Below are 144179 nucleotides of genomic sequence, written 5' to 3'. Positions count from 1 at the left end.
TTATACTTCTTTTTATTTATGAGTTGTCTTCCTAACAAGACTGTGAGCTACTCAAAGGTAGAAACTTTAATAGTTCTCCGATTCCTCTCTTATGCTTAGCAGCAGCAGCACCTTCTCATTATAGTATCTCCTCTTATCTCTTCAGCTAAGGCAATCCCCCCAAAGGGCTGACAGCACACTCAGCAGCTGGGGTAACAAACCTTCATTTCTGATGGGGGCCTGGGTGGTACATCAGAACATCCACTATAATATTCAGGACAGTTTAGTATAATAAACATAGAAGGTAGGGCCAGACCTTCCTGCACTTGGGCAGAGATTTTCTATCTGTCCTCTGTGAGCGTGTTGGGTGCAGATTCTCCTAGGGAGATGGATTGGGTGACCTCTGAAGGTTGACCTTATTTATTATCAGCCTACGTATGAATCAATAGCAGTTGAGAGGCTTCCTTGGGCAAATAATTATTGCCCTAATGAATCAAAATGTCTATGCTAACAAAACATAAGTATCTGTTTGAGCACCCCTGTTCAATTACAGGTCCAAGGAATCCACCAATGATTCCCTTCCCCAAACCACACTCAAGAGAAGCTGAAGAAGAGCTCAGAGCTGGCTCTAAACCTCTAAAAAACAAAACAAAACAAAATAAAAACTATAAGAAACTCTTGAGAAATAGAAGGTGGTTAGGTCTAGGGTGGGGTAGATGATGAGGCATGCTCTAAAGTCCCAAATGGGGATAGGCTGGCAGGGAATTTTCTAGTTGTGTCTTTTCTCTTCCCAACATTCCCTGAGCAGAGATCATTGCCTTCTCTGCCATAACCCCAGAGCCCTTAAGATAATATCTTAGAAGCTCTGGAAGCTGCAGAGATAAAGAATATCAGGTCTCAGGGCAGATGAGCTGGCAAGCACCTGAGCAACCTGCTCTTCCTCAAAGCACCCTCAACAGCTTTAGCAATGGCATCCCTGGGTAAAAGAAGTTCCTGGGAAGAGGGACTGAACTCCCAGGGTAGAAAGGATGATGCAAGGGTGACTTAATCCTGGATTTCAGCACGAGGGTCTCTTCACCACGGGTCATTTCCCCAAAATCATTTGGGATAGAACTCACCATCTTCTAACTTGAGGAAATGCTAGCCAGGGTCTAATAAGCTTTTGCCCTTCTCTCCAGGTAGACACCACTAGCTGAATACATAAGCCAGGGTTCCAGCGGAAAATGGTGGCATATTCAACCTGATAATTTGAGAAAACTTTAATATTAAACTATTTATAGTTATGTAGGCAGTGTATAGTGCTAGCACCAGACCTGAAAGGAGTTAAGAGGTATTAGAATCACAAGGAGAAAGTTGGGATTCTGATCTTCAGTCAAGGACACAGCCAACACCATAGGGAGCAAAGTAAGAGAATAAATACACTTGACCTCACATTCTCCCCTCCCACCATTCTCCTGATGGTTCTTCCCAGTGGCTGAACCCAATAGGAAGCCAGAGGGCAAGGGAACCTGTTGATGTTGTCTGTGTAGGTCAGCCTTAAGGGATACTGAGCAGGGTGGGAAAAGATGGTGAGTGGATCTGGAGGGATGAATGGAAGACCTCCAGAACACAAAGTTAGCTGATGATCCCAAGGAACAAATAATGAGATATCTTACAAGGACAAACACTATACAATGAAAACAAATACTGAAAAACTTGCACCAAAAAAGCAGAATTAATGTAACAAAGATTTTAAATGAATAAAATTCAGAGATATGGGTTTCCCTGGTGGCGCAGTGGTTGAGAGTCCGCCTGCCGATGCAGGGGGACGTGGGTTTGTGCCCCGGTCTGGGAAGATCCCACATGCCGCGGAGTGGCTGGGCCTGTGAGCCATGGCCGCTGAGCCTGCGCGTCCGGAGAGCAACGGGAGAGGCCACAACAGTGAGAGGCCCACGTACCGCAAAAAAAAAAAAAAAAATTCAGAGATATAAGGAGGAATATTAGAAACATGAAGCAGAGGAAAGCAGTTATGAAAAATAGGTAATTGAACATATTGTGATGGAGAATAATACAATAAATGGGTTTAACAGCAGAATGATTATAGTCAAAGAACAAATTAGTGAGATGGAAGACCTTCCCACAATTTTGGGTGTCCAACCCTTCCTTGGGTCCCTTGAGTCAAAGTAAGTTGCCTCTCTGCCTAAGCTAATTCTGTCACTGGCTACCACACTAACATACTTTAACACTGCAAAGCTTATTGTGACTAACAAATGAACGTAGATTATGAAAAAGAAAATAGTACTAAGAGCTAACATTTATGGAGGGCTTACTCTGTAAGTACAGCACCATTTTAAGTGCTGTAAGTGTCTTAACACAGCCCTCAATAATCTTAGGAGGTAGGCTTATTCCCTTATTCCCATTTTACGTATGAAAAAACTGAGACACAGAAAGGCTAAGAAACTTATCCAAGGTCACACAGCTAGTAATTAGCAACGTCAATATTCTTAACCATTGTGACATGTTGCCTTATATAGAGTAAAACACTATAGGTATGTAGAGCATTATTATCATTTGGAAGAAATTAACATAAGAATTAGTGTCCATGTTACTGTTATTAAATAACTATTCTGAGATATGGGTTTTTTTTTTTAAATCAGTATCTCATATAGAACCTTTCAAAAACTATTCATGACATGTGGTACTTCTAACCTATGATTTCAGTTCTCTGACTTTAAATACTTCTATTACCTGAATCCAAATTAACTTTTACAGTGGCCCCAGTTTTTAGGGATGATTGCTATCAGTATTTTGGCTTATACAGCCACAGAGCCACATACAGTGTCTGTCTCTCTGTTATGCTCCCGAAGTAAGAAATGTTCATATTCTGATGTTTTATGATCAGGAAAGTCAGTAAATGACCTACACAGAGTTCATACGATATTGATAGAATATGATCGCATCATCTGAAATACATTCAGAGTCTCACTATTGAAGCTGTAAATCAAAGGGACAACATTTGTGCTGCCTGGTTCTCCTTGCAAGAGTATCTCTAAATTCATGTTAAACATATAAACAACTTTCTCAAGATTAGCAAATCAGATTCTGGTGAATCCCAATGCTTATCGAATTTATTCCCAGCAGAGGTTGGAAAGTTGCAAATTAAGTTTTCCACCCCTTCCTCTTAGCCCTCCCTGCAGAAGAATGAAGGGCCAGTCAACTTTTTGTTAAAGGAAGTACTCAAGGGAGAGAGGCTTTTTCCTTCAGGCTATTCACTCCCTGGTGTCTGGTTTCCTACAGAGTGCTAAATATTGGTGGAAATCTGTTAGATGGAGTTTGTGCATTGGGCATCCTTGTACAAGGAACAGGAAATGAAATTACCACGTCATTTCACATAAATATCAAGTTGTCACCAAGAAGGCAACAACCTGTGCCAACATTAGATGTGAACTAGTGACCCCTAAGGAGCATGATGGCTTTCGATTTAAGAAGGGTTATGAGATGGGTGAGGAAACCAAGATGGCCAGAAAATACTTGTTTCTCTTGCAGTATAATATCTGAAATTTCATGGTTGGAGTTTCACTCCTTAGTTTCACATTTTGATAGGTTATTGAATTGCAATTAATCTAAGGAGAGGAGACATTTAAAACATTTTCAATTCTTTATTATCTTATTGGGAATGAGTTGCAGATTCTATGCTGTATGTTTTAGAAATGGAAATAAAGAATAAGAATGTACCTCTGGAAGGAGCAATGAGGGACAGGAGCTTAGAACACACCCAGTGTTGTCCAACTCCTGTCTTGCACTGCCATGTCTGACTGGTCAGTGTCTCACTGGGTCACTCAGTCACTGAACCAAAGGGGAATCGGAGGGGCCTGGCCACCCCACAGGAGTAATTGGGAAGAATTCTTCCATAAAGAGGAAATCACGGTAGGCCTCAAGTCAAGTGAAGAGGGAAAGGGAGCCCCTGATGACATTGTGTTTTACTTGGTAACAACCAGTTAGATCATAAGCCAACACGTTTGAGCAGCCATAATGAAGTAACTGCTCTGGGCAAAGTTCTACTTGAAGGTGGTGAAGGAAGAAGAATGGAATTAAATAGAAATAGAAGAACTGGTTGCCCTCGTCCTTTGAAAATCCAGTAAGAAAAATCATATAGACACACAAAACAAGGAACAGCAATTCAAAGCAACATGTCTGTTACTTCAAATTGGTAGAACAAAGGCAAAGAGTATGTAAGTGAAAGTTGGATCTGAGCAAGATTGATCAGAGAGCACTTCCTGCAGAAAAGCTCCGAGCCTCACCAAAAGGTAACGTCAGACATAAGGCATCAGGGAAGAGGTCATTCCCAGGTGTTTTTATTTCTTAATAACTGCCCAATATGTACAAATGAGAGTAGACATTGGTTACATGGGCCTCTGGGTTTCAATTACACTGTTCGAATAGAGGCAGTTCTTCAATGAAACAAGCCCCCCACTGTCACTAAAACTACTAATGTAACTATGGATTGCAGCTATGCAAGGTTTTCCTAAGTCTACCTACCTCTGTAATCTCATAATACCTCATAGGTATCCCTTCCATTGTACTTGCAATATTATAATAATCTGTTTATGGCTGTTTCTCTTAAGAGTTTGAAAGTTCCTCAAGTGCTAGGATCATGTCTTCTCCATCCTAGTAACCCCAATACCTGACATATAGAGTATGGTACATAGTTGGCACTCGATAATACTTATTTATTCAATCAGTATTAACCGAGCACTTGCCTTATGTCAGGTGGCATAGAGAGGTGAACAAGATCAATGGCATTCTTGCTCTGATGGCACATATATGCAAAGCCTGACAGTGAGAGGGTAAATGGATGAAGGAGTAAAGGTTTCCATATTCAGGTGCTGTAGATGTTGCTCTGTAAGGCCTTTCTTACTTCTTGAAAGAGATAGAACTCTTTGGTTGAAAACTTGTCTCTGTCTTACCAATAAGTGTGTCCACAGAGGTCCAAGGCTTCCCCCTAGAGCAGAAAGCTTTGTTGTTGGAAGGTCAGAAGAAGGCTGTCATGGGTGGATGGCCTGGCAGGGTGAGAGGGTGCAGGATAACAAGGCCCCCAGGTCCTGAGCACCAAGAGGGCTGCTTTATCAGTCTTTTTTTTTAAATAACTTTTTTTTAATTAATTAATTTATTTTTGGCTGCGTTGGGTCTTTGTTGCTGTGTGTGGGCTTTCTCTAATTGCGGACAGCGGGGGCTACTCTTCGTTGCAGTGCACGGGCTTCTCATTGCAGTGGCTTCTCTTGTTGCGGAGCACGGGCTCTAGGCACTTGGGCTTCAACAGTTGTGGTGCCTGGGCCCAGTAGTTGTGGCTCGCGCGCTCTAGAGCACAGGCTCAGTAGTTGTGGCGTACGGGCTTAGTTGCTCTGCGGCATGTGGGATCTTCCCGGACCAGGGCTCAAGCCCGTGTTCCCTGCATTGGCAGGCGGATTCTTAACCACTGCGCCACCAGGGAAGTCCCTGCTTTATCAGTCTTAAGTGGGATTTGTCTATACAATATTTTGCCTACGCTGTCTCTACTTTTCCTAGTTCAGTCAGCTCATCAATCCTAGTTACAAAATGTCTACTACTCATTTATGTGCTGTTTCTCTCAAGAATCTCATGCTGTGAATTTCTAGCTAAGTCTAACGTTTCTGTTTTTACTCTCTGAAGACTGTCCTAATAAAATTTTTTCCCCGCAGCTTGGAAAATAAAGTTTGCCATCAAAATAATTGTTGCTTGCTATTATCATCTAATCCTGAGCAGCCCTGAAATTTTTCTAAAAAGAATTTTAATAGGAAAGTAAAGCATGTCTTAAATTTATAAAATAAAATAATGACGGTTAACAATTGACTTATCATAAAATAATGGATTTTGCATTTGTCATAACTGAGTGGTGACAGACATTCCAATCTCTAAAGATGCAGAGTTTTAAAACAGAAATCACTAAATTCTGTATAGCATTTTATAAATTATCTCTTGCTTCTAAAAACCAACCCACAAAGTATTTACTACGTGACAAATGATGAAACTTTAAGGAACTTTTTTTTCTCCTTTTCCCAACTTTATTTCACGAAAAATTTCAAGTAAAGTTGAAAAAGAGTAGAGTATATACTCAGATGCCCCCCACTTAGACTGAACCATTGTTTTGCTAACTTTGCTTTATTTATACATATATAAAAATATTTCTCTCTTGTTGAACCATATGAAAATAAGTTTCAAACATCATAAATTTTATCCTTAAATATTTCAGAATTTGTCAATTTAAAATAATGATATTCTTCTTTTATAGCCATATCATTTTCACCCTAAGAAAATTAGAAATTCTTCCCTAATATTGTCTAATATTTAGACCATGTCTAAATTTCCTCAGTTGTCCCATAAAAAGTATTTTTTGTTTTTTTTATTAAGATATAATTCACATACCATAAAATTAACCGTTTCAAAGTGTACTTTTTAGTGGTATTATTATATACCATTACCACTATCTAATTCTAGAATATTTTCATCCCCTCAGGGAAATCCCTTACCCATTAGCAGTCACTCTTCTTTCTCTCCTCCCTCCAGCCATGCCAACTATTCATCTTTCTGTTTCTATGGATTTGCCTATTCTGGACATTTCATACGAGTAGAACCATACAATATGTGGCCTATATGTCTGGCTTCTTTCACTTAGCACAATGATTTTAAGGTTCATCCATGTTGTAGAATGTATCAGCACTCCATTTCTCTTCATAGCTTAATAATTCATAGCTGAAAAATAAAACTCCATTGTGAGGATGTACATCTTGTTTATCCATTCATCAGTTGACTGGACATTTGGTTCTACTTTTCGGCTTTTATGCATAGTGTTGCTATGAACATTAATGTACAAATTTTTTGTGTGGACATATGCTTTCAGTTCCTTTGAGTCTATATCTAGGAATGTAATTGTTGGGACATATGGTAACTCTAAGTTTAATATTTTCAGAAACTTCCAAACAGTTTCCAAAGCAGCTGAACCATTTCACGTACCCACTTGTAATACATGAGGGTTCCAGTCTCTCCACATCTTCATCAACACTTATGACTGTCCATCTTTTTTATCATAGCCATCCTAACATGTGTGAAATGGTATCTCATTGTGGTTTTGATGTACATTTACCTAATAACAATGATGCTGAGAACCTCTTCACGTAATTATTGACCACTTAAATAGATTCTAGGAACACTATCTATTCAAATTCTTTGCTCATTTTAAAATTAGGTTGTCTTTTGTTGTTGAGTTATAAATGTTTATTCTGGATATCAAACTTTTATCAGATATATGATCGGCAAATATTTTCTCCCATTCTGTGGTTGAACTTTCACTTTCTTGATGCTATCCTTTCAAGCACAAAAGTTCTCATCCTTGATGATGTTCAATCTATTTTGTCTTTTGTTACTTGTTTTTTGGTGCCATTTCTAAGAAACAATTGCCTAATCCAAGGTCACAAAGATTTACCTCTAAGTTTTCTTCTAAGAGTTTCATAGTTTTTGCTCTTACATTTAGGTCTATGATTAATTTTGAATTAAAATTTGTATATGGTGTAAAGTAGGGATATGACTTCATTTTTTTGTACATGGATATCCAGTTGTCCTAGCATTACTTGTTGAAAAGACTATTCTTCCCCATTGAATTCTCTTTCACCCTTGTCAAAAATTAGGTGACCATAAATGTATGGGTTGTTTTTGGACTCTCAATTCTGTTCCATTGCTCTATATGTCTAAACATATGCTAATTTTATGCTAGTCTTGACTATTGTAGCTTTGTAGTAAGTTTTGAAATTGTTGCGTGTGTCCTCCAACTTTGCTCTTCTTTCTCAAGATTGTTTTGGCTATTCTGGGTTCCCTGCATTTCCATATGAATTTTAATATCAGCTTGTCAATTTCTGCAAAAAAGACAGCTATGGTTTTGATACAGATTGTGTTTAGTATTTTTAAAACTTACAAAGAAAGTGATATCCAATATGCTTTTCTAAGCAAAGAGGCTTTTTAAGGACAATCACTTTTGACTATTTTAATTGTTTCAAAGGACTAAATGCAGGGTATTTATTCTCATTTTTAAATAACTTCATTCATTTTGAAAAAAAATTACATTAAATACATGCAAAACTGAATTTCAAAGGGTGTTCATGAATAAAGATGTGTGCTGCCGAGTAATCTACAGCACTCTTACCAAGAACTAGTGCTCTTTAATCAGCAACTCTTTTTAAAAAAAAGATAATTTTGCAAGGGATTTTTTTTCTTTTGAAGAAATCTGATTGCTAATTATTAAAGAGAGTACTACATAACTCCAAACAACTAAGTGAGGAACAGATTGAAAGATGAATTTTCAGAGAATGAAAATTCAAAAAGCAACCACCACATTTCAATCTGTTGGTATAAGCTCTTAAAATGCTACTTCATAGAAGACTGATTGCCTAGGAGTTCAGTTAGCAATACTGTCAAAGAAAAAGATTTAAAAATGCTTCCCCTTAAGAGTTTGGTGCCAAACTCGTGCAATTCATTTTTTCACTGCTCTTTATCTTCCTCAATGCCTCCTCATCACTTACCCCACCTTCTCTTCACTGAGTGCTTCCTTTTGGGGGGAATTTCAGGTATTGATTTTTTTTTTTTTTTTTTTTTTGCAGTACGCGGGCCTCTCACTGCTGTGGCCTCTCCCGTTGTGGAGCACAGGCTCCAGATGCGCAGGCTCAGCGGCCATGGCTCACGGGCCCAGCCGCTCCGCGGCATGTGGGATCTTCCCAGACCGAGGCACAAACCCGTGTCCCCTGCATCGGCAGGCGGACTCTCAACCACTGCGCCACCAGGGAAGCCCAGGTATTGATTTTTTAAACTATGTTAAAATAAAATTAAAATACATTATTGCTTAAATAATTTATTTTCTTACATCCAGGTCACTGATGACCCATTCTACACCAAGCTCTTGAGTTACATCCTGGAAAAGTAGCAAGGACCTGGCTGGGGAGTGTATGGATCAATTCAGGTGGGTGTGCACATGAATATCAAGGTAGGATGCTATTCACCCTCCACTGACTATACAACAAGACAGACTTAGGTGTAAAATTTCCTAATAATAAAAATGTTTTGGTACTTCTAAGACAAATTCATCTTCAATAGGACTTAAGCTTGATTAGACAAATTAATTTTTTTTCTATGTCAAATACTATGTAATAGAAGAAATAATACTCAAATATATATGTCATAACTGTGAATTTTGCCAGCTGCAAAATTTCATATAAGATAGCTTCTTCATGGATTATATGAGGCAAATTTTAATGTCAAAGTGGCAATTTTCAATCACTCAGTTTGCTTCTGAGTTACCTACCTTCTGTCAGAAAGTCTGTTCAGCGAAGGAAATTCATCTTAATACAACTAAACAGGAAATGTACATAGTGAGGTAAATCTAATAAGAAAACTCAAGTAGCATATTCCAAAGCAAATACAAGTGATATTTTTCTTACCTAGTATTTTTCTTTTTCTGCGGTACGCGGGCCTCTCACTGTTGCGGCCTCTGCCGTTGCGGAGCACAGGCTCCGGACGCGCAGGCTCAGCGACCATGGCTCACGGGCCCAGCCGCTCCGCGGCATGTGGGATCGTCCCGGACCAGAGCACGAACCCGTGTCCCCTGCATCGGCAGGCGGACTCTCAACCACTGTGCCACCAGGGAAGCCCCTTACCTAGTATTTTTAATTCTCTGATCCACTAGCCTCCATGTATTATCCTAAATCACCAAAAGTTGAACATATGTAGATTTAATGTGTTTGGGCTTCAAAAGGTGATGTGTTAAGTCAAATACCCACTCACACAAAGATACATTCACCCTCACTAGTTTTACTGAAAGGTTTAACCTGCCAGTTGGGTGCAGTTTCTGAGAATGTCTTTGCTTGGTCTGGTTTGAAACAACTCAAGCCTGGGCTCTCCTTGCTTCAAAATCCTTGTAGAAAATTACTGCAATAAAGTATAATTTTCCAAAGAATTGGGATTATAATGCTTCCATATTTTTAACTTGTAATTTGGTATTATTAAAGAATGTACTCTATGAAAGTAGCTTTGAAATTATTTTTTTACTCTGACACATATAAAAAAATACATTTTACATTGCAAATCAGTACACACAGGAGTATGTGTATGTGTGTACATGTGTGTGCGTGCAACAACAGAAGTTTTATGAAACAATACTTGCCCTTACTACACGCAATGCATTCTGATATTTTCTGTTCTATTTCTTTAATTTTGTAAAATTGCTGAGTAATCCACCCAACTGATTTCACAATTCAGTAACGGACCCCAACCTTCAGTTTGATAAACACTGTTTAGAGAAAGACAGTCTTATCACATCACAGTAATCCAAGAATCGAACCTCAGTTTGTTACCTGATAATCCCAGCTTTGACTCAGCTGCTACCCCACTCTGAGTAACAGAGATGGCTTCTACTCTTCCCTGTTTTCTTTCTTCTGTAATAGTCTCAGATGCCACATACTGCAGGCAAATACAAACATGCCAAGAGATAAGACTAAGCAATCATGTAGCATCAGTCGCAGACTTTAAAAAGAATCTCTCATCTTGAACAGAAAAATCTATAAAATTGGTGATTATGTAATCAGCAATCAAGAGAAGGGCAAATATTGAAGGAGAAATAGTCCCACGAAAGCAAAACACATATAACATTCTACAATCTGCCTCCCTCTAATTTTTTATCCTCTGTCCTTCCTACTGTCAAATTTTTTGCTCAGTAGGTAGAATACGGTTGCCTCCTTTGCCCTAATGTCTGCTTTCTTTTCCAGAAAGTTGCTTTTTTCTCCGACTCATGGCAGCCTTCCATGCAGTCTCTCTCCATCCTTCTCTAGCATTCTCTGAATAATGGAAGCTCTTTTATTCAATCCAGGGCACTAGCTCTCACTTGACTCCTCACCCACTAATCAATCACTCATTGCCCAAGGATTCCCAGTAAACTCTGGCTCCCCTTCCTCCCTGCCGGAACATCTTTTCAGCTTTCATCAAACAAAGGCACATGACTACATAGCCAACCTAGATAAGAACAACACAAAACAAGAGGGGTTTAAAACTTTTTTACTTCATTACAGACAACGTCGTTGTCTATTGGGTAGATATTAGCCACTGTATCTACCCAGCATCAGATAAAGATTTGATTTGATTTACCCAGGGACTAGGTGGAATTAATTTAGCCATAGGGAATTCCCTGCCCCAGCCCTGGCTAGCGAAAAATTCCCTTTAGTGATCTTGGCCTTTCTGTTTAACTGCACATATCTCCTTGCTAGTGGGGCTGTGTCACTGTTAATCTTCCATCTCATCACTTGTGGTTATTGTTAATTATTTGTACTTTTCCTTCAGTGACTCTCTTATTACTCATATGACCAAACTAAATACAAATTAAACTTGTAACCTGGAGTGGAGTAGAACTAGACCACCAACTTTCTGTCCAAAAATGTTGTTTCAGCATCTGCCATCTCATCTTTTTGGCAGTCGTATTTTATATCATCCCATCTAAAAAAGATGGACTAGATAACATTTAATATCAGGTGACAAAGCTCAGCAGAGAAATGACCTGCTTGACTCTTTTTACATTATTGTTTTTCCCTGATTTTAACTAACAGATACCTACATATATATTTTTTCCCCAATATTATATAAAGGTATAAAGATAAAAGTGAGAATCAACCATCATTCCACCACCTAGAATAACCACCGACAACACTTTGGTACATATCCATGGAGATGTTATTCTCATAAATATGTCACATACACATTAATGCAATATTTAATATTTTAGAAAATCTCAAAAGCAGTTCCTTTTGGGTGGTTGGACGAGGCATAATTTTTTTCTACTTCTTTACCTCTTTCTATGCTTTGCACATTTTAAAATAATGTCCATGCATTGGTTGCAAATCACAATAAAAGAAAGTAAAAAACTGAAAAGACCAAGCGAGGGGCTACAGTGAGGAGAGATGTCATGTGGCCAGATGGAGGTTGAGGCAGGCAGGGCACAGGCATGGGAAAGGCGTGCAGGTGGGACTGGGGACGGGTGTGCAGAGGAAGGAAGCCCCAGCTGATCACACCTAATTCTCAGTTCCTGCTGTTGTTCTCTCAGAACTTTCACACTTGGGCACCTTCACAGTCACTTGCACATATGTTTATATTTCCCAGGACTTCACTAAGAGCTGATAAAAAGAAAATTACCTAGATCTTTTGCCAATGTCAAGAAGTGAGGAATAATTTATATGTTTTCCCTTAACTTCTGCTGTTTGGATCATTATGAAAAACTTTGCTCATAGATAGGATGTAGCTGACAGGAAAGATGTGATGATTATCTGTGCTCTCTCCATCAGGCTTGGAGTGGAGGAAGTGCACACATCTCTGCAGGCCCGGACTGACTCCCCGTAGGCCACTATTGCAATGCAACTCTATTAAATTACACTCTTTCGCCAATCCCAGGAAAACTCCCCTCTTTCCCTAATGAAGCATCTATCACCCTTTCCACACTGAATCTATAGCCCGTTCCCTCTCCTGCACCTTTATATCTCAGCCCCATCCATCTCTTCCCTTTCTTTTACTCTAGGAGGGAGGCATGTTATATATTGCTTGTGTAATGCTTTAATCATGGATTATGGGTTGCTTTACAGCTCCCCGAATGCCTTGGCAAAGTCTCTATATAAATAAAAGTATTATTATTAAAGTCAATTAATCAGAGGCACAATTCACTTTTCAGTGTCTGAAACCTTACTGATGCAGGAAAGGCTTCTTGTTCACCTCCAGTGAAACAACATTTTTGGGAATCAGTAATATAGAACATGGGACTACAGAGGTCCTTAATTAGATTGTGCTTTGCACATACATATGGATGCATTTCTTTTTGTTGACCTGTTAAAGATCAGTGATTGATCAGCAGTGAAATAAGACACGCTACTGAGTAATTATGTTTAGGAAGTGCTAGTGAGGCTTGTCACATAATTTGAAAGCTATTTTAATTCATACTCAGCAGAAGAAAGGAGAAGCAGCTCCATGTATAATTAGAAATCTCTCACCCACCTCAATTTCTTTTGATAGATTCTCTGTCTGGAGTAGCTAATTCTTTTTTCTTTTTTAATTTTAGTAAACTTTTTATCGAAGCATACATATACATACAGAAAAGTGCACAAATCATAAGTGAACAGCTTATTAAATTTCACAATGGAAACACAAAAAAAGTACTATTCAGCTTGCCATGGGAAGTGGCCTCAGTTCCGCCGGGGGCAGCAGTTCCACCATCAAGTACACCCCCGACTCCTCCTCCAGCAGGAAGAGCTATAAGCACTGAAGCCCTGCCTTTGCCTTGGTTCCACAATGTCTCAGGCCCCCTCTCAGCTGCATTGCCCTCTCCTCCAGTTCCTTCTTCTCTCCTGCTTCCTACTTCTTTTACTCCTTGAGTTAGAACTGAAGTTGCTGAGAGCCCTCATCTCCTCTCTGCCAACACCTATTCCACCTGAGCTTCCATTGCTCACTATCAGAAGGTCACTGCCTGGGTCCTACGCCACAACGGGGCAACTCCCCCTTGCTTTCCACTGGCCTAGGAATTCCCCATCATATAGGCGCTGAGTCCTCCCTTGCAGTGATCATGAAAGCACAAATGGCTAGTTCTGTGATGTACAGGGTCTGTATCCCTGTGTTGTTTCCTCTGCTCTTTGCCGCTATGATTGCTAAATAAAGCAGATTTATAATATTAAAAAAAAGTACTACCCAGCTCAAGTGATAGAATATCATCACTCCTAAAAGGCCCCCTCACACCACCTCCCATTACTACCCGTACTCAACTCCTGTCCCCAGATTAGTTTTGCCTGTTTTGGATGTTTCTATACATGCAGTCACACAGGATATAGTCTGTGTCTGCCCAATGATTTGGTTTTATGGTACTTAGGTTTTTTATTTATTAAGTCCCTGCCATGAGGCAGGAATCATATTAAGGGCAGGGACTATAAAGACCTATTTGTGGTGGTGGGATGAATTGGGAGATTGGGATTGACATATATATGCACTAGTAAGTATAAAATAGATAATAAGAACCTGCTGTATAAAAAAATTAAATTAAATTAAAAAAAATTAAAAAGACCTATTAGAGACAGTCCTTGCCCTTGACAGCCTTTCCGTTTTGGGGAATGGGGGAAGACAGGCCTGCACACAGATGGAGGCGGGTAACTGCCAGTGGGTCTGTGAAGGAAGACAGCGGGGCTCCAGGCAGGTGGGCTTCAGTCCCACCGGGGCTCAGTAGGTAGATTAGAAAGACTTCTCAGACATCTATCTTGATACCGATTTTAAATTTTAAAATTATCTAGGGACTGGAAGACAGAGTAGGACGGCACAGTAGTGGTATTTGGGCAAGTTATTCTGAGGGCCTCCCTGGTGGTTTCTGGGTAGGGTCCTGCCTTTTTAGTTCATTCCGTCCCTCCTCCCTTTCCTAGTTTTTCCACTCCCTGGCCTCCTTAACTTTCACCTCCTCTCAACTCTCCTCCTTCCCTCTTTCTTGGTCTCCCTCCCATCAGAATCTGGAGGATCTTCACCCACATCTGCCCTGGATCTTTCTCTCCTGACTTTACCCTTGCTTCCAGGCTGAGCGGAGACAAAAGACTGGAGCCTCAGCACGCTTGAGGCCCACAGGTTCTGCCCCCTCACCTTCCCACATAGGCTTCCTTAGGGTTAGTGTGTTCACAGCACTGCTGGCAGCTGAGGACTGAGCAGGTGGAAGGAACAGATAAAGGGAAGGATGGATGTAGGTGGAGGGTGAACAGAGGGATGAGCAGAACCATTTCAATCAATTCTTTTTGGTTTCCCGCTTTGACTCCCGTGGTCAATCAAATTCAGTTTGGCTGATTTAATATTTATTGTGCTCCTTGTACCATCACCAAGCACTATTCAATTTCAGGTGCTGAGGTGGCACAGTTAGAGTCTTGTTTCATTTTGGCTCCAGCAAATCCATCCTTCTCTCCGAAAACCCAAAAGGTGGTTTGTGGGGATTGCTCGTCCACTGAGGGGTTGCTGCTCTTGTGTCTCCTGCCAGAGGGATGTTGCCTGTTCTGTGTCAGTAGGAGACCGTTTAAAACACCAGCAAGGGACCTGGACCTCCTGCTTCATCATTATGCCAAGAATCCCCAGCCTGTATTTCTTTTTCAACTGATTCTGACAGGTTGGTTTTTGTATTTTGCCCACTGGCAGCCTAAATTGGAAACTTGGCTAAAAATGAACTGGCTGAAGTTCAATCCAGACAAGATGAATGCCCAGGGTTGGTAAACTATAGAAATTGGAAGAGATACCCTGGTCTCTCTTAACACAGGGTTTTCCACAAGGGGATGGTGGAGGAAGGAATGTCAGAGGAAGGAATGTGACTATCATTTGGCAAGTGTTATATTGTGTTGAGGCAGAGTAGTGGGATGGTGGACATTAAAAGGGCTTTGGATCAAACCATCTGAGTTAAATCCTGGCTGCATCAACTAGCTGGGTGACGTTAGGCAAGTTGCTTAAACTCAAAGCCTGTTCTCCAGTCTGTCGTTTGGGATGGTAACGCAGGCCTCAAAGGTGAAAGGCTGCAGTCAGCTGGATTATGCATGTGGAGGGCCTGGTGTAAGGTCTGGCACAGCTCCTCCAGAGAGTTGTGTCTTTAGCTCTTCTGGATGGGATTCTGTTTTTAAAACCAGAGGATGCTGATGTCAGGGCCCTAGGCTAAAAGGCAGAGTTTTTGAAGGGGCTAGATTTCAGGTCCGATTGAAGTTAGATTTCAAAAGGGGCATGGTTGAAACTCCAAAAATGTAGCTCTTCGGTTTGCATTTCCGTTGAACAAATCTTACAAAATGCCAAATGTCTACCATTCCATTACCTCTACAGCAGAGAGTATGTGTGTGAGGATCTTCTGGTCTTGGTGAGCTGTCACCAGAGTCCAGATCCTGAATCACAAGAGGTACTCCTGAAGAATTATCTTCTTGTGCTTCTTCAAGCTGGGAATTGCAATAAAACTTGGAAATAGTCATTTAACCCATAGAGCAGCTTAAACCGCTTAAACTGCCATTGGGAGGTAAAATCCACCAAATAAGAATCAATGGCATATAGACATTGATATACATATTTAATAGATGATATGGTATGATAGCTTGCTGGGATTATTTGTTATTGTCTCAAGGAAAGTATGGGAGAATTACACACATGTATCTTCTGTGTAAATGAAAGTATAATATTTTTATACCATAAAACACTTATTAAGAGCCTGTATTATACCTGGAATCATGTCTCATGATAGACTCAGAGATGGGAAAAGATACAGGTCCATCCCGAAGGAGGCCACAATCCAGTGTTTGAATTCATGGCTCTTCAGTGTAGTTTTTACACACAATAAAGAGAAAAGTTTCTCTGAGGAAGCACATTTCTGAAGTTATAATGGTAGAAAAAAAGATATGAGACCAAGACAACTGATTCCTTTTTTCTCTTATATGCTACATCCCCATAGCTCAGGAAATCTTGTTAGCTCCACCGTAAAAGTATATAACTAGACTCTACCGACTTCTCACCACCTCTCTTGCTACCACCCTAGACCAAGTCATTATCATCTTTCACTGGGAACAGCCTCCTAACTGATCTCCCATCACACTCTATTCTAAACACAGTGGACTGAATGGCCCTTTTAAAGCCCGCCACCCCTACACTTCTGGCCCTATGCTCTGTAGTTTCCTATTTCACTCAGAGTAAAAGCCAAAGTTGCCCCAGAGATCCAGGTTGCCATTCCCTCTCCAGCTTCGTCTCCAATCACCTCCCCTGGAGCACCCTGCTCTAGTACACTGGCCTCCTTGCTGCTCCCTCACCCATCCTCCCAGCTACCCTAGCCCAGGGTCTTTGCACTAGCACTTCCCTCAGCCTGGACCATTCTTCCCCCATAAAGCGACATGACTAACCCCTCATCATCTTCAAACTTTTACTCAAACGTCACCTTCTCAGTGAGGCTTACCCTTACCACAGTATTCTAAATGGTCACACATACACACACACCCCCAACCCTGGCACTCCTAACTTGCATTTCTATCACTGATTTACTGTTTTACATTTGTGTAATTTGCTTGCTTATTATATTTATAGTTTATCCTTCTCCTTCCACCAGAATGTAAACTCTATTTTTGTTATTTTATTCACTATTCTAAGCACCTGGAACATTTAACAATACATGTTTGTTAAATGAACGATTAATCACATAACCAGGGTAGGCACATACCTTAGAAATAATCTGACCTCTCCCATCTGACACCTCAAACTTTTCAGGAATTGTGCATCGAATACAAAAACTGAGAACAATCTGTATTTCTATGCTCTAAATGAAGTTCTGCTAAGAGTGCACTTCTTGGCAATGGATTAATTTACACAGTTCAATTTGATTTCAACCACTGGATCTACAATTATCTGCAGTGAGGGACCCTTTTAATTTTTTTAATTAAAAAAATTTTATTTAAATATAGTTGATTTATCATGTTGTGTTAGTTTCAGGTATACAGCAAGGTGATTCAGTTTTATATATGTTCTTTATTAGATTCTTTTCCATTACAGATTATTACAGGATATTGAGTAGAGTTCCCTGTGCTATACAGTAGGTCCTTGTTGGTTACCTATTTTATATATAGTAGTGTGCGTATTTTAATCCCAAACTCCTAATTTATCCCTCCCCTGCCTTTCCCCTTTGGTAACCATAAGTTTGTTTTCTGTGTCTGTGAGTCTACTTCTGGGGACCATTATTTTTAAGAGAAAAAAATACAATCTGCAGTAGACCAATACTTTTAAACATTACAGTAAAAAGTATTACAAGAAAAGTAAAAATAGAAATTTAAGAATTAAGTTAATAATAAAATATAATGTACTACTATTATGTTCAATGGAAATATAATTATCAAAATCCTGAGCATCTATTCTTTTTTTAAAAATTTTTTTTATTTTTGGCTGTGTTGGGTCTCCTTTGGGCCTTCATTGTTGCATGAGGGCTTTCTCTAGTTGTGGTGAGAGGGGGCTACTCTTCGCTGCGGTGGGCAGGCTTCTTGCAATGGCTTCTCTTGTTGCAGAGCATGGGTTCTAGGTGCACGGGCTTCAGTAGTTGTGGCACGTGGGCTTCAACAGTTGTGGCATGTGGGCTTCAGTAGTTGTGGCACATGGGCTCTAGAGCGCAGGCTCAGTAGTTGTGGCTCATGGGCTTAGTTGCTCCGCGGCATGTGGGATCTTCCTGGATCAGGGCTCGAACCCGTGTCCCCTGCATTGGCAGGTGGATTCTTAACCACTGCACCACCAGGGAAGTCCCCTGACCACCTATTCTTAATTTCTATTCTTACACCATGGTTGGCAAGTAAGGACAGTTGGAGAAACATGCTTTGAGAAGCACCGGACTAGACTCTGCTTCAGAGTTCACTCTGCTCTCCTGCCCTCCTGAGGCTCTCAGCATGCCTTTCCCCTTGCGCCCTCAGGTTAACAAGGTTGGCCTATGTGTTTTGCTAACTTTGTCCACAATCTCCCTCCAAGGAAGGCCTCCAGAAGCCTCCTATAGAATCCTTGCACATTCTAGTTTAACAGAAGCCTAGTGAGCTGATCTTTGGAACATACTGATAAAGCCTTATCTTTCCGAAGTCTTTTATTCTTCTGTTGGGGAACAGCAAGGCCACCATTTTCAGTTGATTTTATAGTTGATTATGCTCACTTTTACTAAAAACATATTTCTTAAAATGCAATATGTTTAATACAGTTTGTATATATGGTACTTGAGAACATCTAAAAATAAATCAAAAATTTTATCCATATCTATGAATGTAGCGGGGCAATATAATCCTTATTTTACAGCAGTTAATAGTCTATTGCCTGGATACAGTAACACTAAGAATTGTATCTATTAAAGAGAGGTGACCATTTTAAAACTGCTGAAAAAGTGTTTTGGGGGATGAAGTTGAAATATAATTCGGAAAATAAAAAAGGTAGTAAACTCATATTTTTCTAGACATTTAAAAAATCTGATACATGCAACAGAGTTCACATTTCAGTGTGCAGCAATTTCTTCCCTTAACAATACCCTGATTGAGCTTCTGTAAACTTACCAGGCATTTGTTTTCAGTTTATGTACCAGATTTCTCCATGGAGATACATCCATAACATGAAGGCATTCAACACAGAACATGACATGCAATGCCTTTATTCTGCTAGTTTAATTAATGCCGTGGCAACTGCCTGGCAGAGACGGCAGTGCAGAGGAGGCCTCTGTAGGGAACTGCAGGTTATAAGCAGTAAGAAAACCGTCAAACTGTTCCTGAGATCCAGCATATCAAAACTCGAAGCTTTTTTTGCAGCATCACTGGAGATAAATTCCAAGGAGAACAAGCAACTTGAAAAATTGGGTTGTTTAGTCTAACAAAGAAGAAAGTTAGTAATGATACAAGTCGTCATTTTTTACACATTTCAGATTTCTAGAAAATGGTTTCCCCACCTTAAAACAAAATTCTGAAACTAATATAATATTGCAAATCAACTACACTTCAATTACAAAAAATCCTAATATCCATTCAAGCTATGTAAGTTCTCAATGCCCTGAATACTTTGCTTGAGGAATTCGAGTTTCTTTCCTCCCTTCAAGGGGGATATTGAGCATCAACACGGTGCTGGGTATAGTGGTGAACACGACAAAGTCCCTGCTGCCATGAGTGAGCCGGGGGCAGACAGTGAATGAACCATCAGATACAGGATGGGTGGATGATGAATGAAGTGGAGGTGCCATTGCACACAACAGGGTCAGGGAAGGCCTCTCTGATGTTTGAGCTGAGACTTAAGTAAGGGAGGGACTGAGACCACTAAGGAAAAAGTTCCAGGCCATTGGGGCAGCAAGTGCAAAGGACTGAGGCAGGAGCCTGTTTGCTGGGCTTGAGAAAGAGCAAGAGGCCGGTGTGGTGGGAGCAGAGGGTGCCAAGTCCAAAGTGGCTGAAGGTTAGGTGAGAGTGTTAGCCAGAGGCCCATCACGTGTAGAGCCCCATGAGGGTTTGTAAGTCTACGAAACAAAGGCCTCTTTCATATAACAAATGTCTTCAAATGGCCCTTTTACTCTCTTGTAATAAAAACCTGTAGATAATATAGCCTTCACTAATAATTTTTAAAAATTAATATAATGCCCAAACTCCAGGAAGAAGTAGAAGGCCTACAATAAAATAATTCTTTCCCAGCCATACCAGAAACTATAATGAGTTAATTGGATCCTTGCACCTGTATATCAAATCACAGTGCATCTGACAATGGACTGATACCAGTGTGTTGGCGACTCAAGAGCATCATGTTGCCGTATAGAGATTTTCTGAAATGGCAAGTACTCTTGAAGAGTTCTGAACAAAGCAAAGTACAAGCATTCCCTGAGGTTGCATTCTTGGATAATTAGATGTGTAGCAAAAGCCTGTAAAAATTAGTTTGTGTTTATGTGTAAAAGGGACTTAGGATCTAGGCTTGAGTCATAATTAATAGATTTCAGGACTTTCAAAGGTCTTCCTGGATGCAGGACACTTTTGCATTGTGGGAAACTATTCTGAGCATCGTACAATGTCTGGCATTCCTGCCCCACTCACTAAATGCCAGTAGCACCTCCACATACTTCCCATAAGCCCCCCAGTAGACAGTATCATCTCCTTGGAAACCACTGTGATAGTCCATGACAGAGGCTTTGGGTTTTACGAGAAGGTGTTGGGGGTTTTGAGCATGGATACAGACCAGTGCTGTCCCACAGAACTTTATATAATGATGAAAATGCCCTATATGTGCCCTGTCCAATAACATGGTTGCTACCCACAGGTGGCTACTGAGAGTTTTAAATGTGGCTGTGCAACTGAATTTTTATTTTTATCAATTACTTAAATTTAAATAGGCACATGTGGTTAGTGGTTGCCACGTTGGACAGAACAGTTACAGATGATATAGATTCCTGAAAACCAGTTATTTCTTTTGTAGTCATCCCTCCCCACCTTACTTTCATGATCATTTCTTTTTTATTCTGTGGATATAACCACATTTGAAAACCTAACTCCTTGAAAGAGTTGGACTTGGACCACTGCACTGTCACTTACTTAAGGGCTAATTAAGTAAAAAATAATGGGGCCTGATACCCAACACCTCTTACCAAACATGGGCTAGCAGTGAGCTGAGCCCTTCCCCCAAATGAAGAATGTCTGACCTGTAAGCGAAATCACCTGAGGGACTAAAGTGTTCTACGAACCTGAGGTTTAGAAGACAAATCTATAGCACAGTGAGGACTGAGAATGGGAGAATAACAGGGGAAATGAAGACAGAGTTAAAGGGGCCAAGACAGGAAGCAGAATGATGCAAGAGAACAGCTTAACCTGAGGAAGGGGGTGGGCAGCCTTTAATGTAATGATACAGTATGCTCAAATCAGGGGGCAGTTATCTCCCTACAGTTGCTGTGAACTGGGTGGTGCAACTCCACTTAGGTGAACTTCCTTGCCGACTGGACCCTCCTTCACTCTTCCTGAAGAAGAAAGCATTCCTTGTTTCCAGACTTTGCTCAGCTGTTTCCTCGCCTTAAAATCTTACCAGGTCTGCAGTGTCCGGGCTACATGCCACCGCCTCCCCCTGTATGCTGTCACCACACAATGGACTGTCTTTAGTTCATCCAGTTGGATGAATCACGTTCCAACTCCTTCACTCTGTGTGCCTCTATCACAGCATTTACCCCAACCAGGTGAAAAAAGGCCTCCCCTCACTCCCCAAGTGGATGTGGCCCTCCCCTCTCCTGAACCCTTTGACCCTTTCCTTGGTCATAACGTGGTGTGGGCATCCTGGTCCCGTCCCCCTCTGCAGAGTGCCTAGCCAAAGTGGGTGCCTGATGAACAGCTGTGAATGGGAATTTAGCTACTTTTCCCCTTAGCAAAGAGTCCTCAGGTGCTAGGCATATTAACAGCCCCCCCCAAAGGTGTCCACACCCTATTCACCAACACCTGTTAATATGCTGCCTTACATGGCAAAAGGGACTTTGCAGATATGACTGATTTAAGGATCTGGAGATGGGGAGATTATCCTGGATTATCTGGGTGGGCCCACTGTATTCAGAAGGGTTCACAGGGAAAGGAAAGGGGGAGGCAGGAGAGGCAGAGAAGGAAATGTGATGACAGAAGAGGAGGTCAGATTCAAAGAGGGATTTGAAGAAGCTATGCTGTTGGCTTTGAAGATGAAGGACGGTACCAAAGCAAGGAATGCAGAGAGCTTCTAAAGCCTGGAAAAGTCAAAGAAGCAGATTCTCCCCTAGAGCCTCCAGACGAACTCAGGTCTGCCAACAGGTGAATTTCAGCCCAGTGAAACCCATGGACTTCTTACCTCCAAAACTGTAAGACAATAGATCTGTGCTGTTTTAAGCAACTAAAGTTGTAGTTGTTAACAGCAGCGATAGGAAACTAATACATCCCATCTGCTCTTCAGCTATCAGAGGGCTCTCCCTCCAGGGCATGTGAGCTCCAGGGCAACTTCAAGGACTACTACTTTGAACTACACCATTGTCCTCTCAGCAACGAGGCATGCCCACTGCTCGCCCAACCTCCCAGGTCCTTCTGAGTGTCTCCAAAGGGGCAGAGACACCTCCCACCCTACCACCACCGAGACCAAGGCTTGCTCACAGAGGAAGGCCCTATTTAAGGAAAGCCTACACTTGAGAATGAATAGTTTTCACTTAATACATTGATAAACCCAGAAATGTTTCCAAACTGTGTGCCCTGAGTCTGGGCAGAGGTGGGACCTTCCTAGCATAGCCTTTGGGGTATCAGGGAGCAGGCAGCTTCCTGCAGAGGAGCTGGTATCCCGACAGTGCTGTGTGCAGGTTAAGGAGGCTCTCATTGACTTGACGTGCTCCCAGAATTCCCTGACCCCCATCACAATCTACTGGCATTGCCTGTCCAGTCGCCCTCCTTCCTGCTGGAGCAAACGCCTGTGCGTGCAGGGTCCGAGTCTGTCTTATTTGCTGCTGCATCTCCAGGCTAAGCATGTTACCTGGCTCGTAGTGGACACTGTACACCTATGTTGAGTGGATGAAGCCACTACCAGGTGTATTGCCTAGTATCAAAGAACTATCTGGGGGCTTCCCTGGTGGCGCAGTGGTTTAGAGTCCGCCTGCCAATGCAGGGGACACGGGTTCGTGCCCCGGTCCGGGAGGATCCCACGTGCCACGGAGTGGCTGGGCCTGTGAGCCATGGCCGCTGAGCCTGCGCGTCCGGAGCCTGTGCTCCACAACGGGAGAGGCCACAGCAGTGAGAGGCCCGCATACCGCAAAAAAAGAACTATCTAGAACCAGCACTCATGGGCAACTCAGAAAGGCACACTAGTGGGGTCTCTTCTCTGGGATGCACCCTTCAAGCCATTGTAATCTGCCTTTTACCCCTTTCTAGTTTTTGTGATTTGACAGCTTATATTCTTTCCAGTGGACATTCTCTTCATTGGCATCCATGACCCAAATTTCTCTGGTGTTTACTTGGGCCTTCCTTTTCTTTTCACTATTCCTTTCCGCAGGGTTTGATCCATGGTCAGAACTTCAGCTGCCACCCAGAAACTGATGACTCCCAAATCTACCTCTAGCTTGGAATTTCTCCAGAGATGCTCAGCAACTTACAAGTGCCTGACAGCGGTAGAATAGTCTTGAACAGTACAAAGTAATAGATGACAAGGCCCTAAATCATTTAATAAAGTCAAATGGTTTTCTGGCCTTGTCACCTAACAAGGCTGGATATATTACCCTGATTTTTCAAACAAGTTCCTCACTCGAAACTGGTTACCTTAATTCTATATCTCATTTAGGCTTCTGCGGACATAAACAACAACTGTTAAGTAAGCATCCTCATTTAAAAAATCCTTCATCAAACAATAAGCCAGAAAGGTAGTCACCGATTCTCCTAATGTGGGAACAGGTAGAGGAAAATTCTGAAGGAACAGAATCAGCAGGAATAATTACATGTCCTCCATACAGAGCCCCACACCCCGGCCCCAAGCATAACCTACTTGGACAGCTACTGTTCCTCTATGTGATGATAAAGTCAATTACCTGCTCTCCATTACCCAGCATATATTTTGGCATTACAGTTTCCCGGGTCTTCTTGCATTCAACACATACATATTCAGTAGACCTGGCTATAAAGATACTGTCTATAAGCGACATCTCTGAATTCATCAAGGATGTGGCTGGATGATCCTTTAAGTGACTCTGCCAGTTGGAGAAACACTCTGTGATGGATGTTCCCATCTTTGTTTTGTTTTTTTTTATTAATGTGAATTTGGTTGCTATTTGTTTGTATATTTTCCACCTGTAATATTTCTCTTCTGTCCATTTATAATTTAATTTTACTGCTGACACTGATTTGTAACCAGAATAATTATCAAATGTCATGAATGCACCATTAACCCCAAGAGAACATTTACAAACCTAGTTCACACACGAGTCCTAACCTAAGCCCCAGCCTCCACTGAGCACTCCTCAACCTTCAGTACGCTGCTACTGAATTGCCCTTCTATGGGATTAATATTTTAATCAATATACTTTTGATGTATTAATTTATAATAACTAGTTTGGGAAAGGCTTTATTTCAGATGGGTTTTTTTAAAAATAGACAACAATTTTTCTTATTAAGTTTGTGAATCTACAGCTACAAGGCTAGGATGTTTAAGAAATAATTTTCAAACCCTTGCTGTGTTCTTAATAAATCCATTACATCGTCTCAACATTACAAGTCATAGATTTTTTTTTTTTTTTTTGGCTGTGTTGGGTCTTCATTGCTGTGCAGGGCCTTTCTCTAGTTGTGGCGAGCAGAGGCTACTCTTCATTGTGGTGGCTTCTCTTGTTGTGAAACACGGGCTCTAGGCGCGCGGGCTTCAGTAGTTATGGCACACGGGCTCTAGAGCGCAGGCTCAGTAGGTGTGGCGCACAGGCTTAGTTGCTCCACAGCATGTGGGATCTTCCCGGACCAGGGCTCGAACCCATGTCCCCTGCATTGGCCCACGGATTCTTAACCACTGCGCCATCAGGGAAGTCCTAAGTCATAGATTTTTAAAGTAGTAAATTATGCTCAACACATTTTCTTCCTTTCACTCTCAGCATTTCAAACAGATTCCCATGACAACTGAACCCCACAGGGTGCCCACTGGCTGCTCATGACTTATTGAAAACCTAGCTGAGATTGACTGTGGGGTCACAAGCTTCAGCAGAGGCCCCTCACCATGACCTAAGTATTTCCAACGGGAAAGAAGACATGCCTGGCTTAAACCTGTCAGCATGCTCACCCCCTCCCCGTACATGAACTTTCTGGATTGTACTCCCCCTCTGGGAGAGTAATCAAGAGCAAAGCTTCAAATGAGAAACAGACTAGCTCCTCACCACAAACATTTTGAGGCCCCTTAGAATACAATGTAATGCAAATATGCTGACTCTGCATTTGGCAAAGATAAACTAAGAGACCCTGAAATTGATGGCTATGGTGTCTGCAGTCCCATTAACTAGGATTTCAAGGTTTATCTCAAGGATACAACCTGTGACATATGCACTTGCTAGAGAACACAGTATTGAAGATATACTGACCAACCTGGCCTCACTAAAATTGTAGCCATGGTATAATGGTACACTATGGCTTGGGTTTGAAACGTGGCTCTGCATCTTGATTAGCTGTGCCTTGGAAATACCTCTTAATCCCTCCAAAGCTTTGGTTTCCTCACGTACCTCCCTGCGGATTTACTGAAAATATAGCAGGGTTTTTCGAAGTGGCAAATTTAAACCTAGTGTTTTCTTTTCCCTCTTTTTAATTTTTGCTTTTATATTAAATTTTTTCACTTCTACTTTATTTTATTCTGTTCTATTATTTTATTTTTACCACTGAGCCAGTGATACTCTTTGATTCAGAGATTATTTATGGTCTAGAACAAAGAATCATTGCTAGATTTGAGGGTTTTTTTTTCTTTTTGAGGTAAAAATAAAAACATAACAGTGAAGTGCATAAACTGCATAACTGTAGTGTACAGCTCAATTGAATTTTTCTATACACCAGTGTAACCACCACCACCTGGATCAAGATACAGAATATTGGGACTTCCCTGGTGGCACAGTGGTTGAGAGTCCGCCTGCCGATGCAGGGGACACGGGTTTGTGCCCTGGTCTGGGAGGATCCCACATGCCGCGGGGCTTCTGGGCCCGTGAGCCATGGCCGCTGAGCCTGCGGAGCCTGTGCTCCGCAACGGGAGAGGCCACAACAGTGAGAGGCCCGCAAACCGCAAAAAAAAAAAAAAAAAAAAGATACAGAATATTTCCATCACTCCAGAAAGTTCTATCATATCCTCTTTCAGTTAACAACACAATAATCACCACATTTGGAGGTAACCACTATTCAGATGACCATGAATTAGTTTTTTCTGTTTCTGGTTTATTTCACTCAACATAATGTCTATGAGATTTATCCATGCTGTTCTGGGTTCTAAGAACATAAAATTTTTAAATTCTTTCTCCTATTGATAAATATTTGGTCATTTTCAGTTTTGACTATTATGAATAAAGCCACTATGAACATTCTTATACACATCTTTTGGTGGGCAAATACACTCAGAAGTTTTGAGCATATCGCCTAGGACTGGAATTGTAGTGTCTTAGTCTGGTTTTGGTATCAGGGTAATGGTGACCTCATAGTATGAATTTAGGAGTGTCCAATCCTTTTCAATTTTTTAGCATAGTTTGAGGAGGAAAGGTATTAGTTCTCTGTTATGTTTGGTAGAAATCTCCTGTGAAGGTGGCTGATCTTGGACTTTTGTTTGCTGTGAGTTTTTGTTTTTAAATTACAAATTTGGTCTGTTCAAATTGTCTGTTTTTAATTGATTCAGTCCTGGTAGGTTGTTATGTTTCTAGAAATTTGTCCATTTCTTCTAGCTTGTCCAACTTGTTGGCATACAACTACTTGTAGTATGCTCTTATGATTCTTTTTCATCTCTGTAGTATTGGTTGTTATTGCTCCACTTTAATTTCTTATTTGGGTCCTCTCTCTTTTCTTATTGGTGAGCCTGGCTGAACGTTTATCAATTTTACCTTTTAGAAAAGCCAGACTTTGGTTTCACTGATCTTTTCCATTTTCTTTTTTTTTTTCGTCTCTATTGTATTTCTTTCCTCTCTGATCTTTATTACTTCCTTCCTTCTGCTGACTTTGGGCTTTATCTGTCCTTGTTCTAATTCCTTTAGGTTGTGGGTTAGGTTGTTCATTTCAGACTTTTCTTATTTCTTGAGGAAGGCTTGTATCACTATAAATTTCCCTCTTAGAACTGCTTTTGCTACATGCAATGGGTTTTGGAGAGTTTTAGTTCCATTTTCATTTGTCTCAAGGTATATTCTGACTTCTTCTTTGATATCTGCATTGACCCATTTATTTCGAAGTAGCATGTTGTTTAGTCTCCATGTTTTTGTTCTTTTCCCTTTTTTCTTTCTGTAATTGATTTCTAGTTTCATACCACTGTAGTCGGAAAAAATGCTTGATATAATTTTTATTCTCTTAAATTTGTTGAGACTTGTTTTGTGGCTTAGCATGTGATCTATCCTGGAGAACATACATGTGCATTTAAAAAGATGTCTATTCTGATGTTTTTAGATGGAATGCCCTGTAGATATCTATTAAGTCTAACTGGGCTATTGTGTCATTTAAGAGGACTGTTGCCTTATTAATTTTCTGCCTATGTATGTGATCCGTCCACTGATATCAGTGGGGTGTTAAAGTCCCCCACTGTTACTGTATTATTATCAGTATCTCACTTTATGTCTGTTAGTATTTGCTTTATATATTTAGGTGCTCCTGTATTAGGAACATATATGTCAATGAGTATAATATCCTTCTCTTGTATTAATCCCTTTATCATTATATAATGCCCTTCTTTTTCTTTCATTATAACGTTTGTTTTAAAGTATACTTTAATCTGATATGACTTTGCTACCACTTTCTTGTCATTTCTGTTTACATGAAGTATCTTTTTCCATCCCCTTTCACTCTGTGTCTTTAGCTCTGACACCAGGCTCTTGTAGGCGACATATATTATAGATGGGTCTTATTTATTTTTTTAATCCAATCAGCCATCCTATGTCTTTTGGTTGGAGCATTTAGTTCATTGACATTTAAAGTAATTATCGATAGGTGTGTACTTACTGCCATTTTATTACTTGTTTTCTGGTTGCTTTTGTAGTTCTTCTCTTTTCATTTCTTCTTTTTGTTCCTTTCCTTGTGGTTTGATGATTTTCTTTAGTAGTATGCTTGTGTTCCCTTCTTTTTAGTTTTCCATTGTGGTTACCATGGGATTCATATGTTATTCTGTATTTACTTGTTTTAAACTGGTAATCAAATATTTAAGTTCAAACACATTCTAAAAGATCTACATTTTTTACTCCCCTCCCCTACACCTTGTGGTTTTGATGTCATATTATACATCTTTATTTTTAGTCCTTAACTGTTTAATTGTAGTTGCTTTTGTAATTTTTTGTCTTTTAATCTCCATACTGCCTTATTGAGGTGGTTGATCCGCAGTCCTTATCATATATTTGCCTAAGTGGGATTTTCCCTTTCCTGTAGATTCTTACTTCTTTTCCACTTAGAGAAGACCCTTTAACATTTCTTTTAGCGTAGGTTTTGTATTGATGAACTATTTTAGTTTTTGCTGATCTAAGAAGTTCCTTATCTCTCTTTTAATTCTAAATGATAATCTTGCTGGGTAGAGCATCTTAGGTTTTTCCCTTTCAGGACTTTGAATATATCATGTCACTCCCTTCTGACCTTCAAGGTTTCTGCAGAGAAATCAGCTGATAGCTTTATGGAGACTCTTTACTTTTCTCTTGCTGCCTTTAGAATTCTCCCTTTATTTTTAACTTTCATCGTTTTAATTATATGTCTTGGTTTGAGTCTGGGTTCATTTTGTTTGGGACCCTCTGTGTTCCCGGTACCTAGATATGTTCCCTTCTTTAGGTTTGCGAAGCCTTCAGCCATAAATTCATCAAATATATATTCAACCCCTTCCTCTCTCTTTCCCTTCTGGGACCCCAATGATGCAAATGTTAGTACGCTTGATGTTGCCCAGAGATCCCTTCAACTGTTCTCATTTTTCCTGTTTTTCATTTTTTCTGTTCTGAATTCCATTATTCTATTTTCCAGATAACTCACACATTCTTCTGTACCATCTAATGTGCCATTAATTCCTTCTAATGTGTTTTTCATGTTAGTTCTTGTATTCTTCAGCTGTTTCTTTTTTATATTTTCTAGTTCCTTGTTAAAATTCTCACTGTGTTCATCTATTCTCCCTAATTTCTTTAGCATTATTACTAATGCTTTGAACTCTTTATCTGGTAAATTGTTCATTTGTTTCACTAGTTGTTTTTTCAGGGGTTTTCTCTTGCTCTGTCAATTGAAACAAATTCCTCTGTCTTCTCATTTTGTTTAACTTTCTCTGTCTCCATGAAATTAGGTGAAAGTTACCTATTGCAGTCTTGAAGGAGTGTCCTTGTGTGGGAGTGACCCTATGCAGTCTGCGTGTGCCCAGTTACTCTGTGGGAGAAGCTGGATCTGATGTGAACACAAGTCGCATCTTTCCCCAGGATGTGCAGGCAGCTATCACCTTGGTAGGAGGCGGTACTGGAGATAGAGGGGCTAAGGCCAGAGGCAGGTGTGAGCCACGACTTCTCCTCTGCTCAGTGGCCATCACTGCCCTATCAATGAGAGTTCTCTTTAATTCCTCATTTGCATAGAGGTCTTTTTTTAAATCATAAGTGGATCTTGTCAAATGATTTTCTGCATTAAATTAATCGTGTGGTTTTCTTCTTTAGTCTATTGACATGGTGAATTATATTGGTTGATTTCTGAGTGCTAAATCACAATCCTGAGAAAACTCCACTTGGTCATAATGTATTATTATTGATACTTTTATACAGTTGCTGGCTTTGATTCAGTAATAATTTGCTGAGGATCTTTGTGTCTATCTTAATGAAGGATATTGGTCTGCAAGTTTTCTTGTCCTATCTTTGTCTGGTTTTGGTATCAGGGTAACTCTGGCCTTGTAAAATAAGTCAAAAAGTATTCCTCTTCTATTTTCTGAGTTTGTGTAGAATAAGTATTATTTATCCTTTAAATAACTATTAGAATTCTTTAATGAAGAATATGGCTATTCAGGTTATCTATTTCTTCTTGAATAAGTTTTGGTTGGCTGTGTTTTACAAGGAATTTGTCCAGTTCGTTTAAATAATCAAATTCATGGGCATTCAGAATATTATCTTTCAGTGATTACATTCTATCATACGGTAACTTGTGTGTTCTCTTTTTCTTGATTAGCTTGAACAGAGGTATCAATTTTGCTGATCTTTCCCGAGCAGTAGACAGATTTTCTTCTGTTCCTTTAGCCACTTCTTCCAAGGACTACCAGGGTCTCATCTGCCACTTCACAGCTTTCTCATCGTCTACTCCTCAAATTTCTCCCCTAAGAGGCATTCTAGTGTCAGCCGTTGAGTGAATACATTTTTTCATACACACTATATAAGTATTAGAGATAACGTATATGAGTTGTCTATTACAGTGTCAAGCACATAAATGTTCACCTGGTAATTATCACCATTACAATCACATAGTTTTAACAGTGAAAAGTGAAAGAGGAAAAGAAAAACAAACGTCCACCTCAAATGGCAATATGTGTCCAGTAATCCCTTGAGCTTTTATCCTCATCTTCCTTACTCAGGTAGTTCTTATTTATTGTAATGTAACGATGGACCCATATTTATAGTTTTAATCATTAGGTAGGCCTGTCAGTTTTACTCTGTTCTGCCTCCTACAACTTTCTTACTAATGAATTGTTTATGATGGGGATTAAAAGAGAGTCAGTGCAAACCAATCCAGCATCTGGAGCCACAACTCCAAACATGTCCTCTACTGAGCATGATTCAGTGGTGGACTTATCATGATTAGGGTAAAAAAAACACAACACAAGATAGATGGATATTTCCAAGAAAATAAAAAAAAAAGCTACCAAATATCACACACTTAAGATATACTTAGAAGGAACCTTTATTTTAATGATGAAATTCAGCATATTATTATTATTTTTTTTCTTTCTGCGGTACGCAGGCCTCTCACTGTTGTGGCCTCTCCCGTTGTGGAGCACAGGCTCCGGATGCGCAGGCTCAGCGGCCACGGCTCACGGGCCCAGCCACTGCGCAGCATGTGGGATCTTCCCAGACCAGGGCACGAACCCGCATCCCCTGCATTGGCAGGCGGACTCTTAACCACTGTGCCACCAGGGAAGCCCAGCATATTATCTTTTAATTAATTTTTACTTCTGAAATGGAAAGAATGCAAATTCCTAGTAGTAAGAACAGCTCTAAAAGAATGGATTTTGGAAATTAATTAACATAATCTGTGAACTAGTATTTACAGGTCATTTTGTCTTGGCTGGGCATCACATAAATTGCTATATCTAAATCTATGACCCACTCACTCCATTCCTGTCATTTTTCTTTTTAATGTTGCAAAGATTTTTTGAAATTTTAGTATTAAAGTTAGTAATTTAGTATTTGCAATTTCAGTATATAAAAAAAGAAAATTTCACTTTTATCATGAATCCCTTCTTCCTATGGAAACAAGTAACTGAAGGTTCCTTACAGTTTAGAAGCAACTCCCCAGGGAGGGGGGTTTACCTTCTAGAGGGGCTCTGAACGCTCCTAGGCAGGAGCTCAGTGGGAAGGTAGTTTTCTGACTCAGAAGAGCTGGCCATAATTCCTTCATGTACACATTTCCCTTACACATTCCCATTTAGATACTGACAACCCCTGAATTTTTATCTCCAACCTGGGCTTCCACCCTGAACTCCAGATTTACCTAACTGCCTCCTTGACATTTCCAATTTGATACCTAACAGAAATCTCCAACTTACCATGTCCACACATGAACTCCTGATCTTATCTCCCCTACACATTTCCACATGTTCACGTTAAAAACCCTGGAATCATTCTTGACTCTTTCAAAACTGACACCCAATTAATCAGCAAATCATGCAGACATTTCTTTTAAATTATATCCTAAATCTGGCAACATGTCACCACCTCCACTGTTAACACCCTGATCTGAGCCACCATTATCTCTCACTTAGATTTTTTAATAGCCTTCTACTTTTCTTGCTTCCACTCTATTCTCAATATAGGTTCCAGTAATCCTTTTCAAAAAAATCTAAACCAGATCATGTGACTCCTCTGCTCAAAACTCTCCCCATCTCACAAAGAATAAGAACCAAGGTCCTATATCCACTCTATTTTAGATTCTTTTTCCCATATAGGTCATTATAGAGTACTGATAGGAGCTGTGTATTACAGTAGATAATACTGTGCTATACAGTAGGTCCTTATTTGTTATCTATTTTATATATAGTAGTCTGTATCTGTCAATCCCAGCCTCTCAATTTATCCCTCCTCCCACCCCCGCTTTCCCCCCTGGTAACCATAAGTCTGTTTTCTACATCTGTGACTCTATTTCTATTTTGTAAATAAGTACATTTGTACCATTTTTTTAGATTTCACATATAAGTACTCAAATATATGCCCAGGAGCAGGATTGCAGGATCATATGGTAGGCCTATTTTTAGTTTTTTAAGGAACCTCCATACTATTCTCCATAGTGGCTGTATCAATTTACATTTCCACCAACAGTATACGAGGGTTCCCTTTTCTCCACACCCTCTCCAGCATGTATTGTTTGTAGACTTTTTGATGATGGACACTCTGACTGGTGTGAGGTGATACCTCATTGTAATTTTGATTTGGATTTCTCTAATAATTAGTAATGTTGAGCAACTTTTCATGTGATTTTTGGCCATCTGTATGTCTTTGGAGAAATGTCTATTTAGATCCTCTGCCCATTTTTTTTTTTTTTTTTGCGGTACGCGGGCCTCTCACTGTTGTGGCCTCTCCCATTGCGGAGTACAGGCGCCATACGCGCAGGCTCAGCGGCCACGGCTCATTGGCCTAGCCGCTCCGCAGCATGTGGGATTCTCCCGGACCAGGGCACGAACCCATGTCCCCTGCATCAGCAGGCGGACTCTTAACCACTGCGCCACCAGGGAAGCCCCTCTGCCCATTTTTTGACTGGGTTGTTTTTTTTCATATTGAGCTGAATGAGTTGTTTGTATATTTTGGAGATTAATCCTTTGTCAGTCGCTTGTATGTATAACTGATACACATTGTTGTACAGCAGAAACACAACATTGTAGATCAACTATACTCCAATAAAATTTTTTTAGAAAGAAAGTTAAAATATGCAAATGCAATAAAACATTTACAACCTATTAAAAAAGAACCAAAGTCCTTCAATGCCCTGCAAGGCTACACATGACCTGGCACCCATTACCTCTCTGATCCCATATCCTACCAAGGTTGTCTTTGCCTCCTGTATTCCAACCATATTGGCCCCCTTGCAGCCAGAACTCCTGTGCTTTGGAGGAATGGAGAAGAGATGTTTGATGAGGGTATGTGTACAAGAAACAGTCTGTCACACTAACTCAAATTTTTAAAGGACATAAAATATATTCCATCTGCATTCCATATTTTTATTTTCAGCCTATTATGCTCTGTATGGTGATTTAAAGCATGCTTGCAAATTCTGTGACACTCCTTTTATCAAGAGGTGGGTATAATAATTCCCTTCCCTTTAAATAAAAGGAGGACTTAATCACTGCCTTAATCACAATACTGCAAAAGTGATGCTATGAAACTTCTGAGGCTTGATTAGAAAAGGCCATGCAGCATCTGCTGGTTTCTCTTGGCTTGCTGACTTTCGGAACCTCGTCACCATTCCATGAAGCGGAGAGAACACATGAGAGACCATGTGTAGGTATTCCAGGTAGGAGCCATTAGCCAGTGTCAGCCTCCAGACAAGGGTGAGGAAACCAGCTTTCATGTGACTCAACTCCAGTCTCAAGTTGCCCCAAGGGATACCACTTTGAGCCAAGCTCTGCTCAAACTGCAGATTCATGATCAAAATAAATGATTGCTGTTTTTGCTTTGTCATCCAGATATAGATAACGGAATGTCCTGTTTCCACACCATTTCTGATTTGTATTTCCACAAATTAGCATCTACTTCACTGCCCTCCTCCTTCCATACTTCAACTTTTGTCTCTCTCCCCTCACTTTGGTGCTTCTTTTGTTCTTTCTCCCATTTTATTATGATGACAAGCTAAATAAGCAATTCTACTGAAAGAGACATATTGGCCACACATATTTGAGAATTGGTTTTTGATGTTATAGCTTTGAAATATGCTGCTTTTCATTATGTTGATGTGGTTTCACATCTTTATATACTTGGATGTAAGTGATTTACAAAAAAAAACAAAACCGTTGTCACTCTAAACATTTTTGATGAAATACCAAACTTAAGTCCTACCAGTCATGTTGCACAAGGCTGCTATGAGAATCATTAATCTTCACCTGATCTGTCCTTTTTTTCTCAATATAAAAGACACAATTACCCCTTTTCTTTAAACTACCAGAACAATATAGTAACTAAAGTAAATATACCAAAACTTTTACTTACAGAGGCTATCTCTGAATGTTGTTAACTGGTGATTTTTACTTCTTCATGATTGCCCCAAATTTCCACAGTAAACATGTGTTCCTTTTATAATAATTAAAAACAGACTTTTAAATTATGTATAACAGCATTATAAAAAAAAATTCTAAATTGTTTTCTCTTTAAACAGGGGTGGGGGTCTTCTCACATTCTGGGTTTTTTTTTACAGTTTAACCCAGAACTTTTATCATAAAGAAATCAGGCAACCTGCCCAGGCTGCAGGGAGCTGTGGGCAGTGTCCTCTTCTGTTCAACATTTCCAAAGTTTTATTCTTACCTAAGCTGGGGAGTTAGCTCTCCTAGTCTAGTAATGTAAGAAAATTTCTTTTTATTGGTAAATGTTTTATTTCTCCCACATAACTTTCAGTTACAATATCACAATTTTAAAAAATCGATTTTTTAGATCTACTTATTTTTCTCTGTAGATCACTTCAGCTTAATTATTATGGTTTTACACTCACAGGCATTTGTAGCAGCTGCCTGTTTTATCCTTCCTCAAGCCATGTGGCTCTTTCCCATGTCTTCCCATCCTCTCGACTAGGCTTTAGTTATCAATATTTTTCAATTAAAAAAAGAAAGATTGATGTAGAAAACAGCAGGGGTTTCTATTTCAGCATCCTTTCTCATGGATGCTTACAGGGTTAGTGCATCTCTGTTCCTCTAAGGATCTCTTCATTTCCAGCTGGATGAATCCCATGAACTAGGATGGCTGAATGTTCCTTCCCAGAGAAAGTGAACCTAAAGTGGTTTCAGAAATTCTAGGGTACACATAAGCCAGTGCAATGCCTCTATTATTATGAAAGTTGGTCCAAAGTGATAAAATCATGTGTTTGGATCTAACATTCTCCACAGAACTAAGACGCTAAGTGGGTCTGGTTTTTCCTTTTGGGACCAAATACTAAATGGGACTTGGCCCAGGTCTCTTATTGCCACTTCTTATACTGAAAGGGATGGGGTTTATATGAATAGTGGAGAACTCTTATTTGAAAAAATAAAATTAACCTGCAGTTCTGTGGCGAGTTGATTAGCAATAGTTATGACCACCTTCTCAATTCATTTCAAGATGGTTTCTCCCTATGTCAAGAACAGTTTTCACCTCTATCCTGGTGACCCCTACATTAATGCTTGGCAGTAACTCTGATCTCTAACTAGATCCAGCTACACACTTGACACTCCACTTGGATAAGCACCTCAATGGCACACGTTCAAAACTGAACTCACGATCCTCTTCATCCCACAGACCTAGTCGTTCCCTCAGGATTTCCTATTTCGAGGAACGGCTCTCCCAATGCTGATAGCACCTGTTGTCCAGGACAGAAGTCTGTCTCCTTTGTCCACTGCTGTATCTCCTACTCCTACACCCAACACAATGCCTGACACATAGATGGCACTTAGTATTTTTTTTTGATGAATACCGAATAATTTTACGGCAACTCCCATTAAATGGGACTCTCAACTTCCTCAAAGACCAATGAAACTGATTATGGTTTATCCAAAACCCCAAGCGAATCTCTACTGCCTCTAAAATCCAGACTCTTTTCTCATGCCAAAGCTACCACTATTTACTCAAACAGCTGAATGCCTCCTAAAATCCCATCATTATTGTGCATCAACATGCAGTTAAATGAATGAATTGATTATAATTTTCTCTGCTCTACCAAATTTCTACTTCTCAAACTGTGCTTCATGAATGTGTCACTGCTGGAAAATGAACACTAACTGTGCATTGAGGGCATTTAACAGCAAATTTGAGTGAAACGTTGATATCTTGATAGGAAAGATTTCTTTGAGTTCTACCAAGCATTTCTGAAAGCAAATTGTGTCAGCAGACTGAAATTACATACAAAATTATCTAAACTATTTTACATATGATACAGTCACACTTTGCAGGAGATGAAGCTTTCAAAATGTACGGGATGAAGCTGAATAATATCAACCTCTGGTTAATTACCTCCAATCTAAGTCTCTGCTCATGGAAAAAGGCATAAGATGCAACTATGGTACTCAATAGTGTGAGACTTCAGGCAAAAGCAGAGGATGCTACTACAGCCCTGGTCACATACATGGGCAGCTGTAGCATTTCATCTACTATTTCAGAGACTCTCTGAGTACAATGCGATAAGGGATGCATTATTCCTGGACTTGGTCCATTACTTTTCTTTTCTTTGCATAGTACAAGCAGAGTAGGGCATACCTTGGAGTAACAAAGGAGGCTTCTTCTTATGCTGAGCTTTCCTTGCTCCAGACCACCTTAATTACATTAAACAGTTGTTGGTTAACTAAATCCGTCGGAGGTATACCACTAATTGTACAGCCATCACACCTTGAGGGCAAACACTGTAACTCCTCAGTCACCTGCTCTCTGATTGATCATTCTCAGTTCATGCTTTTGACTATTCAACAAGATCCTGAAAAATAAGTAATGAAACCTACATGTGAATTAGAACCCAGGAGAAAATCCTTCAATTCTAAAAGTAAGAATCCAAGGTATTGCGTCCATTTGAATAATTCAAAAAACTTTAACAAGAAGTAAGTTTCCTAGATAGGAATAGATAAGAGTACCTCTTCTCTATTTAGTTGGAATGTTGTCACATTCTGTCACTTAACTCCTTTCGAGGTCACAAATATTTCATGATAATAATAATAGCTAACATTTATTGAGCACTTACAAAGTGTCAAGTACCTTACTTAGATCGGAGTTTCTCAACCGTGGCACTACTGATACTTTGAACCAGATAATTCTGTTGTGGGACATGCATTTAGGATGGTTAGGAGCATCCTAGGTCTCTACCCTCCCGTACCTCACAACCAGTTGTGATAACCAAAAATGTCTCCAGAAATTGCTAAATATTCTCTGGTGGGCAAAACTGCCTCCAGTTGAGATCTACCACCTTAAATATATCAACTTATTTATTAATTCTCTAAACAGCTGCATGAGGGAAGTTCTACTTTCCATTGTATAGGTGAGAAAATAAGAGGCACAGAGAGATTCAATAATTTATCTAACATCACACAGCTCCTAGAGATACAGCTGGTATTTGACAAAGGTAGTCTGACTCAAGAGCCCCAGCTCTTAACTGCTGCCCTAGAGACTTGACCCCTTTTTGACTTTTTAGGGCTTAATGAAAAGAGACTTGTTGGATCAGAATCCCTTCCAGAGTTACTGAAAAGGAACTGTTTCGGCAATGAAGACTGATTCAGGGATTGAAACTGACTTGAAAATAAGAGGGGGAATAGGGTCTCCTCCTTACTATGTATATCTGAGTCATGGTAATGGAAAGAAGACATTTTTAAAATGGAGGATCAACCATGTATAAAAAAATCTAAAATCCCACAGCCTGGTAACTTTGTTCTTCTACCACCTAAATCATTTTTAGATCTAGGTAGAATAGATGCTTAATATAATTTAGACACCTCCTCTTTTAACAGAAATATCTGGCCCACCAGCCAGCATCATTCTCATCATTAGATTCCCTCCTCTAATTGGTGATTTATATCTTCCAATTAGAAATTTCATTTGCAGATGACCCTTGTTAAAATGCTAATATCCACATTAAGCTCTGTTAGTCTTCGTTTAAATAAATTAATCAAGTTAGTTAGTGAGTCATTTAGCAAGCCATTAGTAAGTAAATTACAAAACATAAAGTTCTCATGGCCCAGTCAGAGGCAGGAAAAATCTGGTTACAAGGTGTTTTGCAGGGAAGCCATACGTAGGGCTGGTGGCACAGTGTGGGGCAGTACAAGATAAGCAAGGTGCTGGGCCGGGGACAGGTGGCCAGCAGTGAGAAGGCAGGGAGAGTCACATACAGGAAACGTTGCCTCCTTTCTGTCTTCCCCAGTCCCCTATTTGACAATCTCTGTCCCCCCTCATATTCCAGAGCTCTTCCCTCAAAAGGCAGATTGGTCCCAGGCTATCCAAGAAAGCTGCACAGCAGACCTGCCACTTATAGCAAACTATGAGGGGCTGAAAATCCCCGAAGTGCATTGCTCTTCCTTGAATCAGCTACTCAAACTGCCTTCTACTTGAATGATACACAGATTTCTACGTGCAGTAAGCCTAAGCCTGAATTTGCAATGCACATGGCTTTCCCCTGGTCCTGGCTTCTACAAACATCTGTGGAACACAAAATTTCACCATCTTCCATGGGACAAGAGACACAGGGTGAGGGTGCTCCACGCTATCTTGTGTAGGCAGACAAAAAGGAATTTCATTCCTTCTCCCCCTACTCAGTACCTCTAAATAAATGCAAGTAGACAACCACTCGTTTTCTTTGATCCAGAAAGTGTCAGTCACTACATTAAAAGGCTTCCTATTTGGGGGTGCCTATTGTGAGAATTTTTCTTCAAAAAGAGAATGAAAGAATAAAATGCAACTGAAATTTAAACTAGGCTCCATAATTAAGCACTTTAAAGCTGCTCAAAATAATTTTCAAGCATTTACATGCTAACAGAAAATGTCTTAAAAAATATGAATAGACAAGAAAATCAGACCCAAGGTTCATAACTGATATAACAGGAAAAAATTTTATTGTGGAACTATTAAAGGCCAATGATTAAAAGAAGGAAAGAAAACCATCATGCATATTAAAAAGCTATGTTGGGTAGTTAATTGCAAAAGTGACCAGATAAACCTCACCTAAGCATACTGCAGTTCTCAAGTAGGCTTAGAGGTGGAAAGCTGCCCTATATCTGATCAAACTACCTTGCCTTTTGAGAAAATCAGGGTGAAAGATAAGCATATGCAAACTTGGATCTTAAAAAAAAACAAAAAACTTCTACTTATTCTATTTTGCAACTATGATTTTTTAAAGTGGTGGCCTTAGGAAAATCTGCTTTGGCAAGCAACTGCAGAGGCTCCTGTGGAGAGGAAGTGAAAAGACTGGGCTTATATACAAGGGCTGCTGGCACATTCAAAGTGCAGGGGATAGTTCACAGAGTAAAATGTAGTCCTAAGTAAATGGGTTTCGGGCAATTTCAGTGTTAAGATAACATCATTAAGAGTAGAACAGATTGTGCTCAAACCCTGCTGTTTATAATTAACACGTTCCTTCCAAATACTCCAGGGTCCCTGGTAAATAGTCTTCTGCTCACATTCACCCAGACCAATCAGAGTATTTTCATCAGATTCCATGCTGGGCCAGCACCTGTCTGGACAAATCCAATAGAGCCAAAGAACTCCTCTCCCTGGCCAACTGAGTAGTTGGATGAACACAGCTTGGCTTAGTCATTGTCACAGTGTCCATATGGCTTTGAAGCTTGTTTTCACAAGAAATCATACAAGTATTTTATTATGTCAAAGTTCACCGTCCTATAAACAAAAACAGACAGTATGTTAGCATCCTCACCGCCCAGACTGCTCAGCTTCGTATGTATGATTCAGAGAATCACATGCAAAACAGTTCACAACTATTGCTAAACAATCCTAAGATACTGTCAAAAGCATCATGATAGACTTGACATTATTTTTTTAAATGTCACTAGGAACAGAGTTTCTTTAAAAAGTTTTTTTTCCCCAACGCATAAAGTTTGCTTTTCTAAAAAAAGGAAACGAAGTTAGAATTATCCAACATTCTGTATTTCAGTTATACTACAGAAAGTTTGGATTTCATCTGAAAGCTATTTGCTTTTTGTCTAATAACCAGAATAAAGTAATTAGAGATGCAGAAGTATTTAAATCTTCTTTGCTTTTGAACATTGTTTATCTTCCAAAACACCTGTTTTATCATTACATAATGCATAGCTCATCTGTCCTCATTTGTAGTTTTCATTCTTTTCAGTCTTTTAACACTGGCTGACCTGTGTATGTATTGTAACTAAATCTGTATGATACAAGAATACGATACAACAAACAGACGATGTGAATGTATATTTTTGTACTCTGATGGCAGGCAGAATGAAATAGCAGGAGACAGAGACATATAATTATTTTCCTTTCTCTAAACTCATTCTTCACTATAAATATTCAGACTTGGAGGTTTATTATTTGAATAAATGGTCAAAATAATTAGATATAATGATCTAGCAATAAGTATAAAATTAAAGCCTTAAAGTATTCAGTTCTACAAAAATAATCATCCATGTGAGAACAGCCTTTAAAGATGCACTAATTGCATGCTCTTATTTATTAAACCATCATCAATTAGTGTTTTTGTCTATCATTTTGTAATACACTTTCTAAAAAAGTTTCTAAGCAAATGACTGACATATCAAATATTTTTAAAAATCTGGAATGGGGAACTATAGATACTGCTTATGAAAACACATTTTAAAATAGCTCAAATGAGATGCTATGGCTATTGTGGTACCTAATGATGGAATGAAGAGTACTTTAATTGTTTCATTACAATAGTGTCTCTTTAAAGAACACTAAAACTTTCCAAATTGCATAAAAACACTGTCAAAACAATTCTGTTATCATTAGCAGTAATAAAACAACTAAATATAGTTACTAAAATAAAAACTTATCCTCAGGCATAAAGACACAAAAGGTATGGTTATTATATCATAAAGCTGTTTATTTTTATGTCCTTTTCTTTAATTTAACTCTACAGCCCCACCAAATTTACTAGTAACAAGGTACCACTAACAAATCATTTTTTAAAAAATTATGAAAAGATTTTTCATGATTGGTTGAAAAGATCTTTTTTAGAGGATTTTAGAAGGAAACAGACATAGTAGGCTATTTTTAATCATAGGTAAAAAGGAAGGTTGTATTTGTATATCTCTCCAGGCACATTTCCCCACAATGATTTTGGGTCTTAAGGTTATAAACCTAAAGTGACAAGGCAAAGTGAACTTAGTGTTAAGTAAGTTTTATTGTCTTTTGGATTTTTTTCTTTCTTTTTTTTTTTTTTTTAATTGAGTGGAAAAGAAAAAGTTTAGAAGCTAAGATGAAAACAATTAAAATTCCAACACTATGGGACCAGAAGGCATTATGTGATAGACTATTCAAAGCCATATAAAATGATCAATATGAAGCCATAACTACAATATTAAGAGAGGTAAGGAGAAAAGAGAATTGCAACTATGTTGTGATTGCTACAGAGAAATGTTTGTATAATGGACTAGTACTAGAACATAAACAAATGAAAATACTGTGATTTGTTAGTGGTAGGACTCCTCCATCTTATCTAATAATCTATTTAACACTGCAGCATAATTTATGCAATAAATTTTTCTTTTTAGAATGAATGGACTGACTTAAAAATACTAAGCAATTTACACTAAAAACACTTAAACACTTAAAAACACTAAGCATTTAAAGGTTCACTACATTCCATTTCTCTGCTTTGCCACTGGGAAGTACTCAAGTAAACTGAATCATAGTTAAGATTTTTGGACTTCTAAAAAAACTAAATCAATTGTGAAAAGAATATGTAAGATCATTCCTCTAAGAAACATTTACTGCCCAAGATGTATGACTACCTTTCTCTATCATCCTTCCATCCCCCAGTATAAACAGGTGACTTACCCAACTGATCCCCACATATATTATTTTAAGACACAGCAGAATTTGATAGAATAACCACAGGGCAACATCAAAACTTAAATCACACATTCCAAAGACAGTTTTTAAATACTACAGGAGATTCTCTCTCTCATAGAACACAAATAATTATTTTCTAAAGTAAGCATCTAGAAAGAAATAGGATAAACAAAAATAATGTTGGTGGCACTCTGCCTAGGAGTAATTCTTAAACCAGAATTTAGAATACTTTAATACAAGTTAATTACATGGCATATATCTAAGGATTTAATTTTGCCTTTATCCTTTTATTTCACTTTGTTGATGCTTTTACTACATTGAAATACTTTTTTCTCATGGGATACTATTTTATTTCCTTTTACTTTTGTAGGCAGTTTGAGTTTTTCATTTTTAGCTTGGTCCTTCAGACAATTTGCAATCATACAACTTTAAGTTGCAATCTTAAGTTATTTTGTAGTGTCTACCCACTGACTGTGGAGGGAAAAAATTAGAAACTTTAACTACCGTCAACATTAAGAACAACCCAGGGACAATATTTAATACACTTCTTGTCATCTGTCCTCTCCCATACTCTACCTCCATATTCTGTGCTCCTTTCTGGAACCAGCCTCCTAATGCTTCTCTGTCCAAATCTTTCCACTGTTCCTTGGTCAAGAACATTCTCTATGTCCTCTACCTCTTCCATGAATGAATGCTTTTTTTCCTCTTCCAGGCTTAACTGAAAGTTGGCTCCCCCTGAAGGACCAAGCCTCTTCTTCAGATCTTTCCAGTGAGGTTAGACTCTACTGCAGCCCAGGCAGTCCTGGCAGGTGGGCTCGGTGTCCCTGTGCAAAAAGCTCTGCTCCTCTGAGTCTCAGACCATTCCACTAACCACCCTTTATCCCCCTGTCACCACCTCTTAGTCAGCTAATAATGCAGCACCCCGTTCAGTCTTCCTCTCTATTCCAAGATCTACCTCAGCTTTAGTGACTTCACTGCACACTATCCCTCTTTCTTACCTCCAGTGGAGACAACTAGTTTACAAACCTCTCTTCACTTTCTCCTGATCTACAAATAATTACTGAGTATTATGTGCCAGGCACTGAACTATTAGCCCTCTACTAGCTTTACTTCCTTCCTTCCCTTCCTAGCTTAGACTCCATGGTTTGTCACTTCAAGCATTCATCTGCTAGCATCCAATGAATTCACCTGGCAAAACCCCAATCCTATGTGATTTCAATTACAGCCCTTTGCTGTCCCAGTACCTGGCATATGGAATGCTGATGGAGAAGATCACAAGTTTCACAGATTGCTGCCACTGTAAATTCAAGGTCAGGGACCTCAACTGGGCCCTCAACACTAGCATCAAGTTGCTTTCCTTGTCAGCACTTTCTCCCATTCCCCACAGCAGCTATTTCAAATATCCATATTCCTCTCAAACTGCTAGTACTTCTGTCCTTAGTCTCAATATTGCCTCCTCCTTTACAGGCAAAATAGAAAACATCAGATCAGACCTTCTTCAACTTCTTGCCACCAAATCTCCCAATTCAGCTCCATCTGAATCCACCTTTTCCTCTTGTTATAATGCAAAGGGATTCCCCTCTCTCATCTAAGCCTATTTCTTTAACTAATATTTCTAAATCCCATGTTCTACACCTTTTCAAGGACTTTGTGCTTTAAATTAATAGCTCTCTTTTGTATCATTAACTCTCCTTCTCTACGAGTTCTTTCCTATCAGCATTTAAATATGCTCAAATCTTTAAAAAATAATTACCTGCTCACAACCCCACAATCTGGTTAGTAGGTAACAATCCTCTCTTCCTCTTTATAGCAAAAATATTCTAGAATGTAGGCACATGAGGATAGGATACAAATCTGTTATACTTCTTGCTATATCCCCAAAGCCTAGCATAGGGATTATAATGGACAACACAATAAATCTTAAGTGAATAAAAAGCATCCTATTTACTGCATCAACTTTCTTATAAATACTACTTCAATGCCCTATAACCTGACTTCTACCTCACTGTATCCCTGAAAGTGTTCTTGATAAAGTTACATATGACTGCTTTACCATTAAATCAGATACACTTGGCCTGATTTCTTGGCAGCAACTGACAATTTTGACCATTACTCCCTTGCCTTAGGTTTTTCTACCTTTCCTGTATAATATACAACTTTTTATATAACTATTTTATCCACTTAAGCTTGTATCATGAGTGTTTTCCTGTGTTTTTATCCTTCAAAATTATGATTTTAAATAACTGCACAGTGGTTTTTTTGTAAGAATATATAATAAATTACTGATCCATTCCCTTACTTTGGATATTTAGGTTGTATCCTGTGATCTGTTCATTCTCTGCCACGGGTGTCTGGAACTAGGGCTACCTACTTCATCTTTGCTAACTATCCTCGGGATCTCTGATCTCCACCAAACCTCAATTTGGAATGAAACTCTGTCTCCTTAGTAGCACCCTTCTTCTTGCCGCCCCCAGAGTCAAGTCCACAATTGTTCCCTTTCATCTGAAGTTTTACTACTAATCATGATTTTTAAAAAACATGCAATACTTTGGACATTTGGCATATATTAAGTTTAAAGTCTTGCGCTGGGTTTGAGTAAGGCAATGACTGACAGTCTCTGCTCTGAGTTTCATGGACTTATACTGTAGGGAGGAAGTTCTAATTACTGAATTAATTACTTACGTAAAATAATGATAAGTCTCAGAAGATAAGGGGACCTGTATAACTGTTTATAGTGTGTGTGTGCAGGCGTGAGCGATGGGAGGTCATTGTATGTTTGAGATGGCTTCTTCAAGGAAGAGACATTTAAACTGAAATCTGAAGGTTACGCAGCAGTTAGCTAGATAAAGGAGAGGAGGAGTTGGGAAGTGCTGCATATGCAATGAATGGTGTTATATGAAGAACTGAAAACAGCCAGAGCGGTTAAAGTGCAAATACCTAGGGGAGAAGAGGTGCGTGGCAGGTATGGCTGGGCATAAAGGCTGGGGCCAGGTCACTGGGGCCTCGCCGGCTATTTTAAACATTCTGTCTTTTATCCTAAGAGTTATGGGAAACTATTGATATTAAAGACTTTTAAGTAGGAAGGTGATATTAAATTTTTATAAGATCATTCTGGCAATAGTGTGGACAACAAATTATAAGGGAATAAGAGTAGACAGAAGACCAATTAGGAAGCTACCAGAGAAGAGATGATGGTGGTCTGGTCTAGAGGGCTAACAGAACAAATGACAAAAGTGAATGAATTTGAGATACAATAGGAGGGACCCAACAGGCTCAAAAGGACTAATGCTTGGATATTGCGAGTGTGGGAGTGAGAAATGTCAAAAATAACTCCCAGGTTTCAGGCCTGTGCAACATGGCAGACTGAAGTGCTAGTCACTGAACCAGGGAACACTGGAGGAAAGCTGCATCACTCCTTTTTTGTTGGCAGGCAGAAGCAGAGGTAGGAATTGCTGAGTTTAGTTTTGTAAATACATTGATATAGGTGGGAAACATCCAATAAAGGTCAAGAATATTAGAAAAAAGGTCTGGCCTTTAAAAACTGGGGAGTAAGATTAGTGCATAGATAGTTGTTGAAGCAGGGGTAAAGCTAAAATTACCTAGGAAAAAATATAATATGAAAAGAAAAAAGAGCCAAGCCTCAAGGACCAGCTACATTTAAAGGTCAGGTGGATAGGATACGCTGGCAAATGAGCTTTAGAAGAAACAGCCAAAGAATAAATATGAAAACCAGAAGACTGGAATCATGGGCTCTAGGGGAAGAGAGTTCTGAGAGACAGAGAGAGAGAGAGGTCAACCGTGTTGGGTGCCTGAAAGAACCGAACAGATAGTCTGAGGACTGCAAAAGGTTCTGGTGAAAGGGAGGAGATGGAATTCAGAGCAGAAGTGGAAGAATCCACCTTAGACAGTAAGAGGATCCCAACCTACTGATAAAGGAAAGACAGAAGATGGGCACCAATGTAGGTAGCTGAAGAAGTTCTCAACTGATAGTCTCGATTTAGCTCTGTGAAACAGTGAATACTGAACAGAGTGAATACAGACATTAGGACTTGTGGTTTGAATAGAGTCAAGAACCTAGGTTGAAAAGAAACCTATGAACCACATGCTCTACTGTTCAGTACATGAGGTGGAACGGCTGGGAGGCTGGTAGAAGATAATCAGTCATAAGGAGAAGAGGAAAATAGAGCCAGATTACAAGAGTCTCAAAGAAACCCACATTTTCACAAGAAATTGGGGGAAAGTAACAATCTAGAAATGGCAACAAGAAAAAAGGATAGCACTTAAAGAGCATCCAACCCTGAGGGACTGGGGTTTGAGAAAGTAAGAAGCTACCAGTAGAGAATACTCTAGGGAAAGTATCTCCAGGTAAGAATCAGGTTTTCATTAAGGCAGTGACAAAGAATATTAGGGAAAGATAGAAGGATGGGGGAGGGAGGGAAAAAATGGCAGGTTAAATCATCAGAAAAGAAGTGCAGAAACATCACTGGGATGAGAAGGTGGATGAGGGCAGATGTGGAAAGAGGGAGGTGACTATTCTTTGGACACTGCCCATGGAAAGTAAGAAAGAGTAAACACATGTAACAAAGCAAGTTAGAGTTCCCAAGTTCTACGGCAAAATTCCAGGTCTACAATTCCTGCTCCCTTCTGAGGTTGTAAATGGAAGTGCACTTCTCTGGAAGTGTTTAATATCAATGATGCTGTGGATTAAGCAACACACAGTTCAGTTCAGTTCACTGCATATTCATCATATGGGGCACTCACAAACCTGTCCTGTACGTGATTATGATGGGGCAGAACTCAACACATACACAGTCATGACAAAATCCCTGAAGTAAACATTCAGCATTCAAAAGTTATGCCTTTGACAGAGGCTCTTAAGATACAGAGTTTTAAATACCATTATTTAGAAACAGAAAGTTCCTGCTTTATGGTCATGTGGAATGCATTCCAAAAAAGTTTCTGCTCAATTTCCTCAGTGTAAAAGTTTGCCCAGTTTTATCATAACAACACATTTCAAAACCCTCATTTCCAGTTTCAGAGTCTACATGTCATCAAAATGTCTCAATACCTGCTTCACAGTATCACAGAACTTTTAATTCAGAAGAGACTTCGGGGCAGAGGCTGCCAAGCTGTGGACTTCAGAAACTTTAAGAAACTGTAAAATTCATTAGAGGAGATCTGCAAATCCATACCTATGTCAAGCACTGGTTTTAGGCTGAATAATGTTCCATGCCTATATATTATTAATTTTGAAATATACAAAAATACTTCCATGATTAATTTTAAAAGGATTTTAAAATGGAATCATCATATTCAAAAAGGTTGGGAAGACACTGCATTATGGCTTGTCTTGTTCCACCTACCAGGCTACCCACACACTACCTCTTCTACTACGAGTCTTGACAAACTGTTATCCAGTTGCAACCATAATGGCTGGAACATTTTGCCTAACAGCAAGTACACCTCTTCATGAGGAAACTCATTACATTTTTAGATAGCTTTCATTTTGACATACTTTCCTCCCTTGAATTTCTAATGCTCTAGAATTATCGAGAATTAGTTTCATCCATTTTGCACATGACAGCCTCTGAAATACTTGAGGTGGTTACCATATCCTTCCTAAGCCTTTTCTCTCACACCTTGCCCCTCACTCACAGATGTGACATGGTTCCTCATTCTACTACTCTCCTCCTGCCCCCTCAGCATGTACCCATTCATTAATGCCCCCTTTTAAAACTCCAAGCACAGCACAGCATACCACATTTGATCTGCCTATGGCAACACATAGTAGACCTATTATATCCCTTGAACAAGACACCAAGACTTTTAAAACCCTGCAGTCATCTAAAATACTTAGAACTTAAGCCAGGTCTCTTCCATCTTGTTTTAGTACCTATGAGGTTTTTTGGTTTTGTTTTTTTAATTGAGGTAACAATGGTTTTTAACATTATATAAGTTTCACGTGTAATTGTATTTTGACTTCTGTATACACTACAGTACATACTAGGTTTTTGTAGTCAACTGCCCATTAAATCCTACCTACTATGTGACCATTATTCCAGTCTGTTAAGGTCTCTCAGAATCTTGATTTTTTGCCATATAACATGTAAGCTAATTCTCCCAATTTTATGTCATTTGTAAATTTAATGAGAGGGTTCATTCTACAGTGAAACTTATGCATTCTTGGCACTAAAATGACCTTTTCTTACTTAAATGACTAATGACATTACATTAGAAAGAAGATTAAGTTTTATATTTAGTATATCATTTACATAATTCAAGACATTTAAGTTAACAATTATTCTACACTTACCTAGCAATAGCTCTGATGAAGTCCAGCGATACTGTGCATTTGTATTTTGGCCCATCAAGCTGATCGTCATGGCCAACCAGGGTTAATAGCTGAAGAGTCACTAAAGAGGTAATCTAAAAATAAAAAAGTATTTTTATGAGAAAATGGTTTAATCAGATTACATGATGCCCTTGTTTCTGAAACATTTTATACTTTGATAAAGATATATAACTGAATTCACAAGGACAGCTGCAAAGAATATGACTACTTTGAAATCTGTATATACAAATTTGTACATATGCTTAAAGTCTTAGTTAAACCAATGATCAACCTTTAAGGACTCCACTAGAGACAAATTTATTTCATTTAATGACACACACATGACTGCTAACCTTTAAAAACTATAAACAAAGGACATTCCTTCTCTCCATAAAAAATTTATGAAGTTTCTATCTAAATAGCTCAGAATAGCAAATCTGTACTCCCTTGAGAATTGAGCAGTTAAAATGTGAAAGTGGGCCTTTTTCAGAGTTGGGTATCTGGTTAGGTAAGAAATACATCCTTCAGACCTGGACTTAGTCTTCTTTTAAAACTGATCACCAACTACGTAGTCAGGAAAACACCAGGTGGATTAATACTGGCAAAAGCAAAAGTGTATCTTGACAGGTCAAAATTAAAATAACTTCACATGCATAAGGCCAACAAGTGTTAAATGCTCTGAAATCCAAGAAGGAAAGCTGACCCAAGAGCTGAAATTCTTTGAGTAGCCCATTCTCTTCTCCCAATTTTTTATTCTCATCTCCTGCAGGCCAACCAAAAAGAGAAGCCAGCAATGGCAAGAAGATCTGGAGACTTGGTGACCTGTAACTGCCTGTGGCAATATAAGGGATAAGAGTTACAGTATCCGTAATACCTAATCATGTGTCTTAGGAATAAAAAAATGCTCACTTAACTTGAGATCAATACCTTGAGATGCAGTAAACATTCTGAGTAATAAAAACAGTAATAGTAGTAGTGATTTGCTTCGTACCAAGTACCTATACACAGCATCTCATTTATTCCTCTTGACCCTACAAGGTGGACACTATCATACTCATTTTATAAACGAGCCTTAGAGACGTTAAGTAACTTTCCTCAGATCCCAGAACTGGAGGTGGCTTAACAAGAATTCAAACCTAGAGTCCTTGCTCACCGTATTATGCTGCAAAGACTCCACTATGTAATTTTTTTTACAATTTTTTTACAATTTTTTACAATTTTTACAATTTTTAAATTTTATTATTTTTATTATTTTGGCTGCGCCACGCAGCTTGCAAGATCTGTTCCCTGACCAGGGATTGAACCCGGGCACGGCAGTGAAAGCACCAAATCCTAACCACTAGGCCGCCAGGGAACTCCCTCCCATTACAATTTCACAGGGAAAACTGTTATGCAGTGTTCAGTCAGCTGTCATTACTTTATAAACAATTTTTTAAAATGAACACATGGATAGATTACCACAGTATTTTATGTATATAAAATACTACATTTAGCAAATATAAAACATTTTTTCAATTAGAAAAGCATTTTGTATCAATAGATCGAAATATGAAGCTCTGCATTCAAAAGGCTAAGACTTTAATTTCTAATATTACAAATTACAAATTACATTTTTGTCTTTTAAGACAAAAATGTCTTGAAACTTTTTTTTAAGTAAATTTATTTATTTTTTGCTGCACTGGGTCTTTGTTGCTGTGCACAGGCTTTCTCTAGTTGCTGCGAGTGGGGGCTACTCTTCATTGCGATGAGCAGGCTTCTCATTGCAGTGGCTTCTCTTGTTGCGGAGCATGGGCTCTAGGCATGCGGGCTTCCGTAGTCATGGTTCGTGTGCTCTAGAGCAAAGGCTCAGTAGTTGTGGTGCGGTTGCTCCGTGGCATGTGGGATCTTCTCGGACCAGGGCTTGAACCAACGTCCCCTGCACTGGCAGGCGGATTCTTAACAACCGCCACCAGGGAAGTCCCGAAACACTTTTTATAGATGTTCTATGTGTTGAAAAGAACATGTATTTTGAAGCTTAACGTTACACTCTCCATTCTACATATATGTATTAGATCAAGCTTGTTTGTGTTGTTGAAATCTTATAAACATTTTTTATCTACTTGAGAGAGGTACTAAAATTCTCCCCTTATAAGAAGTTTGTCTTTTTCTCTTTATAATTGTTAGTTTTTGCTTTATATTTTTGAATCTATGTTATTTGATGCATAAATTTAAAATTATGTTTTGCTGACAAATTAAATCTTTTCATTATTATCTAATGGTCCTTTTTCTTCAAAAGTAATGAATTTGCCTTAAAGTGTGTTTTTTTCTAGTATTAATATACCTATATCAGCATTCTTTTAGGTGCTTATCTTTTTTCCTATGTACTTTTCATCATTTTACTTTCAGGTTTTGTATTTTCTTAACTTTAGATAGTGCTCACATAAACAACATGTATGTGATTTTCTTTTTATAGTCAGTCTAACAACAGTCCTTTTGGCTGGATTACATACTCCATTTGCTTTCACTGTAAAGATATTCTAAAATTTTATTTCTACCATTATGTCAAGCTTTCTATTTCTCCTTCTATGTGTCTTATTCCTTTCTTTTTTTTTTTTTTTTTTTTTTTTGCGGTATGCGGGCCTCTCACTATTTTGGCCTCTCCCGTTGTGGAGCACAGGCTCCGGACACGCAGGCTCAGCGGCCATGGCTCACAGACCCAGCCGCTCCGTGGCATGTGGGATCTTCCCAGACTGGGGCACGAACCCGTGTCCCCTGCATCGGCAGGCGGACTCTCAACCACTGCGCCACCAGAGAAGCCCTCCTTTGCCTTTTATTGAACTGAATTATAATATTTTGAGGACTTCCCTGGTGGTCCAGTGGTTAAGACTCTGTACTTCCAACGCAGGGGGTGTGGGTTTGATCCCGGGTGGGGGAACTAATGTCACACATGCCGTGGGGTGCAGCCAAAAAAAAAAAATTAATCCCCACTGAGATGTAGACATTCGAGAAAACACTTGAAAAAGATAGAAAAAAGGTATGAATTATAATATTTTTTCATTCTATTGTTTTACTCTATTACCTTGGAAATAGTTTTATACTCTAATTTCCATTTTAATTTTTTCTTTGGCCCCCAAGCTATTTTAGAATTCTTCTTTAATTTTCAACTCATAAAGTTCCTCTAGTATTTTTTTGATTTTTTTTTAAGGGGGGGATATCACAGAATATGGTCTGTATACTACCAATCCTTTGAAATTTGATGAGAAAGCTGGATTCTTCAGGGGGAAAGAAGAGGGCACAGGGACACGAATGCCACTGTGGCAAAGAGTGAAACTGACCACAGTGGTCACTCTGCCTGTCCTGCCTGCCAAGCCCCTTCCCTCTTTGTCCCAAGAATGTCTTCAGCTGATGGCAAATGAGTGAAAAACATGCCCACAAAATGGGATGACCCATCATAGGCAAACAAGGTGGAGTGAGACAAGAGTTATCTCTTACTTATACACATACTTATATCCTATCCTCCATTTTGTCTCTTGGACTGCAAAGCCTAAAATATTGACTATGTGGGCCTTTTACTGAAAAAGTTTGCCAACCTCAGCATTAAAAAAAATGCTAGATTCAGATAATTAATTTAACCAATGTAGAAATCGAGATGTTCAGTGAGTTGTCCAAAGTGATAATGACTAGATAATGACAGAAACTTACTTGACTAGGATTTAGGTCTCCTAACTACAATTCCAAAACTTATGAAAAGCATGACTAAAATGCGATCATAGCTGAGAGCTACTTCTAATAAGTTGTATTATAATCTTGCCTGAATAAAGAATGTGTTAAAAGAATGAGCATGATCTGTAAAAAAGGGAGTGTTCAAGAGAACAGACCTGTCAGTGTGCCTCCAGCCAACAGGACCAAGGGATCCTTACCCATTAACTTGGAAATCTGGTATGTGCTGTAAGTACTGTGGAGGTGTAGTTGTCCAGCTGTCATTCTGTTAATGATTTTCTTAGTAATGTTTTATATGCACATATGAGTAAAGTTGATGAAAAGGTAAAAACATGTCAAGTTACTCAGCATTTTTATAAATGTGCTCCCATTTACCTAGTTTAGGAGTTAAGTTAAATGAAACAGAAAATTAAGTTGGCTGTTAAAAATTTGTGAAATAGGGCTTCCCTGGTGGTGCAGTGGTTGAGAGTCCGCCTGCCGATGCGGGAACGCGGGTTCGTGTCTCGGTCAGGGAGGATCCCACGTGCCGCGGAGCGGCTGGGCCCGTGGGCCGTGGGCACTGGGCCTGCGCGTCCGGAGCCTGTGCTCTGCGGCGGGAGGGGCCGCAGTGGTGGCAGGCCCGCGTACCGCAAAAAAAAAAAAGAAAAATGTCTGAAATAGTATTGTGCTCATTAAATGAGTCTGTAAAGCAACTTAACACAGTGCCTGTAACACAGTTAGTAAAATAATATGAGCTACTATTTATATTATTACCATGTATTAGCACTATTTTTTAATTTCAAATTTAATGAATAGGTTTCTTTTCTAACAGCCCATTAATTTACTGAAAACTCACTATATTTTATCTGAAAACAGTTTCACATATATATATATCCTATAGCTTTCTGAATAATGAGCCATGCTTGTTTAGAAAATAAAAAATAAAACTATCTGCAGATTTAAAATATCTTTATGAGATTTATAAATATTGACAACAAACTATTGGTTACCTGTGGGGGGAGAGAGAAGAGGGGAGGGACAAGAGTAGGGAATTAAAAGGTAAAAACGACTATGTATAAAATAAATAAAAAATAAACTACAGGATATATTGTACAGCACAAGGAATATAGCCAATATTTTATAATAACTTTAAATGGAGTATAACACCCCAAAATATTAAATCACCATGTTCTACACCTGAAACTAACATAATATTATAAACCAACTATATTTTAATTAAAAAAATACTTCTGAACAGGTCAAGAAAAGTAATGTGCACATATATAAATTACTTTGGAGAAACACTCAATGTGTCAATTTCACCAGGAAATGATGTAGATTAAAAAAATGAGTTGACCAATAAAACCTGTATGAAAAATATAACAAATTAAAAGTTATATGGCAGATTAGACCCAGATGTATAGAAAATTAAGGAATATGAGGATAGTTCTGAAGAAATGATACAGAATGCAAACTAAAGACGTTAAAAGAGAAAATATGAAAGAGGTTAAAAAATAGAAAAGACAAAGTGAGAAGATCTAACATATTCCTAATCAAAGATCAAGAAGGAAAACAGAGATGCAAAGAAAAGGGCAGAAGTAATATCTGAAAAGACAATGGATGAAAATTCATTCAAAAAGATAAAAAACACCAAATCACAGAATTAAAGGACCAAATAAATATAAACAAGGAGAAATCAAAAGAAATCCATACCTAGACACATCATAGTGAAAGTACAGAACACCAAAGATAAAAAGTTCTTAAAAGTAGCTAGAAAAGGAAAAACAGATTATCTTCACAGGAATGGCAACTGGACTGACAGCTGTTTTAAGAACAACGATGACAGATGATAATTGACAAGCTAATTTAAAAAAAAAAATGGTGCCAGGTACCACAACAGTAACAGAATTTGCTGTTTTCTCAGGTTTTGTCTTTTTTTTTTAATGGAGTGTGCTGGATGTCTCTCTAATTTTGTTCAGATGCCTGCAGAACCTGGAAAAGCTGTTGCTGCTATTGATGCATAACATACTGCTATTGGTCTTTTTATATAAATAAATAAATCTGTCTACATATATATATAATTTGAATTTCTGGAAACTTTAGCTGTGCTGTCAACTTTGGAGAAGTATCCCAGCTGTACCGTGTTGGGTTGGCATTGTACAGAAATCAACAGCCATACTGGTCTAGAAATGTTAAACATAATTTTTTCCATTTGTACAGGGGTAATGCACTGTATTAAATATGTAAGGTCTTATCTACATCGGTTTGATTACAGAAACTAATAAAGTATTCTCTAAAAAAACCAAACAAAAAAAGAACAACGATGAAAGACATAAAATAGTGGTGTATTTTCAACATACTGAAGAAAGTGACTGTTAACTCAGAACCGTATGGCCAGAAAAAACAATCGTTCAAGACTGAGAATGAAATAAAAGGCATATTTCCAAACTAAGAACAACCAAAGGTTTGCTATCAAAAGATCCCTATTCACTCAAATTCCTAAAATCACCTCCAGGTGAAAAGTAAAGGAATCCAAGTTGGAAGGTCTGAAGTGCAAGAAGGAATGAAGAACAAAGAAACTGGTAAATGTGATGGTAAATCTAGATTAATTTGCCTGTTTAGGTGATAACAATACTATATTATGGGTTTAAAAATAGGATTAAAGTGCACAATACCAGTAATACATAAATTGGGAGTGGACAAAATGAAGTTAAAATGTCCAAGGTCCTATGGTATCTGAGAGAATAAAAGTACTCACTAAATTTTGACTTTGATAAGTATGAATGTTATAATAGTTATAGTAACAACTAAGAGAATAGAAACAAGTGTATGTACTTCTAAATTAGAAGGGGAAACCTGAAGTAGAAAAATCCAAAAGAAAGTAAGAAGAAACAAAAATAGGTAAGACAAATATAAAGTATAAAACAAGATAATAGATATAAACAAAATTACATTAGTAATTATATTAAAAGTTAACTTTTGCAAATAAAAGGCAAAGATTAAGCGACTGAAAAAATAAATCCAACTATATACTGTTTAGGAGAGATACATCTAAAACAGAAGAATATGGGAAGGTTAAAAGTCAAAGGACAAAATGAGATACATGAAGCAAACTAAAGAGAAAGAAAAATGATGAAGGTGTCTTCATGCAGACAAAAGAGAATTAAAAAGAGATTTAAAGAAGGGCTCACTTAGTAATGACAGAATGGAGGCCCTGAGCTCCTATCTCTCATAAGCTGAGTAGCTTGAGACCTTTACTATGAAGGGATGAGACACAGAACAGGATGAATAGCCAAGGAATAATGGAATCTTTGGGGGAAACTGAGTACTGCTGCAAGTCAGGACAAACTCATTTTCCTTCCCAGTTTAGAAACAGGTAGGGATCATGATGAGAAAGTAGGTCTGAAAGTTTAATGAATGGGAGGCTACATAGAAAAGAGGTGACATCGTCTCCTATGACAAAATATACTCATTAACTTCATTCCTTTCTATCTTTCTACCAGGAATTCATTTGCTAAAGTAGGTTAGTAATAGACATTTGAAACTCACAGATTAATCTCCCTTTATTATTAAAAATAGATTTCTTTAGTAGTTCTTTTTCTTTTAATATAGAAGACATTACTTACATTTTACTTTCCCACTGGCATTTCCTTATACTATTTCTTATAACTTCTACTTTCCTGTGATTCAAATACTCTCACATATTTAATTCAATTCTTTAATCCAAACTGTATGCTATATTTACTCTTCTTCCATTTTCTTCATAAACACAAAACCGTTAATCTAGTTAAGTTAGAATTTCAAGAATATTTTCAGATATCTGTCTTATTACTTTTACCATATTAGTTACAGCAAATTACCAAAGGCAATTAAGTTGAAACAGACAGTCCCTTGAATCACTTTCAGTTCTACCAAGATTCCATGATAAATGAATCACATAAATTACACAAAGGATATAGTACCACTTTAAGATGTAGCAGTCAAAAAGCATTCCCAAAATATTAGTAAGATGACTGCTCAATTTGTTGGGGGGTGGGAGGGTAGGGTCTGATTTAGGAGAAGCTTATACACAAAAAAATCTAAACCAAAGTGAAAACAATTAAATTGTAATGTTATTTTTCACATTAAAAAACACTAATTTCAGAGATTTTTTTTTTTTTTTTTTTTTTGCGGTATGTGGGCCTCTCACTGTTGTGGCCTCTCCCGTTGCAGAGCACAGGCTCCGGATGCGCAGGCCCAACGGCCATGGCTCACGGGCCCAGCCGCTCCGTGGCACGCGGGATCCTCCCGGACCGGGGCACGAACCCGAGTCCCCCAGATCGGCAGGCGGACTCCCAACCACTGCGCCACCAGGGAAGCCCTCAGAGATCTTTTACTCCTTGAACTTACCATATGAACAAAACTAACATACAAATACATAATTTAGGAGAATGTTACATAAAGCAGTGTACAAATACCAACAACTTAAAAGTACTTTGCCAGTTTATGAAAATAATGCGGAGTAAAACTGAAAAAATCAAATACAAAGATTAACTTATGGGTTCAACATTTTGAATCTCAAACATATTAATTTATGCCTAGATGAAAAATTCTGGAAAAAATATATGAAACTTTTGGAAAATTATTTCTATACATGTATAAGTACCAGAATACCCACCTTCCTCTCCATTATTGAATCCTTAAAATTATCTAATTTTTATTTCCCACTGCAGAGCCATGAAACTCTTGAGGACTTGGTGTAGGTACTGTGCATTCAAAGATGAATAGCATCATGGAAAATACTGATTTACTTCCTTGCCCAGCGTTAAATGTTCACGACAAAATGATGAGGTCACATCTGCAGGCTGGCATTAATGTCTAAATATTTTGATATGGTCAGTAGGATTATGGCAAAGTCTGTAGACAGTAAGGGTACTCAGGACCAGACTCAGTTTTGTATGTGAGTGTGTGCAAACATAAGATAGAGGTGGAATCAGAGTCTTTCTCATCTGCTGCAGCAGCCAAGGATTTAGTAACAAAAACGACACACAAGAGTCACTACTGTTGTTAAGACCCCAAATGAAGGAAGCGATTTAGTTCCAGCAAATAAGAATTAACTGGAATATTTTGCAGGCTATAAAATTGATGTCTTAGAAAGATTTAATCTTTGTTGGGGCAAAGCTCTCTAAATAATGGCAAAATATATTTGAATATTTTGAAATCTTTTTTAGCACTGACCAATTTACAGAAAGCTTTTCATCCAACTGGGCTAAAATAACCCTAAAACATATTTCATAAACAAATACTAACAACAAGCCTAGCCAGAAGAAAATATATAAAAAAAAAAATACAGGAGGACTTCTGGTCCAGATAACATGGCACAGATTCATATTTACGGTTCTTCCCTGCTAAGTGCAACTATAAACCCTGGAAATAACCTAAATAGCAACCAAAGGACTCTGAAAGGTGGAAAGAGGAAGGCAGACTGCTTAAGGACCCAGGAATGGAGGAATAATGTAGAGGCAGGAAGTCTGAAGAATCCCCACCCAACAGCACAAGGTGATCCAGGCTCAGCATCTCCTGACACCCAATCTAGAATAGAAAGCTACCCAGGTAGGTTTATTTCTCTCCTGGACTGAACAGGAGTCCTGCCCAAAGGCTGGCAGTTGTACGTTGTGTATCTGGCAAAACTATCCCTCGTGAATGAAGTGGAAATAAAGACATTCTCAAATAAGGGAAAACTAAAGAATCAGTCACTAGGAGACCTACCTTTGAAGCATGGCTAAATGGAGTTCTTTAAACAAAAGGGAAATAATAAAAGAAGGCACCTTAAACATCAAGACAGAATAAAGAACAACGGAAAGAGCAGAAGTATGGATAAAGTAGACTATCGCCTCATGAGTTTTCTAAATCATCTTTGATTAAAAACTGACACCATCTGATAATCAAGACAATGATATTTAAAAAGTGGGAAAGTTAAAATAACCTAAATGTAAGTAAGGTTATCGTATTTCATTGGAAGTAGTAAAACATTGATACCACTTACAGAACTAAACATGCAATTACCGTATTACCCAGAAATTGCACCCTTTGGGCATGTTCACACAAAAACCTGTATATGAACATTCATAGTAGTTTTATTTGTGATAGCCAAAAACTGCAAAGAACCCAGATACCCTTCAATGGGTGAATGGTTAAACAAACTGTATATTCCATATCATGGAATACAACTCAGCAGTAAAAAAGAATGAACTATTGGTACATGCAACAATGTGGATGACTCTCAAAGGAATTAATTACGGTGAGTGAAAAAAAAGCCAATCTCAAATGTTACATACTGTATGATTCCATTTATACAAACTCTTGAAATGACAAAAATTTTAGAGGTGATTAGTGGTTGCCAGGGATTAGGGGAACAGGCAAGAGAGAGGTGGGTGTCATTATAAAAGGAGGGGTCCTTGTGATGGTAGAACTGATATATCGACTGTGGAGAGAGATACACAGACCTACACACAGAATAAAATTTCAAATAACCAAACATGCAGACATACACAAAAATGAATACGTGTAGAAGTGGAAAATTTGATTAAGATCAGTAGATCGCATCAATGGCCATTTCCTGGCTGTGAAACTGGGTGAAGGGCATGCAGCAAGAAAGAGCTCTTATTATTTCTTTCAACTGCACATGCATCTACAGCAACTCAAAAAACTTTCTTAATTAAAAAATAACACTGCTAAAATACACAAAATATAGAGGGCTTTGAGAAAGACCTTATCAACTGCCAGAAGGCATTTTATCTCAAAATATTTAAGGACCTATGAAGTAGATACTTAAACCTACTCATAGAAATAAAAACATTTTTTGACCTTTATTTACAGGGATTTTAAAGAAACTATTTGATAAAATATTGTTCGAAGTGGGCAAGTTTGAGAATATTATTTCAATATTGATAGGTCACTGGGGTGAGGCTATATGGGTTTTTTAAAGTTCATAGATTACAGATTTTCCCACTGAAAGCCAGATAATTAGTTGTGACTTGTGGTTCAGCCACAAGGAGGATTTGTAGCTGCTGGTTTCATGCTGTGAGCCCATAAAAATACCACAATGTTGCTCCAAACCTGTGGCTAGTACAACTTATCACCTCCTCTAAAGCATAGAAGGATTATAGCAAAACTGCTGTTATATAAATCCCAACCTCAGTGTTCTACATTTCCCCAAATTCTACCTTTTATTTCTATTTTTTTCAATGGTGAAAGTTTTGTTTTTGTTTGTTTGGAGGCTACAGCAACCAAATGCACTTCAAAACTTATTAAATACTAAAGTGTTCCACTATAAAAATTATTATGAAATAAAATTATGAGCTAGCCCATCAGGACTGGAATCCTTGGAGATCAATGCCTCATTTCACAGATGAGAAAACAGACATCATAAAAGGATGACTGGCATTATCAGCCCCTAGTCAGTCACCCCTAACAAATTAATATGTTGGACATGTTAGCAGATGTTTCAAATTATTAATCCAAAAGTCCCAATGAAAAAGAATATAACATATATACCATGCAAGAGGTTTACTAGAAAACATTTTAGAGTCGTGACACACTTTAAATTAAGTACTTAATCCTAAGAATATTTAACATATTAAAAATGCTTAGCCAAAATAATGCTTCATTTTGGGTGCTCATGAATATTAGAAGGTGGTCTGCCAAGACTATGACTACTGTAGTAAAGATCCCAGTCAGTGCTTTTATCTTTTCTCCTACTGCTCTTCAAAGTTCCTGAGAATGACACATATGTAACTGGCATTCACTCCTGAATGGTCAGTTCTACTGAATATCAGTGACCATGGGTAATTAGTAGTATAGGGAGTGGAACTTGTTATTGAGTCCAGGTTCTATAGATTAGATATAGACATCGACAGATCTGTATCTACAGGCTATAGATACAGGTGTTGTACTAGGCACTTTATTTTATTTTATTTTATTTTTTTAACATCTTTATTGGAGTATAATTGCTTTACAATGTGTACTAGGCACTTTGATTCCTTCAGTCCTCACAACAGCACAGCCATGAGTTAGGCTCTTTTTCGAGAAAAGGAAACATCTTCAGAGAGGTTAGTAAATATTCAAGATCACTGAGCTAATAATGGTAAGAGTTACACTGGATTTGAATACCATCTAATTCAAAGCTTATACTCCTTACACTACCCCAAAGGGAGATGCAGAATATAGGGAAGAGATCATCTTATTGAGACAGACTACGGAAAGCATTACAGAAGAAGGCACCAATAAGGAAAAGTGAGTAAAAAGACAACTCTGAAAGCATTTCACAATGAAAGGGGATACTGTGAGTCTGCTGGAGGTTAGAAACCCAGCAGCAAAGGCACTGCAGATAAAACAGAGGAAAAAACTTAAATGAAATTGTAGCAAAAAGGATAAAGAAGTATCTCAACAAAGGCAAATGTCCTGCCCCAGGGATACAGGTAATAGCCTTAAGAATTAACAATCAACAATCCTGTGAACAAAATTATCAGATATGAGAGGTTTGATATTACCAAAGTAATATTAATGTGGAATTTATTAACCTTATGACATTTAAACTTTTCATAAATCAAACTGCATATTATATTAGACATAAAATTACTGTTTTTAAGGTTTAATTTTTAAAAGATAAATTAAGGTGGAGGAAAAAGCACAATTTCTTAAAATCTGAAATTATTAGACAACACTGAAAACGGTATCCCAAAGCAAAACTTCCTATACATTTGTGGATTAAAGATAATTTACCAAAAAAATTCATGACTATAAATCATACAAAATATATAATAGTTGAATAAATTAAAAGTTAGCATACACATTAAAAATGTTAAAGCAAAGATATGAAAAGGTCTTTCCTGAAACACTGGAATAATTGTCAAGAAATACCATTTTAATTACCTAAGTAAATTTAAATTTCTGTGGGGAAATTATTACTCCTCTTCTTGGTTTCTATTACCTGTGAAGACATATTCCTTTGCCAATAATTTTCAGACTTTAGGGAAGTATACACTGTTTTCCACAGCTGTTTTTGTTGTCTATTGTATCAAGCTCAAATTCAAATGAATGAAATTCAACTAACAAAAAATTAGCCTAGAAAATGGGTTTTTTTTTTCAAAGTGAGGGTTTAGATTTTGTGCTAGGAAATACAGAATAAAGTTTAAAAAGAAAGTGGTACAAAAAGTCAGTCTCTTTACCTCTAAGTTTTAGCCATGTTTCCATTGATGTTTCTCCTCAAAATATAAATTCTGGTTTTTACTCCTTGGTTTAAAATCAACAAACAAAACTAAAAATCTGAAGCATCTTACTATCAAAGAGAATAGTATTTCCGTAGTCTTTATACACACACACACACACACACACACACACACATATACATACATAAACATATAAATGTAACATATTGACACTAATTAAAGGATTTTATTTTACTTTAGCTTAAAATAATCAGTCTACCTAATTCAAAAGCCAAAATATTTATTTTTTTCTAGCACCTATGTCATGACTGAGGCATTCACAAAGAAAAATAAAAGCTAAAAACCTCCTTAAACATAAAATGTTTTAAAATTTACATCTTTAATGGGGTTCTACAATATTTGCTTAGTTAATCTTTGCTCTGTGTACTATTATGTTCTTTGTTCTCATCCATCCAGGGGATGAGCTGATTATTTATGTCTTAACAATAGGGGTTCATGTACCACAGGGAGGATTTTTTTTCTTAATCCGAGAGGCAGTCACTAACAAGCTTCAGCTGGAAGTGCTTGATGTTAAAACAGTGTGAACCTGTTCCTGGGCTAATAAACTATGTTCTTTCTGCCAACACAAGGAAATCAATTTACAACTGTAATTAAATTTTAACATGCTCATTATTTTTATACTTTCATAGGTTAGTATATATGTCAACTGATTTGTGAAATATCCTATCCTGCTTGTTTTGGAAGAGCTTTACAATCTGAAACATTAAATTATTTAAATAAAAAAACATGTCAGTGTATGAGGTCCACCCAACCCAACAAGCAACACATTTGATCTGATTTCAGGCAATGTGATAATTCATGAACATATAGCATATATCAAGAAGAGTTCAACCGACATTTTTATGCATACAAAGGAGAGGTGGTGAGTGCAGCAACGGAATGGAGGGAAATAGTCTCTTTTATTTTAACTTATTTTAAAGTAATTCAACTTAAAAAAAAAATCATCACAATGGGGCTTCCCCAGTGGTGCACTGGTTAAGAAACCACCTGCCAATGCAGGGGACACAGTTCAAGCCCTGGTCTGAGAAGATCCCACATGCCGTGGAGCAACTAAGCCCGTGAGCCACAACTACTGAGCCCGCATGCCACAACTACTGAAGCCCATGCACCTAGAGCCATGCTCTGCAACGAAAAGCCACCACAATGTGAAACACGCGCACCGCAACGAAGAGTAGACCCCGCTCGCCACAACTAGAGAAAGCCTGCATGCAGCAACGAAGACCTAATGCAGCCAAAAATAAATAAATAAATTTATTTAAAAAAAGCATCACCGTGAATTTGTATTAAAAAAAAAAAGGGCAGGGAACGGACTGTTACTCTTCAAAACACTCAGATAAACAAAAAGTGATATGAATGTTTATACCTAGAGGAACTAAAGATAGCACCTCTAATCTCTGGAACTTTTTAGCATACAGATGACTGCAGATCTTTAGTATCCAGGAAGACCTTAACTTCATGCTTAGAAGAATGGGAAGTCATTCATTCAATGAGTGAATCCCATGTTCAAGGCACAGTGCAAGAGACACAAAAATGAAGACAAAGTCTGTGCCCTCAAAGAATTCAGGGTATCAGGTGAGACAAACATATAATACAATGGCAATAACACAATATGAGTGCTATACTAGTGATATGGATAAATCCAATTACCTGACTTTAGAAAAGGTAATGACTAATAGGAAGGGAGGCAAAATGTGAATTCACTGAGAAATGGCATTTGGGGGGTGGACCACGAAACGTAAAAGAGAGTTCAACAGTGGGGAGGACGGCACATGTAACAACACAACAAGGAAAACGGGTGTGCTTTCAGCGAGGAAAGCACCTTACTGTGAATGGTGTACAAGATGAATAAAGACAGTGGCAGAAAATAGTGCTAGTCTCTGAAGGGCCTCACAAGAAATGCTATGAAATGTAGACTTGGTTCTGTAGATAACGCAACTCACAAAAAAAGCGTAATCAGAAAAATAAAACCATATTTATTTTTTAAGATTTTTGCTGATGACTGTATGCAAAATGAATTTGAAGATGTCAGTGTCAGGGAGACCAGTTAGGACAGTGTTGCAATGGTCTAACTAAGAAGTAATGAAGCTGTGGATTTAAGGCAATGGCAGTGGAGGTGGGAAGATAGGAATAAGTTTGAGACATTTGTGTTTAGGAAGAAAAACAGACTGGGCTTGTTGAACAACTAAGTGAAGGGAAAACAAAAGAGGGTTCAGAGACAATTTTCCCATTTAACTAAACTAAAAACTAGAAACTGTATTATCTTTGTTTTTCTAGTACCTAACATTGTGCACGCCACGAAGTATGTGCTTAGTAAAGGATGAACAAGTAAATGACAAGTTTTGAAACTTAGGTAAGGCTGAAAAAAATCACAGGAAAAGGTTTAGGGAATACTTTGGTTTTGGATATATCAGGTGTTGATAAACATGGCACATTCAGGTCTGATTGTTCTGTTGGCAATCTGGGTCCAGAGACAGAGAAAAAGGACTAGAAATACAGAATTCAAAAGTTATCAGCAAAGGATTTCCCTGGTGGTCCAGTGGTTAAGAATTGGTCTTGCAATGCAGGGAAAGCCGGTTCGATCCCTGGTCGAGGAACTAAGATCCCACATGCCCACACACCGCAACTACTGAGCCCGCATGCTCTGGAGCCAGTGTGCCACAACTAGAGAGAAGCCCACACACTGCAACAAAGAGCCCGGGTACCGCAACGAAAGATTCTATGTGCCGCAACTAAGACCCAACACGACCAAAAAAATAAATCAGTAAATAAATATTAAAAAGTTATCAGCATACACATAGTATTTGAAGCCAAGGGAATACATAAGACCCTCCCAGATAAACCTAGTTCCCCTTCTTATTCCTAATTATTGGAAATTCAGCTCTCCACCACTATTCAGTGGCCAAGGTGAGAGAACACCTTAGGTTCCAGAGGTGACTTGGGAACAAGGAACTTAATTTCTCATCTAGGGGAAAGGACAAGGACTTGGTGTAGCACCAGCTCATGAAAAATGTCTACTATGGGCAGATGAGGCCAATATCCTCCAAAGGACTCAGATTAGTTGTGAGCTGACAAGGAATCAGGACAATTTCTCATTGGAAACCCCCTTAAGCATCAACATGTCTTTTAATCAACTTTTTACAGAATATTTTAAAATGTAGCACACATTTCCATAATGTAGATTTTTTCCAAATCATTTAACTCCTAAATTGTTCTTATCAAAACTCCTATCCTCATTAAAACAATCCAGTCATAAAGCTCTAAGGTATGCATTTGCCTATATAGTCTCTGTACTAACAGATTTACTTGGATAGTCATGTATAAGCACATACCCATATAAACTTTTTTGTGCGTGCTTTCAGCAAAATATTTGCAAAGTCAAATAAAATTTATTGGTGTTCAGTATTTTTCCCCAAAAATTGTGAATAAAGGGTATACATTTGGTATATTTATTAGAAAAGTAGTCATAAAATATTGCCTACAAAAGGTTCCAAGATATTATTTTATTCAACAGTTGAAAGCATAATTTATGCAGTATATCTACCCCTTAGGCAGTATTTTACATGTCACCCTTAAGCAATGGTTCCATTTCTCTAGAGTTCAGTAAACATGCCTACTGCTGGGCTAATACATTCACAAAGGCAAAGTGGTTACACTGAAGAAATTTAACACCAGATTTAGGGAAGACAGGAGAAAGGTAGGGGTAAACACTGTCCTTTTACAAATGAAAATGAGAAAGACTTTATCCCTGGGCAACAGAGTAAAATATAGTTGTGCTTTTTATTACCCTTGGTTATACTTAGTATTCCTTACAACAATAGTGCAGCTGGTGAAAATCTTAGTTCAACTTTACTCTTTCCAAATATGAAGCACGACAAAACGGTTTTTAAAAAGTCTCCTGAAATAGACACCTACTACAGAGTGGTCTGAGAGGCAGAATGGTAATACATCCACACCAAGGGTAGCAGGAGATTTCAGAATCTAATTTACTGCACCAGTGGAGACAGAGCATCACGATGGTAAGGTTCTTCCCTGCTAGAGAAGAGCCCGCCTCTATCAAACAGCACCCCTGCTGACGTATTCATCAGCAAAGTAGGCATTAAGTAAGGCTCTTGCACTATCTATGGAATGGAATGCCTCACAATTTCAGTTGTCGTTAAGAAAAAAACATAGTAAGATTATTAGAAAATGTTAGCATTTCGGATATTTCCTGTGATTTACATAATTTACCTTAATGGCATCAAGCATTTCAGTTGTATATTATAGAGACATTGGAATGCTGCTACAAGTCAAATGAAACACAGAAAAATTGCAAAAGAAGAACTTTTCACATTTTCTAATACTCTGGTAACCAGGGAATTTGTTTTCAGGAAAACTGCCCCTTTTGTTCACCAACTTCATTATCTATAAACTAATTCTCATACTTAAATCACTTCGTATGAATATCTTATATAGCTAGATTTTAGGATATTACGTTTCATGTTTACAAGGTTCAAATTCTTATCTAAGCAATATATGCAAAGGATAGTATTTCATCAACTATGATTTCTGAAGTTCCGTGATTATCATTTGATAAATATAATTACCTTTTAAAAAATATAAATCAAACAACTATAGTTTATATAATACACAAACAAATTTTTTAAGATAAAGATGTTTTATAAGTCTATAAAATGAGTTTATTTGGTTAAAGTGCTTTTGGTTAAAAATCTATAAAAGTAGTTTGAAATACTGCATATAAAAGAGTGACATAATAACTTTTAATCATAAGGTATCTGAAATGTAGCCATGTAACTTTAAGAAAAGCCACTTAGCTTATATAATATGCTATGCATAATACACTACTTATTGTCCATAACTTAAGTTTCAAGTTTTAACTGATTGTTTGATACCAATGTCATAATTTAATTATTAACCAAATTTAGTTATGACATAGGCATCAAACAATTGTGCTCCATAACACTAAGTTCAAGGAATGTCAGAATGAAAATTTCAACAAGTAGGTCTGTTATTTTACTTGGAAGAAGACATTTAAATATCTATATTATCAAGTATCATGGACTACTGAAGTGAAAAATCCTATTTTTATATATTCACTTTACAAATTTAAGTATTAGTTTTCACTTCGAGTATTTAGGTATTAGTTCCTTCAGCACGAATTAACTTTTTTTTTTTTTTAACTCTTGTATAATCTGGAAGTTGCACACAATACTAATGAAGGGCAGAGGAAGCCACAGACTGACCATAAGGTCCTTGAGGGCAAGAACTGCATTTTCTTGACTTTTGTATTCTCTTTACATAACACAGAGCATGGAACATAATAGGCCCTTAATAAACATCTGTTAAATGAAATTTTAAGCAAAGAAAACTTTAATTCCAGCTATGGGAAAAAAGATCAATACTGACTGTGAATTTGAAGCTTGAATTAAATTACATTTAAACACTTTTAATTAAATAAATACGGACAAAATCCCTTCACCTTAAAAAAAAACTGAAAATTATATAAATGTTCTATACATCTACTATAGCTGAAGAAAAATGCCAAATCTGTTTTTGGTTGAATACATAAATGTAACCTGCCCTAAAATTTATAGCAAAAACATCTTCCTACAGCTATAGTAAACTAGAGATTAAGCGTCTACTTCAAAAACTTCCATATGTAAAATAACTAAATCATTTTGCTTTCTGATTAATGATAAATTCATTTCAAAAATACCAAAATAGGGCTTCCCTGGTGGCGCAGTGGTTAAGAATCTACCTGCCAATGCAGGGGACACAGGTTCAAGCCCTGGTCTGGGAAGATCCCACATGCTGCGGAGAAGCTAAGCCCATGTGCCACAACTACTGAGCCTGTACTCTAGAGCCCGCGAGCCACAACTACTAAAGCCCGCACACTCTAGGGCCCGTGCTCCGCAACGAGAAGCCACCGCAATGAGAAGCCCGCGCGCCACAATGAAGAGTAGCCTCTGCTCGCTGCAACTAGAGAAAGCCCACGAGCAGTAACAAAGACCCAACACAACCAGCCAAACAAATAAAATTATTTAAAAAACCCAAAATAATTAGTTTAAATATATCCTTACCATAAACCAACACTTAAAAGAGCAAAAAGCATAAGGTTAATTAAATGCTATTACAATTAATGCAACACTTGTGGGAAAAGATCAAGTTGATTTATGACTAAAAAATTAAACTGATATAACAAAAGTAAGTCCAAATATATTCTAATATATAGTATCATGATGTGAGTTCAAAAGAAAATGGAAATGTGTATTTTGAAAATATATATATATTACTACACTTTGCTCCATAATGCTTATTTATACTCTTGAAAATAAATTTAAAAGGACATTTTAACTTAAATTTTTTTCTTATTATATTATGCACAACTAAATAGGAAACGATTCAGAAATTAAATATTAATTACTGAAAAATACAACTTGTCAATTTGGTACACAGAACTAAAGAACTATGCTCCTTTTCTCATTTTTCACTTGTTTCTTGAAATTAAGAGTGCAGTTTCTTACAATTAATAAAAAAGAACTTATTATTTTAAACCTCCCAAACTGTAGAATTACAGTGAATTACCTTCAAAAGTAATTTCTCAAAATGCTAACTGATCAAATAAAATCAATAATAATATGTGATATAAGTATATGTGTAATTGAATGTCCTTAACTTTTTAAAGATAATTTTCCTTTTAAAAGTCACTTTAGAAACCTGTACCAATAATTTCAGAAATAAACTCTTCAGCAATTTTATCCTCTGGGAAAATATACAGCAATATGGCTTAATATTTCATTTTATTTTAATTTTATTTATTTATGGCTGCGTTGGGTCTTCGTTACTATGCGCGGGCTTTCTCTAGTTGCAGCGAGTAGGGGCTACTCTTCGTTGCGGTACGTGGGCTTCTCATTGCGGTGGTTTCTCATTGCGGAGCACGGTCTCTAGGTGCATGGGCTTAATTGCTCCGCGGCATGTGGGATCCTCCCGGACCGGGGCTTGAACCCATGTCCCCTGCATTGGCAGGCGGATTCTTAACCACTGCGCTACCAGGGAAGTCCCAATATTTTAAAATAAATGATATATCTGACAATCTTAAAGAACTGTTCTCCTACTGCCTTCACCTAACTACAAGAGTATGGAGGGGGTAGGCCAGGTTGAGTAAGAGAAGATACAGAAATATCAAAACAATGAAATAAACAATTCAAAAGTTTCCAAACAATTTATCATTTTTCTTCAAGACAAAAAAAGATAAATTAAAAGCATAACCTGGTTTTAATATACTTTTGAAAAAAAGGCAATTCAATATCTTTTAAAGATAATAAATGGTCTTCAAAAATGTATCTCATAACTAACTTTTGAAGGTAATACCTACACAAATTACCATTTCTTGCTTATAAATAAATGGTATTCTATTTATAGTCTACCACTTATAAATAAATGGTATTCTATTTACATTCTATTCATGCTGACAGGAGAAAAGAATGAAAACACCAGAATTGATGATTCATCATTCATGAAGTTTAGGTATATATAGAAAGGCTACATTTTTTTATTTGAATGAATTTTTTAAAATGACCCATGATCATGAATGTAAAATTGTATAAGGATTTGGATAAGATGAAATTATCTTAAAGGTCTAAGAAGAATTTAAAAACTATATTTCAGTTCAATAAATTTGAGCATTAACCTATTGTAAAATGTTAAATGTGCTATTATTCCTTTACTTTTTTATGAGACTAAAAAGTTAACGAGTAGAATTTTATCTAAAATTTAGTAAAGAATAAAGAAATTGAGAAGAATGCCAACTACAATACACTACTATTACTCAACTATTATGAATTTGACTATTATTCTCAATTGGACTTTTAATAATATTAGAGATTCCTTAAGCTACTATTTTTATAACTTCATGACAGAATAGATTTAAACAGATTTAAATGAATGTGATGGAAATAAACTTTTGCTTCAAAAGGATTTTGAATGTATATACCACATTTAATCAATTTACTATATGTGAAAAATTATACATAATTATGTAACTGGTAAATGAAGCTATAAAATAACACATTACTGTAAAGCAAATCCTTAAAACAGTTGCAGTTAGACAAAATGAATAGAAAAATAATACTTTACCATCTTATATAGACATATTATAACCAATAAAAAGCAATTTGGTTCCAGGTGGAAAATATTCATGCAAAACAATTCCTTACCAATTTTATTTACATTTTCATGAAAGTGTAAAAGTGTGAGCGTGCGCACATAACATTAAATATCTTCAGGCAAATTTGTTTTGCAAATAAACTAATGTGTTAAATTAACAAACAGCTCTCTCTAAATATCAAAGACAATATTAACAAGTAAAGCTAGGTTTTCCTGCTCATTTTAAAGCTAGAATGCAACAATATTGCCATCTAGTGTTCATATCAAGTACTTCCAATACAAATGTGGTCATATTCTTGTTTTGCACTTAAAAAATTAAGTGTGTACAGGTTAAATACAAATTGTCATTCCTATGGGCAAGAGTACAGTTTTGATGGATAAATAAAAGGAGAAAAATAGAAAACGTCACTAAGAGATAATGGGAAGAAAAAATATAAGGCACGTGGGATAAATACCTTTCTTTTGGATGCAATTTCTGCCACATTTTGTTTTTAAACATGGTATATGTTATCTGGTTTTCTTTGGTACTCTACTGACCAAACAAAAGTAAAGGTAAACTTCCTAGGGCTAGTTATACAGTCACCCCTCAGTAACTGCTGGGGATTGGTTCCAGGATACCACCCACCACGCCTCCATACCAAAACCCGAGGATGCTCAAGTCCCTTATATAAAACAGCATAGTATTTGCACATAACCTATGCACATCCTCCCATACACTTAAACCTTCTCTAGATTACCTATACTACCTACTACAATGTAAATAGTTGTAAATTCTATGTAAATAGTTGCCAGTGAGGCAAATTCAAGTTTTGCTTTTTTGAACTTTCTGGATTTTTTTTTCCTGAATATTTTCAATCCGTGGTTGGTTGAATCTGTGGATGCAGAACCTACGAATATGGTTGTATGGATATGTAACCATCCCTTTGTACCGCCCCCCGGCCCCACCTTTGTGTCCCAAATGAAATCACTGAGATCAAGTCCTAAATGATTTCTCATCAAATAAACGTAAGTTCATTTAAAGCAGTGTTTTAAATATACAAAATTTATTTTGATTACTGCTAAAGAGATAAAGAATAAAAAGACTGAGGTTGTTAACGCTGAAAAGAATTTAGCTTCATTAAAAATTAAGATACATTTGGGGCTAAATTGTTTAATTACAACATTATAGGCATTATTGAAAACAAAGACTGGTGACATTGTTCATCTATAATCAAAGCCTCAGAGTAGCTAGTAGATCTCTAAATCAGCAGCCTATCATTATTTTTGATTGTCCATCCCTATAAACCTAGACCTGCTGCTAGGAAATGCTCTACCAATGTTAGGTACCATATGTAAGGTGTGACGTGTGGTGGTGGCAGTATTAGTACTAGATCAGAACTACAATGACTGCTACTACTGCTACAGTATAACCCCGCTTACTTTCAACTAATCTGGTGTGACACTTCACAACTGTGCCTTGCTTTTTTTCCTAGTCCCACACCTTTGGTCATATTATCCTCCCTCTTAGAGCTCTATAAATTCTATCCATTGCAAACAAGATGTCAGCTAATTTTACTATTATTTTTCCTTTTTTATTTACTCATTTTTGTACAACAAACATGTCGTATATAAATTAGAAACATTTAAAGAAAAAAATCCTCCTGATTCTCTATAGCCCGGCCCCATTTTTCACCTTTCCTGTGATACCTTCAAGTTCTCTCCTCTTGTCCAATCCAAAAGTGATCTCTTTCTACTCTAAACTTCTCAGCAGCACTATCTAGCATTCACTTACAGCCTTACAATATTACTTCTATGTACATGTTTTTTTATCCCCCTCCCAGAATAAATTATAAGCTCTCTGGAAGAAAGAAATGCACATTTATTATCCTTCTTTGTGTCTCCCACAAACATAATTTTTGGGCACCCAAGAAATATTAATCACATGTGATACAAACACCTTTCTGCTCTGTTTAGAAGCACTGTCTCCTTCACTTCCCTAGGCTTTCTCAAAGATTTACTCATTTTGTCATAGTGGGAAAATCAATCTCTCTGAGGCTCAATTCCTTACAATAAAGATCATAATACCTGATGTCTATTTCAGTTACTGCAACAGCAAAAACAAAACAAAAACCTCACATGTTGTATGTAGAAAGCTACTAATAAAATGTACAGTTTGACTAAAAATTAATTTCAGACAAAAGCATTTAAATATGTATATACACATGCATACACACACACACACGGCAAAAAAATCCCTGTAATACAGATTAAAACTGAATTAGATTTTTAAAACTATCAGTATTAGGGCTACCATCCACCTACTCATCTAGCTAGTTATTTACATAACCTAGTAACTCACTAGACTACCCTTCTTCAAAAATGTAACAAATGTAGACACAATTTTCTATAAAGTTGACTTATATAAAAATTATCTAACTTTAATGTCGAGCACACTGAGAACGTAGCTATTTTTGGTCCCCAAAGACTTCTTTAAATGAAGAATCAAAAGTTACTATCACGCATTAGATTACAAAGTCTAATATCCATTCAGGAACCAAATTTATTTGAAGTGAATTAAAATGTAAATGCTATTATTTACATGTTTTTCAACCTAAAAACATATACATAAAATAAAATGCTCACTGAAACATCTGAGGTGACTGCTTTTCAATAAATACTAGTTACATCATTTGGTTTTTCTTCTATCCATTCATACCATGTGCTAAGTGCTGTTTTTCTGGACCATTTAAGAAATCTACTGTAACTGCATTTTTAACAAATAGGTTTTTCTTAAATGTCACCTAAAAAAAGAACCTTAGCTACTTTATAAATGTCTTATTTCCTATTTTTATGCTACTGCTGCCATCTAGTGAAAATTTTAAGAACTTAATCATTTTGGAAAATACATCATTTTTTTAAAAATGCATACTGTCAACCTGCAAAGTATATATATGAGGAATAAGAATATTATGGATTATTTTCTTATAAATACATTTCTAAATTTTTTCATTAAATTATATTTCTATATTATAATTCATCAATTTAATCATGAAGCCACTTTTTTATTTAATCAGCAAGATAATTATAATCATTTAAAAATTCCTTTATTGAGAAAAGAAAAAGACCAGAAACAACAAGTTGTTTCTGTCATCAAATTATACCTTTAAATATATGCAATTCAGTAACACCCTTGAAAATTGTATATTTGCAATTTCAATTACTTACCAAGGACGTTGTTCATTATATAGTTAAATTAGTAACATATGCTGACCAAAAGTCTAAATGCCTGGAACTCTACTGATCAGATTACCTGAAGAATTCCATAAAGGTAAAGATGATACATAATAACCGATCATTAACATTACCTGGGAGAAGATATTTGCTGTTGGAGCAACTCTGCTATCCACAATACTATATAATATTGCTAATAATCTGTCTAGTGGAAACGGTTTTGGTCCGAGGAGATGATTGCTTGTCTATAAGAAAAAAAGATCATGGATTTTCTTCTTACAGCAGAACACTCACCTTCTGTACTATAAATTCCAATAACAACATATTTACATTGTATACAGTTCCCCAAATAGGCTAATAAATCTAACTTGCAATCTCTAAAAGTTTACCTGATACGATCATGATTTATCTTTCAACATTTTCTTCAAGATGTTCTGATTTACATCAACAAATATTAAAGGACTCACAAGTTACCCAGTCTAGGCCTGAACATCACCCCTATTTTGCTGTTGTAACCAGATGTTAAGTGACTTAGCCAAGTCATTTGTCAAGACAGTGTACAACCAAAACAAGGGTCTAGGCCCTAACCCCTAGACTAGAACTTACTACTAACTCCTCACCATTCCTCTTTGTGCCACTGCCTGAAAAATGTATTTGTTCAACATTAATAGTTCTAAAAAGATCAGTTATAGTAAATACTAGCTTAGAAAATGAATGCAGTGTTTCATAGTATGTGAATAAGCTGTCAGTCAGAAACAATGTAAAATTTATTAAAAATTTTTAAGATTGTAAAATGTTCATACTTGTCTACAAAGTCAATGGTACAATTACTTGTCACTAGAAAACTGCAGTGCTCAAGGGTCTATAGATAATTAGATAATTCTATTAGATAATTTTAGTAGCAATGTAATAATTTAAGTACTCTATATGAGCAAGGGCAAATAAAATGAGCAGCTTTATTTACAAGCATGGGAATAACTATTTCTTTAAAAGAATGACTGTAAGTAAAAAAAAAACCTACTCAGAATTACAAAATGAAGTATTTACCTCAGCTATTTATATCTAAAACACAGTTTAGAAATCATTTTCCAAGTCTCAAAGTTTATATGCTTTTCTTATTAAATACTTCAAACATTTAGAAAAGAGATTCATAAATACCAATGCAACCACCCAATTTTATCACATCCAAACATTATGCAATTTGTACAAAAAAAGCATTAGATCACATTACAAACTGAAGCCCCCTTGCATCCCTCCCACATACCACTCTCCCCTTCCCTCCCTAGAAGGAACCACCATCCAGAATCTGGTGTTTTTATCATTTTCATGACAATTTTTGAACTACTACTGCTATATATGTGTCCATAAACAATATACAGCGTTGTCTGCATAATCTAATATCTCAAATAAATGATATCATTTTGGACATAGCACTCTACCAAATTGCTTTTTTCCTTCAACATTGTTTTTGAGATTTATTCATTTTGATACATGTAGCTCTAGTCCATTTTTAAATTACCCTACAGAATTCCATTTCATGACAAATCAGTCTACCCTAAAAAATTAATCCCGATAATTCATCACAAAGAATACTGTGATGGCCAATTGTGTACATTTCTCCTTGCACACGTGTGAACTTCTCTGTGGGAATGCGAACTTCTCTGTGGGAATGCTCGATTAAAGTGGGGGGCAGAGAATGCTATGTGTTCATCAACACTGTTTCTTCTTGGGCACATAGGAAGACTACATGTCTCAGTCTCTCCTGCAGTTAGATGGATGCCATCCGATTGAGTTCTGGCCAACGGAATATGGGTGGCAGCGATGTGAGCTACTACCAAACCTGGCCTTTCAAACCACTGGATCCTTTAGTCTTCTTTACCTTTGGTGACAACTTAAGAGGCCACCATGTTTCACTTGACATCACTATACCACCATAAAAAAGGCCCACATAACTCATATCCAACTGTGTCGTGAGCATTATATATATATACACATATGAGCAATACAACTTTTATGTTAAGCCACTGAGGGTTAGGGAGTTTGTTTTTCACTACACCACTGTCCAACCTATCCTGATCAATGTAAAGTACGTTCACATATTAACTTTATTAGGTATGACCAACCTGCAGAACACGCAGCCTCTTATTCTTCCATATTATCACCAACACTTGGAATCATCAGACATTTTTTTAGTTTTGCCAACCTTAGAGTGTAAAATAATACCTCAGTGTTGTTTAAAGTTGCATTTCTCTCATTAGTGAATGAGGGTGATAATCATGTTACATTTGTTAGACATTTCCAGATCCTTTTTGTATCGTTTATCCATTTATCTACTGAATTTTTGCCTTCTTATTAGTTTGTATGAGCTTTAAAAATCCTAGATACTAATCATTATCAGGTGTGAGTTCAAGAACAGTGGTTAAACATCACGGTAGGCTTTGGATTCAGAAGTCCTGGAATTGGATGCTGGTTCTACCACATTACCTATGTATTCTTGGGCAAGTTACTAAATTTCTCTTTAATATTCAGTTTCCTCATCTAGAAAATAAGGACAATGATAGCAACTACATTTATTAGGTCACTGTGAGAATTAAGTAAGATCATATGTGGAGCTTAACAATGTTTGGCTTATACTGCTCAACAGCTTTTATTATCATCATCATGATATACTTGTTTATATGTATTTTCTTTTCTACACAAATGCCTTGAAAACAGGAGACGTTTTATTTACCTTTTTCATCCCTAGCACTTGGGATTGTTAGTTAAATAAATGAATGGATGAAAGGATAATGAAGGAAATTGTATTAGAGGGAAGAAAGAAAAAAATAAAGGTAAATGTTGAGCTATCTAAATGGAACTGGTGTCCCTGTCCTCATTAACACTTAGAAGTGAATTGAGGTTAGTAAAAATTACCAAATTCCTGAAGTGTTGGGAATAAAGTGGGAGGCAATTCAGGCTGAGAATCACACTGTGAAATGCTGCTGACACTTTTCTGATTTTCACTTTTTATTTTGTGATTAGAAAACACATCTCCAATTTAAAATTAAAGTGTTCTAGTGCCATGGAGGGCATATGACATTTACCTTCTTCACAGAACTGATTCTGTATGCTATAAATGCAAACTGGCTTCCCACCTAGAGAGAAAGCCAAAGTGTGAGAAATACCTCACTAGATTCGCTATAGCTTATTAGACAGAATGAAAGTCTGTAAGAATGGAAGAAATAAGCGAAAAAAGAAACCAAATAAATGAGATAAAATGGAATGAAAACTGGTATCAAGCCAAACCAAGAAAAACAGAGATGGGAAAATAAACTTAGAGTTATAGATATTTATACCAGAAAAACTAAAACTAGGAACAATTAAAAGAAGTTTAATTGTGGGGAATGGGACTATGAGTGAGGAGAGGAAAAATGCTGCTTTTTCACATAAACTAAGTGGCAGATAATCTGGTATCACATACATGCATTAGGTGAATTGAAAAGCAAAATCTTAAAAAATGAGTGTCAACTGAGGATATACAGAGAAAAAGAATTATCAACTGAAGATACATAACAGATTTAAAACAACTGTTATGATTATTATTCGTGTGGTTTGCTTTTAATGGTTGATGCCCTAATTGAGAGCTTCATGAGAGCAGAGACAATGGTTATTTTGTTCTCCGCTACATCCATAGCATCTAGCAGAGTGCATGGCATAGAGTAAGCATTCAATAAGATTTCAAAAAGAGAGGGAACAAAAATACAAAGAAACTACCTAAGCGTACACAGATTTTAGTAACTAAGCTCAGATTTTAAAATGACATGAACCAAAGACAAAAGAGGCTAACATAAAAGTCAAATCTATAAGAATAACATCAGAAGAACTAGAGCTCACCTAGGACTAAAGACAACTTCACAGTGTCTTTGTTCATATGGTTCCCTCTGTCAAGACTGTCTTCCTAGACTTGTACAAATCCACTCATTCCACAAGGATGGTCTAACGTGCCAGCTCTTTCACAGTCCTCACTGGTCAGCACTAATATATCTCCCTCTACAACATTCTTAATTTTCTCTGTCTGAAGAATAAGGTCTAAAATTTTTAGCTTTATGTTCATTCTTTGGTTTCCTTCTTTCATTCATTCAATTTATTCATCTGTGCAATAAACACCCACCAATTACCACCAAGTGCCAAGATAACAGAGGTGAAGAGATGGGCTTTCTTACCTTAACTGGTGAGTAAGGAAATTCCTCGACAGTTTGGCCTCAATTGATTTTTCTCTGAAACTCACCATACACTCCAGCCAATTTCATTATTTCTTGTATATACCCTATACTATCTTACCTCTGTTTCTTGGCTCAAATCACTTCCTCAACTAAAATGTCTTCTCCTCCCATCTTTGCATATCTAATCCTCACCATTCCTGAGTGCCCACTCAAAATGCAAGCCCTACTATACATCCTTCCCTCCCTACCTCAGCCAGAAGTACTCTCTCCTCCTACCCATCCTTTATGACCCAAAGCAGCTACATACATACGAAAGAGGGTACAAAATCAATGATCTGCCTATAGTGGAGAGCCTAATCAGAGATGTCTCAGTGAAAGGGCATACTAGAAAAGTCTTTCCATGCCAAGCAAATGGATTTGGTGAGGAAATCTGCCTGCCAAACTCTAGCTCTGTGTGAATGGGAGAAAAAAAGGCTTCCCTGAGACTTTTAACTAGAAGCCAGAGCTAATGCTGATGTGGGGGCAGAATTCACAATAGCTTTGTGGTCTGCAAGTCCCCAGGCTGAGAACTGAATTTCAAATGATCCCAGGTTACCAGTGTTCACAAGTGCTTGCAGAGAAGTACGCGTAAAACCTTTCAAAGGAACACATCTCAGGCCTCAAAAATTCAAAGATTAAGTTCAGCCAACAATTAAAAATAATAAAATGTTCAGGAAACAGGACATTATGTGCCCAAATCAGCAAAAATAGAAAACGTGGAATTAGACTAACAAGGACTTCTAACACTGAAATATAAGACACAGAATATTAAATAGGTTTTTTTATGTTAAAGAAAAATATGACTAGGAAAAATATTAAAGTGATCAGATAGACTTGAAATGAACCAGTAAAACTTCTGAAGATTACACATAACATTACTGAAATTACAAAATTGATGTAAATAGCAGATCAGACAAAGGTGAAGAGAAAATAAGAACAGAGAACTGAAGAAATTACCCAGAATATAGCGCACAGAGATGAAAGGGAATGGAGAATATAAAGACTTAAAAAACACAGATGGTAGAGTGAAAAGGTCTATCATAAGCCCAACCAGTGTCTCAGGAAAACATGTCAGAGAGAATGGAGGAGAGGCAATATTTGAAAAGTTAATGACTGAGAATTTACCAGAATTAAATAAAGGCATCATTATTCAAATTTAGGAAGCAAAACTAATGCCAAGTAAAAAGAAATTCAATCCCAGATACACTACAGAGAAACTGTAAGAAGACTAAAGTAAAAGGAGAAGAGAACTTGAAAGCAGCCAGAGAAAACAGAGGAATAACACAGGAATAAGACTCACAGCAGTTTTTTTTTTAGCAGTAATAAAGCCAGAAGACAGTAAAACAATGTTCTCAATTCAGAAGCGTATACTGAGCAAAACTGCTTTTAACAATGAGAGTGAGAAACAAAACTCACAGCTTCTATAGGGCAAAGTTTACAGTTCTAACTTCTCTATCTTCTGCCAGGAGAAACTGCAGTGGTTAAGATGTACAAGAGAGCTGAACAGTCTAAATGCTCCTTTTGGAAATTTCAACTTGCCCCACACCCCTACCTTCAAAGTTGCTTAGTGTTTCTAATTCCTAAGCTTTTCCAGATTCCTTGGGTCAAATCAGCTTCTTTTGGGGGTTACGTTTCAGCCTTCTCTGATGTGCTTAGTCACCGACATATCTATCTACTAGTCAATTCCAAATTTTATAGATCTCTCATCTGCTTAGTTCTTATTAGTTTAACCTTTTTAATTTCTTCAATGCCATCTTTGTGGTGTTTCAAAGGGGAAAGGAGGAAATTAAGCTATATTTAATTAAAAATTCCAGGGTGACCTTTTTCATCTATTAATTCACTAGAAAAATTTTGTGAACTCCCTTTTATCTCTAGAACCAGCTCACCTGAATTGTGCCTCCCCAATCACTGTATCCAACATAACAAAACACTACTACAGCATTATGATGGTACCATATCAATACAAGTAACTTCTTATATCCAAATGACTATGTAAATGCATACAATTATGCATTTATCAACTTCCTATAATATTCTAAATTTGTAAGTTTTTCCCATTAAAGAAATTACAACATAAATACCTTTTCGTGTTTCTTTAGAAAGTTGGTTTTCTTGATTTTCCCATGATGCTGCAATTAAGCAAAATAATTTTTAAGATGAAAGATAGTATTCCACAAAACCAGAAAGCATAATTTGTTTAAAACATGACACACATAAGAGTAACTTATGTATCTTAGGCTTTTTTATTTTATTCTATTTATCACCTAAAACATCACCTTAAAATACCAACATATTTTAGGCTTTTTAAATCAATTTTGATTGTATACAGGATTACTTGTGCATGTAAAGAAAGAGGTTTCAAAATAAAAGTGATATTTCCTAAAAGAACTTATATTGATTTATTACAGCACATTTATTTCTATAAAAACAAAACTTCCAAAGATAAACGGGTTTTCAATTCATTCTGTAAGGCAGACTGTCAATTCGCATAAAATTGAGAGCATTTAGTTAAGCACTTGGGATTCAATAGTAGGGAAAAAATATAGATGCAGTCCTTGCCCTCTTGAAACCAAAGACTAGTGGTAGAGATAGGCAAAAAATAAACAGACAAAAATGTATTATATTTAATAATAAATCAAACTGCATATTATTTGTTTTCAAGAAGAAAATTCTAAAATGAGATTTCTCCAACTAATATACATGCAGAGAGCCTCCTGAATGTTCTGGATAATGATGTATGGAGTACATGATACTATAGTAGGAGCTTCAGAACAATAAAGGAGTTACTACCCTTAAAATCATTCCCATCTCTATTTTTAACAAAACCTTAGTTAAATTTTTTTTAATGTAGAATTATTACCTAAGTAATGTATACCTGAACTCTTCTGTGAAACTACCTACTTCACCCATTCAGGCTGTGATCTTAAAGTGAGAAGTCAAAAATAAATGATTAAAGGGGGAAAAAAAAAGAACAGGTGGAATTTAAGCATGTAGAGATTGGAGAGGAAGGAATTCGAGATGGAGAAACCAATGTAAACAAAAGCTTGGGGAGTTAGGAAAAACAGCTAAGTTCTGGAAACAGAAAAGTTAAGTTTGAATTTTTTTTATTAATCAGCTTGTAATTGGACTTGCTCAGGATGTGTAGCAAAATATATCTGGTTGCAAGGATAATTTTCACCCACTTGACATAATGCCTTGGTAAGAGAGTGAGTGTTATAGGGAGAACACCACACAGAGCACCCGAGTTCACTCTGGAGGAGAGTTGGTGTTTGCTTAGGTGGAAGGTGATTGAGGCAATGGCTCACGCATCCTAAAGAAACCCTTTTGGGAAGTTTAAGTGTGAGGAATGCTCCATTGATGGATAAAGTTCTGAGGGCCTCTAGATTTTCTTATCAACATTCATTTCAGGAATATTGTTTTTTGCTGTCATTTTCAGACTAATTTGTCTTTCAAAATTCAGCAAGCAATGCTACCCCCTCCATGAAGCCTTCTTTCCTCAACACTTCCCTGCAAGTTGTTTATCATATCATGCTTACTAGACACTAATACCACCCCTCTTTTTTAGCCTGTCTGCTCCAAGACTGTCCCCACCCCAAAAGTGGCACTCACTCACCCCCAATATCCTAAAGAAAGTTCTCAAATAACACTGTTGACTGGCAAAGGTAAAGTGAGAAATAAAGAATCAATGATTAAAGGAAAATAAACAAAATCTTTAAAGAATGAGTCCTAAATACATATTTAGCAATCTCTTATTCTAATCTCTATCCCTTACAAATTTACAGGTGTTGAGGAATTTCAAAATATTCCCTAGATCTGCAAAAATAAAGTGAAAAAGAAATGATTACCTTAAGAAAAAACCTTTTGTCAGTTCTTGCTGGATTATAAGAAGCGAGGTATGCAGCAATGAGAATAAACTTAGAGTAATATGGAAGTTCCACGTGAGTATATGCCGAGAGACCTAGACAACAAAATACTTTTATGAAGGTATTTAACGGGCTACCATTAGATTTTAAGTATCTCTTACCTTTTCTCACTTATCTTTTGACTTCCATATGGTACCCTCTAGTCAAAAGATTTTAAAGTGCCCTGAGCTTAAAGTGCCATGATAATGACGGTGGTGGGGAAAACATTATTGTTAATGATATGCTCTGCTCATTGTTATTTTTGTTTGGCTCCGCCTCTTCTAAAGTCCTGCCCTTCAAAGCCACACTCTCCATTAAACCTTCCCTGATGCTCCCCTACCACACCAAAAGAGAAAATTTGTCTCTACTGTGAATTCCTACTTCGTGTATCTTACTTACGATCCACATAAATTTATACCTTATATAAAGAATTAATTAAACATAAGTGATATTTCTTACTAAGCTACAGTGTTCACTGAAGGAGCCAAGTCTAATGTTTTTTTGTATCCCTACAGTACCTTGTACAAATAACTGAATGAATGGATAAATAAAACAATAGAGTCAGTCAAGCAGCAATGATTTTTATGGGAAGGGAAAAAGGAATCTGATATTTACTGAAATATCTAGTATGTGTAAGGTGCTTACATAATGATTACACAATGTGCTAGGTGCTTTCCTTAAGCATCTCTGAATCTCTGCAGTAACTTAAAAGTAGATATTCTTTCCATTTTAGATAAAGACACTGAGTTGGGCTCAAGGCCACACAGGCAGCAGAGCAAATTACTGCAGATTTTTTTTAAACTCTAGTATCTATTTCTTTCCATTACAACACACAACTGAAAATCACTTGTATGGTACTTCAAGCATTTAAAAACCAAAACAGGGACTTCCCTAGTGGTCCAGTGGTGAAGAATCCACCTTACAATGCAGGGGAAACAGGTTCGATCCCTGGTCAGGGAACTAAGATCCCACATACCGCAGGGCAACTAGCCTGCGCACCACAACTACTGAGCTTGCGCGCCTCAACTAGAGAGCCTGCGTGCCACAAACTACAGAGCCCATGCACTCTGGAACCCAAGCGCCACAACTAGAGAGAGAAAACCCAAGCGCCACAACTAGAGAGGAGCCCGCACGCTGAAAGATCCCACATGCCTCAATGAAGATGCCGCATTCCACAACTAATTCCTGGCACCGCCAAAAATAAATAAAATAAACAATAAATAAATCTTTAAAAATAAATAAATAAAAGTTAAAAATAAAAACCGAAATGGAATCTCAATACCACTTCATTTCATACCACTTCCCCCACTGACCCAACTAACTGGCTACTGACCCAACTTTTATATGAGAGTATTTTAGATAGTTGCTTTACTTTTTTTTAAAGTAAAAGTAAAGTTGACCCATACGGGGTGGGGGAATGTTAGGGGCACAGACACCCCTCTCCTCCACAGTAGAAAATCTGCATATAACTTTTGATTCCCAAAAAACGTAACTAGTAATAGCCTACTGTTGACTGGAAGCCTACTGATAACAGTCAATTAACACATATTTTGTATGTTATATGTATACCTACATATATATTATGCATTCATGGCATACCTAACTTTTTCTTAATTTTTCTGATATTTCTAGGCTATGCAGTTCGTCTGCCAGTTTTTTCAAATTGTTGTGTATCTCCAAAACATTTTCCAATATATTTATTGAAAAAATATCCGTGTATAAGTGGACCCATGCAATTCAAATCTGTGTTGTTCAAGGGTCAACTGTAGTTCTGTTGGGATAAACCCAAAGTAACAGTTTCTTTAAAGAAAACAAAAGCACAAAACTTCCAAAATATAACCAAATGAAATGCATCCCCCAAACTACATTAACATAAAATTGAATTTTATTACATAACTCATGAAATACATATATACTGAGATAACATTAGGTATACAATTGATTGTTTTAACACAAGCATTTAAAGAAATATAAACTGCTTGGTTTTCACATGATATAACCCAACATGTAGAAACTGGTATTCAAACTTCATTTCTTCCTTTTACATTGGTGTGTTGCTTAAAAGAAAATCATTAATTAAAATATCATGGTAGGGAATTCCCTGGTGGTCCAGTGGTTAGAACTTGATGCTTTCACTACTGGGGCCCAGGTTCAATCCCTGGTCGGGGAACTAAGATCCTGCAAGCTGCGTGGTGCAGGAAAAAAAAAAATCATGGTAGCTTGCAAATTATCTTTTATAACACTACTGACTGATGCTATCTTTAGTGTTAACTTAATATCTTGATTATTAGTAACCAATTAAAGAAGTGTCTCTGGTAATTGTCTCAACACTTCCTTTGATACCTTTCAGTTGTCCTGGATCTGTGTCATCTTTCTGTAGCTTTTCCCACTGGGAACTGAAAAAAAAAATGAAAGAGCAATGATGGATTGAAAACATATAAAATCAATGTACTGTACTTAAAGCCATAGAAAAACTAAAACTTTTTTATTTAACAAAATACATTCAATTTCCTCATAAATAAGACAAATAGCATATACATGTTGGTACCTCTACAAAATCATTTAGTGTATATTAGAACAATATAAACTTATATATCAATGCCCAAATGTTGAATTTTTTAAAATCTCTTTTCCTCTGATCATAATTATAAAGCTATCAAAAAGCACCAACAAATAAATAACATCACCTACCATACAATAAAACTCCCAATATTCCAGTTATCATATTAAATACAATTGTTATACACCATTTCTAAACTCCGTAACAATTTCTTAAAGTATCATTACATCAGAAAACTGAGGCCCACAGGTTAAGTTGCCCAAGGACACCCAGCCAGTCAATAACACAAACTCTGCAGGCATTCTACAAGGATTCAGCTCTTAGTTCCACTACCAGGGAACAAGGTTGAAGACTTTTTCATAATCTGTCCAAATTGCTTATAAAAGCTATAAAACCAACATATATTCCCAAAAACAGTTTATTGAGTGAGCATCTAACCTTCTATAGCTTTATTCTCCTTTTCTTCATTCTGCTTATCCCAATTTTTTTTTTTTTTTTTTTTTTTTGGTACGCAGGCCTCTCACTGTTGTGGCCTGTCCCGTCGCAGAGCACAGGCTCCAGAAGCGCAGGCTCAGCGGCCATGGCTCACGGGCCCAGCCGCTCCGTGGCATGTGGGATCTTCCCGGACCGCAGCAGGAACCCGCATCCCCTGCATTGGCAGGCGGACTCTCAACCACTGCACCACGAGGGAAGCCCTGCTTACCCCAATTATTTAATCTCAATTAGAAAATATGAAATATGTGATGATTATTGTTCTTTAATTTAGTAAAAATTTTATTATACACAGGTGAATGGAGGTTAGGGGTAGCAGGGAAAACAGCTGAGTCATTTACTGTGAAGAAACTTCAAATGGACCAGGAGGTATCACCAGGCTTAGAATGCCATTTCTCTGCTACACTATTGGAGAGTCTCACTGGTCCTTTATGTCACAGTGTGACAAAAAGGTAACTAAGGGCATTATACATGCTATTATTATAAAGGAACAAAAATGCAAACTGCCCTAAATACCAACATGTTTTTTCAAAAAGACAAAGAAAATAACCACATAGGAAATTCTGCAAATTAATACAACAGTTAATAAAACATATATATTTCCTACCAATAAATATAAATGGGTGTACCCCATTAAAGAAAAAGTTTTCAGAATGCCTCGGTAAGGCAGGAGGTCAAATTAGCAATGCTTATTTCTGTGTTCTATACCTTTTTGTGAAAGAAACATACTAAAGATTATATATTAATTGCATATATAAAGATGTTATATTATATATGCATCCTTGTAAAAGAAAATGAGTACAAATCAGAAATTATATATGTGCTTAGGAAAGGAATGAAAGGAATAATGGGGTGTGAGACTTCTTTGAGTACTTTAATAGTTTTAGGTTCTGAATTATTCTGACACCCTCTTTTACCTGTACAGCAAACAATGAGTTTATTCTACTTTGCCCTTTCTCTTTCTCTTCTTTTCCCATTTTTTAACTTTGTAACTGTGTTATTCCCAATCCTGTCAGAGTATGTAACATATACATAGTGTTCTTCTACCCTCATTCTCATCTTTTCGCTTTGAGCTAAAATTAATCAAATTTGGTGCTCATCATTCCTTTTGCTAAAGTCTCCCCAGTCATCTCCATTGCACCAGCACTGTCACTAGCAGACTCTTCAGGAAGTGTTTATGAGTATAGTGTTCCCTGAGTTCTCACATGTTTAAAACTGTTTTTCTATAGCCACGATACCTGTATGATAGGTTGGCTAGATATAAAATTCCTTGGCTTACACATCCTCTCTCAAGTTTCTTGAAAATGTTGCTCACTTGTTGTCTTGCTTTATTACAGATTCACTTTCCTTTGTAAGTGACATATTTTTGCCTTAATTTCCACCCCTTGCTTCATTCTTCACCACCAAGCCTCCAGGAGATGCCATGTCCTTCCAAATCACCTCTCCATCTCCCCTCAAAAACAGTACTTTCCCAAATCTGCCTTGTTAATTTTTGTCTACATACTCTTGAAACACTTCCTTTTGATTCTTCAGTAGCCAGTGCTCTAATCCTTCGGGTCTCACTTGTTCTCAGTATTATCCCACTCAGGGTTGGACTCTCTTTCTGGAGGTGATTCATTTGTATTTCATCACTACAAGTCGACCCCATCCCCTGTCCCCACTGTCCTCTCCTCTTTTCCTTATAGTCTTTGCTTAACTTTTCACTTCAGCATAAGCCCCACAGTTGGCTTTGCTGGCTTCAGTTATTTATTTCACTATTTACATATAAACTGAAGTTTACAGTCAGCTCTGTAGACTCCTAGTCATATTGCAGGCAAGGGTTATGAGTGATTTTATTTGCTTTCCTTACTGACCTTGTGGAGAGAACTTGATTTAGGTGGCCAACACTATCCTATGGGAAACTGGAAGTCCTTCTATTACTATGTAAGAGTCACTTTAACAAGCATCCAAATTTTTCTACCTTTAAAAGATCAGATCACAAGCTTTTCTATTCTGTGACTTCCAAACATTCTCATTAATTATTAAAAAGAGGAATTAAATCTTTGTAATGTTTCTACTTATTTAGAAACTATTATATTCTTATAATCAGCTAATTAAATCAAGCAGAAAGTATAGAATAAGGTATTCATGAAAGAAAAATGATAACAAAATTGATTAGAAAGTGAAAAAAGACAAAAGCGTTGATGTTTTTAAACTTCCTATGTTGCTTTGTAATGTAGGCTAAACCTAACACCTATAAGGCACTTTATTATTCACAAATCATCTTCACATATATTATTGAAATCTTTTAAGGAATGTTAGAAGAGGGATCCGAGGTCTAGAGGTTTTAGGTGAATTGCTAAGACCTCATAAGGCAGAAAACGGCTAAGCTGGAAATCAGAACTATGTTCTCACTACTCTATGTCTGTGCAACCATGTCTCCTAAGCAGCTTCATTACTATGAAAGTCTAATAACAGACAAATGTAGATTTATGACTTGACTTATACGTTTCTTTAATAATCAATTTTTTATTATACCGTTCAAATATCTAACATAAATATAAAAAACAAAGCTGAAACTGATTTTCCTGTAGCTTTCCAGATTTAAAAAAATTAGCAATTATTAGAAATATGCCTTGTGTAACATACTGGCTAAAAATTGTCCTTCCCAAAATAATAAGAAATGATTCAAATCACAAGAGTTTTTGCCCAATGTGAAGAAGGTAAAGGAAAACGTGTACATTTTAGTGAATATCCCAAATATAGAAAAAACACATATACTAAATAGAAAATTACCTTGATATTTCCCTGAGATAAACAGTTTGCATGGCTTTTTTCAAATGAGGTTCAATATTTCTCCAGAGTTTGCGAGTATCACGTTCACTTGCTACTCCAAAGAGAGAAAATTTCAATAATTTAGAATTACAGAAACTTTTTTCAAAAGAAATATTATTATAGTAAAATTATAGTTACCTTCTCCTTTAACAACAGGTTCACAATATTTAGGAAAATTAAGTACTGCCTATAAACAAGGGAAAAAAAGAGAAAAAAGCACTTATCTACCACAGTTAAATATTATTTTTCAAGTAAAAATTTTATTAGAATTCAGGCAATTTTATTTCAATTGGCTCAAGTAAAATGTTATTATAGTTTATTACTACAACAATAAAACCACAATTATCAATAACAACAGTAAAACAATATGTAAAATATTCCTTAACTGGCTAAATCCTGCCTAATGTATCAACCTCTAAATATAAAGAAATATAACAATTCCCAAAGCAAATTTAAAAGCACATACATAGGGGCTTCCCTGGTGGCACAGTGGTTAAGAATCTGCCTGCCAATGCAGGGGACACAGCTTCGAGCCCTGGTCTGGGAAGATCCCACGTGCCACGGAGCAACTAAGCCTGTGTGCCACAACTACTGAGCCTGCACTCTAGACCCTGCGAGCCACTACTGAGCCCACGCGCCTAGAGCCTGCGCTCTGCAACAAGAGAAGCCACCGCAATGAGAAGCCCGTGCACCGCAATAAAGAGTAGCCCCTGCTCGCCACAACTAGAGAAAGCCTGCGTGCAGCAACGAAGACCCAACACAGCCAAAAATAAATAAATAAATTTATTATATTAAAAAAAGCACATACATAGAAAAGATGCCTAAAAAGAATATTCTGCAGATGATTTATTAAACTCTTAAGAAATATGCCACTTACAAACTTTAAAGCAAATAATAATATCCATTTGAAGGAAAAAGGACAACATATATTTATTATCCTATGTTCTACATACTCAGAAAAATAGAACACTATACTATTTTTTCTGCAATGCTTAAAGATCATTTCTTATATTTATTAGTATTACTAGTAGTAGTAAACACTTAAACCATACTTCAAGCTTCAAGTTTATGAATATGATGTAACAACATAAAAAGCTGTAACCTCGTCCCTAAATAAAATCATTCCTCAGTGAAACCCAAAGGACTTTATAAAAACCATGTTTAAATTTCACATTTTCTTTTCCTACTAATAGTTTCTCTAAATAATTCCTCCTTCTTGTACTTTATAATCTACTTTGAAATGGCTGCCAGCACAGATTCCCACAGGTTTCAAGGACATCAGTGCTAAGGAGTAGAAGCTACAAGTTATTTCCCAGGAAGGACAAAGGATGAGTATTTGCTCCTGACTCCATCTCACACTGAGACCATGCACTGACCCTCGCTCCTCTCTGTAAGCCCCCCTGTTGTCATTTCCCTTGGGCACCAGGAGTCTCACATACAACTTCCAGAGAGATGTTAGTGATGAGCTTGAACTAGAACAGCTTGTCTTCTGTTTTTTTCCCTACTCAGAAGATGCTTGAAACGTACAACTAAATCAGAAGAGGCCTACAGTTTAAAAGTTCCAAAACATACTAAATGTGAACACAATTTTTTTTTTTTTTTTTTTTTTTGCAGTATGCAGGCCTCTCACTGCCGTGGCCTCTCCCGTTGCGGAGCACAGGCTCCGGACGCGCAGGCTCAGTGGCCATGGCTCATGGGCCCAGCCACTCCGCAGCATGTGGGATCATCCCGGACCGGGGCACGAACCCGTGTCCCCTGCATCGGCAGGCGGACTCTCAACCACTGCGCCACCAGGGAAGCCCCAGAACACAATTTTAAATGGTCATTTTCTCCTACATTCTATCTCAAATACACACTGAATCCCTCTAAGTAATACTTTTCAGAGCAAAGAAAAGAGCAAAGCAAAGAAAATGTACCAAGAGATATAGAATCTGTTCCTTTGAAAGCAACTGTTTTCTAGCCTTAGATGTATTACCATTTTCTCTTACATGGAGATAAGACCTTAAGTATTAATAAAAGGTTCTAAAAGTGAAACCAGATATTCTTGCCTCCTCCTTTTCAGATCACCACAACTAAAGTAGAAAGGTAAAAATTAAATTAAATATGAAAATTAAAGTAAATACAATTATTTTCCAAACTGCCTATGAAGTATAAACAGCTATTCTAATGTTTTTAACAACTTTTTTTTTTTTCTTTTGCGGTACGCGGGTCTCTCACTGCTGTGGCCTCTCCCGTTGCGGAGCACAGGCTCTGGAAGCACAGGCTCAGCGGCCATGGCTCGTGGGCCCAGCCGCTCCGCGGCATGCGGGATCTTCCCAGACCGGGGCACGAACCTGTGTACCCTGCATTGGCAGGAGGACTCTCAGCCACTGCGCCACCAGGGAAGCCCTTAAAAACTTTTTAAAGTAATCTTTTATATAAATATTCAAAGTAATCCTTTATATAGATTACTAACTCAAGGTCAGTGGCTAATGAAACACCTATATAAAGCTTCTGACCATATTCAAATTCATCTAGATTCCAGACCACTATCAATACATACATTAACCTGAAACAATCTGTTAACAAAAAATTAACAAAAAGATATAAAATTGCTTATTAAGTTTTCACACCACCTTTCTGTTAATCTTCATTTTAATTTTAATAAAGTTAAACTTTTTCTGCAATTAGAGAAAAGAGAAAGGAGGAAATTAAAAAAACACTCCTAACAATGTATGAAAAGAAACAACTAAAAAGACAAAGGTTTCTGATCAGGTCAAAGTTTGTACTAACCCACTGACTTCTACATTCTTAGGGTGTATTTGCTCCCAAAGGCCATATCCAAATTTCCAGAATAAATTTTCAGCTTCTAGCCTATCTTACACCCTTTCTTCATGGAAAAATATTAAAAGATGTACATTTTTTTTTTAAGCAAAATGAGCACGGACCAGATGCCGGAGCTCCTTCAAATCTCGACAGACGGTGTAGAAAACTCCAAGAAGAATGTTAATGTAGGCAGCGTAGAAATCAGCCGAATACTCTGGAGGATGATCATGGGACAGAATCTTTTGAAGGTTACCTGTTCACAGGACACAAATGAACAGAAATGACTGACCCATCACCCTAGTTATATCTTCTAGCATTTTATAACAAAGGTTTAAACAATAAATACACAGGCTCAGCAATTATTAGGAACAATGAAACAGTTACAAGATTAGAATGCAAAAGTAACACAAGTTTTGAAACTGAGGTAAAAGAATTATGAACCTAACATTCTAAGAAAAATTACTAAATTTTACTTAAGACAAATACGAAGCAATGACATCTAAAGAAAATCACAAGAACCTTATAACAGGCAACATCAATATCAAGGGCAAAAAAATAGTATGGATTCCACTTATTTTTCTAACAATTAAGTAAATCAACTAGATAAAAATAAGCGGTACTACATAAACTACCACCAAAGTGGAAAATGCTCATTTTTTGTAAAATGGAAAGAACTCATGATTTTTTTAATGAAAATCTTCATCTTTACTATGTCATTCCCTTTTTTATAAAATGTGTTTTCTTCCTACAACTTTGGTATCTTTATTTCTCTTCTACCTTAAACTCCTTATACAGTATCACATGTTTAGAGTCCTAAACTTATATTTTATCCTGCTAGAAACATATTGTAGAAGCACAGTTAAAACTAAAAAGAAACCACCTATTATTCAAAATTTCCCGGTTATAGCACATAAATCAGTCATTCACTCATTCCTTATTGCAATTCCCTCTGACTTCTTGATGCAATGGTCTCTTTTAGACTTCTCAGTTAAGAGCTCTTTGAACATGACTAGTACTTTAAGCTCAGTTCCATAGGATTCAAGACTTTCACAATACTTACAAGTGAAAATTCTCATGGGATGTTCTGATCATGTCAATTTCCTTTTGTCTAAGAATCCCTTTAAGTGAGTATTTTTACCATGGATACTCTCCCATTCACCATCAGCCTTTCATTTTAACTACTGTCTTATTCCTCAGTCAGTTAGATATAGGTACATAACAATATATATGGCCTATCAACAGATACTAATATATAGAAATTTAGAAATAGCTATATTAATGGGATCTTTTAAACAGGGCAGTTGGCCAAAACCAAAAAAACAAATAAACAAACAAAGGCCCAAAAAACATTTCAAAGCCTATTCTCATGCCTAGAATGTTATCCTAAAGGAATTTCAGATAGAGACTGTTACTAGATCTGTATTTTAATACCACAACCACTGAAAAAAAATACACAAAGTCCAAAACTTGACTTTGGAGTCTATGTATTTTTACATGTAATAGGAGTTTTAAATTTAATGTTACTAAGCTTTTTAAAACAAGTATTTGATACACTAAAAATTTCTAAAGGTGCCTTAAAACTTGGAGATAAAGATATTTATATATTGTGCTGGCCAAAAAGTTTGTTTAGGTTTTTCCATAACATGTTACGGAAAAACCCAGAAAACCCCGAAAGAACTTTCTGGCCAATCCAATAAAAGCTGACAAATAACTGGATAGATGAAAGAAAGAAGGGAGGGAGGCAAGGAAGAAAGGGATCAATGGTCAGACAGACAAACATACATAGGCAAAAAGGTGGTCTCTAAATGCACAGATGAGGAAACCTGGAAACCAGTTAAGTCTCCAGCTTAGACTGCCCTCCTAAGCTCCTCCTGACTCTCTTCTGGATATCCCTTCCAGGTGACACTCAGTACCTCCTAAGAGAGCTGATTATATATGACCACTGGCCCACTTCAGTTCTGACCACAGTCTTCTAAGAATTAGAACTCTCACTGGGTTGCAACAAAAGTAGAACAGCTGCTTAGTTATACAGGCTACAGACAAATTCTCAGAGTACAACTCAACATTAATGAAGCCATACCAGCTCTAACAGTCAAATTTACTAAAAATCCCATCTCTAACAGAAAGCTGAAAGCAGTGTACTAGCAGGTAATAAATAAAGGGAAGGAGAAAGCACTTGATGGGTCCCCTGCTGTATTAAAATTTCACTATCAAAATACGGTCTAACACACCAAGAACCATTTCTAACATGGAGAGGGACTTCTGCTGCCAGTCATGAGGGAGTAAGAGGGTCCAGAAATACTCTCCCATAAATAACTAAAAACTGGACAAAATATAGAAAATAATTATTTTCAGACATCAAACAACAGGCAACAAAGGACTGTGATACATGAGAAAAGTGAAATGAGGTGAGTCTTACCATAAGCCAGGCTTTCTAACTAGAGGTAATTTTAGAACTGTGGTACAGGAGAGTTCCAAAAGGAGCCCATTAATCTCAGTGAGTTGATAAGACAGAGATCAGAGAAGAGAGAGCTAAGGTAGCTAGAATGTGCAGGGTAGAATACATGAGAAAAGGAAGCTATGCAGAGAAAGAGCCCCAGAAATCTGCCTAGATGTTGCCCTTGGTTCTTAGCTGAATACCAGTACTCATATGCATAGAGTAAAACCTCAAAAGGACAAGCAAGAACAACTTCTGGGGAAAAAGCAATTACTGGAGAGCTGTTAAGTCAAACAATTTCCAGAGTTCAGACAGGGCTATAAACTGTTCATTTTGCCACCAGTAAGAATGGAGAAACTATACTAAATACATGGGGCATTCAGCAGAGAACCCAAAAGGACTATATCTTAGAAGTAGAGCTAAAATTAGCCCTGGAATAAAGGCTACTCTAGACCCTCTCTCCAAAAGAGCTTAAAAATAATCTCAAAAGGGTCACATGTATCTTCAAGTGATTTAAATGCTTAACTAGAAAAGAAGTCCAACATGCAATAAAAAATTTAATACCTGTCATTCAATCAAAAATTACTAAACACATGTGAAAGTATAATGGATACCCATAATAGAGAAAAATTAGTCAATAGAAACATCCCCACAATGAAAGAGGTAGTAGAATTAGTAGACAAGAACATTAAAACAACTAATATAAACATGCTCATATGCTCAAGAATATAATGGAAAACAAAAGCATCATGAGATTGGTAATGAAAATTCCACTGGGTTGGATTAACTGCAAATTAGACACTTGTAGATAAAAAGGTCACTGAACTTGAAGACACAGAAACAAAAGCTATCCCAAGTAAAACACTGAGGACAAAAAATGACGTAAAATTTAAATAAATAAATAAGAGACTCAGCAGGACAATATCACGAGGTCTAACATTCATGTAACGTGGTCCCAGAAAAAGGTGTGGAGAGCAGAGTCGGGGGGAACAACAGGACACAGATAAAATATTTTTAGAAATAATGGCTGAAACTTTTCCAAAGTTAAAACTATACACTCACATATCCAAAAAGCTCAACAAATCTCCAGCAGGATAAACAATAAAAGATATTTTCCACCTTGACTTTTTATTTCTGTAAAGCCCAAATAGTAATATATTATAAGGTTTATAATAAATGTATATGTTAAATGTAGGACAAAAATAGCACAAAGGTTGTGAGGTGGGAAATTATAAGTCATTGAGATTTTCAGATTGTTAACTACAGAATAACTTAACTTATTCTGATTGATTCAATAACTAAACCAAAAACCTGATCAACTGCACTATAATCCACCTGAAGAAAAAAAAACAAAAAAAAACAAAGCATTACCAAAAGATGAGCAGTCTGCGTGTGGGAGAGAGAAAACAAGAAATCCAAATTAGGGCCCTAGTGATACTGCTAAGAGGAAAGAGTGTCCTGAACAACAGATACCATATTTCTACAGATGACATATGTACCAAGTTATGATTGGATGACTTAGACACTAAGATTATCCTTTTGCCCTGGTTCCATGCTTACTTATTCTGACTATAATTTGGCTTATCAATTAATGCTTCCTTTTTGAACGTTTCTTTGTATGATTATGATGCTTCTGAATTATTTTAAAAAAACCTAATATGTTAAAGGCTCTAAAATTTAATAATCAGATGAACTTGGCTCCACATTATACACTTTTCAAAAATCTATTAGCTTAGGGCTTCCCTGGTGGCTCAGTGGTTAAGAATCTGCCTGCCAATGCAGGGGACATGGGTTCAAGCCCTGGTCGGGGAAGATCCCACATGCTGCGGAGCAACGAAGCCAGTGCACCACAACTACTGAGCCTGCGCTCTAAAGCCATGAGGCACAACTACTAAGCCTGCATGCCACAACTACTGAAGCCTGCGCACTGCAACAAAGAGTAGCCCCCACTCGCCGCAACTAGAGAAAGCCCGCGCCCAGCAACAAAGAAAACACAGCCAAAAATAAATAAATTTATTAAAAAAAAATCTATTAGCTTACACTTTCTAAAATTAGCAAGGTCACTTTAATTATTTAATTATGTCCTCAAATTCTCTCCATCTCTGCAGCTTTGTATCCTTATTTTTTATAAAATTTAATCAAATTCTACAATTCATTATGGCATACTTTAATTTCAACTTCACTTGAATACCAGCATTTTTTAATAATTTTTCACTAAAATGGGTCATGAAAAACTTTAACATCTAATGGTCACAACAGAAGTACAAAGAAATTCTTTTTATGAAATCCTTTGATTTATTCATTTTCTTCCTACCCTTTTCTCTTCTCCTTGTGATTTTTCATATAAGAGGAGCTATTAAAAATTTAAGGGTTCCCTTCATCTATTTTGGTTTCCTTTTTGTTATCTCAATTATCAAAGGCAGGAGGTGTTACCTGATCGCTGTTCTTGTGAAAACAGGCAAAAATGTGTTGATCTTAATAATGAATGTTTGTAGCTGATCAGTTCACAGGGATAGTGTTTCAAGGCCAAGGTCAAGGAATGTTATTTTTTCATAGCCTCTAACCATCTTATGCTTCAGTTATGATCTTTGAATCTGAACTATCATATTTGCACAGTAACAGCACAGTATTAATCTACAAAGCTACTCAGCAACAAAAAAACTATTGTATTCTTCCAAAGATAAAAATTATTAGGATCTATGAAATTTAAGATTAAACACAAACCAAAAATAAGAAACACAAGGGCTAGCACAGTTGCTACTGTAAGAGTTACAATAATGAAAAATGAGATTTATAAAATCAAAAGATACATTCCACGTAGTACTTAACTCAAGTACATGGTATATTAAGATTTCAGTACAATTTTAATGTGCTTTGCCAATCTAAACATCTCACTTGTATGGATGTAATAATCCCACTTATATATACATCTTACTGTAGTGACTAAAAAAATGTGAAAATACACCTTTATTTACAAATATGTGAGAACTGCTCTTTCAAAAAAACGTTAATTATACAAGAACAACCTCTACAAGTGCAGAAATATAAATAATATTTTATTTAAGGTTGGCAGCAAACCATAATAGATTAAAACATCCAAGTATTCCCATTTGAACATGCTAGCTTAATCTTTCAAACAAAAAAAACTATTTTACTGAATATCATTTATCAAAACAATGTTTTCAAATTTACCTATGCTATAATCAGGAAAATACAAGACAAATGGCTCAAAGCATCCAGTATTTGGACGAAACTTTTCCCAAACAATCTCGCTGAGAAAGATAACAGTCACATTTCTGTCAGTCTGTAAAAGAGAGATAAATAAAAGTAACTTTGCATTAAAAAATCTTAATCAGAACAGTAATTCCATTTGAATTTTTCTTTCAAAAGAAATCCAGCAAAGTTCCAACCTATAACAAATTATTTGCATACGAATAAGCCATATTTAGAAAACCCAATCAAGGAGCTCATCCTTGTATGCAAATTTTCAAACATAATTACTTAGAATTTCCATAAAACTTTTAGGTTAATCGACAATTCAGTTACCCATGAATACTAGGACAGTCACACAACGACTAATTTTATAGAAATTAAGAAACACATCTGCTTGAATGATTAAGACAAGAACTTTTTATGGGAATTTTCAAAGAAATCACATGCTTTACATCAATAAACCAAAAAAGACAAAACTTAACATCTCTCATTATTAAAATGGCTATAGTACCCAGAGAAAAGAAAATATCAGTTGCATATTTTAATGTATATTCAAGATGTTGAGTATACATTAAAAACACAAACAAGTGTGAGTATCCAAAATACCAATGTTAAGTAAACAGAAAACTTTTGAAATATATGTAGAAATTATAACTAGTATTCCTAAAATAACATTAAGAGAACAAGCTCAATGTGTATGTTATCCTTCTACAGAGTGGCCACAAATGCTAATTCTAACGCTAGAATTTATCTATAGACACCTGGCATTCTCAACACAAATTTTAATATTCCCATGTTCTTTTGGACCTCTCCCAAGTTGACAAAACAAGACATATTAGTTTTGTTCTATAACTATTCTTAGGACCCAGTCTCATATATAAATTACACTATACTTTGATGGTGATTTACTATTTATTGATTTCTAACTTATGTGTAACCTTATATTCCAATTTTCATTATTTAGAGAAATACACTTCTGGCTAACAAAGATAGCTGAATTGAATAAATTAATAACTCCACAAAAATGTAGCATCTTTACGAAAGAAAGGAAAAGATTTTTACTTTCAAATGCTTTTTGTCTTATTAATTTTTAAGAATCCTTCAATTCATTTCCATAGGGATAAAAAAATATGCTCTAAACACAATCTTGATTACAAAGCATTGAGTTGTTTTTGCTTTAAAATATGATTACCCAAAAGAATTTTATAAAGTCTGTTAAAAAAAATACTGAGAGGTTAAAAAAAATAGAGGCATTTATCAGTCTAAAAGGATTTTAAGGACTTCCCTGGTGGCTGAGTGGTTAAGAATCCACCTGCAGAGGAAACGGGTTCGATCCCTGGTCCATGAAGATCCCACATGCCACTGAGCAACTAAGCCTGTGTGCCACAACTACTGAGCCTGCACTCTAGAGCCTGTGAGCCATAACTACTGAGCCCACACACCACAACTAATGAGCCCGTGTGCTGCAACTACTGAAGCCCACGCACCTAGAGCCCATGCTCCGCAACAAGAGAAGCCACCACAGTGAGAAGCACGCACACCGCAACGAAGAGTAGCCCCCGCTCGCCACAATTAGAGAAAGCCCACACGCAGCCACAAAGACCCAACACAGCCAAAAAAACAAAAAAAAAGTATATTAATAATAAATTAAAATATATATATTACAAAATAAATAAATAAAACTATTTTAAGTTGGGTAATGTTCTCATCTGGAAGTACTTTCAGTGTACAGTGATACCTATCATAATTTAAACTTCATTTTAGTCTAAGTATTTAATATAAAAAAATGTGAAATGCTTTTGCTATATTTCTCTTAAATGAAATACACATTTAAAAATCAAGTATGCTTTCAGAAACATCAAAACAACAATTTTCTTTTCTGATGGAGTTGAGCTTACTATGAATCTTTTCATTTTCTTCAAATAACTTCCATAATTAAAACTAAAAAAAAGTGAAAGGCCTACGTACTGTGACAGGATGCATGATCAAAGGTCTAAGTACTGTGACAAGATAAAAACAGTGGGGTAAGTTTTACTGGAAGGGCGAGAGGACAGCAAGAATGCACTCTGGCTACCAGAGAGGGAGTCCTTGAGCAAAACAATGGGAAATAGTGGACGGATTTATGCAAACAAACACAACAAAAAATAAATAAAAAGAGAGAAAGAGACCTTTACTCAATGAGGATGGGTCCCTGATGTCAGTAGTAAAATGCCAAGAGTTAATCCATCTGGGAAAGGCTAGACTGCATGAGGAAACTTCCACGATAAGTCACCAACAGCTACACTTACTCTTCTCTTGTCCTCTCCACATCTGCCCCTCAAGACTATTACTAAAAGAGGATTTTTTTTTTTTTTTTTAAAAAGAGGATTTTAGGAGTCAGCCTTAGGCACACAATGATTTCAGTGGCAATCAGTTGAGAACTTCTAGCAGTTTCTCAAATTTGAGTAATATACTTAACTTTTCAAAGGTGGAAATGCTCTAGGCACTGTCTCCCCAAATATTCACTTAATTTTTATTATAATGTTCCTTAATACTTAAATAATACAGACATAAAACTAAGTAAGTATAAACTATTTATGCTCAAGGTACTTATAAAGTCATAAAACCAAATATTTTTATTTATAAGTTAAATATAAAACTATAAAACCAGTAAAATTTACAATGACATTATTTGAATATGATGAACATTACTGTTTTGCCTAAACTAAATCTTTGCTCACTTCATGAATATGGTACTAACAGGAAACAGCCACAGTCCTTTTGAGTTTAGCATTCCTATAGCAACTAGTATTGGTAAAAACTGAATTCTCTCACCAATTTCCTTTATTCAAACCACTACAAACTACTGCCTGCTGTTGCCATCATAGTACTATTTGGCTTTCACCTGACATATACATAGTAAGTCTCTCCCTGTTCTTTTCTCATTAGGCCATGACAATCACAGTAGAATTAGTGTTATTCAGTGCCAACACAATTTTAAGTTGAAACACAAAGCTCGTTCCAAAAACTGAGCAGCTATGAGACAGAACATCAGATGATCCAGACAGACCTATCATTCTTTTTTTAGATTACTGAAATGAAAATTTTAAAATTCTTGCAGACAGTTCAAAGTCTAGCCCATCCCCACAATTTACTCTAGCAAACACCTAAAATCTTTTAATAGAAAGCAGTGTTAGCCACTTCACAATCAAAAATAAAAGCTAAAATAGTTGAAGAATGTCTTATTAAATCACAAATTGTTTTAACTTTGAAAAAATCCTCAACTTCACATGTAATAGAGAAATGCATATCAACTTTATATTAAGAGATTATTTCTCACCTATCAAATTGGCAAAATGAAAAAATGTGACAACACAGTTCTACTGATTAGGCCATAGGGGAAAAGAATTCATTCATCACTTACCAATTCTTGTAACCTAAGAAATCCAGGTAAAAGATATGCTTCCATATCTCTTAGATACTCTGCTTTATCAAGAACCTTATGAAAAAAAAAAAGCAGTGTCAAAATTGATTTTAAAAGCCCTTTAGCAAAACACTTACATAATATAATGCAAAATTATCTGAACTTCCCATGTCAAAAAAAATGGAACTTATGAATTAATTTTTTAAACAGTATTTACATTTGTGGAAGACATTTCAAATAGGTCAAATAAGTTAAAAAATGAACTACTAACAACGTTTCAACCCAGATTTTAGAGAATGGGTCATAGTTATACTAAAATAGGTTTGTTTTAAAGATATACCATCAAAAAGATAATGAATGAAGATGCTCTAAGGACCTTTTCTTATAGGTATACAAGAAATAAAACTATGTGCATTTTTAATTACATTTAGTAAAAGATAAATGTCTACCACGTACCAATAATTACAAAGCTTTCTGACCTGAGAGATAGAAGAAAATTCTGAATTTCATCATATAAAACTTTTCTTGCTTGAACTTTGTAACTCGATACTAAACCCTGTTTAACTAGAAAACCGACCATGTTAAGATTAAATTTTTTTTTTTTTTTTTTTTTTTTTGCGGTACGCGGGCCTCTCACTGTTGCAGCCTCTCCCGTTGCAGAGCACAGGCTCCGGACACGCAGGCTCAGCGGCCATGGCTCATGGGCCCAGCCGCTCCGTGGCATGTGGGGTCTTCCCGGACCGGGGCACGAACCCGCGTCCCCTGCATCAGCAGGCGGACTCTCAACCACTGCGCCACCAGGGAAGCCCCAAGAAAGATTAAATTTTTGTTCAGTGTTATGATAATGCTACTGGGATTATGTTGCAAATTATAATCATTTAAATTAGGAATAAAATTCAAATGCAGGGAATATATTATTTCCCTGAATAGTCCAAATTGTTTTTTATCTGTTTTATTGATTAATAGATAGCTTGAAACAATGTATGAGAGTAATCAACTTAAGATATTTCATTCCTAATTCATTTAGACAAAATAAAGCTAAAATTATTTACCACTAAAAAGATACAAATTAGTTTCTCCACTATGTATTCTCAATTGCAATTTTCCCATCAATTTCCATTTTAAAACTCTCTAATACATGACACAGATTAATTCAAATAAACTGGCCCATTTGTATGCCCATTTTAATGCAAAACACAAAGCTGAAGCAATAAGTTAATAGTTCATTCTTCTGACTGGATACAATTAACCAACTGTAATTAATGGTTTTATGGTATTTTAATAAATGATCCTTCTTCAAAAGCAATTATCAGTGCCCGCTTCAGCAGCACATATGCTAAAATTGGAACGATACAGAGAAGATAAGCATGGCCCCTGTGCAAGGGTGACACGCAAATTCGTGAAGCGTTCCATATTTTTGCTAATTCACTTTGTTATACAGCAGAAACTAACACACCATTGTAAAGCAATTATACCCCAATAAAGATGTTAAAAAAAGCAATTATCAAATAACTAATATTCAAAGAAGTTAAAATTTTAATTCAGATTCAAACATTTAAAAAATAATTTACCTGAAGGTATTCTAATAGACTTGATTTGTAAGCTTGTTTACTGACTAGAAAACATTCTCAGACATCTTTCTGCATTATTTCCTAAGAGCTGAAACTCACCAATTCATATATTAGCTAGCTGAACGTTCTACGATTTACTCTAAATAATGTTCTATGCTAAACACCTGCAAACTTTTCCACCCTAATGTTTAGTCATCTAACAAATAACTTATTGAATGCCTACTTTGATCCATTGGGCCTGAAAAGTGAGTTGGGTCCTACTTATTCCTCATGGCTCTTTGCAGAAAATTGATTCTCCCTCTTCCCTAAAGACACAACTTTGAAACTCTACTTGTTGGAATCATCCAACACTCTGGGGTCATTCCTCCTTGGTCTTTAAATATTATAGCTTCTGACTATCACATCTCTAATATAACTCCTGTAGTTTTGGATATTTCAAAATCCACATAAATGACCTCCTTCTGATATGGTAGACTCATTTCCTTAAATCCCTCTCTCCACCAGTGATCTTGTTGCCTACGCTACCCAGTGAAAGATCAACTTATTTCCTACATCACTGGTTTCTGAAGTGTAGTCTGTGGCCCCCTGTGAGGTGAGGGCAGGGGGGTGTGCTGTTTCTGATACTCTTTCAGGAAGTTGGTGAGGTCAAAACTATTTTCATAATAATACTAAAAATTTATATGCCTTTCTCATCATGGTGACATTTGCACTAATGGTGCAAAAGCAATGGTGGGTTAAACTAGAGTCATCTTAGCATAAATCAAGGTAACAGTGCCAAACTATACTAGTAGTTATTAATTCTTCACTATGTACTTGCTCTGAAGAAAAAAAATTAGACTTTTGCTTCTAAGATGGAGTAGATGCACTTTTTCCTCTTCCTCCTAAGTAAAACTAAGAATCTTGAGTATTACATATAAAACAAATGGGGCTCTGAAAGGTGGAAAGGAGGAGGCAGACCAGCTAGGGACCTCAGGGCCAGAAGAATGACAACTCACTTCAGAGGGTGAATTGTCTAAGTTGTCTTTTTGCCTCACATATCCCATTTGTCGAGCTGAAGAAGCCGGCAACACAGGAAGGCCAAGCAGCACAGACCAAAAGAGCCCCAACCAAAACCTTACCTTCTCTAGCCAAAGGACCAGGAAAGGGGCAGCTTAGAGAAACTTCCAGGACTATGCACTCTCCAAGTTTTCTTTATAGAGGACATCAGTACATCACTGATTTCTTGTCTCCTCATTTCTTTTTTTGTTTTTGTTTTTGTTTTGCGGTACGCGGGCCTCTCACTGCTGTGGCCTCTCCCACCGCGGAGCACAGGCTCCGACGCGCAGGCTCAGCGGCCATGGCTCACGGGCCCAGCCGCTCCGCGGCATGTGGGATCCTCCCAGACCGGGGTACGAACCTGTGTCCCCTGCATCGGCAGGCGGATTCTCAACCACTGCGCCACCAGGGAAGCCCTTGTCTCCTCATTTCTTCATCCCCTAAACACTGGAGCACCAGAATACTCGGTCACTGGCCTCACCTCTTTTCTAACTCACTCACTCTCTAGGTGACCTAATCCTGTCTCACAGCTTTAAGTACTACTACTGTATGCTCAGAAGTCCAAAATGGTATCTCCACGTTGGACCTCTCTTGACCTCAGACTCAAGCATCCAAGTGCCAACTCAACATCTCTACTTGGACTTAACATGCCCCAAACCAAATTCCTCATCACTCCTTCTCCCCCAGCAAGACCCCACCTGCTGCAGTTTTCCCCACTCAGATAATGACAACCTTATCCCCTCAAGCACACAAAAACTTTTTTTTTGAGTCATGCTTGACTTCTTTCTTTCTCTCCTCCTCCACACTCAATCAGAAAATTCTGTCAACCCTACCTTCAAAATATATCCAGTCCATATCTTACCATATCCATTGCTACTACCCCGGTCTAAGCCAACATGTTGTTTGCCTAGATTAATACAAATGCTTCATAACTAGTTGTATTAGTTTCCTAGGGCTACCATAACAAAGTACCACAAACAGGGTGGCTTAACCAACAGAAATTTATTATCTCACAGTTCTGGAAGCTAAAAGTCCAAGATCAAGTTATTAGCAGGGCCATGCTTCCCATGAAGGTTCTAGAGAAGGACCTGTATCAGGTCCCTCTCCTAGCTCCTGGTAATCCCCTGCCTTGTGGCAGCGTAACTCCAATCTTCATGTGCCATTTTCTCTATGTGCGTGTCTGTCTCTAAATTTCTTCTTTTTATTAGGACATCAGTCATACTGGATGAGGGGCCCAATCTACTCTAGTATGACCTCAACTTAACTAATTAGAACTGCAACGACCCCATTTACAAATAAGGTCATATTCTGAGGTAGTAGGGGTTAGAATTTCAACATACGAATTTTTGGAGGAAACAAATCAACCCATAACACTAGCCTGCACTAGTGTACTCTTGTACTCTTCGTCTGATTCTCAAATGAAGAATCAAATGTACCTGTACCCTTCATTTGATTCTCAACATTACCCCTCTCCCCCTTACTTAAACTATATTCCAGCCAAAATGGCCTCCTTCATATTCTTTGAATACACAGGCATGCTCCAGTCTCCTCTGTATGCTCATGTAAATCTCTTTGCTTGGAATACTCTTTTTTCAGATATTTTCATGACTTGCCCCTCGCTTCCTTCAGGTTTCAGCTCAGTTATCATCATCTCAGTGAGATCTTCTCTGCCTTCCCCACTTAGAAATAACTAGCCTCCCCCGCCCAGGGGATTCTCCCTTACTCTAATGTACCACATCTGACATACTACATATTAACTTGCTTACTACCTATCTTCCTCAATTAGAGGAATTAGCCACAAGTGGGCAGACACTATTTTGTCTCTGTTCCATCTCCAGTATCTAAAATAGTGCCTGGCACATAAGAAGTACTCAGTAAATATTTGCATAAATAAATGAACAAAATTAAAATGTGGAAGGAACTGTTTTATACATTTAAGGAGATGCAAGAATGCATGAGATGTGGTCCCTTCAGTGAGTATAAACTTAGCCATTATGAGAAGGTATTATATTAAATTTTAATTTCAATTCCAGAGATAATCATTTTTTAAAATAAGGTTAAGGTGTTATAAAATTTCACTAATGTAAAACACGTTATATATTTTCAGTTGTCTGCTAGTTATTTTCACATTGATGTAACAACTAAAACTTAAACTTAGCCAACCTAAAATTAAACAATTCATCTTTCCCAGACCTGCCCCATATATAATTGACAAGTTTGACCTTTGCTGTCTCTTCCATTTGTTCTTTTCTGCATCTTCTAACCCAACTCTAGCCCAGGCCCAAATTTCCTCTAATGGAAACAGTTACAAGAGCCTCAAAACCATCTAGCCTATGTCTTTCAATCCCCTCAAATTCACCTATTCAACATGCCTTCATAGCAGTCTTCCTAAAGCATGTTTGTTGCTCTAGTCTTCACTATGTCCTTGCCTCTCGCTGCCTAAGAAATGAAATAAAGCTCGTTAGTATGGTTTTCAAGACACTCCCTGATCTACCCCCACCCACCTTTCTACTCTTCTTTCTCTTCCTTCATACTTTAAACCCACTAAGACCAGGCTATTTGGCATTCCCTGGCCTCCATTCCCATCTGTATGCCTTTGCCTAATTCCCTCCACAGGAAATTCCTCTTTTTCAGTGTCTTCCTAATGATACCCGAATCATTCTTTTGGATCTATCTCAAATGTTACCACCTTATGAAGCCGTACCAGATGTGCCTGAATCAGTGCTTTGCATATCATGGTTATTACTAATCACATTCTATATGTAGTCATATGTGAGTACGTCATAGCTTTTCTACTAAACTGAAGCTCCCTTTAGATAAGAACTACATCTACAGACTCATAGATAAGAGAACAAACTAGTGGTCACCAGTGGGGAGAGGGAAGGAAGGAGGGGCAACATAAGGGTAGGGGATTAAGAGGTACAAACTACTACCTATAAAATAAATGAGCTACAAGGATACATTGTACAGCACAGAGAATATAGCCAATATTTTATAATAGCTATAAATGGAGTATAACCTTTAAAAATTGTGAATCACTATGCTGTACACCTGAAATTTATCTAATGTTGTACATCAACTATACATACCTCAATTAAAAAACTATACCTCAATTAAAAAAAGAAATGTATCTAAAACATTTTTATGTTGCATAAGCACCTTGTACAATGCACTGTACATAAGTCTCAAAAGAAAAACATGGAAATTGATCTAATAAATCAGTTTTCAAATAAGAGATGATACTTACAATATATACAGTCTGATCCTTGAGACTTTCAGCTTTGGTTATTTGTTTAAATAAGCGAACGAAGTCATTAAATGTTTCACAGGTTATTTGAGTAGAACATTCACCCTCTGAAGAACTAAGATGATTCAGTTTGTTTAAAATTTGTTCCAAAAGCAGCCTCAAGGTAAAGCATTCAACACAATTCACAAAGACATGTGGAAGCTGAAAACAAAAACCAAAAAAGTGTAAATAGAAAACACATATCCACAACAAGGGCTCTGCTGGATATCCGCCATTTGCCCTTCTAAATCTATACCCCACCATTCTCCAAACTGCTCTGTGCCCCAGAAGGCTGACCACTACAGACTGCATCGCCCAGACTCATTTTCTAGCTCTTGCTGGATTCAGCCAAAGGGAAGAACCAGGAGACAGAAGCAAAGTGGTAAGAGAAAGAAGGTGAATATTCATTCCCTTGACTCCCACCCCCATCCCACAGCTTGACAGTGGCTGCATCTTCTACCAAAGGCAACAGCTCGAGTTGGGCAGCCTCTCATCAAAGGCTACACCTCTTGCTGGGGCCTGATTACAGCTCCTTCCTGTGCCATTCAGGTCTGAGAGAGGTAAAGGCTCTCAGCACATCACCATCCCTTATTGGTTCCCTTAACATTTCTTCAACCTTTGTAAAATATTATAGTCCCTCCATTAAACACACTTTAATTATTTGAGTTTTCATTTGTTTCCTACAGGGATTGAAAGCAAACCTGTATTTCCCGCTAAAGAATTCTTACAAAGAAACCGAAGAACATGTGAATGTTAAAATTCTTAGTGGGAATTTCTTACTTATAATTTTAAAATAATATTTTTAATCATGGACACACCTAAACCAAAAAAACATTTTTAAGAGTTAAAAACCAGAGTAATCCCCCTATAAGGACTTACAACTAGCTCTTCATTTAGAGAACTAACAAAATGGAGGTAATTCCAGAAGTAACAAGGAAAAAAAAGATTTATAAATATAGTCTGTTCTCAAAATGAAATCACAAAAGCAGTACTGATCACTCACAGGAAGACAGCGTGTGGCATCTGGCACAAATAATGGAACCTATAACTATTTTTAGCGACATTCTATAAATCTCACCCAATAAAGAGGCTTTTCTTTCTCAGAGTAGCAGTGTAACTAAGGCTACATTATAGTTACTTAGGCACAATTTCACCAGCATTTTTTGACCTTCTTTACCCCCACTCCTTTATGAACTACAGTCCACAATAGCTCTGTTAAGACTGTCTTGTTTGCTGCTACCTGTGTGCTATCTATGACCTTTAATGGCAGCATACTCTAAATGTCTCTTTGTGTACCTATACCAAAAGTGGTGATAATCATCATTACAATGTTTAAGCAGCAACAAAAATCAAGATACATTAAAAAATGAAATACAGCCCTTAAATATGGAACTTCCATATTCAGTTTTCATACTTTTATTCAATATAGATATTTTTGGACACTTCATGCAGGGAGTTCCAAATGCAAATGCCTGAGCGGGGACCTTGTACACTCAGGTTCTGAAGCCTGGTATGAACCTCAGGCATCTGTATTTTAAAATGCACAGGCAAACTTCAGGATCAAAGGCTAAAATCCCTAAGTTGATATATGCCAAGAACTGTGCTGGGAATAATCTCAAGAAACAGTTTCAAGCCAGGGAAACACAAACATTTATCACAGCTGAAAGGGATAAATATTAACGACAGAATTAAGCACAGAGTGCTGAGGCTGCACAACAGAGGGGCATCTAACACCGCCTAGAGAGTCAAAAAAGGCTACCCAAAGTGTAAACACAAGAAAACGTAGCAAAATAAATAAGCATTTGCCAAATAATAGGGTAGAAGAGTTGGAGTGAATGAGTACAAGAAAGCCATTCCAAGCAGTATGTGCCAAGGGTTGAAAGTAAGAGACAGCAAGAACTGTAAAATAGTTCAGTATGCCACACAAAACACACATACTCTGAGCTAGAGTTAGAACCGGGGGTAGCAAACTACAGCCTTTGGGTTAGCAATCTGTTTTGATATATACAGCCATGCCCATTTAGACAGATACTGTCCATGGCTGCTTCCACACTAAGGAGGAGTTGAGTGGTTGTAATATAAAGTACCTGGCCCGCAAGCCTAAAATATTTACTATCTGGCCCATAAGAAAAAGCTTGCCCATCCCTGGCTTAGGATATGAAAGAGGGTGTGGCAATAATCACGAACAATAGCAGCTAAACTTTATTGAGTGCTTACTATATACTAAGTATTGTGGTAAGCACTTTTCATGTATTAACTCACTGAATTCTCACAATGTCAAATGTCACTATTAGCCCTACTTTTCAGATGCGAAAGCACTACAGGGTGAACCCAGAAGAAGAACATGAGTCTGCCAGACTCTATCTCAAATTCTTAGGCATTACGTTAAGAAAGATAAACTGAACTCAGCTCATGAAGGGTCTTATATATCAGGCAAAACACCCGAACCTTTTCCTAAATATCTGATTTAAGATTTTCATGGACTAGCTCCAGGGTGGAGAACAGGCTGCACTTAGGAAACTGTTGTGGAAATAAATGAAAGAAATAATGGTAAATGAAACTCAAGTAGCAGCAATGGCTATGATTCAAGCTACATGGAGTCAAGACATTAATGATACAGAATCAACAGGATGTGTTTACTGTTCAATTTACTAAGAGAGTGAGGATAAAGAAAGAGTAAAGAGCAAGTTTAGACAACTGTGTGAATGGTGAAATTCACTGTTAGAGGCAATATGGGAAAAATGGCAGGGTAAAGGTGACATATTTAGTTTTGTACTTGTGGAGATTCAGACTTATCACTATCAATATTTCAAATATGTACAATAATGGAGAAGAAACAGATTTTAGTATTTCTAAAGAATGTATTATTATGTGTGTTTTCCCCCAAATATTATCATCCAATGAAAGTTAGAGAGAGTAATTTGGCTCAACTTAAAAAGTACATTCTAACATCAAGGCTCAAGTTATTTAACAATGCCTTCTGAAGCTTACAGTCTTTAAAGGTCTTCAACAAAAAGTTGGTCAGAAATGTTTTATGTAGAAGATATTCCTTCAGAGAAAGGTAAACTAAATATCTCCCAGATCCCTTCTATTTCTAGGAGTCTATGAATAAAAATCAATTAACACTGAGTTTGGGATATTCTTACCTCTAAAGTTTTCAACAAAGTTTGTGTTACATAGGTCTTTCCACTGGCAGTATGTCCATAAATAAAAATGGATGGAAAGCTGAAATGATGTCTCTAGCAGAGAAAAGACAAATATCAGTCTGCACATACAAAACAGAAAATAAACATTCATCAATTTGTGACAAACTTTTCCATGATAAAGTACATTATTCAATCCAAATGATTTCAACAGTGAGCATTTAGTGGATTCATCATTATACCTCAAACCTACTTGAATTCAACTCTACTCTTTCTCAAAATTTCTGGAAAATCACATTTGGCCTATCTATTATATATATTACTATACATATATATATTCAACCCTTTTTATTATTATACAGGTTTATATATATAAATGTTTGTATTTTCAAATTTGAGAGATTTAACAGATTTTTCAAGAATGATTTTGACCATACTTCATTTTTTTCTTAACCCTTTTTTATAGAATCTAAGCCCACAGGCTGCAACTTCAGTCTACATTCTAAAGCTTTTAAACTAAGCATATGTAAACACAGGACTAGAAAGAATTTCAAGAGTCCTCTGTTCTAAGGAAAACTTACAGGATACTTCTGAATTATGCTTACTACATTTACCTTGGCCTAAATGTATACATTTCATCATTGTTTTCAATGATCAAATCTACACAGCATATATTTCAAAATACATATTCCCGAGATTCTCCTGAAGTACATTATGAGTCAGCAGCCTAGAGAAAAGTAAAAATTGTCAAACACCCCTATATTGGTCTGGTCAATACTACAAATATGTTTCATTCATTCAATGAACATTAATTAGACAGCTGCTAAATGCTGAAAACCATAATGCACTAAAGAGTACAGAAATCAGAGATAAAACCTGCTTTGGAGGAATTCACATACACTTAAAAAATAATTATAAGAAAACTGGATGATGCAATTTCCGTGAAAAAGTAGTCTCTATGATCATCATCTACCACTACAATAGTACAGTTGACGCTTGAACAACACAGGTTTTGAACTGCTTGAGTTCATCTATACATGGATTTTTTTCAATAAACATATTCAAAACAATTCTGGAGATCTGCAACAATTTGAAAAAACTCACAGATGAACCACCTTGCCTAAACACATAGGAAAAATTAAGTATGCCATGAAGCGTAAAATATATGTAGATAATAGTATATCCTTACAAAGGCATAAGGTGAATGATATTTAATATAAAATTAATGTGTTAGTTTTCTGTTTTATAACTTTGCTCCCAAAGGATTACATTACCATACATACCATATGGTATGTCTGTGCCTCCCAGCCTCTCCCCTCTTTCTCTCCCTCTCCCTTCCTCCCTTCTTCCTACCCCTCCTTGCTTCCTATAATTGGAGAAACTGTGTATTAGCCTATCATCACAGGTAAGTGATTTTTCAAAAAATGTAACCATGTGTTTACAATACTGTATTATGAATATGACTGGAATACTGTACACCATGAAACTTTATAAGGGTTCATTCATTAGTATATAGGTAGGCTACCATGAAGGAATTCTATCCATAACAGAAGGCTACCATAAAGCAATCATATCACTGCTTCTTTGTTATCAATGTATGAATCATTATACCTGTAAATAGATATGAATTTCTTTTTCACATTCTTTTCATTTTTAATGTCTAGTTAGTAATACGTATAACAAGCCCAGTGTTTTGTATTATTAAGACAATACTGATGTAGATATTGACAGACGATTCATCTTATAAACAATGTAAACAGTATTGATAAATACAGTATAGTACTATAAATTAGTTCTCTTCCTTATGATTTTCTTAATAACATTTCATTTCCTCTAGCTTACTTTATTGTAAGAATACAGAATATAATATATATAACATACAAAATATGTGTTAATTGACTATTTATCGGTAAGGCTATTAGCAGTTAAGTTTGGGGTGAGTCAAAAGTTACACACTGATTTTCAACTCCACAGGGGGTCAGCACCCCCAATTGCCACATTGTTCAAAGGCCAACTGTAGTCATAAACATTTATTACATTCTAGCCACCAAGTTACAAATTTCCTTTTAGCAAGACAAATCAGGAACTCAAATTTATACAGGAAAATACTTTCTAATGGCAAATGCCTATGGCAAGAGCAGCCCAACAGATTAAAAATGGATGTTTCATACAGGGATTCTTTTCTTAAGTTTATATATAACACTCTTGTAAATTAACTAGCTCAAAAATTCTGTAACAAGAATTAAACGCATGCTTGCTGAGCATCTCTGCTAATACAATACTATATTTCACCTTGAAAGAGAAGCACAAGATATCCTTCAGGACACTTTTCCAAGCTACACTAAAACTCTCCTTTCCTGGAATCCCGCCACACTTATCTGCATCCATTATTTGGTGCTTAATAATATTCCACCTTACATCATCTTTTCTACTGTTAACTAGAACTGTATTGAACTCTTGCACTGTTATTTAACCTTTCACCTTCATAAACCTAACATAAACTGTAATAAGCCAGGATCGGGCACAGTGCCTGGAACAGAGAAGGTGCTTACTAAATATTTATTTGCTGAATACATAAATGAATCTGCTAAGAAATATGAACCAGTTTTTTATAGATCTTTGCATCTCCTACATGCACAGCACCTTACAGAAAAGTGCTATTAAAATTGTTAAATATGACTTCTTCCTGTGATTTACACCAAATTGATATCACTCATCTCTATTTGCCAACATTCATTTTCAGGAGGACCACTTCTGTTTGTAGTGATCTGGGTTTGTCTACTCCAGGGAAGGAATGCAACAACTAAGAAAATGTTTCAGTGATAATATTGATAACTACAATTAAAAGCATTATAACTGGGCTTCCCTGGTGGTGCAGTGGTTTAGGATCCGCCTGCCAATGCAGGGAATACGGGTTCAAGCCCTGGTCCAGGAAGATCCCACATGCTGCGGAGCAACTAAGTGGCCCGTGTGCCACAACTACTGAGCCTGTGCTCTAGAGCCCTCGTGCCACAGCTACTGAAGCCCACGCACCTAGAGCCCCTGCTCTGCAACAAGAGAAGCCACCGCAATGAGAAGCCCCTCACGGTAACGAAGAGTAGCCCCCGCTCACCGCAACTAGAGAAAGCCCGCGCACAGCAACGAAGACCCAACGCAGCCAAAAATAAATAAAGTTAAAAAAAAAAGACCCAATGCCTTTAAAAAAAAAAAAATCTGATATTAAAAAAAAAAAAGCGTTATAACTAGAATACTGACTGAGGGTGCAGTCCCTGACCTTAGTTCCCTAACTAATGTGCCCCTTTAGAAGGAGGGTGGTACTTTTCCACTAATACTTCACAGGCCACCCCAGACTGCCACCCAGGTAGTTGGATGAAAGCAGTACTTATGAAAGCAAACCAGAGGTGTGAGGGAAGAACGTGAGTGTGACCCTAAACTCTCATTTACTCTCCTTACAGATGAAATCCAAGTGTGATCAATTCCAAGTCTAATTAATGAGTCTGAAGCAAAAGGCTCACTAAAGGCCACCAGAATATAATCAAAAACAGATGAAGTATGGAATTGATGAATGCTACCTCCTATGGAAAGGACTCCGCAGCAGTGTTCATCCAGAGGAAACATTTAACCTCTTCTCTTAGGCATCACCTGATAGTCAAGAAGCCTAGACTAGACCTCTTCTGTGCTTTAACAACGCTGGAAAAGCCGCTGAAGTTTTAAACCTGAAGCACCGCGTTGGCCCTCACAGGTCTTGACAACTACCCATCCACACAGGACTTACACTAACTACCTCACTGAAACGTGGGGACTCACTTTGGAATAAGTAACACTGGGCAAACACATCTGTTGTATAAAATCCTGTTCAGCTGGGGTAAGAAGCAACTTCGAGTTGCTCTGGACTAACACCCTCTCAAAACCGTGGCGTGCGTAAAATATCACGTCCTGGGCCAACGAGCCCTAGTGCAGGCCGGTCCTTCCCGTGCAGTTTAAGAGACCGCTCACAAATTACTTTGGGTGAGGAGTGGGAGAGACCTATAACACCCCCTACCTCAACGCAAAAGACGGTCTACGGCCCCTCAATCAGAATTAAAATTTAAAAATTGGAACATGTCGCAAGACCACGGAATTGTTTGCCTCCGGGATTTGGAAGAGAAAAGATAGCTGGACTACAATACCTCTCCAAACAGGGACTGCAAGGTGGACACTTGGGACTCGCGACAAAGCACCGTGTTTTCCAGGTGAGGCATGCTGGCGGGTACCAAAGCACAGAGCTGCCCGCGGCGCGCTCCGCGTCCACAGCCGCAGCCTCACCCACGCTCGGGTCTCCGCGCTCCCGCCGGAAACCGGATTCTCGGGCTTGTGGGAGGAGCCAGCGTGGCCGTGCGTCCGCGTGACGTCAGCGCGCAAGAGGAGCGTCGGACCCGCCCTAGTCTTCCACAGCCTGAAGCGGTAGGGCTCTGAGCGCCGTAGAGGGCTTTCTGGAACCCGCTTTGTGGGGGTTGGGCGTCTCGGGCTGCGGCCTTTGACACCCAAAGGTCGAGAGGGGGATGCAGGGATGGGCGAACAGAGAAAGCGCTTGAAGGGGCTAAGGGGGCCCTGTGGGCTCCACTAAGTCGAGAATCTGTGGGTTCGGCTTTCCCGCCTAAAGGTCCCAAATTTAGAAACTGTGAGTGCTGGGGAGCTTTGTCGTGTAGCCCCACCCAGGAGGGGGAGGCGGTCGTGGAGCCGAGGCCCGCCTCCTTACAGGGGCCTGAGGAAAGCGGGCTCAGATAACCAATATTCTCAAAAGCTGCGGGTTTTTTTCCTGAGGAGGGTGTGGAAAATTGGCGTCCGGTGCAAAAAAAAGACTGATGGAGTCGAGCAAACAACTTGGAATTACTAGTCTTGCTCCAAGCCTGAAAACAGATCTGGAAATGCCTCTCCCTCCTAATGGGAGGAAGTTCTAGTGTCAGTTTCTGAGGGCAACAAGAGTGAAAAATAATGCTACCTTTAGCATAAGGCTTTCCGTTTATTTTTTCGCGGAACGCGTGCTAGAAACCAGACGCTAGAAGATTCTGGAAATAAACAGATACAGGAGTAGACAGAAATGTATGGTGAAAAGAGGGTTTGGGATCCTGAAGCTGCTGGGTTGGGGCCATTGACTCAACAGAGAGACCTTGGAAGAATCATTGAAACATTCATTTTGAACTTTAACTTCTTTATCTATAAAAGAGAGATAGTAATAGCTGGGTTATTGCTAGGGATAAAAGATTATATACTTAGTGCCTGATGTACATAGATTTAAGTCATGGATATCAGAATCTTGTATTTGTGATAGCCAAAAGGATCTTTTGGTAATCGTGGTCTCCTATAACTTATCCGCTAGTCAAAATCATATATTGAAAGCAATTCAACTGCAATTGCCTAAGTAAGAAAGAATTATAAAGGGTACGATGGCACCATCCATCAAATCTTTTAGTGTTTCTTCCTAAGGGAAGCTAGCCCTTGACCACCCTCTCAAGACGGGGTTATACATTCCCATAACACTGTATTTTTATAGCATTCAACAAAATTATAAGTAAATTATCTAAATGTTAGTCTCTGTCTCTAGCTGCTTTGTGAGAGCGGGAAACCTTGTCTTCTTCACAGCTCCATTTTCAGTGTATACTATACTGGCTGGTACATACCTAATAAGCAGTCAGTAAGTAATTATTGACCTGAGAGGAAGTGCCTTACTGCCTGGACAGGTGTAGGGAAGTTTCTCAGAGGAGGGAACTGGGATGCTGAGACTTAAGAATAAGGGTTCCGGGCTTCCCTGCTGGCGCAGTGGTTGAGAGTCCCCCTGCCGATGCTCCACAACGGGGGAGAACAAAAAGACAAGCTAAAGACATAAAAGGGACAAGTAGGCAATCATATGCCAGGGACTGGCAAGTAATTTTTAAGAATAAACCTAGAGTGGCAGGAGGTCAGGCTGGGGCAAGTGTATGTTATGCTAAGAGGATTGGACCTTGTATAGGCCACAGGGAGCCAATGAAGAATTTTAGGCAAGCAAATGACAAGACTTGACTTTTAGGATGTTCCTTTTGGCTACAGCATGGAAAATAGAATCAATTTGACTTGTTAAAAAAACTATTGCAAAGTTCTAAACAATAAATGATAATGTCCTAAACTAAATCAATGGGAAACAAGGTGACAGGGAATGGCAATTAAGGTTTATTAAACATAATGTGGCAGGCACTGTGATAGATACATTATCCCATTTAAACTTTGCAGTATAATAGATTTGCAAATAGAAAAAGTAGCTGAAATTTATCTTACAAGTAGTGTATACTTGAACCTAGGTTTGCTTCACTCCAAAGTCCTAAATCTTTCTACTACATCATACTGGGAAGAAGCTGAATCTGAGAGAGATTTAGAAGTACATTTAGTAGAAATCAGTGGCTGCTTAAATGAGATGGAGGGGGAAGTCTCTGAGAGTAACGTTTAGGTTTCTGATTTAGCTGATTTTCGGCTTTGCCAGTAATAAAATCAAAAATAGGAGCAGGCTTATAGATTTGGTGATATCTATACAGGATTTAGTTTTATCTTTAGGACCAAGGTGAGTTTCTCACATTAAATTTGAAGTGTCTACAGGATAACCAGATAGGTCCAGTGGAAATAGAATCTGAAGCTCCCAAAGAGAGTGGCCTAGAGAAGGAGATACAGAAGTTATCACCACATAGGTAGTTGAGCCAGTCCTCTGGATAAGATTACACACAGAGAATACATGTTTGTTACACATTAAACCTGCAAATAATCCTTAAAAAAAATGTAATAGTAGTAGATGAAAGTTGGTGCTCAAGTACTGTAAATTATTTTTTCCACAGAAAGAATGTGTCTTCAAAAAATATCCCAATAGTAAAAAGCTCACTGAAATCCTTTACAGCATATTTAATAGCTGTAGTTTGGGACCAGTTGTATTAGAACTCAAGTTTTAGTTGATGGAAAAAATCAAGAGAACCTACAATCACAAGTAGATTGTTTCACTAGGTTTTCCACTTATCGGAATTAGTTTTATAAAACAAAAATTTGGGTAATACATATAGCGCTAGTTTAAGGAGTATGAGAAAATAATGTGGGAACGGTTTCCTACAGAAAAGAAAAAGTGAACACATCACAAGCCATGCATCACCAATAGTTATGCACGAGGGATGTTTTAAAGAGTGCTGAAAATTGCCAAGTCTATCAATATGAAACATAAGGAGCAAAAAGTATAGTTTTTATATGTTAAAAGGGTCTTTAACCATAATTTTAATCTTTTAAAGTTAAAACATTAAGCAAATAACATGAAACAACAGGAAAATTTATTTTTTATAACAAAGCTCAAATAACTTGTTTATAAGTGTTTATGAGCCAAAAAAAGTAACCTAACTTTACTATCTTTATTTTTAATTTTTTTAACAATACCTCTGTGCTCTTTTAATCTTTGGTTACTTATTCTGTAGTTTTTAACTTAATGATTTGTTTACTAAACAAACATAGAAGCTTTAATCCTAAAATACTCGGTGATAAAATGGGCTTTCAAGTTAATTGTTTTTCAATGCCATTTTGAAAGTCTGGTTTACATTGTGATGTACTGGCATTCCAGGACTAATAAAATATAAATTGTTTAAAAAGTAATCAAACAGAAAGAAAATCTTTAATAATGGTTGTGGAACTTAGTCATGGCATCAGATAAACTAGCCGTAAACCCAAATATAGATGGAAAATTTCAAGAAAATTTTATTATAGCAAATTAATCTAATTCTATGAAAGTAATTCCGGTTCATCCCCCTGCTCAAATCCTTCTCATTTCCCCTGCCAGCCAGATCCTCACAATGTACAAGACCCCATAAAACCTGCTCCCCACCTCACCCTTTACTTTGCTCACCTCATGTTTTGCTTCTCCTCCTTAAGCTTGCTCTCTTTCAGCCACACTGGCCTCCTTGCATTCTCTGGACTATGCTGGGCATGCTCCAGCTTCTTGTGACTCTGCTCTTGCTATTCCTCCTGAAATCCTTTTCTCAATCTTAATTCGCATGGCTCACTCCTGATCTCCTTTAATCTCTGCTCAAATGTCACCTTACTAAAGGAGCCTTCTTTGACCACTTAAGTCTGTGCTGTCCCCCATTCCCCTTTTTTTCTTTATTTTGATTCACAATACTTATTCACAGTACTTATCATCTACATATTTTACTTGTTATTGTCAATCTCTCACACTAAAATGTAAGGCCTGTCAGGAGCTCTATCAAAAAAAGTTCCTGGTGCGCAGTAGGCGCTCAATAAATATTTATTGAATTAATTAATGACTTCATTTATCCCAAATGACTAGCACGAGCTCTGATACAGAGTACATGTTTAACCACATTTGGTTAATTAAATGAATTACTAAGAAAAAACTACTGAAAAATTAAAACACCAAAAAAACCCCCAAAAGTTCTAGTTTTAGTTGCAATGATGATTGTTTTCTGTGTCTTTCTGGCATCCCACCCTTATTCAGCGGTCTGATTATTGTAGTTTTAGCCACTTTGAAGACTACCCTAAACCCAAAAGAAAGAATGAAATGGTTGTTGTGCAAAAAATAAATAAGCATATAAATAAATTGGGTTAAAATCCAGGCAGTTTACTCTGAAATGAAGTTAATTTTAGGTCTTTTGGACATTTAAGGAAGTTTGAATGTGAAGGACCAGCATGGTCTTTAGAAATTGGATAGTATATCCTCAGTACCATGTTAGACATTTGTGAAAGTCCCCCCAGGTGGATGAGGACATTGTTTAGGGTATTATCTGAAAATAAACCAAATATTGACTTTTTTCTAAAGTAAACATATTTTAATAACATATAAATACTGATTAAATAATAATTACCTATGTTCACATATTCATATTAGGAGAAAACATGAAGTAGATCTGAAAGCAATGTCATACTTGGGCAGATTGCTGTGTTATTTTATGTACCTTCTCTAACCTTAACTCTAATTCAATCTAAGCATGATGTCCACCTTTCCTGCTCCCTCCATTTACCACCTGTGATAGGCAGAATAATGGCTTCCCAAAGATAGCCATGCCCTAATTCCAGGACGTGTGAATATGTTAGATTACATGGCAAAGGGGAATTAGGTTGCAGATGGGAGGAGGTTATCAGCTGACTGTGAGATGGGGAGATTAGACAGTACTTATCTAGGTGGGCCCAGTGCAATTACAGGCATCATTTCTAGTGAAAGAGAGAGGCAGAAGAAGAACCAGAGAAATGGCAGTGTGAGACTTGGTCTGACCTTGCTGGCTTAGAAGTGAGAGGAATGGGGACAGGAACCAAGGAATGCAGGCAGCCTCTAGAAGCTGGAAAAGGGAAAGAAATGGATTCTTCCCCAGAGCTTGCAGAAAGGAATGCAGCCCTGCTGAAACCTCGAAATGAGTGAGACTCGTTTCAGACTTCTGACCTCCAGAACTCTAAGAAAATAAGTTTGTGTTGTTTTAAGCGACTAAGTGTGTGGTGATTTGTTATAGCAGCAAAAGAAAACCCTACCTATTACATGAGAGTTCATTCTGATCTTTTTGCTAGGATAAAAATTTATATGTACTCCAATGATTAGTACATTTGGCCCTCTGGATCTGCAGGTTCCACATCCGTGTATTCAACCAAGCTCAGATTGAAAATATTCAAAAAAAAAAAAAATTTCAGAAATCTCCAAAAAGCAAAACTTGACTTTTCCAGTCTCTGGCAGCTATTTACACAGCGTTTACATTGTATTAGATATTATAAGTAATCTAGAGGTAATTCAAAATATATGGGATGTGCATCGGTTATATGCAAATACCATGCCATTTTATATAAGAGACTTGAGCATCTGTGGAACTAATCCCATGAATTCTGACGGACTACTGTACTCGTATTGATTAGTTTCCATAGTAATCATGTTTGGAAACAACCCAGGGATATTACGTGACTAAAGTGGATACTTCTCTCTTTCATCAAAAGTGAGGGCCATAATACAATATACTCTGAAGTATAATAACTTTTTTATTGCATCAAAATTATGGAACAACTCTATTAAAATTACACCAAATATAAAATGCAAAAAATGGTGGAAATTCAAGGAAGAGTTGACAAATCCACTACTACAGCAGGAGATTTCAACAGAGTCTCTGTAAATTACTGTCAGGTTAAGAAGACAAAAATTATAAGGATATAGGAGATTTGAAAAAAAACATAATTAACAGGCTTGATTTACCACATAGACACCTTTCTAAGCACATGCAGACCATTTACTTAAGTTGACCACCATGTACACGGGTATAAAACAAGTCTAAACAAATTTTAAAGGATTGGTATCATAAAAATCATATTTCTCATTATAATGCAATCAAAATAGATGTCAGTACTTAAAAGATAAAAAATTCATAGGTTTGAGAATTCAAAAACATGCTTTTAAATAAAGTTGAAGAAATATCATATTTTTAAAAATATTTAATACTGAGTGATAACAAAAATAGCACATGTCAAAACTTGTAGAACGCAGTGAAAGCTGTACTAAGAGGGAAATGGAGGCTTAAAAGCTGGAAATTAATGCTGAATTCAACTTAACTAGTAAGACTTAAGAATAAACAAAAAGTGTAGGAAGAAGGAGAAATAAGGATAAAAACAAAACTTATAAAATAGGCAACAAATATCAAATAGGGAGAATCAATAAAGCCAAAAGTTTGGTTTTCAAAAAAGTTAACATACCAGAGGTACAAATTAATAATAAGTGGGAAAGTTTTCATAAATAAATATACAGCTAAAATTACAAAGAGAATACTATCGACAAACTTTATGCTAATAAATTTAGTTCTATGGTCTGAATGTTTGTGTCCCCCTGCCCACACCCCATCACCAAATTCATGTGTTGAAATCCGAATGCCCAATGTGATGGTGTTAGGAGGTGGGGCCTTTGGGAGATGCTTAGGGCATGAGGGTGGAGCCCTCCTTTTGGGCTTAGTGCTCTAATAAAAGAGGCTCCACAGAGATCTGCAGCTCCTTCCTGTGCACCTGCAATTCCGAGATGGTCTCTCTACACATTCTTGCCTCTCCCCCAGAGACAGAGTGCTGCTTTTTGTGACTTGGTACTTGCTTGTCTGCCTGGAGGATGGTGGAGTATCCTCTGTTGTCCGTTTCTGCTTCAGGCTTAGGTGGGCCATGAACCTCAGGAGTGGTTTTTTTCTCAATAAAACTGTCCTCCTCCCCATAGCAGCTAAACTCTGTGGTGTGTCTTTGGGGAATCTTGTGTGGGAGAGTATTTCCTGCTCCATTTCTAGGAGTAGAGGGGTTTTCCTTTCATTCTTCTCCAGCTGTAGTTTTAGCTTTTCACATGCACCGTGAAGGTGACAGCGTTTGCTGCCTTTCTTCCAAAGGCTTAAAACTTTTGTTTTATACAGAACAAGGGTCCAGGCAGTGCTCTTTTTCAGTTCCTAATGCCCAACATTTCTCAAAGTTCATTTCCCAAAGGAGAGGTGACCACTTCCTTTCCTCTAGACTTGCACCTCCAAGGGAGGCTTTCTCTGCTCTGCCCCCCATCTTCCTGGTGGGCATCCAGTAGGGAGGGGTCTGTGGAGATGAGCCTGTGAGTGAGTGTGAGCTCCCCTTGTGTCTGTGGCTCTACGTTAGTCACAGTCGGCCTTTAACAAATTATTTAAAATTTTAGCTGAATGTTTTTGCCTGCTTGTATGACACCTATCTTACCCCCACCTCCTATTTTGCCACAGGTGAGTCAGGGCTCCCATCCCATCTCTCCTTGGAGGAGCCTGTCTTTCCTGTTGCCAGGCTACTTGGTTTCCCTGTGATCTTAGCTCTCTGATGGGTTACAGAAAAATTATTTTTTTAGTTTATCCTGCTTTTTTTGTTGTTAGGGTCTTTCCATATATTATGCTCTTTCCATAATTTTACAGTCTAGATAGTATAGTGGAACTCAACTAGTTATTTTTAAAATCCAAGCTCATGTATGTTCTCTCATCTCATTTTCCTTTTAACTCACTCTTTCTGCCCTTGGTTTGAACCTTCCATCTGAAAGCACTTTCATCATTGACTTAGGCTGTGTTTTCTAGGAAACCAAATCTAACACATCTGCCTATCTTAAGTGCAAGCCCCAATGCTATGAAACTCCCCCAATTTTCTCAACAAAATTTTCTAATCTCTCAAGTCTCACAGGATTTATCATTTACACTTGTTACAGCCCCTAAAACTCTCAATCTTGTATTATGAATATTTGTGCCTATGGTTTTTCAGGCACCAATTGGATGAAAATACCCAGATTCATTTATTAATTCCTTCATTCATTAGTCTAGCATTTATTGAGGACCTATCATGCCAGAGTTCTGGGGGAATGAAGTGTGACCAAAAGAGACATTGTACCCATCCTTGTGAAAATTGGAATCTAGCAGGGAAGACAGGCAGTGAAGATGTATTGATTTGGCCAAAAAGTTCCTTTGGGTTTTTTTTTTTTTTTTTCCTTTGGGTTTTAAGTAAAAAGACACATTTTTCATTTTCACCAAGAACTTTATTGAACAACGTATTCATGGTTTTGTTCCACTACCTTCTGCCAGTTTTCAGGCAACTTCATAATTCCATCTTCCCAAAACTTTTTTCTTTAAATTAATTAATTAATTAATTTTTAGCTGCATTGGGTCTTCATTGCCGCGCATGGGCTTTCTAGTTGCAGCGAGCAGGGGCTACTTTTCATTGCAGTTCACAGGCTTCTCATTGCAGTGGCTTCTCTTTCTTGCGGAGCACGGGCTCTAGGTACACGGGCTTCAGTAGTCGTGGCATGCAGGCTCAGTAGTTGTGGCACACGGGCTTAGCTGCTCCGCAGCATGTGGGATCTTTCTGGACCAGGGCTCGAACCTGTGTCCGCTGCACTGGCAGGTGGATTCCTAACCACTGTGCCACCAGGGAAGTCCCTTCCCAAAACTTTTTATCTTTTTGAGCAAAGAACTGTTCCAGGTGCCTTTTACAGTCTTCCAGGGAATTGAAAGTTTTTCAATTAAGAGAATTTTGTAAAGACCAAAATAAATGGAAATCCGAATCCATTGTCCGGTGAATATGGAGGATGAATCAGAACTTCCCAGCAAAGCTGTAAGAGTTTTTGCCTGGTCATCAAAGAAACATGTGGTCTTGCGTTATCCTGATGGAAGATTATGCTTTTTCTGTTGACTAACTCCGGACGCTTTTTTTCAAGTGCTGCTTTCAGTTCGTCACACTGGGAGCAGTACTTTGCTCAATTGTTTGGTTTTCCGGAAGGACCTCTTAATAGAGAACTCCCTTCCGATCTCGCCATATATACAAGACCACCTTCTTCGGAAGACTGGCCTTTGGTGTGGTTGGTGGTGGTTCATTTAACTTGCCCCACATTCTCTCCCGTTCCACATTATTGTACAGTATCTACTTTTCATGGCCCATCACAATTAAAAAAAAAAAAAAAAGAACGTTTTCATCACTTTTAAGTAGAGAATCGCATGCAGAAATACCGTCAAGAAGGTTTTTTTCGCTTAACTTATGTGGAACCCAAACATCAAAGCAATTAACATAATAACCAAGCTGGTGCAAATGATTTTCAATACTTCATTTGGATACTTTGAGTACGTCAGTTATCTCCCACGTGGTACAACGTTGATTGTTCTCAATTAATGTCTCAGTTTGATGGCTATCAACTTCAAGTGGTCTACCAGACCGTGGAGCATCATCCAGCGAGAAATCTCCAGCAAGAAACTTCTCAAACCACTTCTGACACATTCGATCAGTCATAGCACCTTCTCCGTACACTGTACAACTCTTTTCCTTCTCCGTATACTGCACAACTCTTTTTTTTGCGTTTCAGTTGCGTTTTTACCTTTCTTAAAATAATAAATCATAATATGCCAAAAATGTTGCTTTTTTCTTCCATCTTCAATATTAAAATGGCTACACACACAAAAAAAAATAAATAAAAATGGTTACACAAAAGTTCACCAATTTTGATAAGTTTTTTTAAAATGCACACTGTCACATGACAGCTGTCACAATACAATCTAAGAAAATTGTTTTGAATGAAGTTAAAGACAACTAAGCTCAAGTAGAGCCATCTTATGGAAAAAACGGACGATCTTTTTGGCCAACACAATAATTAGGTTACTGCGTGCTACAAATGCCCTCTTATTAAATAACAATATTAATATAAATACTTACAAAATGAATAAATGAGTAGTTGAATAAATGTGTTAGTAATAACCCCTTCTCCACAATTTTTTCCCTCTTCTTTATATTACATTTAGCCTAAAATATAATGTTTCTTATGGTTCCTGTCACATTATTGAGAATTTCACTGTATATAGCCCCAGGGAATATATTTCACAAAACTTTTTCTTTGATAAATGGTCAAAAAGTACCTCTTTTTAAGTGTTGGGTTTTCATTACAGGACCACAGTTTTCAGTGCTTCATACTCTCTGAGAGCTACTAACATATATTAGAAGCCTTTTTTAATGTTCCACTGAACAGGACCAATATTTTGAAATTCACATTTACTCAGATTCATTTCAATGACATAATTTGAAAAATTATGCCACAAAGGAGAAAGAAAGTAATAAGGATATGTAATGAAACTATATTCAAAAGTAATTTATGTCATGAAATATAAGAAAATCCAATATCAGTGTGAAATTAAATCAATATTAAATTGAAAAAGCAATTCAGTTACTTTTCCACTGCAATAGCCAGATCCGTTATTTTTACATTACTTTTTTTTAAACTTTCAATATTGCATTTCTGAGGAAAATTTATTGGATAGGCTAATTTAACACTTCTGAAAAGACATTATATTCACTTTTACTAGTGAATATTCATGATTACATTCTTATTCACAAGGCAAATAATGAAGCATAGGCTCTAGAGTTAAACAGACTTGAGTTGGCATCTTGGCTCCAACACTTGTTAACTTGACCTTAGGCATATTACTTTTCTAAGCCTTTTTTTCTCTCATCTGTAAAGTGGGGGGAAATAAAACCTACCTTACAAGGTTGACATCTCTGTATCTCCAGGATGAGTTGATTCCCCACTCATATTGAATTTCCCCAACAGCCTGACTGTCCTTCATTACAATGCAAGCACCACAATGTAAGGCAGAGATATTGCTGTCTTTGTTCAATACGGTGATATCTCCAGCTCCTAGAATAATGACTAGCATGTATAAGGTGCTCAGCTAGTATGTATCAATTAAATGCATGTGATGTGTTTAACACAGTGCCAAGCACATGGAAAATACCCAATAAATATCATTATGACTGTAATTATCTTGTTGATTAATTAGCCTGACCAAAACCACATTTATCTTTCCCTGCTGCTCCCACAGTTGTTCCATCTCAGTAAATCAGCATTACATTTTTTTGGTTGCTTAGGCCAACAATTTTGAAGTCATATTTATTTTTCTTTTTTCTTAATACCTCACAAATCCATCATAAATCTTGGCTCTATCTTCAAAATATTGTTGGGAGTCACTCCTCCATGGGTCTCTCAAATTTCTGCATGTCTTATGAGCAAGACACTGACTGCCCTTTTTTCAGGACTATCTCCCCTAGGATGTTTAGCCAGTAAACAGCTTTGGAAGATATAGTGTCGCTCTCTGGAGCAAAGGGGCAGCCAAGCTTTCTGTCCAGTATGATAAAGATAATATCTCTCTCAGGAGTAAAGTGCAGGCATGTTTACTACTCATTATAAAAGATCCAGGTTCCCCAAGCTCAGGGTTCCCTTTCATGTAACAAAACCCACTGCATGGGTCGGTGGATATTGGGGCTTGGGCCACTCACACAAAAATGCTGTGATTAGGACATAGCATCAAAAATGCACATCATGGAAGGCTTCCTAGAGAAAATGACATGATATAAATGCTGAAATATAAGTAGGAGTTAGCCAGGGGGATTAGAAGAACGTGTAAAGGTCCAGTGCTAGAAAGAGCATGAAAACATTAGAAAAGCCGCAGATGTTTCAGCAGAGCCAGAGTGTTGTGTACAAGGTAGAGAGAAGGAAATGGAGGAGGAAGGCTAGGGGAGCACATAAAAATAATTTGAAGAGGTAAGAGTGTCCTGGGTATAAAAGGTCATGTATGCCATAACATGGAGTTTAGACATAATCTTGACGATTATAGGGAACCATTGAAGGATTTTGAGCCTGGATCTTTGCATCTTGGCAAAGTGGCAACAGTGGCAGCAGTATTGAGAACATTAAACAGGCAAGACTGGAAACACAGAGACCTTTTAAATCTCTGATTTAATAAACTGGCTTAGAGTTTTTGCGAAATTTAAATAGGGAATGGCAGAAGCAGGGTCAGATAAAGATTCAAATCTTGCAAAAGTTGTGATGTTTTCAAGTTTCCCCCTGTGTACTTCAAAGAAAAGCTATATTAAACCATAAAAATATTTGCAAGGAAATTCAGTTATGTTCTGATATTGTCTTATGTTGAATATAATCTTTTTTTGATATATCAAATATTTTTTCTAATTTTTTTCCTTTTAAAAAATATTCCAGGGCTTCCCTGGTGGCACAGTGGTTGAGAGTCTGCCTGCCGATGCAGGGGACACGGGTTTGTGCCCCGGTCTGGGAAGATCCCACGTGCCGCGGAGCGGCTGGGCCCGTGAGCCATGGCCGCTGAGCCTGCGCGTCCAAAGCCTGTGCTCCGCAACGGGAGAGGCCACAACAGTGAGAGGCCCGCATACCGCAAAAAAAAAAAAAAAAAAAAAAATTCCAGGTGTTTTAGAGAAATTATTGGTCAAATATCAAGGGAGACTTCCTCCTACTTGTCAGGATGTAAATTAATTACCTAGTTTGAAAGACTCAGAACATTGTGACAGAAATCAAAGAGTTCTTTATTTAAAAAAGGCTTTTTTCATTTCTCTTTAACATTTTCTTTAAATAATAACCATGTATTATCTACACACTGGTTTCTCAGTTCTCTACTCGTGAGATTTCTCTCTTGGAACTGTCTCATAGTTTTATTAATGAATGCCTCTCCTGTCACAGAAATAGCTGATAAAATGATGCCCGTTTACAGTTAAACTGTGGACCTGATCTGGTCACTGATCCCCTGGGTTGGGGCAGGTGTATTCAAATGAAGTGCCTCTCTCTTTTATGTCTGAGATGATTGACAGTGAGAATGTCTGAGTACAACTTCTCCTTTCTTAATTTGGAGCACTGAAAGGTGGGCTTCCTCTATTGTTTACTAAAAATTTACTAAAAATATTGCAAAGTAACAACTATGTAAAAATTCCCATGGCTGAGAAAGATAAGATTTTGAAGAGCATCTAATATTTTAATATCTTACCCTTGCAGTAACATATCAATTGTTTCTTGGGAACAGGACAGGGCAGATCTTTGTCTTTTGGTGTCCATTCATCAAGTTCATCTTTTTCTCAGATGGGGGTAGAATTCTTAAATGACAAATAGCCAAGAGTCTTGGCTGGCAAGGTGGGAGTTTCTGAGGGCTCCCTGGGACCCCACACTCTGCTAGTGCCGTGATCCTGTGATGAAGTTAGATAATCCAACATCAGGAAAAGGGTATGAAGAGAAATACAGATTAGAGAGCTATTCAGATGGTAGAATTGACAGGTTTGTTTGGTTAAAGAGAGGGAAAAGACAACAATGCCTGTCAGGATGCAGGTAGTGGCCATCACTGAGGTGAGAAATACTGGGGGAAGGGGTTTGGGGAGGAGAGAGAAGATGAGTTCTGTTCTGGGCAGGCAGAGTTTGAGGAGCTGAAAGACATCCAAATGGTCACGCGCAGTTGGCTAAATGGTTCTGGAGTTTAGAAAACCACTTGAGCTAAACACTCAGATTTGAGAGTCATTAACATCTAAATGGCAGTTAAATTCACGTATTAAGTCATTCAAGGAGCATGGATAAAATAAGACTAAAGAAGGGGAACATGTATGTCTAAAAAATATGTACATTCAGAAGTGAGCAAACAGAACAGATTAACAGATTGAGAAGGCAGCCAGAGAGAGCACAGGAAAATTAGGAGTGAGGAAAGAGATGTCATGAAACTAAGAAAGGTTCACAAAAGAGAATAATCAGCAGTGCCAAATGCTCCGGAGGTCAAATGAAAAACACACAGCATGTATCATATCACATATGCTGCTCTGTAGACTACGTTTTTCCTTACAAGATACTGCAAAGATTTTTTTTTTCATTTCAATAACTGAAGATCTGCACTGTAAATTTAAATAGCTACATGTAGCTGCTACATAGAATTCAATTGTATGGGTGCACCATAATTTAGCCAATCACCAAATGAACCTTAAAATTTTCCCAATTTTTGCTTTTATAAAAATTTTTATGAATACCTTTGTATATACATCTTGACATGCACTCACATATTTCCCTATGTTAAAATCCTAGAATTGGAATTATTAGGTTGTCACCCATACCAGCCCCTGAGAGCTGATCCTTGCCTTGATTTTTCTGTGTTTGTTACAAAAGCACCTGGTATTTGACAGAGACGTTTTGCAGCTGTGCTTTAAGAGATAGGCATGGTCAACCGCCCTGAACTGGCTCTGACTTGACCACAGGAAAGTGCTTGTGCAAAGGAGACCTAGGTGTGGCTAAAGGTTACCTATGCTTCATTACTATGCTAACATTTCTGCTAAACGGGGGGATCTGTACTCTACTAGGCCTTAAGAAGTGTGTGCAGGGCTTCCCTGGTGGCGCAGTGGTTGGGAGTCCGCCTGCCAATGCAGGGGACACGGGTTCGTGCCCTGGTCCGGGAAGATCCCACATGCCGCGGAGCGGCTGGGCCCGTGAGCCATGGCCGCTGAGCCTGCGCGTCCGGAGCCTGTGCTCCGCAACGGGAGAGGCCACAGCAGTGAGAGGCCCGCGTACCGCAAAAAAAAAAAAAAAAAAAGAAGTGTGTGCAAAGAAGCATGTAGGACTGCAAATGCCCCAGCTGCTCCTGGAAATGTCTACCCCTTTCCTAGAGTCCTTATGACATCTTCCTCCCTTAAAATTCCCTTACTCCCTTCCGTCCCAGGAGAAGGTGTTTTTAGAGCACAAGCTCTCCCTTCACCATTCCTTAATCAATGAATAAAGTTACTGCTGTGCTATACCGAACCTGGTTTCATTTGATTGGCATTTGTGACTCCAGGCAAAGAATCCATTGAGGGGTCACCGACCCCTTGGGGATCAGTAACACAGTCAAAATATCTACAGATTATTTACGAAATTGCCTTCCAGTAATTTGCTCCAATTAGCTAAATTTAGGATTTCTGAATTAAACCAGGGAGACTGGAAAGGGGTGGGTGGTCACAGCTAGTAATGCCACCTAATTCTGGGCAAAAGGAAATGAACATCCTCTCTAGAGAAAAGCGCCTACGGACAGAGTCTTCAAGGGTGAAGATCTACCAATCCTAGGGCCTGCTGCTGCAGGATAAATGGCTGCACTGACCAAATAGGAGGCAGCAGGCATGCCCTCCCCATTCTTGAACAGTATGCGGAAAGCTGAGGCACATTCTCCGAGCCTGAGGCTGCACCATCTGGAGTCAGCATGCCAATTTAGGAAAATCCCTCATTTGAGCGGCTGGATTGTCAAGGAAGGGTGTGTTTCTGGCTCTGGGCAGGTATTTGCAGGCAGCTGCAGCTGTAGGGTAGGGAAGAAAGCCAGAAGACTGATAGAAAGACAAGTTGCCCTGGGGCTGGGTAAATGGGAAAGAGAAAAAAATAGAGCAGTTTTTTAGGGAAAGAAGCCCTCCTAGAAGGCCAGCAAAGAAGGAAGAAAGCCTTGAAGAAGACAATGAGGTAGAAGGCCCTGGGGATGGGAAATTTGATTCCCTCTAGGGATCAGGACCTTTGAACTTGCCATCCAAATGCACAGCCTCCCAGTCAAAGAAGGTGAGGGTGACCAACCCACGCCTCTACCCAACCACCCACCCAGCTCTAGGGCCGCCCTGCAAATCCGGGCCAGTCCAGAGCCAGAAGATCACCTTGCTGGTTCGGACTGTTAGGACTAGAGGAGGATGAGGGTGGGGCTTGGTCATCTATGCCCTCCCACCCCGACCCCTGGGGTTGCTGATGCTGAGGGTAAGGGGGCAGGTAGTACTCCACTTACCGCACTTAGTTTGTGGATTTTTTGCTAAACCATGAGAGTTCATCACATTGCCGCGCTGACGGCTTTTACAGCGGAGGGCCAAGTCTAACCAGAATGCAGTCCGAAATGGGCAAGAGTGGGTCGGACATTAAGCGAGCAGTCTCTGCCCTTGGCCACTCTGCCCTGGCAGAAACCCTGGTTACCAGGGAAAGAGGGCCACAGAGGATGGCTGGATGGCTGGAAGACGATTCAGACAGATACCAATGGCTTCAGCTAGCTCTGCAGCTACTCGCCTCTGCCTCTAGATGTCGCCCTTGGAGTCAGAATAATAACTCCTGGATTCCCTGAGAATGTCGGACTCCAACAATAGGACATGGAATCTATTCTACCTTGCTCCTCAGGGGGGATGAGAAACCCTGACTGATTGAACTTAGAGACACATCCCACCCCAAAACTGAAGGGCTGCAAGGTGGGAGTGAGGGGCAAATAATTGCTCTCTCTTTCTTCCTGTGTCAGATATGTAGGAGACCAGAGGTTAGCAACTGGAATTATGCTACAGCAACTGAATCATCAGAGACTGAGATTTCTGAGACTCCAGAAGTCTCTTTGTTGCCTGGACAATAAACTAGTTTGGGTCAGGAGCTACCTCCAAACCCCAAAGGAGGTGCTGCAACTGCTTATTGACCCCAAGACCTCCAAGGTGCTGGACAGCTGAGTTTCCCAGAAAACTCTCTCTAAATAGCTGATACCTGCATCATCACTTCCTGGAAACTAAGTTATCTGTGTTTGCCCCACCGAGATTATTCTCATGCTTGCTCAATAAAAAAAGGAGAGGGGATGAAGGGGGTGTCTCTTCACCCCCACAGAGCCCACAGAGATGTAGATCTCTGTGGGGTGGAGAAAGAATTGAGACACTCAGGTCCTTGCTTGGTATCCTTGGCTTGTGAGTGTCGCCCCAGTGAAAACTGTTTCTTACCACGTGATACTGCAAAATTCACCATTATCTACTTTACCACACTGTGGAAAAGCAAAAACAAACAAAAGATCATAAAAACAGCCGGAGACAAAAGTATAACAAGAAATCACAAATAGACTGACAGCAGACTTCCTACTCAACAATGAATACCAGGAGAGGAAGAATATTTCCGAGAGCTGAGAGAAAATATCTATCTCAAATTGTGTGCCAAGAAAACCTTCTTTCACGAATGAGAGAATAATAAATTTCTCTTGATAAGTAGACATTTAGAGAGTTTGTCACCAATGGATCTATACTTAAATTACACATAAAAGCTGTACTTCAAAAAGAAGGAAAATTATATCAGAAGGAAGGTCTGAAAATGCAAGGAGCAATGGTGAGGAAAGAAAGTGGTAAACATAGCTGAATCTAAAACATTGTCTGCAAAAAAAAATGATGATAATAGTAATAGTAATAATGTCTAATTTAAGGGTATTAGAAAAAGACAACTAAAACATGGGACAAGAATGGCATGCAAGGTGGCAGGGAGTTGACAGGAATCTAAGTGTTCCAAAGACCTTTTTCAGAGGGGAGTAAAGTTAACATATTAACTTTAGACTTCAACATATGTTGTTCTTTAAATATATTGCTTTCTATAAATCATGTCTTAACTTCTTTCCTAAAGGAAAAATAAAATGTACATCTGAAAGCTTAGGAAGTGTATAAAGTGAAAATGTCTCCTTAATTCTGTCATTTATGCTCTCCACATGGAATTTTTTGATTACACATGCACACACACATGCACACAAGCATAATCAATTTTTTATTTTATTTTTTATTGAGGTATAGTTAACTTACAATATTATATTAGTTTCAGGTGCACAGCATAGTGATTCAAAATTTTTATAGATTATACTCCGTTCATAGTTATTATAAAATATTGGCTATATTCCCTGTGCTATAAAATATAACCTTGTAGCTTATATATTGTATACATAATAGTTTATACCTCTTAATCCCCTATCCCATCTTGTCTCTTCCTCCTTCCCTCTATCCACGGTAATCACTAGTTTGTTCTCTATATCTGTAAGTCTCTTTCTTTTTTGTTATATTCACTAGTTTCATTTTTTTAGATTCCCACATATAAGTGATAACATACAGTATTTGTCTTTATCTGACTTGTTTCCCTAAGCATAATATCCTCCAGGTCTATCCATATTTTTGCAAATGGCAAAATTTCATTCATTTTTATGGCTAATATTCCATTGTGTGTGTGTGTGTGTGTGTGTGTGTATACACATGTTCTTATCCATTCATCTGTTGATAGACACGGTTTGCTTCCATTTCTTGGCTGTTGTAAATAATAATGCTATGAACAATGGGGTACATGTATCTTTTCAAATCAGTGTTTTCATTTTCTCTCCAGGAGAGGGTATATAGCAAATCAGTGTATAGAGAACAGATGAGCATCATGATTAGTGACCAGTCACATCACTACTTTCAAAGTCTGTCTGTAATTTGTCACTGTGCATTTGTTACTAAGTTCAAATACAGACAGCAAAGTATGTAGTTGTGCTGCCTTCTTGTCTCTCAGTGATAACCCAACCCACATGACATGACATTTTACAAAAATGAATATTCAGAAGAGGGAATTGGTCACCAAAGATGAAAGTGCAGCAAAGAAATGAAAAGTGATAGCATTGGAAGGGAAATTTGAATCACTATGAATGGAGTTATATAAGAAATAGCTGTGGGTATGTTGACAATGCCACCATTCAAGAAACTCTTGACATACAACAGAGGAACTTTGTGAAGGTGAAGGCATTGACATAAATAAGGAAAGTGGTTGTAATGAAAAAAAAAAAAAGATGTCCCAGAGAAAGTGACATTGGCAAAGATCTTCACCTTAAAGAAATGCTCAGGAATATTTCACAACATCAATAGCACAAAGGATGAAAGTCAATAACATTTTTACACACTAGTAATAAACAGTATAAAATGTAATTTAAAAAATTATTTGCCAAAACAACAATAAGTTCCTAGCAATAAATCTTAAAAAATAAGCAAGGCTTTTAAGGAACTGTGAGCTTATCACTCTAAAAACATATAGTACATGTATGAAAACTTTTAACTATTTGGTCCCACCTGCAGTCGCTTGGGAGCAACACCAGGGAAATCCTCAGGGCCGCTTGCAGGAAGACCTAGGGGTTGGGGAAGCAGGATGCGAAAAGGCCTGATATGAAGCTGGATGTATGTCCAATCAGGGAAGCCCTCAACCAGGTGTTGCTCCTCTTTCACAACACCTTCCAGCCAGACAACGATGGAATGATATCTGAAGCATCTACTGGTGGCTTCTTTATATGGGACATACTACGACATCTTGGGAAGCCCTTCCTAAATCCTAAACACTCTCAGTATATGATTACTGAGGTTCATCCTTCACCTGTTTTTTTCTCAAAGACATAACACTATTGAATGGTCCCAGTCATGGAGTATAATCGCAGTTATGGAAGACTTTGTTCAAGGCACTTTGTACGTACTTATACTGCTATTTGCTGTCAGCCCAGCAGCAAAGAACACAGATCTACTAAGTGTTCAAAGCATTCCCACTCCCGCATCTAGTTCCTGCTCCAACATTCCAGCCCAAGCCAAGAGGACACAGACGGGTCAAGGGTCTCAGGTAGAAACAAATGTAATTGAATGGTTTGTTTTGAGTTATATGGAGCCACACTCAGGCTCTCACCTTTACCCCATGTCCTACCTCTATTTTTGTCCTACTGGGTCATCCTAGAATTTTCTGAGAGGAGATTCTTCCTCATCAAGAAAAGAGGAGAATAAAATGGTTGGGAAAGGAAGAAATATGGAGAAGTGAAAAATGTAAAATATAAGGCATAAAAAATATAAATCAAACCATAGGTATCAGGAGTGAGATAGCAATATATCTAAAAAAGCAGCCAAGAAATAGAGAGAGAGAGAGAGAGAGAGTTATTGGAAAATTAATGATGGCAAATATGAATCTACACCCTCATATATACAAAATATTTACCTTACTTTATTTTTAAAAATCTAATTTAGTATGAGTTTGGTCCACGACCAGGTTGACAGAAAGCTCAATCTCAATCATACTGGAACCCCCCTAACCCCACCCTAATCTTATGAAGTACTCCAGGGAACTTACAAAATATTATGAGTGGAACTTCCCATCTTCAGTCCACCCTGGTTAATATTAATATTCATATTATCCTTGCTAGACCTTTGAAAAGCTCTTCTACTTCTTGGGCATGTGAATATTTTTGACCTCTGATCAAAATCAGAATGCTAGGTGGTGACTGTCTTATCTTGGGCTGCTATAACAAAATACCATAGACCGGGTAGGTAAAGAACAAAAATTTATTTCTCAGAGTTCTGGAGGCTGAAAATTCCAAGATCAAGCTTGGAAGATTTGGACCCTCCTCTTGGCTTACAGATAGCTGCCTTCTTGCTGTGTCCTCACATGAAAGAGAGAGAGAGAGAGAGAGAGAGAGGGCGGGCTCTGGTCTTTCTTCTTCTAAGGACACCAGTCTCATCTTGGGGCCTCACTCTCATGACCTCATCTAAACCTGATCAGCTCCCAAAGGCTCTACCTCCAAATACCATCACACTGGGGGTTAGGGCTTGAACATGTGGGTTTGGGGGGCGGGTACAAACTTTCAGTCCACAACAGTGACCATGCAGTCAACCTCCCACCCAAGTTCTGCCACCTTTCCCATTCAGCCTTAGGTCCCCGCTCCCTGTGGAGCCTGCTGACCTCCAAATACTTCCAAGTCTTTAGAAAATCCACTTTCTCTCTTTCTGTCTCTCACTCCTCAAAATCATCCACTTCTCTCCATTTCTTCCTAATGTCATCTCCTCAAGGATTTCAGCCTTTTGGGAAACAAATGTCAGTAAAGGAGGTTGCCTAATCAGAGGCAAAGAAACGTAGAGGATCTGGGGGATTGGGGAAAATGCTGAGAGAAAAATACAAATTAATATCTCAACAAATTATCCTTTCACATTAAAAGTCAAAGAAACCTTGTGTAATCTCAGCCAGGCTCAGCACCTTGATTAGGCAACAGACCACATAAGAATGGGTGCCTGCACTTCCCAGACTTAAGAGAAAAGCAGTAATGAGTGGAGACCTCTGATCAAAATCCCCAATTCACAGTGTTCCCAATGCAACAACCTCAGCAGGTGACTGGCCAATCTTAGATAAATAGCCAGGTTCTGCAGTTGGTACCCAATGCATTACATATTAGCTATTGTCTACAATACATGTCTAAAATCTAGAAAGCTTGGAAAACTGAAAGTTTTTTTGGTAATCATTTGGGAACAATATCTGGTCTGATATTACTTAAAAGTCTTCATAGTCTTCATTTGCCTTACATCATGTGAGTAGTCACATGTTTTGCTGGTAAGATAATAATGTGCTGGATAATAGGGTGTTGTCTCAGACTTGCAGGGGATATTAAGTAGTATATGACCCATGCACCATATTTTCTTTATCAAATCAGAAACATTCTGAATTCCAAAAGACTAAGCCACAAGGGTTTTAGAAAAATGATTGTGGAAATTGTATACTTTGATCTTACTGGCTCATGCACAGAACTGTTCCACAACAGACTCCTAAAGTCACTTATTTCCAACCACAGGGACAATACAACATTGAGCAGATGTGCAGGGTAATCACACTTGAGGTTGATTAACCTGAAGGCCTGGTCTGTCCTGAGGGCAGACAGGGAGCAATGAATCATGAGGAGAGGTAGCATGTGGCCAGGGCTACCTGGCTCTCTGTGTGGTGTGTAAGTCTGCTGGGCAAGGAAGCAATAAATCCAGGATAGTAATAACTCCCTCTCTGTGGCTGGGCTTTATTTGCACACTGGGAACTAAATTGGAAGCTGAAGCTTTGTTCTATGTCCTTGAGATGGAAGTGAAGCGTAGGAAGAGACGGGAGTGGGCAATTGCTGTTAACCCAGCCTGAAGCTTGTTAGCAGAAAGGGAGCTTTGGGGGAACACAAATCTACATCTTGTGACTTATCAAGGGGTTTTACCAGGTAGAGACCACAAGCTTATTAGACCTCAGTTTTATATGACAAAGAAGATGTAGTTGGGGAAAAGAAGGCAGTAAGGAAAATAAAATAGGAAGGCACTTCAATAGGAAATGGTTTATTCCTTTACACGAGGAGACCAGGGGTAATACACAAAGAGGAAATTCTCTAAGAGGTAAAGATGCAGGCAAGAATCCAAGAAAATCAAGAAGAAAGGTACTTTCAACATTCATGGGCCTCCTTGCAGCTACTTCACAGTATGAAAAGACATCCAGGAGTTATTTTCACAGTTTGAGGAAGCATCCATAATGTGAAGTGTTTTTTGTATAATAAAGCATGAATATGAGCTGGTTCAAATGCTTTGGTAAACAGAAGAGGTGTAAATAAGTAAATAAACAAGTATAATTTAAAGTTATCTGTCACAACATGTAAGAATCTGGATTCACATTATTTTTGTTGACTGGCCTGAGATGAATGGTGCCATGTAAATGGTAATAATGACTAATAAAGATGTGCTATCACTATTCCTAGTTAGCCTTATAGAGAAGTAACACTCACCAATGCATCAATCAAATTTTCTGGGTGCAGACACCCACAGTATGGTCTGCCATCATAACAGACTCTTCTTCCTGAAAAGTCAAGGCTCAAGGGGAGGAGTGTGGAAGTTTAAAAAAATAAATAAGTGCAAGGAAGTCAGATGATTAAATTTGATTTGTGACATTACAAACAGTTGTGCTATCCTGAAGCGTCACATTTCGGTTCTTTCCTGTGTCAGAGCACAAATGTAGATTAGAGATGTTAGACAAGTGATAATACAAGGGCCTCAGTGATCTTTCTTAAGTAATTGTTTCTTGCCTAAATATTTCATTCTGTATAGAAAAGGCATATTTCTCTCATTAATAAAAAAACTACAGAGATAAGTCTCATTACCCCTGCAGATTTTTGTCTACCTTCCTCTTTTATATGCTTCAGGATAATTAATTAGTTTGTTCATTGTTTTTCACAGGAACACTAACGAGACTAGCAGACTCGAGATCATTTGTCTAGGAGACTGATGTCTTGGTAAGTTTTCATTATGCTCCGATCACTCCCACCCTTTGGTGGAAAATGCAGTGTTATGGGAGAGCTGCAAAGATGTTGTATACAAGGCTTTCAAATGCATATATTCAATTCATTGTTCTGGGGGCTCCAGGGCAGTGGCTACAGAAGGGAGAAATATGCGTAGCATCTGTTCTCAAATGATTGATGAAGACCTTTGGGGAGGGATGCATGGGTACAACCAAGTAGACAGAATAGGGGAGGCAAAATAGTAGACAGTTTTACACCCAAGAAAATAACTATTTTTGAAATGTTAGAGTAGCCTGTCAGCCTTGACATTTTTTTTTTTTTAGATTTGGAGGAAACTGGGGTGAGTAATTGCAGGCAGTGACTGTCCTTGTCAAGATATTTCCGTATTAGAGAAATACACAATACGTCTCATTTAGAGGCACCTCAAATAGAGCCATGGGGACAGCCATCAGTTGGAAAAGGTTCATAAATTCGGAACAGTCAGGCAACGGTGCTGAAGCTAAAAGCTGGCAATGTCCGTGACAGGAGAGGACATTCTGTCATCCTAAAGCATGGACCCTGCTTGAAAGCAAATCTGGACAGAACAATCTGGAAAGAGAAATAGTTCTTGGAATCAGTCAAATTGAAGGGAGGGCACAGAGGAAAAGCCTACTAAACTTCTGTGCATTAAATAGTCATTTTTAAATCCTATTTGCTTTAAGTTAATGGAATAAAAAGTAGTTTGGAGGGGAGGAGAAAGATTCTTTCTTTAGACTCATAACACAGTTGGAATCCATTTTTGCTCAAGTGTAAATCTAATGAAATGGTTGAAGCGAGGCAGCTCACTGTCTAAGCAGCCAGTGCTTTTATAGGCATCAAGCTGAAATCTTAACTGCCACACAATTTGGAAAAACAAGAAAACTTCACCCATGAAAGATTGTAGGAAACAGATATGTATGAATTAAGGCGCTAGTTGGAGGGACATAATCTTCATTGTTTAATTTCATAAATAGAGAAGCAGTTGGATGCAGCTGCCCTCTGGCATCTGGTCCAGATTTATGGGTGCCCAAACAGGCATCCTGAATTCTAATGAAGACATGTGGTCAGAATAACTGATTGCACAATCTTGTTACGTGTGGTTTTTGTTTTGCTTTTTTAATTTAGAAGTATCCCTCTTATTCTTACCACACCAAAGAAAGGAACTTAAGAAAAAAACATATATTTATATTTTTATGTAATCACATGCTTAAACAGATTTTCAGAATATATGAGAAGTCTAAGGAAGTTTGTTTCCTCTAAAACCAGGTAACATAGTCTTCCTTCCTCCTTCTCTGCTTCCTTTATTCCACTCTTCTTTCCTTTGCATTTTATATTTAGGATATGAAATCTCTGTAAGTGAAATGTGAGAACTATGTGAAAATTAGGCTAAAATGGAAAGCTTTATTCATCAGCTTTCTTAAACAAGTAGATGTGATTTTTAAATACTAGCACCATATCTTAGTCCAGATGTAAGAATAAATTTTTAAATTAATTAATTTATTTATATTTTTTTGTTGCTGCACGTGGGCTTTATCTAGTTGCTGTGAGTGGGGGCTACTCTTCATTGCAGTGCACGGGCTTCTCATTGTGGTGGCTTCCCCTATTGCAGAGTACGGGCTCTAGGCACGCCGGCTTCAGTAGTTGCAGAATGTGGGCTCAGTAGTTGTGGTTTGCAGGCTCTAGAGCGCAGGCTCAGTAGTTGTGGCACATGGGCTTAGTTTCTCCGTGGCATGTGGGATCTTCCTGGACCAGGGCTCGAACCCGTGTCCCCTGCATTGGCAGGCGGATTCCTAACCACTGCGCCACCAGGGAAGTCCCCGGATGTAAGAATAATTTTAAAAGTCGTGTCTATAAAGGAAAACCAAAGTATTAAGATGTCAGCTGACTACATTGGAGTGAAAGTATCTGCCCACATGTGTAAATTTTCCCCTTCTTATTTAATGTTCAGTGTAATGGAGTCCAGTTTTCATTCCAGCTTGAGCCAATCATATCATAACCAGCACTCAGTGCTTGAGCGTGGAGAATGTTACTTGATCACTTCTCGTGTACTGGGTTTGAAGAGGGACAGACTAGAGGCCAAGAGATCCCTTAGCATCTCACTCAGCTCAGTTCTTGAAAGTGTGGCTCTCACTCCCATAGGCAATGAAAATGCACTTGAGAGCAACATTTCAGGACACAGGTGGCACATGTGTATTTCTGGTTTGCTGTCTAGCTCCTCTCACCTATCATGCCAAAGGACTATCTTATATCAACCAGGGAGCTCATGGACAAGTACTAATCACTGAACCCCACTTTGCATGCCAGGCAATGCTTTAAGGATGGGTGGCCTTAAAAGGCTATGTTTACTGGCCTATAGTTAAGCACAGTAATTAAGGAGGTCAGGGCTCAGAATTCTGGCTCTAGACAAGAGAGGTCACATTCAGCATTATACACTGTTACACACATGCTTTTCTAAAAAGCCAGACTCCACAGGGAGCCTTCCTCAGAGACCAGTTGCTATACTGATAAACATCTTAGATGAGCTCACCAGAATAATAAATACAACTTCACCCAGGCAGATAGGAGTAGACTGTAATCTCAGTTTCCTTATCTGTAAAATAAGCATAATAACCGCTCTCCAGGCTGCCTGACAGTTTCTTGTGCTAGCTAAATGAAAACATATGAGTTCACTTCATAAAAACTAAAGCAGTAAACCAGTGATCTCAGCCAAGTAGCCCAGAGACATGTTTGGTTTGATAGAAGAATGTGTTTCATGTTCTCTAATTTGGGTGCCTTCAGATGAATGATAGTCCCCAGCAGGTTTAACACCTGGTATAACATTAATTTATATAAACTGCCTGACCCTAAAGGCTTTTGACTTTATAATTTTGCTTATGCAAATCTAAGATATTATTATTAACAGTGAGAAACTTCTACTATTACAATGGTGCATGCATCAATGTCTAATAAATTATAAAGAAATCTCTTTCTATATCAACTGTAAATGCACCCCATCTGACTATGAACTCACTGAGGAGAAATGTAATATCTTATTCATTATTATATCTCCAAAACCTAAGATAGTGTCTGGGCATTGTAAATGCTCATTAAGTATTTATTGGGCCTAATTGAGACAGATGATGGGGAAACTGGGTCATTGTAATAGGGTAGATGTTAAAGAGCAGCAGGATATGGAAACGCAAAAAAAGAAAAAAGTTCTAGAAGTATAAAAAGTGTCAGGCTTCTCTGGTGGCGCAGTGGTTGAGAGTCCGCCTGCCGATGCAGGGGACACGGGTTCGTGCCCCGGTCCGGGAAGATCCCACATGCCGCGGAGTGCCTGGGCCTGTGAGCCATGGCCGCTGAGCCTGCGCGTCCGGAGCCTGTGCTCCACAATGGGAGAGGCCACAACAGCGAGAGGCCCGCGTACCGAAAAAAAAAAAAAAAAAAATGTGGAAATTAGTGGTCAAGCAGAAATTGGGCTTCACTCCTTTAAAGAGAAAAGAACAATATTAAAACAACAAATATTGAGCACCAAGGGGACACTGGGACACATGCAGGATAGTTTAGACTCCAGAATATGAGGTTCCGAGAAGGGGAAATGGAGTAGGTATTTTAAAGACAAAAAACAGAACAGGGTCTGTCACATAGTAGGAAAGCCCATCTGAGTGTTGCTGCTTGGTGGGCAACACCTGAGCTTGTTGGCTAGGCAGGTACTAGCCTGGCTGGAGGTGGTCTGTTGCACATGTTAGGATTAGGATTTAGGATTATGACGTCAGGTGCCTCTGCCGCCCACGTAAGATACGTGTGTTTGATCTGTATGCAAAGTGCCCAAGTTGGGGTTTTGTCACACAGTTCTGTCTGCGCAGGTGGCCAGGTCATGGTTTATCAGCCTCCAGTCTTTCTCCTTCCTTTAGCTTCACGTCAGCAATTCACTAAGGTCTTTGCTCTCCCTCAGTAGTGTAATAAGCCACAGCCGGGACTAGAGTAGACCTTACCTGTGCCATACCCTGGACCATTGGTCTAGATGCATTTTGGCTTCCAGACTGCAACTTCTTCCTGCCTCAACTCTTATTCCATTGGGTCTGTCTCTCCCTTAGATCCCCTGCTTGTTTTTCAAATTGAATTAAAATTTCAACTCCAAAGGCTCATGCTCATCTTCCCATGGAAACCTCCTGCTTCATTCATTCATGCCTACGCATGCCCTTTCTTCCATCAGGCTGTTCCTCATACCCTCATATTCTTAGTGAGGCGAGGCCTATTCTGTTTTTCATTTGCAATGGTTTCCCCACTTTTCTTTACCGATCATTTGTAGTTTTAATTTAAATTAAATATTTTACTTTTGCAATGTAGGCTTCTGTGTGGTTTCATGGAAGTTCTGGCATAGGAATGCATTAACTCAAAAAGTCATTGCCCCAAGCATGGCCTACTTATCTGGAAAAATGGCTTTGTCATTTTGGAAAGGACACACATCCTATGGTGAGAAAGGGAAGGGATTCCTATTTTGGCCATCCGTAAGAGGGTAGATGTAGCAAAATTGCCTCACCTGAAACAGAGGTCCGTGAACCAGGGCCTGTTGGTCACGTTCAGCCCACTGCCTCTTCTTGTAAATGAGGCTTTACTGGAACACAGCAACATCCATTCTTTTACATATTGTCCATGGCTGCTTTCATGCTACAGTGGCTGAACTGAGTAGTTGTAACAGAGACCATATGGGCTGCAAAACCTAAAATTAAAATTCAGTGTCCAGTCATTTACAGATTGTTTGCTGACACCTGACCTTGAGTTTTCTTGATAATCTTAGCTTGTCTGGTCCCCTCCATTACATTGCAGCCTGCTTAAGCCCATACCTGTTTCCCTTGCTGCAACTTGTAATACATTCCACACAAGGAAAGAGTTTAATTTCTGATTGAATGACAAGCATTCATGCAAGAAACATTTTTTTTAACATCTTTATTGGAGTATAATCGCTTTACAGTGGTGTGTTAGTTTCTGCTATATAACAAAGTGAATCAGCTATACGTATACATATATCCCCATATCTCCTCCCTCTTGGGTCTCCCTCCCACCCTCCCTATCCCACCCCTCTAGGTGGTAACAAAGCACCAAGCTGATCTCCCTGTGCTATGCAGCTGCTTCCCACTAGCTATCTATTTTATATTTGGTAGTGTATATAAGTCCATGCTACTCTCTCACTTCTTCCCAGCTTACCCTTCCCCCTCCCTGTGTCCTCAAGTCCATTCTCTACGTCTGCGTCTTTATTCCTGTCCTGCGCCTAAGTTCTTCAGAACCTTTTTTTTTTTTTTAGATTCCATATATATGTGTTAGCATACGGTATTTGTTTTTCTCTTTCTGACTTACTTCACCCTGTATGACAGTCTCTAGGTCCATCCACCTCACTACAAATAACTCAGTTTCGTTTCTTTTTATGGCTGACGTCTAAGAAACATTTTTAAGTGCACCAAATGAGCAGGAAAATCCAGAGATGATTTCTATTTTATGTGGTGGAAAGGCTATTTCCATGCCTTTTCTTCTCAATACATTGATTCTTTTAAGTTTTACTCCACAGGGGCACCATGATAAAAGCATCCCAAACTGTTGAAAAATTTTCAGGAGACATAGCCTCTTTGAGGAAGGGGACTCTGGTTCACTGGACCAGCCGTTGTCCTACTGCAGTGTTTGGCACAGAGGAGATGCTTGACAGATATTAGTCAAATGAGTGATGAATAAATGAGCTTCCTCTTCTGCAAATAACTTTATTTAAAATATGTTGTTTGAAAACATATGTAAACTTGAATTTCACAATGTTCATAGCTAGACAGTTAATTAACTAACACGCAGGCATATGTTTGTTTGGAGAATGCCAACATATTTTACAGGGAGATCATCTAAAAAGCAAGCACTGGTAAAAGAAGCCCATCAGGCCAATTATCTGTGTTATGAAGACCCCTCCAAATAACAGTATGATGATCAAAATGAACATTGGCAGCCTCCATTTAAAAAACAGATTGTGTTTTAGAATTACATTTGTAAGTCAAGATTTTGACTTACATTTCCTCATAGAAACAATCTTATAAGGAATGGCTAGAATAGTCCAAAGAAACCATTGTGGCAAGCAGGCTTTGTTTGGAGGAAAACAAACCTGGGTTCAATCAATCCTGGCCATGTCACTAAACAGCTGACTTGGGCAAGTTATTCTCCGTTGCTGAGCTTCTGGGGTTTGTTTTTGCTTTTGCTTTTGTTTTTAAATCTGTAAAGTGGGAAAAAATAACACAAGGATTTTGGGGAGAATTAAGTGTCATAATAATATACATGAGTTGACTTTCACAATTCCTGGCACATATTAAATATTTTAAAAATTTAGTTTCTCTTTTGCTAGGTAGTAGTGAAATTTATATTTGAAACCCTTCCTTCCTTTCGGCACTCCTCTTTCACCTCTAGTACCCTCACCCCCCTAGAGATCAGTGATTTAAATCCTTTTCCAGGTCTATCTCAGTTCCCAAAGTACTCCAAGCCCCAGAATAATTAAGTCTCGTTTCTCTAATGCATCTGATCTTGCGCAGGTGTTAGAAAGAAAGCAATCTGAGTGAATTTCCTTACACTCCAGGGTTAATGGCTCACCATTCTTTTACTCTCCCAAGATTGTTAATATTTTCGAAAGGGACTACTAGATCACCCAAATGAATCTCTAGCAGCCGAATTAAAATGCAGGCAGAGGAGAAGTGCCATTCCATTTCACTTATTAAAATGATCTCCCCACTTGTCACCCTAGTGGTGAGGTGGGAGGCTGCTGCCAGAGTCAGTTCTTCTAAGTCTGGGTTTCTGTGGATAAAGAGGTCTGAAAACACCCTGAAATTGTACATGAGTAAACAGAGGTACATTGCTCTGGGGAGAAGGTCTTCAGCTTTCATCAGATCCCAAAAGTGATACCTTGTGACTCCAGAATGGTTAAGGATCTCTGCTCTAAACTGTACCTGATTTCACAGTTTCTCCCCTGCCTGTACTTCTGAACCCTTAGATACGCTAAACACTCAAGTTCTGATTGTCTTCACCACAGGAATCTGAGAACTCTTAGTGACTGAGCAAGGGGATGGCAGGCAGGATATGAATAGCACTGGCTATTTTCTCCATAGGAATTTTATTTTATTTTTTTTTGCAGTACATGGGCCTCTCACTGTTGTGGCCTCTCCCGTTGCGGAGCACAGGCTCCAGACGCGCTGGCTCAGCAGCCATGGCTCATGGGCCCAGCCGCTCCGCGACATGTGGGATCTTCCCGGACCGGGGCACAAACTCATGTCCCCTGCATCGGCAGGCGGACTCTCAACCACTGCGCCACCAGGGAAGCCCAATAGGAATTTTTTAAGACAATATTTTTCCTTATAAAAGTGAATTCTCACTAAAGACAATTTAGAAATTAAGGAAAAATGGAAAGAAAAAACAGGAGAAAACACTTGTTCTAAGCATATGTGCAAATTGCTAGCTGTGTGATTAGCTTAGTTTCTTCACTTATTATTCTAGAATTTTTACTTAGTTTATTTTTTTCAGAACTCATAAAGCATTTATTTATTGAATGCAGAAGAACATCGCATTAGTAAAACATGATGTGGTAGAGATTTCATATACTATTCAGAATTAGTGTATTTTTTCCAGCTTTATTGACGTATTATTGACAAGTAAAAATTGTGTATATTTAAGGTGTACAACATAATGATTTGATATACATATACATTGTGAAATGATTACCACAGACCAGCTAATTAACACATCCCTCACCTCACATAATACCAACATCATATGGTTGTCATTTATGGATAAAATACAGTTCTGGCACATGGTTGGCACCAATAAATATTAGTTATTTTGTTATTCTCATGCCTGGGTTTCATTATAAGGTCGAGATCGAGACTTCCTTCCCTGGTGGTCCAGTGATTAAGACTCCGTGCTTCCACTGCAAGAGTCACAGGTTCGATCCCTGGTCAGGGAACTAAGATCCCACATGCTGTGTGGCACAGCCAAAATAAATAAATAAATAAAAATTTAAAAATTAAAAAAAAATCTAGTTAGTGATAACTATATTTCAGCTATTGTGGAGATTAAAGATACACCTGTATAACACTTGACACATAGCTATTATTATTTTGGTTATTAGTATCGTTATTATAACACTTTATAACTATAACTTTAATACCAGCGCAATATCCCATTGATATGAAGGCACCGTCTTTCACTTAACCATTCCTCCATAGCTGGCATGTAGGTCTGGAAACATCCTTGGTCCTTTTGCAGGGAGAGGGGGCAGCAGCTATATATAATTTTGTATTTAGGCTTATTTCTTAGTATATAGTCCTAGAAGTGAAAAGTAGTGTTCAAAGTACTTTATTTTTAAAGGTGATCTTACTTAAAGTTATTTTAAAATATATTCATATTTTAATGATTTACTATATGTTGCCAAATTAGTTTTCAAAATTGTATGATATCACTTATAAGTGAAATCTAAAAAATAATACAAATGAATGTATATGCAAAGCAGACACAGACTCACAGATATAGAAAACAAACTAGTGGTTACCAAAGGGAAGAGGGAAGGGGGAGGGGGAAATTAGGGGTATAGATTAAGAGGGTCAAAAACCCCAAAACTGTTGCAACAATTTGTCACTGGCAGCAATGTACAAAAGATCTACTTCACATCATCTCACCAGCAACAAATACTGCTTTTAAGAATAATTTCTCTTAATCTGATAGGAAAAATGATATCTTGTAGTTATTTTAATTTGTAATTGCCACTTATTGATAACAGAATTCTTTTCCTACCCATTTGTTGACCACCTTCAGTTATTCTTTTGTAAATTGTTTAAATGCTTTGTTCACACATTTAATATGGTCTTAATGTTTTTATTATCAACCTCTACATCAATTTTCTTTTTTTTTAGAGATTTGTCAGTTTAATAGATTAACCCAAAGAAAACAATAATGTAATCACACTTCCGTAGGTGCAGAAAAAGCATTTGCTAATAACTAGTACCCAGTCGTAGTTTTTGTTTTTATTTTTAATTTTTTACCGTATTTATATAGTAAGAATTAGGCGTTTGTTTTGTTTGGCTAATATTTTACCCCCACTTCTTATTTATCTTTTAAGTCTAATGGAGTGGATTTTTAAAAGTAAATTTATTTATTTTATTTTATTATTTTTGGCTGTGTTAGGTCTTCATTGCTGCGTGCAGGTTTTTCCCTAGTTGTGGCGAGCGGGGGCTACTCTTCAGTGCAGTGTCCATGCTTCTCGTTGCGGTGGCCTCTCTTGTTGCAGAGCATGGGCTCTAGGCACGTGGGCTTCAGTAGTTGTGGCTCACGGGCTCTAGAGCGCACGCTCA

The 144179-nt window shown here is 37.8% G+C and overlaps 1 protein-coding gene and 1 non-coding gene across 3 annotated transcripts; one reads left to right on the top strand and one right to left on the bottom strand.

Annotated features, from left to right (window-relative positions):
* Positions 1-36981: 36981 nt before the first annotated feature.
* On the bottom strand, positions 36982-112069 carry ORC5 (origin recognition complex subunit 5). 2 transcript variants are annotated; one of them, XR_003795302.1, is made up of 15 exons: positions 111835-111986; positions 107669-107761; positions 104484-104684; positions 98631-98705; positions 95207-95318; positions 89700-89830; positions 86911-86959; positions 86734-86824; positions 83250-83302; positions 80850-80962; positions 79086-79133; positions 72898-73008; positions 48426-48538; positions 39771-39934; positions 36982-37034 (listed from the first exon to the last, which is right to left on the bottom strand). XR_003795302.1 is itself a non-coding variant. In XM_029234016.1 (14 exons), exons 1-14 carry the CDS (start codon positions 111904-111906, stop codon positions 39889-39891), a joined length of 1308 nt encoding a protein of 435 aa, XP_029089849.1. In that variant the 5' UTR covers positions 111907-112069; the 3' UTR covers positions 39124-39888. The 2 variants fall into 2 exon arrangements, 1 of the variants encoding a protein (XP_029089849.1); XM_029234016.1 differs by lacking the exon at positions 36982-37034 and having other exon boundaries at positions 39124-39934; positions 111835-112069.
* LOC114902173 lies at positions 99943-100049 on the top strand. Its single transcript, XR_003795398.1, has one exon. It is a non-coding gene; the product is annotated as a U6 spliceosomal RNA (small nuclear RNA).
* Positions 112070-144179: the final 32110 nt, after the last annotated feature.

The sequence above is a fragment of the Monodon monoceros genome, unplaced genomic scaffold (genome assembly GCF_005190385.1).
Source record: "Monodon monoceros isolate NGI ecotype Baffin Bay Population unplaced genomic scaffold, NGI_Narwhal_1 Super_Scaffold_2, whole genome shotgun sequence".
Lineage (NCBI taxonomy): Eukaryota > Metazoa > Chordata > Mammalia > Artiodactyla > Monodontidae > Monodon > Monodon monoceros.
Note: the sequence above shows the minus strand (reverse complement) of the source record. Positions and strands in the feature narration are given on the sequence as shown.

What these genes read in the sequence shown, in the direction of transcription:
- ORC5 (XM_029234016.1), bottom strand. Translation starts at nt 111,906, where the DNA reads ATGCCTCACCTGGAAAACACGGTGCTTTGTCGCGAGTCCCAAGTGTCC. An exon ending in TGCAGTCCCTGTTTGGAGAG is followed by an intron (nt 107,762 to 111,834) that starts GTATTGTAGTCC and finishes TTTCTCTGCTAG; the next exon opens with AGACATCATTTCAGCTTTCC. An exon ending in TTCATCAGAGCTATTGCTAG is followed by an intron (nt 39,935 to 48,425) that starts GTAAGTGTAGAA and finishes TTTTGTTTATAG; the next exon opens with GACGGTGAACTTTGACATAA.